This window comes from Heloderma suspectum, chromosome 4 (genome assembly GCF_057233095.1).
Source record: "Heloderma suspectum isolate Gila_16-S chromosome 4, 16-S_ref, whole genome shotgun sequence".
NCBI classification, from domain to species: Eukaryota; Metazoa; Chordata; class Lepidosauria; order Squamata; family Helodermatidae; genus Heloderma; species Heloderma suspectum.
The window spans coordinates 226,468,535-226,578,002 of NC_139461.1; the positions used below are offsets into that span (position 1 = coordinate 226,468,535).

The 109,468-nt window shown below is 43.7% G+C and overlaps 2 protein-coding genes across 2 annotated transcripts; both read right to left on the reverse strand.

The window, feature by feature from the left end:
• Window positions 1-9,289: 9,289 nt before the first annotated feature.
• On the reverse strand, window positions 9,290-43,328 carry PODN (podocan). The gene is made up of 10 exons (XM_084848260.1): window positions 43,164-43,328; window positions 40,261-40,529; window positions 39,374-39,467; window positions 35,645-35,709; window positions 31,863-31,972; window positions 27,737-27,893; window positions 26,787-26,902; window positions 23,580-24,237; window positions 12,754-12,902; window positions 9,290-10,029 (listed from the first exon to the last, which is right to left on the reverse strand). Exons 2-10 carry the CDS (start codon window positions 40,522-40,524, stop codon window positions 9,855-9,857), a joined length of 1,788 nt encoding a protein of 595 aa, XP_084704386.1. The 5' UTR covers window positions 40,525-40,529; window positions 43,164-43,328; the 3' UTR covers window positions 9,290-9,854.
• An 8,849-nt stretch (window positions 43,329-52,177) lies between these two features.
• SCP2 (sterol carrier protein 2) lies at window positions 52,178-108,537 on the reverse strand. The gene is made up of 16 exons (XM_084852495.1): window positions 108,368-108,537; window positions 103,024-103,078; window positions 100,191-100,262; window positions 99,094-99,225; window positions 96,709-96,776; window positions 95,489-95,615; window positions 87,971-88,034; window positions 86,536-86,622; window positions 81,930-82,077; window positions 80,201-80,348; window positions 77,160-77,267; window positions 67,350-67,503; window positions 63,826-63,919; window positions 59,815-59,944; window positions 56,219-56,298; window positions 52,178-55,717 (listed from the first exon to the last, which is right to left on the reverse strand). The coding sequence occupies exons 1-16, from the start codon at window positions 108,476-108,478 to the stop codon at window positions 55,622-55,624; spliced, it is 1,674 nt and encodes a 557-aa protein (XP_084708621.1). The 5' UTR covers window positions 108,479-108,537; the 3' UTR covers window positions 52,178-55,621.
• Between the last annotated feature and the right edge of the window lie 931 nt (window positions 108,538-109,468).

Sequence of the window (109,468 nt, forward strand, 5' to 3'; positions counted from 1 at the left end):
TTCAGAGGTGAGCTGATAGGCTGTAGGATTGCAGCCACAGCTCTCTAGGTATTACAACACCTCACTTCTTTCCTCCCCACAGAGGCTTCCAAAGAACTGTTTTGCCCTGAGAGGAAGGGCAGGAAGTTAACACAGCTTGGTGAGCTACCACCATTCTGCTCCAGGCATTACACCCACCCCCAACTACCACCACAGGACTTTCTGAAGAATGGTCATGCCCTTAGGGGACAGAAGATGCTGGAACAGCTTCTTCCAGACCACACAGTTGTTTGCCTTTTTTGTTTTGTTGTACTATTTCTATTGATTATTATTGTTGTTTTCATCATTTTATCTCAACCATTTTGTGAGGTCTGTCTGAAAAGCGGGATATAAATACCTTAAATAAATAATGACTAAGGGCCAAACACATTGCTGTCAAAGAATTTGCATCTATTTACCACAGGGATGGAGAACGAGTGGCCCTCCAAATGTTGGGGTGCAGCTTCTATCCTTCCTCACCATTGGCCATGCTGGCTGGGCCTGATGGGAGCTGCAGTTCAACAACATCTGGAGGGCCACATGTTCCCCACCCCTGGCTTACCATATGCCTGCTCCCAATAGAAACTATTTCAGTCTTTTGAAAGATGGGCCCAATTAGGCAGGCGACCTGTGAATTCAATCTCACATTTAGGCATATGGCTCAGTTCTTTTTTTCTTACAATATATCACCGGTATGTATAGACACTTTGTACTGGTGAATATGGTTCTCATACCATCTCTGAGAGACAGCACACAGGCTCAGAATATAAAATAAAGCCAGCCAGCCATCTGCAGATCACAACAGCATTCTGTAGAGGATAAAACATACCTCTCAACGGAAACAGCTCTGAACTTGCAATGTTTCTTTCTGCCTTTTATCCCCCTGATGGAAAAAGCAATTAAGGTTTTCTAAAAACAGGCCTAGAACGCAGGAAGGAAAAACAAGTGACGGGAGCACTAAGTGGAGGAAATCAGATCAAATCTGGGGTGTAACATTCCTAGAATTCATTGTACAGGAGACATTGGACCACGGCTTCACTTTCATCGTTCAACTTGGAACAATAAAGTAGACTCAGCAGCCACATTAAATGCCTGTCTAGAGGATATCCAGTATATCTTTCAGCACACCGGGTGGTGCAGATTTCCTTTAGTCTCTCTCCAGTTAGATTACAGAATTGGAGAAAAGGGATGTGTGGATCCCACCCAACTATATGTGCATGCTGGGTACTTCTTAGAATTATATTTCCATTCCTTTTTGGGAGTGCGGCTGCCCTGCCTCGAGAGCCACGTGTTGTGTCTTGATGTCTGGGGGGCCAAATCCAGCCCTCCTGGGTTCCACAGATCGCCCCACCCACCAATTGTTTGGTAGTTCCTCAGCATTTGTGCAGCTATTTCCCCATTCTAAAAGGTTGAAATGCGTCTGTTAAGGTTTAGTCACTGATAATTTTATTTACTTGATTTGTGCCCCACCTTTCTACCAAAAACTGGCACTCAAGGCATCTTAAGGCTTATCTTAGCATAAAAGCTTTACACTTAAGAGCTTTATGCTGGTATCTTTGGCCCCATCCCTCTGCCTTTGTCCCTTCCCCTTTTGCCTTCAGTCCCACCCACCACTGGAGTGCAGCTCCTGAGAGCGTCTCCAAAATGGGGGGTGGGGGAGAGGTTCTGCACCCCTGCTTTGTGGCCTAGGTAGGCAGAAGGTGTGGCCTGGTACCACACTTTGAGCATACCATCTACTAGCTACTTAACTGAAATCTCATGTTTTATGGAATTATTTTGTTACAGACATAGAAATGGAATGCCAAACTGGTTCAGTTATGTGAAATGAATGACACTCTATTTGGCCAGTAAAGGGAGGTTATTGTTAAGTGTCCTAAACCCATCACTGGCCCTTCAAAACAAATAGAGCACCTTTTGTAAAATGAACCGTGAGCAGCTAGCTTTCCCCAAGAATGGGGGAAGGGTTGTAAGGATCCATGATTAAGGCCAGGCCCAGTTTTGTTTAGTGGAAAGCTTGACAAAATACAGACCTTTTTTCTTTTTCTTTTTTTAACCAAGATAACTGTTCATTCTAATGCAGTGCTGACAACAGGCAGGACTTCACAAGATTTATATTTGACTACTTCCTTTTTGCGCTGAGCAAAAACCCACTATGAATTCCTAACATTCCCATATTTTCATAAAACAATGCACACTAGAAATACTACATTTTGAAGTGTCCTGGTAAAACTTATCTGCAGTATGCAACAATAATGTTACAAGACCTTAACAAGTGTTTGCAAAGCACTTCTAAATGAAGAGGGTTTTTAGACCCAACATTTTCCATCCATCAGTTTAATATCTTTGGACATCAAGGTAGTAACTTGTGTCTAAAGAGGTTTTACTGGAACCTTTCTGTACAACTGAGATTATATATTGCATAACTGACACATCGGGATATATGTATGCATTTCACCAAATATATTCCTTTGGAGATTTCACAGTGGAGTGGGTGACAGTATCAGAACGCCACCAATATTTTCCTTAGTAAAATATAGGAAAAGAGCTGGGCTGGGGTGGTGATGGGAGATGTTCTTTCTTTTTCTAAGAAGAACATGTTTCTTACAAAGGGCTCCACACTGGTCTGTTTTGGAACAAATATGTTTGTGTACACAATGGGTTAGATTCAGATTGGCCATTCCATGAACAAAAGGCACTGGGATCCAGCTGAAGGAAGGCAGCAGGGAGGTGACCTGCACCAGTTCCCCCTTCCCTCAGCAGCTCCCTGTATCTGCCCCAGAACACTCCATGAGGCTCTGCCTGCCCTCCAGAGCAACTTTTCTGTGGCACAGGGGGGTGCACGGAGAATGAGGAGTTTCACAGATCGCTTCCTCGCTCCCTTCCTCCACCATGACTGGAATTTGCCTAAATGCTGCTATCGATTATATTTTCGTACCATTTCCCTTATTAGTTTTATCCAATGGTTAATGTCACTTGTCTCCATGTTAGTTAAGAAGCAGGCATCAGTTATCAGCTGCTCCCTAATTGGCTATTTTACTCCCATAAAATGTGTTCCTCACATTTTATGAAATCACGCTGCCTTTCTAAACTTACTAAACAAGGAGGACCTGCAACAAAATGTTGCAGCATATCCTCACATCCCAACAAGAAGTGGGCTCCAGCCAGCCATGCCCTCCTCCAGGATACTCCTGCACAGGCTGTAGGGATACAGTCTAGCAAGCTATCCTGATATGGTTGAATCAGACTCAGTGCTAAAGCAAATTATGGAGCAATCCAAAAGGCAAGGCAACAAAACAGGCAAATGGTCAAGCACAAGTTTCAATCTAGTATAGGATCAGGCTAAGGCAGGAATAGTCAAGGTACAAGCAACGGTCAAAGCATAGTTAAGCAGTCACATACAATACACAGTCCAGAAGCAGAGTCAAGCAGGAGTCTGAGGGTCAGCAGCACAGAGGGTCAATCACAAGGCAAGGACTAGAAAACAGGGCACTACAACTGAATGAACAATATTATTCTAGCACTAGCTAGGCTAAAACTGAAGGCTTATATAGGCAGAGCTTCCTGAGCCCCACCCAGGGCTCAGCTGCAGCACATTACAAACCCTCTGGCAAAAGTCCTACTCAGGAGGAGGGCCTTGCTTCCAAGGAATCCTTTCTTCCTGAGGAGTCCTGCATTGTAATTGAGCACTTCTTCTTTGAAGCAACAACACTTTCGGACCCTAGTTGGTCACCCAGCCTCCACCTCAGAGGCAGAACTCCCCTCCTCCTGTGGGGAAGCACTACCAGTGATCTCCCCTGAGGGCCCAGGCTCCTCCAGATCTCTCGACATTGGTGGCTCCTTGGCATTGTCTGTTTCTGTAGCTCCTCTTCAGAGGAGGATTCCTCCAGCAGGGGCATGACACAAAATGTGTTGTGTCTTGTCTGAAAGTCCCATTTCCCCCTCCTATCTGTGGCTTGTGTGTGTGTGTGTATCAGAGATAGAGAAGGAAATGCATACATCCCTAAGGGAAGCCTGGAAAAGAAACAAGGTTTACACAAAAGTCAGATTGATTCCAAATACTGTACTGACCGTTGCATAAAGCTAATTGGATTGGAATCAACTGAATTCACTTTCAATATTCTTATATTACTGTGTATGTCGCCCACACAGATACATAGAAACTTTATGTATCTTTAAGAAAAAAAACAGCTGAAAAACAGAACCCCTGGGCTGAATACCAGTATATGTAAGTTCCTTAGAGGAGGAGTGGACAGAGTCAGGCCGGTCAGTCATTTGTTTACAAGCCAAAGGCCATTAATAAAACTATACATTACAGAAATCAATCAATGGAATAATTAAACAATTAAAAAGCACAGCCTGCTAGGTCACTTGACTCTCTTGATCAAACAAGAGGTGACATGTATTTCTTAAGGCACATTCAGGTTGCAACCCAGATATAATATTCCTGAGAAATTTTGAACATGGTAAAAGACACACCCATAGATAGTGTATCAGATCTACAGTTTCTGAGGATCCGCAAATATATAGCCCTTGGTAATATAGGATCTGCCACAGACAGAATACTGCTCTCGGTATGATTTGAAAGGAACAGAGTAAATTATCTACTGCACCCCATGAATAGGAATATATTTGCTACCAGGCTACATTTAAGGTTTTGTTGCTAGTATTTAAAGCCCTAAGCAATTTGGGATCTGGTTACCTGAGAAACCCTATAGATCCATTCGATCCTTAAAGTAATCTGATGAGGCCTTCCTGGTGGTACCACAGGAGATCCACTCCGCGGTTGTTTGGAGCAGGGCATTTAGTGTAATGGCACCCACTATGTAGAATAATCTTTGATTAGACATGCACCAACAATTCTTATATTTAGGCGCATGTTGGAAACACATCTGTTTATGCAAGCCTTCCCAGTAGTCTGCCGTCTATTGTATTTATATGGATATGTAGAAATGATATATTCTTTATGTTTTTATGATTTGTCTAGACTACTTTGAAATCTGAAATCTAAGTGGTTTATAAATACATTTAAAAATAAATACAAATGTACATGTGAGTTACCATAGATCAGAGATTCTAACACATCCCTGTAGAACTGGCCATCATAGCTGAACAAAGACCTGGTCAAAAGCAACCAAATGTGTACTCCCATTTTACAGATGAGGAACACTGAGGCTGAGATATAAGCAATTAGCACAAGGCCAGCCATGGCACAGCTTTGTTGTTGTTTTACCCCCTTGCTCAGGAACTCCTGGAGATATACTGCAAGCCACCCAGAGATCTAAACAGTAAACCTCGATCTACATTCTGCCTCCCCTTGTGCTAGACTATGCATCTTTCCAGTGTTGGAAGGGAATAGTAATGTGCAATGAACACCTGAAGTAGTGCACTGGTGATATCACAGGCCCTAACCAAAATGATACTTGAGCATCCACATTCCACAAGCACTTCAAATTGCAAAAGACCCTTTAGCTGTAAGAAATACCACATTTTCCCAACCAAATACTGCAGTTTAAGGGGGAAGAAACATGTGACACCCCGTTAACAGAAGCCATGCCTTGGTGAAAGATGTCTAGAGTTCTCTCCTCCCCACCCTCTCCATCAACTGAATAACAGCTGCATTTCTATTGTGCAATAACATGATTTTTGGAGAGGCCCAGCTTGGGGAGGAAGTTAATGGCCATCCTAACTTCTTGGCAAGTTTGGTTGGCATGGATTTTTATCAGGTGTTTTCCCTGCTGGTCTACAGTTAGAAACAGTCTCTGTTTGGATTTAAAATGCTTTGCTTGTTCCAAGCTCTTTGCTAGGCCACAACAGAGACAGTGCTGGTTATCCCCTAGTCAGAGAAGTAACAAAATAAAATTTTGTTCTAAAAGAAAGGGGAGAACCTAATAAAAAAGCCATTCAAAAAAAGAGGAGGAACTATGCACTATTATGAGGAGCAAAAAGACACAATTGCCAACTGTAAAAAGCAGATTTCCATACAGAGAACTATTGTTAGACAGCTTGAAAGAGTCAACATTAGGCAATGAACATTATAATATGATCTCCAAAACATTGTTGATAGGGTGGCCAAGTGTCCAGCTTTACACGACAGGACAGTATTCTATTTGGAGGGCTGTCAAAGGACACTGCTCTGCCTGAAGGGCTCGCCAGTCCAAGTACAGCTTAAAGATAAGGAACCGTAAGGAGAAAGAGCTGGGCCTTGAAAGTGCCTATCTACTGCTAGAACGTGGAGAGTAGACAGAGCAGGCATACAGGTCACCTGGCCACAGTCTTGCCCATTATGGGGAGGTGTATTGTATTTCTATTACAATTACAGTAATTCTTTCCAGATTTGCGACTCTACATATAACTTAACATACACAAATGTTAAAAATAGCCACCCTACTTGCTGATATTTTGCAGTGTGTGGCCATATTTGGAAGTCACAGCATTTTCCATGTAGGACAACTATATCTGCTCCTGCACCCCTTTCTTCCTGGCCTTTTAGTACTTCAGTCCTACTTAGAGTAATTTTGAATGTTGCAAAGGAAGAGAGATTTCAGAGAGCTGAACCAGGTTTGAGAGAAGGATCATGGCTCAAGGGGCATGCACTCTCACTTTTTCCTATGGTAAACAGGTTTAAGAGGGTTTGCATTTATTTATTTTTACTCATTATTTACTTAATTTATCAATTTATTAATTTGTACATTTATGTGTCACCTTTCAGCCCACATAAGGCCCCCAAGGCGATTTTTTTAAAACTTTAAAACATCACCAATAGCAAAACTAAGAGCATGAGAGAATCTTAAAAACAGCGTGTGGCGGTAATACATTTAGGCCGCTATCCTATGCATGTTTAGACAAATAAATTCCAGCATTCCCCAACTAGTCACACTGTCTGGGGAATGCTGGGAGTTGTAGGACATTTTTCTGTCCAAACATGCATAAGACTGCACCCTTAAAATACTAAAAAGCCATATGGAACAAAAAAAGTTTTAAGAGCCTGCCTAAAACTGAACAAAGGAGCTAACCTAACTTCCTTTGGGAGAATTCTACAAGCGGGGTGCTGCCACAGAAAAGTCCCTATCTCATGTTCCCACCAACTTAACCTCCCTTGGTGGTAGGACATGCAGAAGGACAGCCAAAGATGATCTTAAACTATGGGCAGGTTTTTATGGGAGGAGATGGTTTTATAGATATCATGGCCCCATGCCAGGATATGTTTAGGGCTTTATAGCTAAACACCAACACCTTGAATTGTGTCTGGAAACAGACTGGCAGCCAATGCAATTGATACAAGGACAGTGTAGTAAGGTCCACAAAGTGTGGGCCAGAAAGCAACCTGGCTGCTGCATTTTTCACTAGCTACAGTTTCCAAACAATCTTCAAGGGCAGCCACAGGTAGAACATGTTGCGATAAACAGGAAGTGATTAAGGCAGGGATCACTGTGGCCAGATCTGCCTTTGCCAGGAAGGGGTGCAACTGGTGCACCAGTTGAAGCTGGGTGAAGATGCTCCTGGACAAAGCAACCACCTGACCCCCCAGGAGCAATGCCAGGTCCAGAAGGACCTCCAAGCTGCAAACCTGATTCTTCAGAGGGAACGCCACCCCATCCGGAACAGGCTGTACCTCCAATCCTAGACTAGCTTTTCTCCTGACCAACAGTTCTTTAGTCTTGTCTGGACTGAGCTTGTCTTGTCTGGATCGTTCCCCACCCACGTTGATGTAGAAGTTAAATAGCATAGACAAGATGGACCAATGGCCTGACTCCGTTTTGTGTGTTCGTATTATGGCTACTTCCTTCTTTAAGGTCTCATTAGCAAACATGCTGCACGCACACCCCCAAAAGAAGTTCGACAAATCTCTGAAAGGCAAAAACATAATTTTAATGTTCACAAAAGAGAATAATTTGATATTTTAAATGTTCATAAAGGTGGGTGCATATCGCAGGCTTTAGGAATGGGGATAAATTATAGGTGGGATCCAGCCGTAATATGATATCTTTTTTTTTTTAAATCCAAATATACATATTGAACTGAACCAAAAAAGGGACAGATGTGTCCAGTGTGGCGGGTTGGTCTTGTTGCCATTTGCAGACTGAGAGATGACTCACATCGGCCTACAAAATGAAACCACACAGGATGCTCCTCATTCTCCCATCACTGAGTGTAGCAGTTCATTGGAATGCAGTGACACAGTAACACTGTTCTGGGGCATTCGCTCTAAACAGTCTCGCTTTTGGTTACAGATGAAAGCCATAGGAGAAGTAAAAGGAGAGAAACAAAAGCCAGCTTTTGCAAATTCCCCCTGAAATCCCTGATGATCCAGAAAGTACTTGGAAAAGAGGAAGTGGAAGATTTGGAATGGCACTTGGGGTCTCCCTCCCCCACATTAGCCAATTGCGTTCAACTGGCCTGGCCAAGCATCACATGAGCCAACCATCTGCGGATAATTCGTTGTACCTTCTGCTAATTTATTATTTTATTTTATTTATTTCATTTCTATACCGCCCAATAGCCGAAGCTCTCTGGGCGGTTCTGCTAAGTGCTCTCTGTATACCTATAGAGATACGAATATACATATAGATGTATAAACACAGGGATACACGCCACTTTGCTGAATTAGTTCTTGCAAAACATGAAACTCGAATTTTATTTATGTATTCATTACATTGTATCTCACCTTATTAGTCTTTTTCATTTTTAACCTGTTTTATGAAGGGAGGGCCACCCCACTGACCCAATAGCTAGGAAAATATACCGAAAGACTTAAGGGTGCAATCTGATGCATATTTAGATAGAAAAAAGTCCTACAACTCCCTGTGTTTCCTAGCCATCATAGCTGGCTGGGGAATGCTGGGAGTTGTAGGGCTTTTTTTCTGTCTCTACATGCATGGGATTGCTCCTTGAGCATCTCTATTTAACCATTTCACCACAAAAGCAGCCTTCCCCAACCTGGGGCTCTCCAGATGTGTTGGACTGCCAATGGCCATGTGGGCTGGGAATTATGGGAAATGTAGTCCAACACATCTGGAGGGCACCAAGTTAGGGAAGGCTGCACTAAAATATCCCTTGCTCATTCTTGATCACAAAATGGTTGATTTTAAAAAAAAAAAAAAGACAAAAGTATTCCAGAGGATACCTAGCCCCACCTAGGATTCACAGACACCCCGAAATTGGAGCCACCAGCCTCTGCTGGGAAAGACCCCTGCCTGAATCCCTGCAGAGCTGCTTCCATTCAGTGTAAATAATACTGAGCTAGATGGACCAATGTTCTGACTCATTTGGCAGCTTCCTGTTTTCGATGTAGTGAAGCAGCCACAGAAAGTACCCCTTTCTGTGCCTTTGCAAGTATGGACGGTGCACAGAGGCAGCCAGAGAGAGGCTGCTTTCCATGCAGCATAGACACTATCACATAGCAGTGACATTATCCCACAGCTTGGTTATTAATTGTACATATATCTGAGCTGCAAGATGCAGAATGGAAACTGGTGTAATCACTGCCAGTGTACAACCAACCTGTAGCATGATGTACATAGCATGCATTCCTTGTGCCTTTCTGGAAAGCCACAATGGACTTGACACTGCTGTGTTGGCGCAAAAACATTGCTATCCCTATGCAACATTCGTGTCATCTGGTAATGTCACCAACTGTGATATTGCACTAGCACCGATTTATGGCCCATCACAGACATTTATTTGCTAACTTAGCAACACACAGGACTGGGTCGAAAAGAGTTTTTTGCCACAGAAGATTGTGTCGAGTGAAAAGATGGTATATCTGTGTCCCCTTGGAAAAGCAATTAAGGTGATCTTCTACCATGTGATACGCTTGGTTCAGTCAAGGGATGTCTTCATTTTTCCTCCACCTCCTGTTCTTCCTCTTCCTCTTCCATTTCCTCATCTGAATGATCGCCGTTCTTCAAAGGGTCACTGAATTCAAAGTTTCCTTCGATGTCCAGCACTTGCAGATGCTTCAGTCTTTGGAAGGTGCTTTCTTTGACTGCATGGAATGCAATCTTGTTAAACCTTGAACATTAAAAGTTACATGGTGTTAAATCCAAATCCTTCAACTTTTGTGTTATCAATGCACATATGAGGAACATATTCATTAAAGTTCCTTCTGATGTCTACTAGACCCTAATCCCAGACAAGGACTCTGTATACCACAACATGGCCTTGTAAAAGGGGAAGAGGAGTGTGATCTCTATTTGCTTTGATTTTCTGCGCATTTTTCAATGTTTTGGTTTTACTTCGCCAACAAAAGCTTTCTTCATTCTCCCAGTGTCTCCCAGTGCTCAGGGACTTCTGCATGCATGCAGACAGAAGGGTGGATATACAAGGCCACACCTTCTTCCTATGGCTTAAATGACCTCCTATGCCTCATGCTGCGCTTCATAGTTAGCTCTGCATCAATCCTTTTTATCTTTCTTAATTCTCCAGGAAGCAGCTTCCCATTTTCAGCTTGGAGCAGGCCCAGCATCAGCACCTAGCACCCTCGGGCAGCTGCTGGGACCCCAGCAACCTGGCAGGGCACAGTGGTGTACGGATGCAAATGCCAGCCCTGGGCCCCCCGCACCTGGTGGTGGTGATAGCAGCAGCAGGCAGTCATTTTAATTTCCCACAATGCCCCTGACGTTGGTGACACTCCTGGGCACTGTGGCAAAATTTAAATGTCTGTCCACCACTGCCAGGTAGACTACAGCCTGGGCCCCGTAACATAGGAAGGGGCCTACTAAGGCCCCCCTGAAAGATGGATTGGGCCTGGCTTGGAGAATTGTAAGGCAGCTTACAAACGCTAATAAAACTTGATAAAAACAATAATAAGCAAGTACATTAATTAAAACGCATTAAAAACATAACAACAGCAGTGTAAAAATAACATCCAGCTCAACGGACATGCTTACACACCAAAGGCCTGCTTGAATAAAGTGGTATTTGTCTGCCAGTGCAAGGACAACAGAGAGCAAGTAAACCTAGCCTCCCTCGGCAGGGAGTTCCACAGGCAGGGAGTGGCCACCAAGAAGGCCCTCTTTCACATTGCCACCAAATGTGCCTCTGAAGGTGGTGGTCTCAAAAGAAAGGCCTCTTCTGAAGATCTTAAGAACCAGGCAGGCTCATGTGGGAGAATACAGTTTTTCAGGTAGCCTGCTCTACAATTGTGAAACTGTTGTAAGACTTATTGATTGGGCTGATTTTTGGTGAAGAGGCCTAAATCAGTAAGATATGTGATTTATTTTTACCTCATTTTAATGCCCATTGTTCATGGTATAGACACATTGCTGGGTAGGTTTTCTCTTTAAAATAAAAACATTTTCTCTTTAAAATAAAATTGTGGGAGACACATTATCCAGTGGTGGAAAGGGGAAGCACAGTCTCCCAAGAAATTACATTAAAAAAAGGAAAACAGAAATCAAAGTTACTAAAGTGATAGGTCATTGAGGCATGGGGAGACAAATCCCTTTTTTTTGGTGGTTATAATGGCTACATAAGGGGTCACAAAGAGTCGGACACGACTGAACAATAACAAAGCACTCTGATGAGCTCAAGTGATACAAGCATTTGTTACTGTTGTTGTAATTTGAAGCATTAAGAAACTCTTAAAATCACAAGGTTACAGTTTAAAAAATAAATAAATCACAGAATTGGAGAGCTCTACCACCACATTTACTTGTGCAAGTAAGATCATAATCAGATTTCCCAGAAGACAAATGATGTGAATATTCTCTTTGAAGTGCAACAGGAAGAGATGACATACTTCCTACTGAGTTATTTATTTAGAGTTACCATTACTGTTGTGTGGTGGCATTTGTGCCACCCAAACTGCTTCTCCTAGGCCAGGGGTCCGCAACACAATTGGGCACATTTGGCATTTTGAGAGACTTAAATGGGCACTGTTATGAGCCATTAACAAAATGGCTGCCATGGGAGGGTGGTGGTCATTTGCAAAAAGGCTGCCATGGTGGATGTGGCCAGTCACACAAAACACCCATTTCTGAGAAGGCAAACTGGTGAGAGTAAAAGAAAAGTAACCCACCCAAGAACAAGTACAAGGCAGAGGTAGGGCCTGAGCTCCAAAACACAAAACCACTCTTTTGAATCCACAGTTTTCTGTGCAAACTGTTGAGGGTCAGAGACCAGTAACTTGGCCAAGAATGCCATGTGGTGCCCAGAAGCATTCTTGGAAATAAAGATGGTGCTACAGGCTGGTGCTTCACTTTGCAGCATGTCAGCTTCCCAACTAGACAATTGTTTTAAATTAAAAAAGCTAAAATAAAATAAAAATCAGGAGGAGGCAGGGAGCCTGGCGGGTGCGGAGAGATGTCCACAGGCACAGTGGTGCCTACACACACTACGCTGGAGCCCCAGTCCTAGTCCATCTGGATTAGCAACGGTCAGCATCCTGAACGTGTGGATTATTGGGAATAAATCTTATGATGCAGAGTACCGACTTCCTGCAAATCTCTATGGCCATAATCCAGTAAGCACACAACTCACCTGCCATGCTCAGGAAGACTTTGGACATTTATTTCTTGAACAGCAAGAATGCCACACTGTCAAGAGTTTTTGAAATTAAGGGGAACTTTCCAAGGCAGTTTATGACTCGACATGGAGTGGTGGGGTTCTGCTGCTTGGTTTAATCAAAATGCAACCGATCCCATGGGGCATGCCCAGACCCTTAGAATTAACTGGACCTTGGCCTTTATTGGAGGCACCTCGGGGCAGGGGGTAGCCTTTTCCTGGGCGACAAACCTGAGATAAATCCCCTTTATGTTGGGTGTGGATTCAAAGGCATCCTCTGGAACTGTAGTAATCTTGTTGTTCTGCAGGTACAGATACTCTAGAGATTCTGGCAAATCAGATGGAATAGAAGTCAGTAGATTGCCAGCCATATCTAACGTCTGAAAGAAAGGACAGACAGCACAGCATTAATTGAAATAATTAACAGAAATCATGGTGAAGCTTCGAAATGAGCTAGAATGATTATCTAGGATTTTTAGAGCAAACTGACATCTGCATTTTGCAAAGGAAGGGTTCAACTGATTAACAGTGTGACTCTATGTGGGTCTACTCAGAAGAAAGCCACAATGATTTTGGGGACACTTACTCCTAGGTAAGTGTGCGTAGGATTGCAGCCAAAGTTCATTATATGCCACTAGTGAGATGCTCACAAAGAGGTGGGAAATCTGTACAGAAATGTGACCAAATAGGTGCACTGTGGTTGAGTGAATAGGTGAAGGCACCTACCTCTTCCCAGCTGGCTTTTGCCCACCTTTCTCACCCTTGGCCCTTTGTTTCTCCTTTTCTTTGGACTACTGCATCTTCCCACTTGCCTCATATATACCAATACATAGGCGATATGATGCGCGTGACATGTCACTCCAAACCAGCAATTGCACATACAGTTTATACATTAAAAAAATTAATCAACAAACAGATTTGAAAAATGTGTAGTATTTTTTATCCACACCATTATTTTTCACACTCTCTTCTCCTTCTCTTCCATCCTATTCAACTGTAGTCCTTTTTTATTGCCAAGCTAGCAAGATAATTACATTTGACGTGTACAATGAAACGTGGCCACAGAGATGAGCTGTAGTAGCTGCAGTAAGGCTGTTCTGGCAGCCTGGCCAGTAATGGCTGTAGCTATTGTGAAATGTGCAGCCTTACAAAGTTTGGTATCTGGCACTCAGAATTCTGGACATGTAAACTGGGCAGAAGAAAATGATCAGTCTGCTGATCAACTGCCAACAGTTGATTACAACTGCCCTTTACAAGCATGGTTTTTTTGCTGGGAATTTTGAGGCTTTCCCTGAGGCAAAAGCTCACATGTTCTCGAAACACAGATATTGCCTTCCTGTTTCTCTCAGCTTTCTTACATTACCTCTCCTGCTTGTGCCAGTGAGGCAGTTCAGGATGAGTGCAACAGTCATACTTGCATGCAAGCATCATGTTAGACGAAGGAACTTTATATTATTATAGAAGAAGAAACTTGTTTACTTGGAAGTAAGTCTGAGATCAATGGGATTAATTCCTAAGTATGCCAATCTAATTATTTTAATTCTGTTTGTGAAGAAAGGTGGTATAGATATTGTACATTTCACTGAACATCCTTTTTGACTGCTCTTTAGTATTCTGTTTCTGTTTATAAGCATAGGGACGTATGAAGATGCCCCACATTAAGTCTGACGACTGGTCCACCTAGTTCAGTATTGTCTACATGGGGTGTGTGTGTTTTCACCAGCAATTTACTCCAAGCTGGTTGCGTGTTGAGGTCATTAGGGATAGATGATGTTGTAGCCATCCAGCAGCCATCCCGGAGCTTATCAGGGAAAACTGGATTTCCTGAGACTGCTTAAAGTCTGATTTCCTCAAGGCGGGTTCTCTGCAGTGTAGTGGCTGTCTCCCCCAACCCCCACATTGACCTCAGGTATGCTAGTCCTGCTCAGGGGTGTGCCTTTCACTATGACCCTGGTCAAGGGGTGTTTCCTCCCATTGTGGTCAATGAGGCTTGCCCTCTGAATGTCCACTGAATTTACAGAGATCCCCCTCAATTGATGTGGCACAGTTTAAAGCACAAATTCCCTAAGTGCGGTAAAGTGTGATCTCAAGACTCCAATTCTCCTTTGTTTGGTTTATTGCATTAGGAAGAATACTTCCACCCCTCATTATAGAGATACTGCAGGTTAAAACAGGGGCTGGTTTCTGTCTTTGTGTTTACTGCTCTCATTCTCAGCACAAGCATGCGTGTGTCTACTTGGAAGTAACTCCCACTGTGATCAATGAGGCTTACTCCTGAAATGCAGGTGCATCTAGACTGGCAGGGAAAAGGAGAAAGGCGGGAGGGGGGGAGAGGGGAAGAAGCCTCTCTTATTGGTTGAGCAGCCCCTGCCAGTCAGATGACATTCGCTCCAACCCCCACCCCCACCAGGAAGTATGTTCTGTGAAGTGATTTTTACTGGTGCGGAGAACCTGCTTGTGGAGCCCTGCATGGACCGCGTTGCAGCAACGCTGATTCCTTTTTAAAAAACCGGTACATCTCCGTTAGCTTCTCCTTCCGTTGTAGTGGAAACAGGGCCTGGGGTGGGCAACTTTCAGGGGCCGAGGGGCTGCATTGCTTCCCAAAACCCACCAGGAGCCACCTCCACCTCCGCTGAATTTAAGATCATAAGGACATAAGAAGAACCATGCCTTATCAGACCACGGGTCCATCTAGTCCAGCATTCTGTCCACACAGTGGCCGACCAGCTGCCCATGGGAAATCCACAAGGAGGACACGAGCACAACAGCACCCTCCTGCCCATTTTCCCCAGCAAATTGCTGCTGCTGCTGCTGAAATCACACACCAAAGACACCATGCAAAGAGAAAGTGGCAGCAAAAAATTGTGGTGATTTTGCGGGAAAACAAGGCAAGCAAAGCACATGCAAGGAAATTCCACGCAGAATCCTGCTCCTGGAAGTGCAGTTCTGCTTGTCATCACTGTGATTTATTGCCCACTGCTCTCTTGTCACTTGGCTGCAGCAGGGGGAGATGGTGAGGTCACAAAAATGGCTGTATATTGCCAACTGCTGGTCTACACTGATTGGCAGTAGCTGTCCAGGGTTTCAGGTGGGGACCTTTGCCAGCCCTGCCAGGAGAGGCTGAGGATTGAACCTGAGATATTCTGCATGCAAAGCCACTGAACTATGACTCTTTCCCAGAGCTACTTCTAGAGCTCAAAAGAATATGATATAAATATTTCTTTAATTAATTCAAATAAGGGACAGTGGAGACTGGTGGCTCCTATTTCAGTGGGGCAGTGAATCTGCTCTGGATTTCAATCTGAACCAGTGAGAACTCAAAAGAAGCTATCTACGGTTCTGAATACATTTTGGGGATAGGGTCCAGCACTTTGGATTGCTCCTTTAGAGTTCTGACTGGTTCTGACTGAAACCTAGAGAGGATTCACTGCGCCACTGAAATAGGAGCCATCAGCCTCCCCTGAAAAGGGATTCTTCTTTTCTGAAGTGTATTCCATCACTGTTGATTCAGGCTAGAAAAGGCTGATCCTTGAAAAGACTGTTGTGGCAAGAGATAATCAGCAGACTGGAGAACCAGCCAGAAATTCAAGATCTCACACAAAGATTATTCAAGATTTTGGCTTTGGAAAAATAGAGCTGGAAATTGTTTCTGGGCAAAACTGCACTTTGACCAGCTTCTGCTTGAATATGCCTTTTGGCCACTTTTGCGTTTGGTCCCAACTGGAACCAAGAAAAGCAGAGTCAGTTAAAAGGCAAAATAAATAATAGGAAAACCCATGGCACATATTTAAGCCAGGATCCATTTATTTGCTATTTCTAGCCTGTCTCATCTGAGGCAAGCAACAATATATGTGCCTATTAAATAGCTAGTTTTTATTTTTAGAATGCAAGCCCACAGGCAGGGTTTGTTCTTTTAACTGAACTATTTGTACCTAGAGCCTAGTGTTTAACAACATCAGCATTATTATTGTCACTATCATAAAATATATATGAAAGCCCTCCTCACTCCCATACCATTTTAACCTAAGTTATGGAAAACCATACCAACTTCCAAGAGAAGCTCAGGTTTCAAACCTGGTGGAACAATAGAATTTAATAGCTGTGAAGCAGCTACCTGAAGGCCTCTTCACATGGTCCTGGTTGTCTGAACTTAATACCAAAGAGACATTCTCAATAGATCTTTATGGGAGAGTAATCTAAGAAATCAGCGCAAATGCTGGAGTGCTGACAGAATGAGGTCCCACATAGGGATGTTGGAGAAATCCGCAATGGATTCAAATGAGTTCAGATTTCTATGAATCTGACCTGTGGATTCCACAGCGGACCGGCTTTTTCTGAATCGCATGGATTCTGCAGACTTGTTTACCATTTTTTTATTTGGGGGTGGGCAGAGTTGCAGAAGTGCTCATTTTCAAAGATCAATGAAATTCTCATTGCACTAATGTGCAATTGCAAACTGGAACAAAAGACACCTCACAATCCACGAATCACAGACGGAACAGACAGATATAACAAAATTCGTACATCCCTACTCCCACAGGCCATCCTGTCTCAGGTAAGAGAATCTCCAGTTACATTCTGCACCACCTGACACTTTCATACTGTTATCGAATGCATCCTGATACAAAGAACATAGCAGCCAAGGCCAGCCTCAGTTTTGAGTCAGTTTTCCTTCCTTTCCCCAGCGTCTTTCACTGCCAGCAGCAACCCCAGCACTTACTGGCCTCCTCCAGAATCAACAGGAATGTTGCAGGGGGGAACCTCCAAGATGGCATCAAGCATATGCACTGCACATGAGTGTCCTAGAACTGTTGCTCTAAGTGCAGCATCATTTTGTAAAAGATAGCATCACTTGGAGCAACTACTTTAGATAACCTATGCATAACACTCATGCCCAGAACCATCTTTGAACAACATCATCCACCACCACCTCAAGAGATACTCAGACTCAGGTTAGGACTTAGTGGTGATATATTTTGAACAAAATTACACAAGACACACACAGACACTGCTTGAAACAGCCAATCATTTGAGGATCTGAAGGCATGAGGCCTGACAGAGACAAACTGATGATCCAAACTATAGCATAGTGGGCTGTCTTTAGACATTTCACTAGCTCTGCTCCCATCACCCAGGAATCTAAGCAAATTCATTTTTGTAAACAAATGATTTCAAAGCAAGTTGGTTCTCAAACATTCATAACATTCCTTAGACTCCCCCCCCCCAAGTGCTTCATTATTTTGACTCCAAAATATCTGATTGATTAAAATGAAGTGGGCTAGGGTTAGTTTTCCACAAAATTCTATTTAGGCAGTAAAAGAAAGGGCAAGATAACAGTGATAGCTAATGTGGAATATTAGTCTTTATCGTGGATCTTTTGTCTGCCAGTACAGAATGTGATAGTCCTTGTCTCTTTTCTGTTTGACCTTGAACTTGCCTTGAGAATTAAGGGTCACTTTAATTAAAGCCTTGGTTTTTGGCTTACAGAAAATGTTAGTGCTATTGTCTACACATTTGTTGTTTATTCGGTCAGTCACTTCCGACTCTTCATGACTTCATGGACCAGCCCACGCCAGAGCTTCCTGTCGGCCATCGCCACCCCCAGCTCCCCCCAGGTCGAGTCTGTCACCTCCAGAATATCATCCATCCATCTTGCCCTTGGTCGGCCCCTCTTCCTTTTGCCTTCCACTTTCCCTAGCATCAGCATCTTCTCCAGGGTATCCTGTCTACACATATTCCTGTTCAAATGTGCACTATTGGAGCACCTGAACAAGTCTTCCTGTTGATTTTTTTCTGGCAGCCATGGGACTAGAACTCAGGACGTTCAGGTCCAGGCTAGAAACCTTTTCTGCTCAATCATCTTAGGAGCAACTTCCCCAGTTCTCAATTAGTTTGTGACATTAGCTTGACTGGCTCTTAGCACTGCATTCCAGGTGGCTCTAAGCCCTCTATGTGGAACCCACCCAGTTCCTGAACATTTTGCACCTTATTCAGGACTCCCCATTGCCTATCCTGGCATCTTAGATCTGCTTAGTCCTACTTTTATCACTAGTGCTCTCTAGCCTAGAATTCCACCCTATATAGCAGCATACTTCTCCAGAATTCGGCCCCTGCTCAAACCTGCTTGACCAAAGCATTGCCTTGCTTTTGTAGCTGATGCCTGGTTGGATCCTCTAAAACTGACTCAGTCTCTGGACAACACTTTGGTGGAATGCTGTCCATTGCCTAGTAGGCTCATAATACTGGCCTGCCTTCCTAATCCATATCTGCACAATTAAATGAACAGGCTTTTGAGCCAGCTAGCAGCCTCCCCTTCATGGATCACTGAAGCCTCCACTTCATGGATCCCCTTCATGGATCACTGCCTTGTTGTGGCGAAGGGGCTTGCGTAACTCACTGAAGCCATAAGCTATGCCGTGCAGGGCCACCCAAGACGGACAGCTCATGGCGGAGAGTTCTGACAAAATGTGGTCCACTGGAGAAGGAAATGGCAACCCACTCCAGTATTCTTGCCAAGAAAACCCCATGGAACATATCACAAGGCTAAAAGAGATGAGGCCGGAATATGAGCCCCTCAGGTCGGAAGGTGTCCAATATACTACTGGGGAAGAGCAGAGGGTATTTCCAAGTAGCGCCAGAAAGAGTGAAGCGGCTGGGCCAAAGCCGAAAGGACACTCAGCTGCGGATGTGTCTGGTGGTGAAAAGAAAATCCGATGCTGTAAAGAACAATATTGTTTAGGAACCTGGAATGTCAGATCAATGAATCAAGGTAAGCTGGAGGTGGTCAAACATGAGATGGCAAGATTGAACATCGACATCTTGGGAATCAGCGAACTAAAATGGACAGGCATGGGCGAATTTAATTCAGGTGACCATCATATCTACTACTGTGGGCAAGAATCCCTTAGAAGAAATGGAGTAGCACTCATAGTCAACAAAAGGGTGGGAAAAGCAGTACTGGGGTACAATCTTAAAAATGATAGAATGATCTCAGTACGAATCCAAGGCAAACCATTCAACATCACAGTAATTCAAGTCTATGCCCCAACCACTGATGCCGAAGAAGCTGAGGTTGATCGGTTCTATGAAGACCTACAACACCTTCTAGAACTAACACCAAAAAAAGATGTCCTCTTCATCATAGGGGATTGGAATGCTAAAGTAGGAAGTCAAGAAATCACCGGGATAACAGGCAGGCATGGCCTTGGTGTACAAAATGAAGCAGGACAAAAGCTAATAGAGCTTTGCCAAGAGAACACGCTGATCATAGCAAACACTCTTTTCCAACAGCACAAGAGACGACTCTACACATGGACATCACCAGATGGTCAATATCGAAATCAGATTGATTATGTACTTTGCAGCCAAAGATGGAGAAGCTCCATACATTCAGTAAAAACAAGACCTGGAGCTGACTGTGGCTCAGATCATGAGCTGCTTCTTGCAAAATTTCGGCTTAAATTGAAGAACGTAAGGAAAACCACTAAACCATTCAGGTATGACCTAAATCATATCCCTTATGAATATACAGTGGAGGTGAGGAATAGATTTCAGGGATTAGACCTGATAGACAGAGTGCCTGAGGAACTATGGACGGAGGTCCGTAACATTGTTCAGGAGGCAGCAACGAAATCCATCCCAAAGAAAAAGAAATGCAAGAGAGCCAAGTGGCTGTCTGATGAGGCTTTACAAGTAGCTGAGGAAAGAAGGGAAGTGAAAAGCAAGGGAGAAAGGGGAAGATATATCCAACTGAATGCAGAGTTCCAGAGAATAGCAAGGAGAGACAAGAAGGCCTTCTTAAATGAACAATGCAAAGAAATCGAGAAAACAACAGAATGGGAAAGGCTAGAGATGTCTTCAAGAAAACTGGAGATCTCAAGGGAACGTTTTGTGCAAAGACGGGCATGATAAAGGACAAAGAAGGCAGGGACCTAATAGAAGCAGATGAGATTAAGAAGAGGTGGCAAGAATACACAGAAGAACTATACAGGAAAGATCTGAATGTCCCTGATAGCCATGATAGTGCGGTCACTGAACTTGAGCCGGACATCCTAGAGAGTGAAGTCAAGTAGGCCTTAGGAAGCATTAGTAACAACAAAGCTAGTGGAGATGACAGTATTCCAGCTGAGCTATTTAAAATCCTAAAAGATGATGCTGTTAAAGTGCTGCATTCAATATGCCAACAAATTTGGAACACTCAACATGGCCGCAAAACTGGAAAAGGTCAGTTTACATTCCAGTTCCAAAGAAGGGCAACGCCAAAGAGTGTTCAAATTACCACACAATTGCGCTCATTTCACATGCCAGCAGGGTGATGCTCAAAATCCTACAAGCTAGGCTTCAGCAGTATGCGAACCGAGAACTACCAGAAGTACAAGCTGGGTTTCGAAGAGGCAGAGGAACTAGGGATCAAATCGCCAACATTCACTGCATCATGGAGAAAGCAAGGGAATTCCAGAAAAACGTCTATTTCTGCTTCATTGACTACGCTAAAGCCTTTGATTGTGTGGATCACAACAAACTCTGGCAAATCTTAAAGTGATGGGAGTACCAGACCACCTTACCTGTCTCCTGAGAAACCTGTACGAGGGTCAAGAAGCAAAAGTAAGAACCAGACATGGAACAACCGATTGGTTCAAAACTGGGAAAGGAGTACGACAAGGCTGCATATTGTCACCCTGCTTATTTAACTTATATGCAGAGTACATCATGAGAAATGCTGGGTTGGATGAATCAGAGGTCGGAATTAAGATTGCTGGGAGAATTATCAACAACCTCCGATATGCAGACGATACCACCCTAATGGCAGAAAGCGAAGAGGATCTCAAGAGCCTCTTGTTGAGGGTGAAAGAGGAGAGTGCAAAAGCTGGTTTGAAACTCAACATTAAAAAAACTAAGATCATGGCATCTGGCCCCATCACTTCCTGGCATATAGAAGCGGAAGAAGTGGAAGCAGTGACAGATTTTACTTTCTTGGGCTCCAAGATCACCACAGACGGTGACTGTAGCCATGAAATTAAAAGACGCTTGCTCCTTGGGAGGAAAGCTATGGCAAACCTAGACAGCATAGTAAGAAGCAGAGACATCACCTTGCCGACAAAGGTCCGTCTAATCAAAGCTATGGTTTTCCCAGTAGTAATGTATGGCTGTGAAAGCTGGACTATAAGGAAGGCTGAGCGCCGAAGAATTGATGCTTTCGAACTGTGGTGCTGGAGAAGACTCTTACGAGTCCCCTGGCCTGCAAGGAGGTCAAATCAGTCAATCCTAAAGGAAATCAACCCTGAGTACTCATTGGAAGGACAGATACTGAAGCTGAAGCTCCAATATTTTGGCCACCTAATGCGAAGAGAAAACTCCCTGGAAAAGACCCTGATGCTGGGAAAGACTGAAGGCAAAAGGAGAAGGGGACGGCAGAGGATGAGATGGCTAGATAGCATCACCGATGCAATGAATATGAACTTGAGCACGCTCCGGGAGAGAGCGCAGGACAGGAAGGCCTGGAGCGCTATGGTCCATGGGGTCATGAAGAGTCGGACACGACTGAATGACTGAACAACAACAACAAGCAGCCTCCAGATATCTTAATTGGTCTGGCAAGGCCAAGCTCATGTGGAACCATTCTAACACCGAAATGACAGCATGGAATATCCAGGTTGAAGAACTTTCAAAAACATAATTCTTGTGCATACATGATTAGCACATGTAAAGAAACCTGCTGTACATACTGACATTAAAATTTCCATAGATCTGGGTGGGCGGGGAGGGGGGAGACAAACATTGTGTATAAAACAGCACATCAACAATTGGACCAGGTAACGATGGAACTTCAGAGTGAATGCAATTGTCTGGACTTCTAAGGTTAAAAGCTACACACTGCGGATTAGGTTGAAACATACAGGATGTATATACTTGAATGCATATTCTGTTTGTTAACAGCATTTATGATTATTCTCCAAGATCAGACATCCAGATTAGATCTAAAGAACGCCATCACTGTTGAAAGTGCAGCACAATTCCATAAGCAAGAACAAAATGCCTTTGGAAATGTTATTTTTATTTATGCAAAAAAAAAAATATTTTTATTTATGAAAAATAATAATTTAATGAACCCAATTTTAGAACTAAGGAATCAAAATATGATATCCTTTCAACATTTAGAAAATTTCCTTTAAATTTGAATATTTTTGTGGGGACTAAAATTGAAGATGTTCAAAACCATTGCAAATGGGTTTGTAGAAATCTAAGTTGTTCTGACTGGTTTTCAACATTGATATGCTTTCACTGGAGACTTGCATGCTGTACATTAATGAACTTCATCTGTGTCAAAAGCTACTGCCAAATCAAATAGCTTTTGTACAATGATACCACCAGTACACCTTGTATAACGTTTTGGTATACTCAGAATTTGTTATGGCTTGTCCAAAGTAGGTAGGCTGATCTGAGGTGCACAAATAGGGGACATAAATTTCCCAATTCCATGCATGCATGGTGCTTACCTTGATCCAGAGAGTCACAAGCTCAGCTGAAAACTGGGTATCCACTCCTGCCCATTGCTTCAGTTCCACATTTTAATTACTTGGAAAAACACATTTGCATGCAAGCATATCATTGCCTCATAAAAAAAAAAACTGGAACTCTTTCAATTAGTTTTCAAAATTCTATCATACAATACCAACTATTTGCCTCTTTATCGTTTTTTTGCATCTCAACACACCTTATGCTCCATTATTTCTCTCTCTTTGCCTGTCAGTACTATCCGTGGGTCTCGCTTGCCCCAGGCTCCCAGATTCTGGTGGTGAAATAACAACATTCCACATCCAACTTTTTCATAAGCACACTTGCATAATTCCTTAACTTTGCCAAATCTATTCTAGCTGTAGAAGTTGAATTTCCTTGCTACAGAATTTGTTGGTCTGTTTATTTTTCCCATGGCTATGTCTATCCAAAAGTGCACATAATAACAAGGCTGGCTGGGAAATGCTGGGAGTTGTAGGCCTTTTTTTCTGTCTAAACATGCATAGGATTCTGCCCTTAGATACTTAAGAATGTGTTTTTACCTTGAGACTTGTGAGATCCCTCCATGAGCCACTGTGAATTGAACTGACTTTCAGTTTGTTGTTACTCAGATACAGCTCCTGCAGCTTTGACATTCCAGATAATGTGCCCCTGGGAATGGAGCTGATCTCATTCACTTTCAGCTTCAGGTTTTGCAGGTTCTTTGGGAAGCCATATGGCATGGTGTGAAGGTTATTGCCTGAAAGATCCAAGGACTTCAGTAGCCTCAGCTTACGGAAGGCGTCCCGATGAATCTGTGTGCTGGTGACCTTGTTGTAACTCAGGTTTAATTCCTCCATAAAATAAGTGGTAGCAAAATCATTCCTGTTGATTTCTGAGATCTGGTTGTGAAGAATCATAAGAGTTTTCACCCGCCTGGGCAACCCACTGGGGATCTTTTCCAGCTGGTTGTTGTATAAATGGACCGTGTGCAACTTCTTCAGGCCCTGGAAAGCCAGCGGGTGGATCCCACGGGCCTTCAGTTTATTATTGTGAAGTAGTAAGTATTCCAGGTTCTTGATCTGCGTCAAGACACCCCTGCCAATCGATTTAATTGCATTCTTCTCTAGGTGGAGGAGGACGATGTTCCGTGGTAGGCCACTTGGGATTTGGGAAAGATTATTGCTGGACAAATCCAGGTACTCAAGGCTTGAGAGTTTCCTTGGAAAAACAAAAGCAATGCTCCCAATTAGAATATAAAAAAAAAACAATAATGGAAATATATAAGGCTGTTTAGCCTCTTGCTTTGTATTTTCTGCCCATTGAACTGAGAAATCAGTGTGACATGATGAGAGGACCCTCACTCCTGCTTTACGGCCAGACTGGCGAGCAGGTGTTTAAGAAACATATGGTGATCCGATTTTGCCCTTAATTAGCAGGACTGGAAAAAAGTTTGCATTATGAGGGATTAAACACTATTAGGCTTGATGGTTTAGTATCAGGAAGATCCTTAGAATTCACACTGGATGCTTCTGGATAGATAGGACTTCTATCGCTAACAGTTAAAAGGCATTGTGCAGCTATTCCATCTTTTCTTCCTTAATGGATTTTGGGGAGGGGCGTAGGAAAAAAAGATGAAAGAAGTGGTGGGAAAACACAGGAGGGCTACAAATGGTCTGCCTCATTCACAGAATTTCCTCTGTAAAATTATGTGAAAACGACAAACTGTTTGCACAATAAAAACCTCATCTGGAAGCACCCCTACGCAGTCACTCTCTAGGTCCAGTCGCTATACAAGTATTTATTTTATGTATTCATTTGTTTGGATTCAAACTTAATTGCACTTGGGGGAGACCCAAGTTATTTAAGTTAATCATTACTAACATGTCCCATTTATTTCAATGGGTCTACTCTAACCATGACTGTTACGAAGTCTTTTGAGTGAACAGTACTGACTCCATTTTGAGACGCAGCCAAAATGCCAGGCGTCTTCATACCCAGCCTCAGCAAAGATGGGAGAAAGGCACAGGAATAGGGTCAAGAGCATCATGTCAGACTAGATCAAGCAATTCAGTTTCCAATGGGCTTCTTAAAATGCATTCCCCAAAGGCAAAGGTGGGGGTAAAAATTCAGCAAAACATAAATGTGCTGGATAGCAAGAGTGATATCTGGTAAGTTACCTAGATGGTGTCTCCACGACAATGGAAGGAGACAGAAGGAGTGGCTTACCCACATTTTTCAAGGAGCCGGTTTTGGTCTGGGCAGGGCAGGGCTCCACTAGCGAGTGCATCGCACCATTCTAAATTGCTTCACAGAACATACTTCCGGGTGGGGGTTGGGGGTTGGAGTGAACATCATCTGACTGGCAGGGGCTACTCAACCAATAAGAGAGGCTCCCCCCCGGCTCTCCCCCTTTCTCCTTCTTCTTAATTACAAGCCTCGTTGAGCACAATGGGAGTTACTTCTGAATAGACACTAATTGGTTTGTGCTGGGAAAGACACACAGGGAAAACACAGGGATGGGAAACCAGCCCCAATCTAACCTGATGCTGCTAGGAACAAAGGTGTGAATTAGTTACTTCTGATGCATTCAGGGGACAAAACTCATTGACCAGAAGAGGAGTTACTGAGTAGTCACACTTATGTTTGTGCTGGGAAAGACACACAGGAAAAACCAGCCCGCTTTCTAACCCGATGGTGCACAGGATCACTGTAACGAAGGTGTGAATTAATTACTTCCGAAGGCAATACACCAAACAGTGGAGAATCACAGCTTGGTAAAGCGCTTTACAGCCTTTCGGGAATTCATGCTTTAAAATGTGCTATTTCGATTGAGGGAGATCTCTGTAAATTCTGAAGTGCACATTCAGGGGACAAGCCTCATGGAGCACAATGGGAGTTACTTCCAAGTAGACACTACTTGGTGTGTGCTGGGAAACACAGGGGCGGGAAACACCCCTTGACCGGTATCATGGTGAAAGGCACACCCCTGGGCAGGTCTAGCATACCCAAGGTAAATGCAGGAGTTGGGGCATACAACTATGCTGCGGAGAACCCGACTTAAGGAAAAGAATCAGACTTTAAGCTCGGGGTGTGTGTGATGTATTAGGCAAAAAAATAGCATCACACCTGTGCACTCCCACCTCCCTTTACTTGTCTGCTGTCATGAAAGGCTTCTAGAGTTTGTTAAATCAGTTTCCTATTATATCCAAACTGGAAAACTGTGGTTTAATCTGCAACTCGGATACGAAACCAGAATCTGATCCTGGGTGTTGGGTGGGGGAAGGGGGGCAATGAGAGACTGGTGGGGAGGGTGCTTTGGGGATTGGGGAGGGGGGTATTTTCCAAGTTACGAATTGGGTCAGAAAATGGACTGAGTTGGATTATTTCAAAGGCAAGTGGGGGCAAGCTTCCTGTCTCTAGTAAGTAGAGGAAATTTTATGTTTCCATGAGATTGGAGTTGTTCATGTTAAGGTCTTCATGTGTTGACAAATTCTTAATAAAGTAGAAGCCAGTATAAGAAACATGACTGCATATGAGACCCTAATCCTAATGTATGTTTATGTGGAAGTAAGTCCTACTGTTTTGACTGAGGCTTACTCTAAGTGTGTATAGAACTGCAGCCTTCATATCTGGATTGAGATCTTTGCCATATAGACCTACTGGATGACAACTGTTATTGTAATACCAAGGAAAAATATAGCCATGTAAATCTGCATAGCTACTACTACGCACAGCTGACATCCACTAAAGAAGGTTGACAAGCTCACCAGAAGGTTTCATTGTTCATCCCCTCATTTGTCAGTTTGTTGTTCTGCAAATACAGTTCTCGAAGTCCAGAGAGCTCAACAAAGGCTCCTTGGGGAATCTTCTCCAATTTGTTATTCTGCCATAAGAGAGGAAACAGAAGATGAGCCAGTTCATCCTAACATCACAGTCCTCAAAGTACAAGGCGGAGATCTCCAAGGTGGCACACGCAATGTCTAGGGGAGGCCAGAACAAAAGCTGTCTATTCTCCTAAGGCAGGTGTAGGCAACCCAATGCCCTCCAGATATTTTGGACTACAAATCCCATCAACACTGACCACACTGGTTGGGGCTGATGGGAGCCATAGTTCAAAACTTCTGTGGGATGCCAGGTTGCATACCCCTGACCGAAGGTGTACAGATTTTGAAGACCTGCTGTGGGAGGAAAATAGCCTTGCCCCCTTGTTTTTCTGGCAACTGGTATCAAAAGCAAGCAGTAAACCACCACCACCAGGGTCTTTTTCCCCCATTGGCTGATGGCAACTCCAGCAAGGAACAGAGCCTTCTCTGATCTGGCATTCATACAGTGGAATGCCCTTCCACAGCAGATCTGCTTTGCCACTTCCTAAGTAAAGACAACTGTTGGGTGGAAGATGTTGTTTGACTCTGTTATATCCAGTCTGCCGCTGGCTGGTGGTGTTATTTCACTACTGATGCTGTTTTTTTTAATTGAGCTCTATTAGACGTGCTGTTTTTTATTGTTTTTATTCATCTTAATTTTATGAATCATATTTGTCACTTTGGATACCTTTAGGCAGAGTGTGTAAGCTATACATAGGATAGAGATAGATAGATAGATAGATAGATAGATAGATAATCCAAAAGAATCAGCTCTGCAAAAGCCTGCACTTCTGACATGGAGAGAGACTCAATCCCATACCATAGGGAAAGAACAAATGAAATTGACATCTTACCTTTAGGTGCAATTTATATAGCGCTGGTGGCAGATTCTTTGGAACATATTTTAAGAAATTGCTGGACATAATCAAAACCTCCACATTGTCAGAACCATTGAACATGCTCTCAGGTAACCCCGCATCTTCAAGTTTATTGTTGTGAAGGTAGACTGACCTACCAAAAAGAAAGAAAAAAGAGACTAGGTTTCAGAGTTTCTCTGCTGGTCAGGAACATATATTTATTTCTTTGTTACATTTATATCCTGCTTTTTCCTCCAAGGAGCCCAAGGTGGTGTACATGACCCTCCTCCTCCTCTCCATTTTATCCTCACAACAACCCTGTGAGGAAGGTTAGGCTGAGAGTCAATGACTAGCCCCAAGTCACCCAGTGAGCTTCATGGCTAAGTGGGGACTTGAACCCAGGTCCCCCACCCCCCAGTCCCAGTCCAACCCTCTAACCACTACACCACACTGGCTTACCACAAGATACCAAAATATCTCATCTTTGGTTGTGGTAGCAGCTAGGCTTTTGCCATGTCTCAGACAGTGACCAGAGACCTGACTTTTACTGGGAGCAAAAGCAGCGAATATATGAAGAGGTCCACTCCAAGTAATTCCTTCCTGGATAGCTGTAGTCCATGCACACAGTTAAAAGAGCACAAGTCAAGAACCCTTTGGTCATCTGCAAACCCTCCCCTCATATAGGGCCATTCACTGAAGCTCTCTCTGCTGGAGGATGGCTTTCAGACAGTCAGGTGGTGTAGCAGCCATATCGGGGGTCAGACTAAGTAGCCTCATGCAGTCTCATGCTTCATGTTCTTGCTGAGCTCTTTCTCCCTTGAATATATTGTTGTAAGCTGACGAGACACAGGAATTCCTTATCTTGTCAAAGGTCATACAATTGTATATCTTGTTCTGTGCTGTTCTCTTCTGTTCTCTCCTTATCATGGCTACCCTATAACCCAGTTCTTGTATTATAAACAATAGTGCTAGGAGAAGAAATGTTGAGGACTGCAACCCCACGCGGGAGGGGGAGGAGGAGCCGTTTCATATGTGTCACAATGTCTATAAAAACAATGTGCTGATGTATTTCGGGGCTTCTGGCTCTTTGGAAATGATTCCAGCCTTAAGCCCGCGTGTTAAATAAAGAATCTCTTTTTCCTTCACTCCGTGGTCTCTCTGCCCCTGAGTTCTGCAACAGTGGTAAGCAGAGACAGTCCAAGTTTCCCCAGCCTGCTCTTCCTGCTAATACTGCATTTTAAAGAGCTCTAGAATAACCCTCCCCCGCCCCCCACCTCATTTTTTAAAAATGCATTTTATCCTGCCCTTCTTCCAAGGAGCTGAGGAGAACATACAAGTCCCCACATCAACCCTGTGAGTTAAGTTAGGCGCAGAGAGAGAGAGAGAGAGAGAAAGAGAGAGAGAGACTGGTCCATTGTCACACACACAGTGAGCTTTGTGGCTGAATGGGCATTTAAACCCAGGCCTCTTTGGTCCAAGTCCAATACTGACACACTGGTATAGTATGGCAAACTTTGCAAGTGATGCTACATCACTTTCAAATGAAAAGTTTGAGGGCTTGTTGTATGCACATTGGGATATGTCTTTACTAATTTGAGCTTAGATTCAGTAACTTTTCATTAACATTAGCAATGATTGTGCACTACACTACATTATAATGTAAGAAAATGTGTAGTAGTCCTGTATGGTAGATTTAATGGCATGCATTATTGCCAAACTAGACATAAATGTGGTAATTCTGTGTGCTTAAACACGGAACAGCACCAATCATATAGAAAGAGGGCAGGAACGATTTTAACAGCAAAGAGGTGCATGGGTGAAGGCTTATCCGCCTGAGCCCCCTTTCCAGACTGCTTTTTGACCAGCTGAGGTACCTTCCAGTACCGGAGATCTCCTGAGGAGACAAGTGCTGGGGAGGGGGGGAGGGGGATGGCTCAGTGATAGAGCACCAGCTTTGCAGGCAGAAGGTCCCAGGTTTGATCCCTGGTACCTCCAGGTAAGGCTGGGAAAGAATCCTGCCTGAAACTTTGCAAAGCCATTACCAGTCAGGGTCAATAATATTGGGCTAGATGGACCATTGTTCTGACTCGGTATATTCCTATATTCCTAAGTGAAGTGGTGGAGAAGTAAGCTGTAGGCGAGGGGAAGGGTCTCTTCACCAGTGCACTTCTTTCACTGTCAGAAAAAGACCCTCACCCCCCTCTTTCCATGGGATTGGGGCAGTTCTGCATGCATGTAAACGTATGGAATACGTTTCCATGTAAATGTTTCCATGCATGTAAATGTATGGACCTGTCGTCATCATGTCTAGTTTGGCTTCTTTAGGGTTTTATGGTCTCTTTGGCTCATTTCTTCCTTCCAGCCCACTGATGCTGTCAGCTCAAGGCAGGCCGTCCTTTGATTTAAACTGGTATTCTTGCAGCTGCTGTGTGGTTTGCACTTCCAAATATTTATCTTTCAGAGAGACTCACACTGTTATGCAAGGAAAGCCTGAGAGCAAACACTCAACAGTGGGGAACGCAGGCACTGGACTCTGGCATTTACACTGGGAAACGAATAGAGTGCTCTTCAATATTTGAGGAGAACTTTGGAAACACACATACTTTTCCTTTCAGGTGACATAGAGCACTTAGAATTGTGGTGGGTTTGAATGTGGGGTTCTTTGAAACCCTACTCTGCCATGAAATTCACTGCATAATCTTGGTCAAGTTACTGCCTCTCAGCCTCGCTAACCTTCCAGAGTCGCTATTTATTTATTTATTTATTGCATTTATACCCCGCCTTTTTTCCTCTTGCAAGGAACCCAAGGCGGCTTACATGATCCTCCTCCTCTCCCTTTTATCCTCACAACAACAACCCTGTGAGGTAGGTTGGGCTGAGAGTCTGTGACTGGCCCAAAGTCACCCAGTGAGCTTCCATGGCCGAGTGGGGACTAGAACCCGGATCTCTGGGCTCCCAGTCCAACACTCTAGCCACTACGCCACACTGGCTATGTGGCTAAAAGGCTGCTCTGAGTTCGTCTGAGGAAGGGTAGGATATACGTTTATCAAATACATGAAATATGCAAGTTTGCACGAATTTGGCCTAAAGAAGGAGACTTGTTTGCACAATTAGGGTGCCCCTGCTTGTCCCATTGGGCCTGCAGAAGAAAGAGGAGAGGGAGAAAATTAACTGCTGAAACATTTATTAGCAGTGTACCAAACAAACATCTCCAGAGTTTGGTCTTTGGCGGGCAGGTTCTTGGCTATGTTAGTGCATGTTCCTTCTGCTACACAGAGCCTATGAGAGAAGTATGGCTTTAGAGACCTGGCCAACAACTCATTTATGTGGTCCATCTTTTGAACTGAGCAAGTGCTGAAGGGCCAGGAACATTGGATCCTCCTCCTGGCTCACTCATGCCAAGAGCCAAAGCAGCAGCAAAGAGCTCTTTAACACCCTGTTCCTCCCCAGTGGGAGCAGCAGCAGACAGTTCAGAAGCCCCCCTTCCCTTATTATGTTGCTCAGCCACACACTCACATTTGCCGGCATCTCAGCTCATGCATGGGAGTTAATGGGAGAGCATGGCCTGCAATTTTCACAGAGAAGGGGAATGGAAAGAGAGTTTTGCCTTTGTTTCTCTTTGCGGCTGATGTGTATATTAGGAGAGCTTTGGGATCAAGGTGGACACAGATGGGAAATCCAAGTGGCTGGGCTGAGCCCCCAGGTCACGTTGTCTGTCCTTGTCTTAGAAACAGACTGATGACTGCAGCTCTTAGCCACCCTTCTGGAAGTATGGCTGCTAGCCCCACCTGCCCATGAGGTCTCATCCCACTTTCTTACTTCTGCTGGCCCAGTAGAATGTCTGACCATGAAAAAAATGCCCCAAACTGAAGGTGATCTCAACTTCTCGGAACAGTTGTCATCTGCATGCAAGCAAGCAACATCCAACAGAAGCCACCACTATTAATTTGTCTGGATCCCTCCCAAGATAAACAATTCTCTTTCTCCAAGTATTATTTGTAAGCCACAAGAGGATTTACTGAACCATCGCTTTTTTCCATTCACCACTGAAGCAGTGATACATCCTTCCTCCCTTTTGCCTCTTAACACCCCCTCCCCCGTTTTTTTTTTTTTTTTTTTTTACCTCAAGTTTGGCTTGTGTCCAAACGTGAGATCATAAATCTTAGTGAGGTTATTGGCTGCAAAATCAGCACTGATCAAGGTCCTGGGGAGGAATTTTGGAGCCGCTGTGAGCTGGAAAACAAACATGGTGTCAGAGGAGATCACTGCAAATGTTGTTGTTGTTGGGGGGGGGGTGTTAGTGTGTGTGTATTAATAATAGGGGGAAAGTGGATTCAGAAAGGAAATACATTTCATGTTATGTTTATAATTCTTTTCAGAAATAATTCAATACCATTTCCTGGTAAAGTCCCAAGAGAAAACAAGAGTGCATGACAGGGTCCTTCTGAACTATAATTTCACTATCTCTGGCAGAATGCAATATAAATAGACCACAATGTTTCTGAAAGTACTTCTCACACTACCTTTTAAAGCCATGGGCACACTTTATGAACCATACCCTCATCTGCTGGCATGTGGGAACGTAATGAGAGAATTATGCTTATTATTCAACATTTATTTAATGGCAGTTGTAAACTGAGCATTGTACGGAACACAGGAATAGCGTGAAATGAAGGGAATTAAATTCCCTATAGGGAAAGTGCTTCTAATATGAATTTGCTTACAAGAACTTCAATGTATGTTTTTCAAATGGGGTTTCTTTACAAAATTTGTAATTATGGAGCCCATTGCGTTTAGGATTTTAATAAAAGCAACTGTGCAGTATTGCATTTGATAAGGTAACTTAAGATCATTGCCTTAAAAAGGAGTTTATTTTTTAAATGTTCTTCAAAATCTAATTGCAAAATTAACATTTGAAGATATTCACTAGGCTCTATACATTATGTGAGTTAAGTACTGTTATTCAAAGTTGTATATAATTCCTTCTATTGCTAATGTTCGGGTCTGAGTGCTGATACTTATTACGAAGCCAAAATAGCATCACCCCATGCCAAGAGAATGGTATCAGGAGGCTTGGAGGAACCCTGAAGTTTGCAGAAGTAGAAAAATTCTTGTGGGGGAAAAAGGGAAGGGGGAACACCCCCAGAATAACCCAATGACACTGAAAGTGCTCAGTGGACACATAATGTTGACTGACTGTTCCAGGGTAAAATGGGAAAACTGGGTGGGAAGGGGAATGGAATGGAGTGCCATGGCTGGCTGGCTTGCACCCTGCACAGAGGCACTCCATACTGCAACATTTTGTTGCAAGTTCCACTTGTAATATTATTAACCACAAAATATTAAGTTTCCTTGAATGAATTTGAGATTTCTATTATAGAGATTTTCTCTTTCATTTAGCATGGGTACACATTCTTTATCACCAAGCCTTATCTACAGTTCTCTGGTCAAAGCTACGTAAGGGCTCACCTATGTAAGGGTTCACCTGATACTGAATTAGCTCCAGCCTATCCCTGTCCTCCTACTGAAGGCAAGTTTTGGTTACGGCATCTCCCACTGCATACTGTACCTCAGTGTCCTAGTTCTCAGGATGTTTGCCCTGGTTCTGAACATGCAACACTAGCAAGCTATTTTAAACATGTCAGTAACATCTTTAAAACTGTTTTGCTTTTATTATATGAACACCCTTTTCTTTTGAGGCAGCAGCAGCAACAGGAAAGGTCAATGAGTATTTTATCACATACAGGGGAAAAACTGGACAGAAATGTTCTGGAATATTAGTCACAGCCTGGCTTGTGTCCCTCTTTTATGGAGCTGCTCACTGCCAAAACTGTTACATGGAAAATTGCTGTAAATGGGAGGAAAGAGCATGATGTTACTGGGAGAAGCACTCAAGGCACCTCAGCCACAATAGGGTGACTTTGTTTGAAAAGTCAGTGGAGTTACTGCAGCTTACCATGTAGCCCACCCAGATGCTCCATTTTCAACTACACGAGCCTTCCCCAGTGCCCTCCAAATGTATTGGACTGCAAATCCCAGCATTCCTAGCCAGCATGGGCCTACGGGAGTTGCAGTCCAACACATCTGGAGGGCACCAGCTTAGGGAAGGCTGAACTAGGCCTAACTGTCCTAGGCCTAACTAGGCCCTAACTGTGGGGTGCTATGGAGAAGGGAAGCTTCCTAGAATTGCGCAGCTGTAAATCCTGGACTCTGCATAGGTATGGACACCTGTACAGATACCAAACCTCTACAAAATGTGCCTGGGACAAGGAGAGTGGCAGGGGAGTGTCCAGGCAGGTGGAATGGGATTGCATTTCTTTCTTTATTTGCAATGTTTATTGGTCGCTCTATAACAAGCAGTTCCCGGGGCAGATTACAGATTAAAACAAAAATATCAAGGAAACGGCTCAATACACCAAAAGCATTTAAGGACTCCTCCCAACACACAGTGAGTTCTGCTGCAAGGAGGATTTCCATGGTTCCACAACTCCACCATGATGCAGACTGGTTACGTGCTGGCTACGAGCTGATGTGCAGTCAAGTCATATAACTCGGGGAAGAGTTCACCAGCAACTAGTAGAACATTTGCTTTGCTACAGTTAACTTATTTTCAGGTTCTAGTATAATATACCATATGACCCCCCATCCCCCGTTATTCTCACCCCTGCTGCTAAACTGGGAGCCCCTGCGCAAATACGTTTGCCATTCCTTTCTATTAAGGCAGCAGTTTTGCTCCCTCCCTTGAAGTGAAAGAAGAAAGTTTTGTGGCTGAGAAGCTCCAGGACTCCCCAAAACTGCAGTGACTGTTGAACGCTTATTTGAGTCCACAGTTAAAAACCCAAAGATTTAGGTGCCTTTGGTTTGGGCCTACAGCTACCTAAGTGAAAATGATGGCATTTACTGGATGGATTTATCCACCCAAACTTATGTACCAAATTTATGACTCAGCTTCCAATGGAGAGCCTCAAAGAGAAGAACAGAATTAGACATTAAACACAATGACAATCACATTGAAACCTGATAGTAAAATCTCAGGTTTTTGGTTTGTGACCTGCCCCTTCCAGAAACAAACGTTTTCGCTCATTTTGGGGCTTGCCCGAGGAAGTGCTATATCGCAGCTGTGCACAGACCAGGGCCAGCGGGGCTGGGCCCACAGACTGGGGCCTGGTGGGGCTGGCTGCACGTGCAAGGCCCCAATTGGATCTAACCCAATATCAGCAAAGCAAATTTCAAGCAAAATGAGGTCCTTCTAAAAACAAAAAAAAGACATACTGCCTACTAAACATATGGCAGAACAGTTTGGAGAACTGCCTCAGGAAAAGGCTACTATATATGTGCACACAACAGCGATCTTGCATTGTGGCTACATAAGCAGCTGTGTGTAAAGATATATACCATTTTTATCAGTGCTAAATGGATCATATATATGAAAAAAGCCTTCAGTTTGGTTTTTTAACATTTCTTTCATCTTTCCAAGGAATAGTCGTGTACCATATAACTCCTTAAATCTAGTAATATTAATGGCCACTGTCATGCAACATCGTGGAACTATTACGTACAGCCTGCCATGACCCCCGATTACATCTTACCTCCTTAGACACAACACTATAAGCCCATTGGATGCAGTTATGAAACAAACCGCCCTTCATGATGAAGGTACTTGTCAACTGTTTTTCTCCCAGCCTTGCCCAACCTGGTGCACTCTGGATGTGTTGGGCTACAAATCCTATCACCTCCAGCCACTTATGTCAATATGTTAGACAACAACTCCCATAATACCACATCATTGGCCATGCTGGTCGGGGATTATGGCAGGTGTAGTCCAACACATCTGGAGGGCACCAGGTTGGGAGATAATATAAACACATTCAAACAGCAGCTCTTACAACTATCACGTTTGCTTACCTGATTATTTGCAAGATACAGATAATTCAGGTTCTCCAGCTGATCAAATGCTTCCTCTGGAAGTCCTTCAAATAACAGAAATATTTTGACAATCAGTACGCCATAGGAAAGGGGCCCCTATGAAGGACTTTTATATCCTGAAGGAGTTGTCTGTAAATAAATGTGTTTTCTTTAAAAACAACTAGAAATATGTCAGATTTGTATCGTATTTGATTTATTTTTGCTTACACAGGTTGCTTACATCTAAACAGCTACTTTAGACATACCCAAGGGCTTGGGCCTGCCCAGTGGTATTTCTCTCTCGCTTGCTCGCTCTTCTCCTTCGGTTGTTGTTGTTGCTGCTGCTGCTAGCACTTCCCTGTCCTAGATCACAAACAGCTTTTCAAGTCCCCTCACTTTCAAAAGCGGTTTCCCATGTGGCCTGGGGAGATGCAGTCTTCATAAAGCACAAAGCCAAAGCCCTCTCAGGCACATAAAACTAATTGTGTGGGTCGTTGGATCACATTCATTGTGTGTGGTGTTAGTGTATGCAAAGAAAAGCACAAACTAGTCATTACAAAAGCTGTGAGTTAGCAATGCAAAGATTTGGCCTTTAGGAATGGGACATTCAGGACAGGATGCTGCATAGCGGGGTGCTGAACCTCCCTAGGGATGTCAGAGAATTCCACCACAGATCTCGGTGAGGCCGAATGCCAGTGCATTCGGCCCCCCGAAATCCGTGGCGGAACGAAGCCCCCCACCCCCCCACCCCACGAAATGGGCCCGGAATGGAGCACCTACCTGCTGCCGTCCGCGCTGCATTGCGAATGGCGGCCGCATCTGCGGCCGCCATTCGCTTCTTCCATATAGCCGTGATAGGCTACGTAAATACTTATGTGGCCTATCACGGCTAACGCAGGGATGCCATTTGAGTCCCTGTGGAAGCCGTGATAGGCTGCGTAAGTATTCATGTAGCCTATCATGGCAAAAAAAAGGGAACGCAAATGACGGCGGCCGCCATTTGCGTTCCCTTTTTTTTTGTTGGCCGTAATAGGCTATGTAAATATTTACGTAACCTTTCACAGCAAAAAAAAAAGGGAACGCAAATGGCAGCTGCCGTAGCTGCCACCATTTGCGTTTGCTGTGTTTTTTTTTTTTGCCATGATAGGCTACGCAAATATTTACATAGCCTATTACGGCAAAATACAGGGACGCAAATGGCAGCGGCTACAGCAGCCGCCATTTGCATCCCTGGAGGCTGCCCAGTGGCTGGATGTCTGGTTGCGGGCGGCCCCAGCCGGCGGCTCTGTGGAATGTCCACAGAGCGGAGCCGGCCGGAGAGAATTTTGGGGGGAGGGACAGAGCGCCTCCCTCCCACTGTGAATGTCACCCTTTGAAAAGCTAAGTGACTTTCATACATCCCTACCTTCAGCCCAAGGGCCAAATTCCATTTCAGAGAAGCTTGGGGGCCACATTCCAGTGGTAGGCGGGGCCAAAAGAGGACAGCGCCAAAGGCAAAGGGGGAGGTCCCAGATACTCCAAATTTCAGCATATTTTAGCTTAAAGCTCTTATTGTCAGTAACTAAAGCTTAGGAGAGGCATTTCAACCTTCTATAATGGCAGTGTGGGGGGGGACACCTTGGAAAGCTGAACTGGGACCCCACGCGGGCTGGATTTGGCTTGCAGGCCTGAAGTTCAATGCCCCTGCAGCATACAGCAGGGTGATGTAGGCTGCATCTGAGGCGAATATTTGTATCGATCTGCTTAATAAGGGTACTGTTGTTTTCTTTTAAATGTAGCATTTTTCATTATTCTCTAAAGGGCAACACCAAGCTTTCACTATTTAACAAAACGTGTATAAAACCAAAACCACACATTTACACCATCAGTCAACCAAAGGCATCCTGCTCCCTTAAACCAGGGGTAGGTATACTTCAGGCTTTGACTGCGTTCTCATGATCGTGGAGGTAAAAGAAGTCATTGTGGCTTCTCACCCTGCTCCCGTGTGTGCCGAGCATGCACTGGTTGTTTACAGAACTACCTGCACCACAGCGCAGGTTGGCCTGTCGTCCGAACCCAGCACACGGCATGGCAGGGTGGCTTCGTCCCCACCCTACAACCCATGATGCGCAGTAGGGGTTGTAGGGTGTGTATGAAGTTATCCCTGCTGCGGCATGCCCTGGGTTTGGATGACACACCAACCTGCGCTGCAGCGCGGGTAATTATGTAAACAACCGGCATGCACACATCACGCAGAGGGGTGGGGAAGTCATGATGGCTCCTTTTACCCACACCGTCATGTGAACCCACACTTTGTTTCTTATTAGGATGCCAAAGTCAAGCAGCTGGAGCCAGCTGCAAAATATTGGTGGAGTGGGGGACACATACACTTACATTGCAATCCCATATCTGTCTTCTCAGAAGAAAGTCCTATTGAGTTAAATGGGACTTGGATGCAAATATGTACAGGACCAAAGGAAGTGGGTGCCTCTGAACATATGGGCAGCCCATGAATTTGTTTTCAGTCCTAGCATTGAGCTCACATTAAAAACCCAAATCCATTCCTGTTCTCCCCGCTCCCCATCATGAACGTCTTTATTTTTCACTGAGAAGAGGAAAGCAGAGTTTTGGTGTTGCACAATTAACAGAGTTAATTGTTAACAGAGTTTTGGTGTTGCACACAGTTAAACAATGGAGTCCTTCAGAAAACTTTGCCAGTCTACTGCTAATCACCCAGAGATCTATTGGTAAATCCCTATCAACCTTCTGCCAGCCTCTGCCTTAAACAGCCTCTACTCATTATCTCTTGTTGCCCCTACATGTAGAACTTACTCCCTGAGTCCCTTAACATGTAAGCAGGACTCTCACTCTCTGTTCCTTCAAATCCCTCGTCAAAATCCACTTTTCTTTGTGGCCTTTGGCTTATCCTTTCAATCTTCATCCTCAGTTCAAAATACAAGCAAAGGCATGTGCCTGCCTTCTTCTTTACCTGCCCTTTTCTCTCTCCCTCCCCCCTCTCTCTCCTAGGTCCTTCGCTAGGTCCCACATTGATAACATAAAAGGTTTATTAAATTGGGATATATACTGGGAACTCCTTGGTAGGGCTCTGAATGCAGGTCTGCAGCAGGGTTTCTCCTACTCCAGGAGAAGTGTGGGTTGGGAGAATCTAGAGTCTGGACAGTTCTTATGGGAACTTGTTGTTCAGTTGTTAAGTCGTGTCCAACTCTTCGTGACCCCATGGACCATAGGCCTTCCTGTCCTCCGCTCTCTCCCAGAGTGTGCTCAATCAAGTTCATTCACTGTGCTAGAATACAAGATACGTCCAACATTCTCTATAAGCTCAGCCTAGTTGGCTATTATTTTTTATGTTATTTATTCAAAATATTTATAGACCATCTTTCAGGCCAGGAGCAGTCCCAAGGTGGAATATAACAATAAAAAGCATATAATAAAATTCATAATGAAACAATACGGTAATAAAAATAGTTCCACAAAACAACAAACACCAGCATAAGACAGAACCTACAACACAATTGCAGCCATAACCCAGTCTGATAAAGACATAATCAGGAGAAGGCCAGAGTAAAGCAATAAGTTTTCAGGGCCTTCTTAAAAGCCTGTAATGATAGGGCTTAGCAGACCCCTGATGGCAACTTATTCCAGAGGTGTGGGGCCATTGAAGTAAAGGCTCCACACCTCTGGAATAATTGTATCCATTTTCTGAAGCAATCCTGGGTTTTTCCAGCTTACCTTTGGAAGTGAGTCTGTTGTTTTGCAAGTTAAGCGTTTCTAGCCTGTAAAGACGTGCTAGCTCTTCTGGAAAGATTTCTTCTATCTGGTTGTTCTGGAGGAAGAGAAAAGCTGGATCAGGAGCTGGAGGCACTAGGGGAAATTCCCCCTTGAAACAAAAGGGCACTCCCACCTGGATCTGAATGACTAGAATGCTTATTCTCTTAAATGGGCTTGTGGGGTTGCACAGTCCAGCCCTCTGCCCTGCTTGTCTTGTACAGGATGCTGCTACATCTGCTTTGCAGCACAGGCCTTTGCTTGCACTGCAACAGACAGGGAAGCCAAGATAGGATCAGGCAAATTACACGGACCACGATCTAAAAGACTTTAGGTGCACCCAAGAGGTTGGGAATACCCATTTGATTTATTATGTATTTTGATGATGATGATGATGACGATGATGATTCCTTTTGAACAGCAGGTACCCATGTTCCATCACAAACTGCTTTGGAAACTTCCTTCAGCGTAAAAATAAAGAGATGTCATGGGTGGCTGTTATATGTAAGGCCAAGCATTCCTGAAGCATGTGGACTAGTCATACAGTCCTTTGGATGCAGACCATAATGGATTTGGAAGTTTGGAAGGTTATAAAATGTGTTTAATTAATTAAATTTCTATCCCGTCTTTCCGCCAAAATAGATCCTGCCTGATAATAGCTCCTCTTCACTATGAATAGTACAGTCCTCTAAAAGCATCTAGCTCACACTGCACTCTGCCACAAATAGGCCATCAGTGCCTTTCCTTTAGCCAGTCTTGACAATCCCGTTACAGGTCTTGCATTGCAGAAATACTACAGGCAGCTACAAGGCAACAGGGAGCTTGACCCCACTTGCTTAGGTTTTGTATACCTGTAAGGAAAGGTGGCTTGTCAATTCTGGTACATCTATGGGAAATTCTTTCAGCGAAAACCCTCCACAATCCACAATCCCTTCTGGGTTGCAAGTGCATTTTTTAGGACAATCTGATGCCAAGAAATTACGTTCCAGATCGATTAGTTCAGATGATGTGTCCGGGAATTCATTGCTGTCTTCTTTCTTCTGACCTTGAATCCTGCTGGAGCCCCACACTAACAGCCACAGCACGGGAAACAGAGGTCTGCACTTCAGGTACATTTTCACTGAAACCAAGGAAAAATTTCAGTGAGTTGGGGATTGTTGCCAACTCTTTTTAAAATAAAGATTGGCACAAACCTTTACAATGGCACAAAGTAACATGGAAGTTTGAAAAATCAAGTTGGTATGCCTCATTCACTATCACACATTAAATATCAAGTGCTCAGAAGGGTGGCTTAACCACTGTGGTGTAGTGGCTAAAGCACTGGACTGGGAGCTGGGAGATCAGGGTTCTAGTCCCCACTCGGCCATGGAAGCTCACTGGGTGACTTTGGGCCAGTCACTGCCAATCAGCCCAACCTACCTCACAGGGTTGTTGTTGTGAGGATAAAATGGAGAGGAGGAGGATTATGTACGCTGCCTTGGGTTCCTTAAGGAGGAAAAAAGGCAGCATATAAATGTAATAAATAAATACCTACGAAGATGTGTAAAACCAAGTAGCTGCTTAGCCGCCTCCTTTTCCCAAGCAGGCAACCAGACACAACAGAGGAATGAGCTTCCTTTCCTTAGTAGCTGTGCAAAACCTCCCATGCCCCTCCTGAAATTAAGTCTGTAACTAAGCCTAAGCATGTGTAATGGAAACAATCACATATTGTTTCCCTATTTGCTCCTGCCCTGCCTCCTCTCCCCTCCCCTTCCAATTTTAGATTGTAAGCTCCTTGGAGAAAGGACGTGTTCTCTTCCACCAGGGGATTGGGAAATTGTGGCCCTCCAGATGCTGGACTACAACTCCCACCACCAGTGATCTTTGGCCATGCTGGCTAGGGCTGATCGGAGTTGGTGTCCAATGAGTTCCCTACTGTACTTTGTAAAGTGCTATGCACACTGGTGGCACCATGATATAGTGGCTATGTCATCGTTAACATCAATCAACCTATAAAAACTAAGTGAGGCACGGTATCCCTACCATCTACTGAATCTGCTCACCCTGCCTACAGACCCTCCACCATGTGCACAAACCCCTGCCTCATTCATCTTTTCTAGGTAACGGGGACAGTTATGCTAGAGCAATTATTTTAGTTCAGATGTGGCTACCTGAAGCCTTTTTAATGCCCCCCCACCCCCTTTACTGGAGTTTGGAGAGTTTTTCACAACATTTAACTGCTATCTGTTAACAAAATGGCTATGTGAGGCAGGCAAGAGCTACTCCACATTGCACCACCGCGATATAAACAGATTTTTGAAGGCAAAATGTTGCATGCAGGTAATACCGAAAGCCAATGCTAATTAGGATGAATCAGGCCAAAATCATGGACACACTTCCTAAGAATCAAGTCACATGCAAAAGAGTGAATAAACATGCCTATGCTATAGGTGCTATTTTTGCTTTTGAATAAAGAATGGGGGGCAAAAAACATTTTTGCCTCAAATCACAAGGTAAACATGTGGCAGAGCAAGTACTTAAGCCAAGTCTCTTGATCCCCAAGTTTATGCTCCACATAACTGAGTTTCCCTAAAGAGCAGCACAAAATTTTGTTCTGGCGTCAGCCTCAAGAAACAGATCCAAGCTATTTGTGGTCTACAACCCAATTTCTATCATCAAACCTTAAATGACTTCCTTTCCTGGGACTGCAACACCCACTACCGTGTATCTCCTTGGCATGCTGGGGTCTTATAGTTTGTTTTTTAAAAATAGTTGAATGGCATAAAGGGCTAATCATACATATTTCTGACCATGTCAGATGAAGATTTGATGTAACCGCATTCACTTCAAAGCAGGGGCACCTCCTTCTACCATAGATGCAATTTTCTGGAGTAATAAGTCAAATGAATGGAGTAAAGATTTAGGGGTTGGTTCTATATACACATACACGCATGCATACACACCAGAGTTTTGCCTGATTCACTACACTACTAAGTTAGAAGACTCACATGCTACTGACATCTCTCCCTCTCCTTTGAAGCAATTCTGGTACCATAGACAGACACTTGGGATAAATAAATATCTGCTGCTTTTTGCAGAGAAGGCAGTAAAACCAAGGAAGCTATTCTGATTTCTTTTTCAGTTCAAATAAAATTTGAACACATTTTGTTATGAGGGGTTTTGTGTTTGTTTTAACACTCAGCTGCTACATAAAGTGCCTTTTTCAAAACTTGTCATTTTGCCTTGGCCTCATGATCTCAAGTCTGTGCAAAGGCCTCTCACCAAAGTTTGGCTCAGATCCTGCAACATCAAGTACAACCAAGTACAGCAGGAAATATGTATAAGATTTCTTCTGTTAAAGTGGCTACAGCATTCTAGTTTTCTTTCAGGGTCCAGAACAGCAGCCTCTGCCTCTTAAGTCCAGCATTGTTCCACAGGGGTGTGGGATGGGAAAGAGGAATGATATACCTAGAAGCATTAGGAACTTTCAGGAATTGTTAAAAATATCCCTCAGGGAAAATAAGCAATTAGGCATGCATAGTGTGTGTGTGTGTGGCACATGTAAATGAAACCATGGTAAATGGTCCCAGTACCTACAGCTCTCTGCTGTGAGATATTATTACATCCTCTATTATTTCTGTTCAGCATTAGCAGGTTATGCATATTTGTGCATGTATAATGAGTTTTCAGACCGCTGCAACAAAGATGAAAGGAGCTGTTCATTGTCCTCCAAGTAACATGCTATTACAGAGTAAAAGTGCTGAAACAAACTCACCTCTGCTTAGTTGATAGTGATGAAAGTGTCTGGATAAAAGTGTTTCTCTTGTCCCCCCCCCCAAAGGCTCTGTTTGCTCATGCCATGTCAATTACACACTCTAAGCACCGAACACTTTCCCCCTTCCCAAGTCAGATCCTTTCCAGATGTGATCAGCAGAACTAGAAAGGGAGACAGAGGGAGGGAGGGAGACAGAGGGAGGGAGGGAAATAGGCAACCCTCTCTCCCAAAGAGAATTTCCTGTCCTTTTCTATGCAGAGAGGAATTTTCCAAAGTCACCATATGGGGAAATGTAAGTGAACTGAGTGGAAGACATGGGGTGGGTGGGGAGAGAAGAGAGAAATTCATAGTTATGATATGAATTCAGTGGCTTGGACACTTCAAGTCGCTTTTATCAGCACAACCTGTGGGAAGAACAAGGACAATGAAAGAGAGTAGCAATTTATATTGGGGGAACTAACAAAGCAGAGAGAGTAATGCTTCAAAGGATGCATTTCCCTGACAGCCCTGCCACTGGGAACATCTTTGAGCGGCAAATCCTGAATCCCAACTTTGTTCCCCACCCAACACACCTCCCTCACACATGGGTTCCCAGCATGCCGGAATTTTTAAAAACAGGGAAATGTCTTGTGGTGCCTTAAAGACTAGCAAATTATTCTGGCATAAGCTTTTTGGGCACTGTCCACTTCATCAGATGCATGAAGCGTTAACTTTCACATTGGCAGATTTATATACACATATGTATGTGTTGCAGGGGATGTCAACTGTGTTGTTAGGGGGAACTGAAATGCAAAATGTTAAGGTAATTATTACTTGTCTGTACCTCCTGCATTTCAATTCCCTCTGGCCACACAATTTACATCACCCCCTCCCCACATGTGTATATAAAACTGCCAGTTTGACAACATTTCAGGTATCCAGTGAAATGGACAGTTTCCACAAAAGCTTATCCCAGAATAAATTTGTTAGCCTTTAAGGTGTCACAAGACTCTTGGCTGATTTTGCTGCAACAGGCTAACACAGCTCCCCCTCTGGAAATTAAATGTTAAAAGTGACAGATGTCATCAACTTTCTCCACCCTCTTCATTCCCTTTCCTCAGGGTTTTCAGTCCCCCCGCCCCCAAGTCTTTATTGTGAAAGACTTCAGGCAGCTTGGGATTCCCCTCAGCAACAGTTCTGCATCTGCCACTTTTATTTGGGATACCAACAATCAGTAGTGTATGCCATCTTCATGTTCTCCTTTTTCAGGAGAGAGCTAAATATCGTCTGTGTTGCATACTTCACCACTGTCACAGCAGCACTTCCAGATGAAACAAATTTGGGAAGAAATTATTTTGGTAGCATTTAACAACAAACAAACAAACAAACAACAACTTAACCCCCCACACTTGCAAGTTACAACATATTCCCCTGCTGTGACATGTATAGTACCTGAGAGAAATATGCAGACAACCTCTCTTCTTGGGTAATTGCTAGGCCTCAAAAATTCTCCAAGTCCTCCTTCCCAAATCCACTTGAACATTTGCTCAATCTAAAGTGCTATTGTTTCCTCCCCCCTCACCCCCCTCCTCCTGGAATCTTGGCTTACTTTCGCTGGAATGGATCCACCTCTGGACCATGAACTATTCTAAAAAGCCAATGAGGGAAACACATGTTTGCTTTAAACAAATTGGCTGCTTTATGTAAAATGACTCAGCTGTAAGATTTATTCTGTACTCCCCACCTTCTGCCTCTATAATCTGCACTCCATGACCCCAGGGCCACACATACAACAGTGGCATCAGGTGTGTGTGTATTTCAACGCCAGGAGAGCATTGTGATTTTGAAGGTTGCAAAGGCCTTCATCAAAACAGGAGAACATTTGGTAGACTTCACCAGAAGGGTTTTTTCCCTCACCGCCCACCCAATACTTCAGGGAAAATAGCACTAGGTGGTAACAGGGGCCCTCGTGTAGCTTCCATCTGAGATCTCAGAAAGAAATAGAAAACACACAAGCTTCCAGTAGAGAGCGATCCCCAGCTGCTACTTGTTTTCTGGCACCATGGATCACTCCAGGAATCCAGCACATGTATCTCAAGTTCCCCCACCCCTTGTAGGCATCCTTTTTTCACAATCTTCCAGAAAGTTCTGTTCAAGGCTTCTTGTCTTCCCTGCAATTTTTCCATGGTTTTAAGATACCAAGTTCCTATTGTTGCTAATGTATTTTGTATAATGAAAATGTATAATGTATAATGAAAATAAGGGGAACGCAAATAGCGTAGACGCTACGCTATTTGCGTTCTCCTTATTTTTGCCGTCTTAGTCTACATAAATGTGTACATAGACTAAGACGTGCCAAAATAAGGAACGCAAATGGCGGCGCCCATGTGGTGGCGCCCATGGGCGCCGCCATTTGCGTACGTGCGTGTTTTTTTTTTTAATCACCTGTGATAGGCTACATAAACATTTACGTAGCCTATCACGGTGTTTTTTTAAAATTTAGCCGTGATAGGCTACATAAATATTTATGTAGCCTATCACGTTGTTGTTGTTTTTTTTAAACCTGGAAATGGTGGCGGTGGCAGCTGGTCGGAAGACTGGCCGCCGCTGAACCACCGCTGGAGCCAGGAAGATCCACCCCAGGTAAGTCCCATCCCGGGGGGCGGGCTGTTCCGCCACTGTTTCGGGGGGCCGAATGCACTGGCATTCGGCTTCCCCAAGATCTGTGGCGGAACTTTCGTACATCCCTAGCTCCGACAAACCATTGTCAATGATGACAGCAGCAGAGGCAGCAGGATGGGGCTGGAGCTGAGGGGGAAGCTCCACGGCATTTCTCTCTCAGCTCCAGTCCTATCCTGCTCCAGTGTGGCCACCGAGAGCAACTGTGCCTGTCTGCCAGGCACGGCAGAGGAAGGCACAGTTGCTTGCTTGGCCATGGCACTGGAGCAGCTGCCCTCCTGCTGAAGGAGAGCAAGTTTGTCCCAAATTTGCTGACCTTTTCTGTGATGACAAGTGGCTGTAAGTAGTATGCTACCTAGCAGATATTTTTGAAAAAAGAAATACACAGAGGGAGCAATCCTATGGGGATAGGCGGCCACCTCCGATCTCGGAGGTGACTACCTATCCAATGCAGGGCAGGAGAAGCGCAGAGGGGATTGTCCCCTCCGTGCTTCAGCTACCCTGCATTTGTGGCTAGACAGCCAACTTCAGCTGTCTAGCTATGGGAAGGTGGTGTGGGGGAAGTGGCTGCCGGACAACACGTTGGATGTGATTTTCGCCTTCTCAGCCCTGGAACGCCCCCAGAAACGCCCTGTTTGTTTATTTATGTTATTATTAAATGTATTTATTAAATGTATTAATCGCCCATTTCACTGCTCTGCGCTCCTCTTCCAAGTGTGGAGTACAGGGCCATTTCGAGCTGCCTGCGAGGCAGTGCGGGGGCGGGGGGAGGTCGGTTCTCAGGGAACAGACCTTGGAGTGCGGGCTCTGAGGCCGGTTCCTGGAAACCAACGTATCCTATGGCCGTCTAGCCGCTGACTAGCAGCCATAAGATTGCTCCCTTAATCTGTCCCTTCAAGGTAAGGAGACATTTTAATAATGAGTGAGAAAGTTACTGCTTTTTGAAAGAAACTTGTGCTATGGAGAGAGCATTTTGAACATGGACATTTGGAAATGGTTCCATGTGTAAGTGATTCTGTTGCAGAAAACAATGTGTGTCACAACGATGTGTGTCACCTATAAAAACTCTAATATCTACACACTTTAAAAACTTGGAAACTTAATTTTCTAACCTGTTTAAAAATCTTCCCAATGAAGAGTTAACAATATAAAAGTGCAACACCTTTTGATTAGTTTGCAAGAACAACTGATTGACATCAGGAAAGATTGAATTTTACTACTGAATTTCAGCAAAAACCTTTGCATAACTGGTGGATGGGATTGAAAAATGGGTATCATGATTTAGTAAGTGCAGCCAACAATGCACTTCTTCCATTTGGATCTACATATCTTTGTGAGGTATCTTTTTCAGCTATGACAGCCATTAAAACCAAGAATTGAAATAAACTGGACATAGAACCAGACCTTTGAATCGTTGTATCACAAAGTGTTAAACCAAGACTTTCAAAAATAATAAAGCCTATTCAATCAAAAAGGTTTTTTTGTACTTTTAATAAATTATCTTTAAAATATTGTTGATTTCATCTTTAGCTTATCCTTTTTAATTTCTATTTTGTGTATGTTTTATAATGTACACAATATATTAGTACAGTAGTAAATCATTTATAAATAAATATACATATATTAGGGGGGGTGCTCTGCTCAAAATTTTTTTACTGGTAGGGATGCGCAATCAAAAATGTTTGGAAACCACTGAGATAGATAAATTGACGGTGGATGGTAGGGACAGGGAGCGACAGCTAAAAGGCATTTGTTGTTGTTGTTCAGTTGTTATGTCCGACTCCTCATGACCCCATGGACCATAGCAAGCCAGGCCTTCCTATCCTCCGCTCTCTCCTGGAGTGTGCTCAAGTTCATATTCATTGCATCGGTGATGCTATCTAGCCATCTCATCCTCTGCCGTCCCCTTCTCCTTTTGCCTTCAATCTTTCCCAGCATCAGGGTCTTCTCCAGGGAGTTTTCTCTTCGCATTAGGTGGCCAAAATATTTGAGCTTCAGCTTCAGTATTTGCCCTTCCAATGACCAGTCAGGGTTGATTTCCTTTAGGATTGACTGATTTGACCTCCTTGCAGTCCAGGGGACTCATAAGAGTCTTCTCCAGCACCACAGTTCGAAAGCATCAATTCTTTGGTGCTCAGCTTTCCTTATAGTCCAGCTCTCACAGCCATACGTTACTCCTGGGAAAACCATAGCTTTGATTATACGAACCTTTGTTGGCAAGGAGATATCGCTGCTTCTTACTATGCTGTCTAGGATTGCCATAGCTTTCCTCCCAAGGAGCAAGCGTCTTTTAATTTCATGGCTACAGTCACCGTCTGCAGTGATCTTGGAGTCCAAGAAAATAAAATCTGTCACTGCTTCCATTTCTTCCCCTTCTATATGCCAGGAAGTGATAAGGCCAGATGCCATGATCTTAGTTTTTTTAATGTTGAGTTTCAGACCAGCTTTTGCACTCTCCACTTTCACCCTCAACAAGAGGCTCTTTAGATCCTCTTTGCTTTCTGCCATTAGGGTGGTATTGTCAGCATAACTGAGGTTGTTGATAATTCTCCCGGCAATCTTAATTCCGACCTGTGATTCATCCAACCCAGCGTTTCTCATAATGTACTCTGCATATAAGTTAAATAAGCATAATCTTGCTGGCATGTGAAATGAGCGCAATTGTACGGGAGTTCGAACACCCTTTGGCATTGCCCTTCTTTGGAATTGGAATGTAAACTGACCTTTTCCAGTCTTGTGGCCACTGTTGAGTGTTCCAAATTTGTTGGCATATTGTTTTGTTGTTGTTCAGTCATGTCCGACTCTTCGTGACCCCATGGACCATAGCACGCCAGGCCTTCCTGTCCTGCACTCTCTCCCGGAGCCTACTCAAGTCCATATTCATTGCATCGGTGATGCTATCTAGCCATCTCATCCTCTGCCATCCCCTTCTCCTTTTGCCTTCAATCTTTCCCAGCATCAGGGTCTTCTCCAGGGAGTTTTCTCTTCGCATTAGGTGGCCAAAATATTGGAGCTTCAGCTTCAGTATCTGTCCTTCCAATGAGCAGTCAGGGTTGATTTCCTTTAGGATTGACTGATTTGACCTCCTTGCAGTCCAGGGGACTCGTAAGAGTCTTCTCCAGCACCACAGTTCGAAAGCATCAATTCTTCAGCGCTCAGCCTTCCTTATAGTCCAGCTCTCACAGCCATACGTTGCTACTGGGAAAACCATAGCTTTGATTATATGGATATTTGTCGGCAAGGTGATGTCTCTGCTTCTTACTATGCTGTCTAGGTTTGCCATAGCTTTCCTCCCAAGGAGCGTCTTTTAATTTCATGGCTACAGTCACCATCTGCAGTGATCTTGGAGCCCAAGAAAATAAAATCTGTCACTGCTTCCAATTCTTCCCCATCACTTCCCAGGAAGTGATGGGGCCAGATGCCATGATTTTAGTTTTTTTTCAAACCAGCTTTTGCACTCTCCACTTTCACCCTCAGCAACAGGCTCTTTAGATCCTCTTCACTTTCTGCCATTAGGGTGGTATCGTCCGCGTATCTGAGGTTGTTGATAATTCTCCCGGCAATCTTAATTCCGACCTGTGATTCATCCAACCCGGCGTTTCTCATGATGTACTCTGCATATAAATTAAATAAGCAGGGCAACAATATGCAGCCTTGTCGTACTCCTTTCCCAGTTTTGAACCAATCGGTTGTTCCATGTCCGGTTCTTACTGTTGCTTCTTCACCCTCGTACAGGTTTCTCAGGAGACAGGTAAGGTGGTCTGGTACTCCCATCTCTTTCAGAATATGCCACAGTTTGTTGTGATCCACACAATCAAAGGCTTTAGTGTAGTCAATGAAGCAGAAATAGACGTTTTTCTGGAATTCTCTTGCTTTCTCCATGATCCAGCAAATGTTGGCGATTTGATCTCTAGTTCCTCTGCCTCTTCGAAACCCAGCTTGTTTTTCTGGTAGTTCTCGGTTCGCATACTGCTGAAGCCTAGCTTGTAGGATTTTGAGCATAACCTTGCTGGCATGTGAAATGAGCGCAATTGTATGGTAGTTTGAACACTCTTTGGCATTGCCCTTCTTTGGAACTGGAATGTAAACTGACCTTTTCCAGTCTTGTGGCCATTGTTGAGTGTTCCAAATTTGTTGGCATATTGAGTGCAGCACTTTAACAGCATCATCTTTTAGGATCTTAAACAGCTCAGCTGGAATACTGTAATCTCTGCTAGCTTTGTTGTTAGTAATGCTTCCTAAGGCCTACTTGACTTCACTCTCTAGGATGTCCGGCTCAAGTTCAGTGAGCGCACTATCATGGCTATCAGGGACATTCAGATCTTTCCTGTATAGTTCTTCTGTGTATTCTTTCCACTTCTTCTTATCTCATCTGCTTCTGTTAGGTCCCTGCCTTCTTTGTCCTTTATCATGCCCGTCTTTGCACAAAGCGTGCCCTTGAGATCTCCGATTTTCTTGACGAGATCTCTAGTCTTTCCCATTCTATTGTTTTCCTTGATTTCTTTGCATTGTTCATTTAAGAAGGCTTTCTTGTCTCTCCTTGCTATTCTCTGGAAATCTGCATTCAGTTGGGTATATCTTCCCCTTTCTCCCTTGCTTTTCGCTTCCTTTCTTTCCTCAGCTACTTGTAAAGCTGCATCAGACAGCCACTTTGCTTCCTCGCACTTCTTTTCTTTGGGATGGATTTCGTTGCTGCCTCCTGAACAATGTTACGGACCTCCGTCCATAGTTCCTCAGGCACTCTGTCTATCAGGTCTAATCCCTGAAATCTATTCCTCACCTCCACTGTATATTCATAAGGGATATGATTTAGGTCATACCTGAATGGTTTAGTGGTTTTCCCTATGTTCTTCATATTGTTGAACTATGAGGCGGCTCAATGGCTTATTGTTACTTCTGTATAATTCAGATATGTACAATGGATACTGCTATGCCTGGCTATAAATACAAATCATAATGAACATAAATGAAGTGGGGCTAAAATAAGCTAAAAGGATACCAAGCCATCTTCCTGTTTTCCAAAATAGACCATTTTTCTTGTCGGGTTTTCAAAACAGGTAAGGGATCAGGGTGAAGGGGGATATTACACGTTTGTCCTAGGCCCAGATAAATGGTGGCTGGGCACTGGGAGAGTCAGACTGTAGACGAATAAGGAACTAATTTGCCCCTTGGCCCCCTTCCAGCTCTGTACATTTAACATTAGCCCTTTTCACCATCATCAACACTCCTTTTTCACTCAGCAATTACAAAGCATTCTTATGCTAAAGTTGCATTCTGGTATTTTCCATGATGCGCTTCCATTTTTATAAGATGGTACGTGGCATTCTTCTGATTTCCATCATGATTCAAGTGCCACCTTTTCATGTGGCTGGCGAAAAGGAATAATTGATGGGGGCTGGTGTAGAGCAATCATGGATAAGGTGGTCAGTGAAATGGCTGGTGAAGAGGTACCTTTCTGCATTGATTGTCCTGCATGTCCTGGTTGCACTACCACCGTAAACTGTCCTTCATCCATGAAGCCCTTTAAAGATAGTTAAACATTTCACAGATCAATTGCTCATGAGAGGGAGTAGGAGAGTAGGTTCAGCCATGCCTCTTCTTTCCCTACCAGGCATTTGATAGATAGGGAGTTGACCTACATTGGCTGCTTCCCTGTCCATTATTACATGTTCTAAAACAAGGCCCCAGTATTGCAGTTTGCTTTAAGTTTCTTAAAAAAAATAATTTCATTTTTTTACTGAAATACAAGTGTGTAAATAAAAAAACATTTAAAAATAAGATGTTCAAACTTTGGTACAGTATTGCACTGTGTGCATATTTTGTGCACATCCACCAATCAACTAAACTGTGTTTATACACATTTTTCCATGCATGCATTTTTCTTTACACACTTTTTCATGGTGTGCATTTTATCCAACATGTTTTTTCTATTCCACAAAATGTACTGTACATCCTGAAATGAACTGATTTCCAAATGCAAAATGTGTGCAGCACACATCTGGTTCCAGGTGGGGCAGATATGAAAATTGCAACAGAATGGATTACTCATACTTCTCTACTGGTGGCCCTCCAAATGTTGTTGGACTGCAACTCCCATCAGCCTTAGCCAGCATAGCCCATGGTGAGGCATGATGGGAGTTACAGTCCAACAACATCTAGAAGGCCACAATTTGCCCACCCTTGCCATAATGGGTTGTTAATGAGTATCCTCCATATACATGTGTACAACTATGCACACATTATAAGATGACATGCAGCAAGGGTCCTTAACCTTTGGCAATAGTGTTGTGGCAGAAATGATTCAATTACTGATGTGTGTGTGCGCGCACGCGCATATATATACACACACTCTCTTTGAAAACAGAAGATAATTTTTTTTATTGATTACACCAGAAATTCGAAATGTACATTACTATGGTGATTTCAGTAAAAGGCAAGAACGCTCTGGAAACCCAAATGCTAGGGTAAGTCTCTCTGGGTGTTCTGCAGGCCAGTGATTTCAGTGGAATTGACCTAGTATTTGGGTACTGGCACCAGCTGGGTAATGCAGCCAGAGGGGACCTTGCTGCGCAGGAGTAGCAAGGCACTAAGTGATTTTAGCAGAGTGGTCCTTTGCCTCTGGATGGTGAGGACCAGGTGGATAGTGAAGCCAATGGAACCTTGCTGTTGGGAGAGAGAGGAACAGAGTGATTTCCCCAGCCAAGGCTGAGATAATGGGGCTTTTACCCCAGTTTGTTTGCCAGCATCGATTCCTTTTAACATAACTTTATAGCAGATTGTGTTACAGATTGGTAATCAAAGCCAAATGCGTCCATCATTTTAGGGTACCACTTTTCACAAATTACAGAGGATTCATTACACATATGATCCAAGCTAAAACCTAGTGCAGCCTGTACAAATGCCACATCTGTTTGTAGGCATTATACAAATTGGTTCCAGAAAACATGGAACTTTTTTTCAGTATTTGTCTTTCACATGTGGGATTTTTATTTGTTCCTCATGAATGAGCATTAAACTTCCAAGTTGGCACTTTATCACTATTAGGAAGAAAAGCCCCTTCCTCAAATCACAGTATACTCAAGTATTAGTGATCCTCTCAATATACATGTTGAAAGAGAAAGCTGAATGTTTGATCTTTTTATACTTTGTATGATGGGGAAAAATCACTATGTCAATTCACAATAATTTATTTTTGTCAGTCTGGAAAGCGCTCACAGCTTTTGATGCAATTATTTCTTCATAGAATCTGAGAGCATCCCTCCAACTCTCATATGCTCCATCACCCTAGACCAGGGGTGGGGCTCTCCAGATGTTGTTGGACTACAACCCCCATCAGCCCTAGCTACTGGGCATGCTGGCTGCATGTGACAGAAGCTGGAATCCAACATCGTCTGGAGAGCTGAAGGTTTACCCAACACTGCCTCTAGAACTTCCAACAACCTTAGAAGACTGAGATGTGGTTAGCTAACTTCACACTAACTTTAAGACAAATTAAGGCTACAATTCTTTGCACACTTACCTGTGGGTAAAGCATACAAAACCAGTGAAATTTACATCTGAGTAAGCATGCATAGGATCTGGCTACACAATACTTTGACCTTAGTTTTCCTTTCTTTAGTGAGTCATGCTCCAAATTTTCTTCACTTAAGGTTTTTCGTCTTCTCATTACTGTTAGATGGTCCATGCTGTGCAATTTGTGCACTGCCGGTCCCTGGGACTTTTCATTAATTACTCTTACACATGATTGTCTGGGTGTCAGCTTATTTGCATTAGTCATAAAATGAAATGTTTCTTTAGGACTGATTTACACATGTATGTTCATCACTTGTTGACCCAAATGAGGACGTACATTAGAGACATTATATAAATTATTCAGCAGAGGGTATGCCACCATGGGTACATTCAACAAGGAACCTGCTACTGTAGCTAGTCCTACTTCTTATCTGATCAGTCTTCAAAGTACTTGTCAAATTGTTATGTGTACAATATATCTTGGATGTACACTAAAGAAACAGCATGTGAAAAAGCCCTGAATGGCTCACCACAGATTAATTTCCTCAGATGAAATTTGTGTATTACCTCGTATCAACGTGAGGACTTTTCAGTGGGTCCATGGCATTCTCTATCACATGAAGAAAGGTGTTTCTGTCAGAATAAGGTGCTTACATACCACATTTAAGCAGCTCTTTATGTACATGTTTCTAATTTAACATAATATATGGTTACTAGTAAGTACAGTTTATTTCTCTTCTTCTGAGACCCTTATAATAACAATAAAAACATGGAAATAGCAACAGCAGAGAAATGTTTTTGGCAAAAGAATTATTAAAAGGATAAAATGTAAAAAGGCATTTCAGTGTGGAACAACTTTTAAGAGACTCATTTGACTTCTGCCCATTGGCTGATGTTTTGAGCGGAACAGGACAAATTCATTTGTTTCACTGGCCCATATTCCAGTTTCAGTTTTGAGGACACTCCATGATTTGTAGTGAGGTCTGCTTAATCTACAGAACACTTAATCTACAGTTATTTTCATTTTAGTACGCAAAGCAATAGTCTTTGTAATATATGTTGGGTGCGCATACCAGTGCCATCTGATATTACTAAACAATGCAACTTCTATGAACCCTAATTTATAATCAATTTTGACCAAAAAACCAGACAGAAGCTGAGGAATCAATTTAAATTTATTATGAAACTTTCAAATAAGAATCTGCTATTTCTAAACAGAATGAATTAAAAATTGGCATATTAGATGGGAATTTATTAAAGAATCACCAGTTTCTAGAACTATGTACTGTATATCATAATTAAACCAGGTGTTTAAAAAGTGTTAGTTGTTGCCTTCGTAAACGTACATTCTGAGGGAGCACACTACAATTAATACTATGTTATTCATTTTCATGAATGCATTCATGAATGCAAACAATTTGATTCCCAATACGATAAAAGATGCCTCATATGTTAATTCATTAGGAAGCCAATTCTATTAAATAAAGACTAGGATCCAAACAAAAATAACAAGTTCTGCTCTCCTATGGCAGCTTTGGAGTTGTGTTTCTCTAACATCCCTCTCTCCACCACCCTACCAAACCACCTTTGAAATTAATCCTACGCATGTTTAGACACAAAAGAGTCCTACAGCTCCCAGCATGCCCTAGCCAGCTAGCTGGGGCATGCTTGGAGTTGTAGGACTTTTTTTCTATCTAAACATGCATAGGATAGCGCCCTCTTTCAAAAGCAGTTTGTGATATGGCAGGCATGTATGAATCTGCTATTCAAAGAAAAAAAATCTCAATAGGTATGCCCAAGTCCTTGAGGATGCCTAAAATAGCTCTCTGGATGTCAAGTCAATGTAAAAGAGCATTTTCTTGAGCCACTATGAAAGATATGCTAAGATAAAAGTGAAATTGTGGAAGAATTTTTGCTAAACAAGTAATATTATCTTTCCCCATTGCCCTTTCTATTTTAAAAATTTCACAAGATTTCTTGTTCTAAGAATTTTTAGAATCAATTTCAGATGGACTAAAATCAGGGGTTGTTATACATCATGCAGGTTTTGACATTTTAAAACATTTTTAGGGCTATCCCAACTGCTAATATTTTGTCAACTCTGTAAAAGTTTAGACCAATTTATGGAAGGCAATGCTGAAATGGCTGTTAAACAGAGACTTCAGGAAAGCTAGAGTCACAGACATATTCAGAAAACCTGTTCCATGCCACTTCCAACACCTAGTTCCAGCCTAGTTTTTAAGAAACTCATTTTTCAAGTTTTGATTGCATCCTGATGTCAAGTTAGTTCAAAGTTTAGCTTTGCCTGGTTGAAGCTGTAGGCTCTGTAGCTTCATAGCCATGCCCATGTTCCCAGAAATCTTCAATTTGCCTTGAAAGAAAGCCTAAAAGAAATTAAAAAAAAAAAGGAATTGAACTACACTCTTCTGGCTAATACGTCTCATAATTACAGAGTGAACTGTCTTCACTTTAGAGCATTTCTTCCAGGATCAAAACCAAAATCCTTACATATCTGAAAAATCATGCAGCATTATCCCACAGAAACGAGAACTCTGTTTATTTAGCATGAACGATAACTCACTTATAACTCACGCCAAATAAGTAAAGGTGTTCCAAAAAGGAAACAGTTCCTTCCGTACTTAAATGATTGCCAGATACTTTGCCAAATGCCCTGAAAGTGTATTAGTGAAAATAGCTTGTATTTTCCATCTTTAGCATTTTGGAAAGAACACGTACTCAATTTTATCTAGAATTAAGTAAGTTATCATTTAGTCTAAACAACCTGAGGGGGAAAGGAATGAAGGTTGTTTTCGTTGTTTTCTGATATAAAATAAGACTGTAGAATTAAACTAAAAGGATGGTACTATTTTTGTGTGTGTACTTACTGTCTGTGGATTCATCTGGCCAGTCATCAGAGCCAGCAAATCAGCGTCAGACATTGTAACTGTACAGTCAGCTTTCTTATCTGAAAGTGGTGGACAGAAAGAAATTAAGATATGTTCCTAAAGCTAGAATGCCTAACAAAGAAGAGTATAGCAATAATTGTTTAAGCATGCACTTTGTATTTGGAGACATTCTGCTTTCCATTTGTGTGTGACTGGGAAAAAAAGTCAGGCATCAGAGCTCAAATAAAATTGTAGACACGCAGAGTTGAAATTATAGGGGGTAGATAGCCTCCATTACAGAGGAGTTGGCAACTAATCAAGAAAAGCTTTTAAACAGTCACTGCTATATAACCTGGGCTCAGAACCATCCTGTTTGTACTCCAGTTTATTTGTGGACACAGCAAATATAATTGGCAGCTCTCATCTGCTGCTTCATACCAAATCCAAATGCCCAACAACTGCAAGGTAGATTCTAGATAATTGTACACAGCCCATTTGCAATCTCATTCTTTGTTTAAAAAAAACAAACAAAATAAAACACCACCCACCTGTTGGTTACTTATTTTATCTTTGCCACAACTCTGTTCTAGGCAGTCCCTTTCAGAACTAGCACACGGCATGGCATGTCGATAGGCAGAGAAGCCAAGAATGCTGGGAGGAGGAGGTGGAGGCAGCAGAGGGGGCGGGCCTTCTCATCTAGCAGCTTCCCCACAATTACTTACGTTAGCTTGGAAGGAGTATTCATTTTTCAAACAATTGCACTCATTCATTCTCTCTCACTCACAGATTGAAGAAGATCCATAATCAACTAGCTAAAGAGTTGACTTCGGAGTATCAGTTTAAAAAACTCTCTGTTTTCACTTTGGCCGCTTTAAGGAGATTTTACTTTCTACAGAGAAGCCTTTCAAGAAGGTTAGCATCAAGCATGGGTTACCCATCCCTTGGTATTCTCAAATGCTCTGAGTGCTGGTTCACAGCTACAGAAGCCAAATTGTGATATTCAGCTTAAGTGCTGCCAAGACAGACATGGTATCCATTTCATCTGAGGTAATAACTAGAATAAGCTTCAAGCATTTCGTTTCTAGATTCCCAGCACAACCCCTCTGCATGTTTACTTAGAAGCAAGTTCCGCTGATTTCAATGGGACTTATTTCCTAGTAAGTGAGCATTGGATTGCAGCCTTAGTGGTATTTAAATAACATTTAAAAGCTGGCTCTGTGTGTATTACTCTTTAAAAAGGGCACTGCATAAATACTCAAGACTGAAGCCAATCGTTTGAATAGATGCTATCTTGCCAATATCAATATGTACCAACTCATCTGACCCATCTACAATGATGATTGATTGATTGATTGATTGATTGCATTTATACCCCACCTTTTTTCCTCTTGCAAGGAACTCAAGGCGGCTTACATTATCCTCCTCCTCTCCATTTTATCCTCACAACAACAACCCTGTGAGGTGGTTTGGGCTGAGAGTGTGTGACTGGCCCAAAGTCACCCAGTGAGCTTCCATGGATGAGTGGGGACTAGAACCCGGATCTCCCAGCTCCTAGTCCAACACTGATTCACCAGTTCTCCTCCTCTGATAGATAGAGCCCAATCCAAAGTCCAATGAAAAAACCATAGTAGGTATTCCTTCACTACAGCGGTACAGAGGCTCTTTTAAATTAATATTTGTTACAATTAAAATACAGAACCTGAAGTCCTTCCCCAAATTAGATCTTGTGCTGCAATGATGTAATATTTTCCCAGTACACAAATCACAATATTTTGTGGCTGGAAAAATGCAATTTTCTCGTTTCTCATCTTCTCAACAAGTATACTTACTGGGCTGGTTTGCAAGTAACACGAAACCATTTTTAGTGCTATGTGCACAAGCTGGAATGAGCCTACATGCTCCCCCGCCCCACCTCCAGCATGGCCCAGAGAAGGATTTTGCTAGCGTTTCCTTTCAGTTTCATAGCATCCTGGGTTTTTGTTATGTAGGAACAAAGAATAATGTGTTAAATCAAACTCTGGTCAGTTTCTAGCTTTGCTCAGGCTTGTACCAGCTCATGCACATAATGCTAAACTACCATGTTTTGGATTGGAGAGACAGTCATGAGCATGTAATATATAATGGCACCCTATGGTATCAGTGATGAATAGAACTGGCCTTCCACTCGCAACGTCCATGCCGTTTTGTGAAGTTTAAGAGTTTGGGCTGACTTTTAACAGTTATCATCATCAGGCTGGGCATTCCTCAGCTGTACCAGCTTAATACACGAAAAGTCCTCCAGCTCTTTAAAGAACAACAGCAATGAACACAAGACAAACTCCTCCCTCTACATTTTATTCATTTATTTAAAGCATTTCTATCCTGCCTTTCAATTTTATGAACGTCCTGCAAATTCAAGATCAAATAGTTAAAACAATACACAAAGGCAGTACTAAAAGCAGCAGAAAAAGCAAAAGAAGTCAGCAGACAGCATCCTCAGAACTAAACATTTTTAAAAGCCTGGGCAAATAAAGGCCTTTTCCCAGCTCCTAAAAGGTAATTAAAACTGATAAAGGCAAGCCTCCACAGCGAGAGCATTGCATAAATCAGGGTGGTGAACCTCTGGCTCACAGGGCCTCCCCTCTTCACTCTGCCTTCCCATGCAGCAGTGGCAGGTTATTTCAAGACTTATTGCTGCAGGAGTGTGTGTGTGAGGGGGTGATTTTCAGAAGGGTTACAGTATGTGGAGGGGACAGGGTTAACCCATCCCGCCTCAGCTGTGCCCCCCCCCCCCCGGAATTTGGCTCAAATAGGAGACTTTTTCAAGCCTAATTTCTGTGGGGGTTGTATGTGTGTCAGTGAAAATGTGTGTGCATGTGTGCACACACATGCAAATGCACAAGAGAATGTATAGATGTGTACCTATGGATATCTATGAATGGTGTGTATATGGTGGCCCTGCCTATTTTTGCTTTGGCTCCACCCACTTTTTTCTTTGGCCCTGCCCACTGCTGGCATGAGGTCTCTGGGAGGTTAGCCAAAAGGGAACGCACACTTCAGCCTGAAAAAGATTCCTCACTCCTGCCAAAAAGGGGGGGGGGGCACCACAACCAAGAAAGTCATTTCCCTGGTCACCAGCTACTTAATCTCTACTTGTAGGGGCTCCTGAAGAACCTCAGATTATGATCTTAGGTTAAACAATGCCTCACCAGTTTGTGGACCTTTTCCTTTCAATTTGCTTTATTTAGTTCTTTGAAGGCTAGGTGAGCTCCCTTGCTTCAGAGTTAGATCATGCGTCTTTCCTAACTTGTTTGTAGCAGTCGGGCAAGTCTGAATGCTGAAAGTGTTCCTAGGCTTTGGGACACACAAGAGGGTTTAGAACTGGAATGGGAGGTTACAAGAAAGTACTTCACAGGGAACACGCAGTTTGTGATCCTCTTTTTATGCTTACTGAAACACTGCATCATAATTTGTTAACTTACGTTATCAATCAAATATTGTACTCTGTAATTAAGTCCATTCCTATTTTGCAACAACATCTATAGCACTTAAAAACTGCATAGTTTCATCCCAACAAGATAAGAATATCTAACGGTGGAAAAACTAAGAACACCAACCTGAGTTAATATCCACGCAGCCTTTACCATTTTTCACATCAACTACCCAAGTTGCTTCTTTACCTCCAGGGCCATCTTTTACTTTGAAGGCAAAAATACCACCAATTTTCTTGACGTAATGTTCTCCTTCCTGTAATCATTATGTAACAGTTACATGTCACAGCTAAAATGACAGGATTTCAACTTATTTATGCACCAAATATTTTCAAACTGTACTAAGCGCTTGCATACCTGCAGACATTAGTCACCGCTTGCATGCACCCAATGGGACTCTTGACTACTACCTCTTTTTTGAACTACAGCCCCTGCCACCTTCATGATGAGCCACAAAACTTTCCCGAGAAGCCCCCTTTCAAGAGATGCAGTGGTGAGCCATTAAAGACTGTTTCAAACTCTCGGTTGGGCATGCAGACTTACTAAGGGAGTGAGCCCCATGGAGCTGAATGGAACTTACTTCTGAGTAAACGTGTTTAGGATTCCACTGTTAACCATTTGGTTATCTGTATTATGGCCACTGTGCTTATCCATGAAGAACTACAACACAGGTAGCTAATTTTCCCTACTCCAGATTTCACTCTGAATCAGACTGAATCAGTTGCAGGCAGACAGGCAAAGCGGCTGGATAAGCCTAACTTAAAAACCTTCTCCATGAAGGGTTTTCAACATGTGGAGGCTTTTCCCACATTCAGTTTACTGTGATACAGCTCAAAGACAGCTGCACCATGCAGTTTATATGCTTAGGTAGGCCTGCCCCAAGATATGAACATCAAACGAGGGGAAGTTACTAAGCAAAAATTGTATCTGATGTTTACCAAGTGCCAGGTTTGAAAGACTGAATATAGTTTCACAATCTAAAAGGAGGGGAAAAATCCATATTTGAAAATTACAGGCTTTCCCGGTATTTGTGAGCAATAAGCCTAGGAAAACCCACATACACTTTTCCCTTCACTGCTCATATCAGATTGCAGGCATGCCCCAGATAAATTAGAAAATGAACCCAGGAGCCACTAACCCATGCCAACAACTTGAAGCCACTGTTTGAAACATTTTGTTTTCAATTCAAATTGGCACTTTAACATATTGAATTGTTCTTATAAAACCAGTGGAAATTACGCATAGGAGAAAAGCATTTTGTCTGTGGAGAACTCACAAAGTCTCTTATTCATTACTTTGTGTGCCACGGAACAAAGAATTGTGGGCATGAACAACAAAACTGCATAGACATAGCAATGATCGGTTCTACCACCAAGTTTATATTGCTGCTGATCAGGAACATATTTAGAATCCTGATGAGGGATGAAGAATTCTAACTTAGATTCCATGATAAAAAAAACCCCAACTGCTGCTCACAACAGCTTAAAGATAAAAGTGAGAAGCCAATATTTGCAAGGTCTTTATACCTAAAAATGCCCAACATGATGTTTCATAGGTTTTCAGCTCTGGGGAGAAAGTGTGATGGTGCTAGTTTTCACAGTGATAAGCATGCACAGAATGGCTTTTCTTCAACCTAGGTTGTCTGCTGGAGCAGTGGTCTCCAAACTTTTTTGATCGCACACCCCTATCATTGAAAAAATTTGAGCACCCCCCAAATATCTATTTATTTATAAATTATATACATGTACTACTGTACTAATATATTATGCACATTATAAAACATACACAAACAATAAAAATTAAACAGGATGAGATAAAGATGAAATAAAATAAATAATATATTTTGAAAATATTGTTTATTTATTAACAATACAAACCCCCTTTTTGCTCTCAGTTAAAAAAATATTAATAATATTTTTAGTGAGAGCAATGTGATTGAAGATGCTTCATTATTTTTGAAAATCTTGGTTTAACATGTTGTGATAGCGATTCGAAGGACTGGTTCTAAGTTCAGTTTATTTCGATACTTGGTTTTAATGGCTGTCACAGCTGAAAAAGACACACCACAAAGATACGTAGATCCAAATGGAAGAAGTGCATTGTTCACTTACTAAATCATGATACTCATTTTTCAATCCCATCCACCGGTTATGCAAAGGTTTTTGTTGAAATTCAGCTAGTAAATTTCCATCTTCCCTGATGTCAATCAGTTGTTCTTGCAAACTACTTGGAAGGTGTTGCATTTTTATATCTTTAACAGACGGGCTCAAAACCCACTGAAACTCTTCATTTGGAAGATTTTTAAACAGGTTAGAAAATTCCACTTCCAAGTTTTTAAAGTGTGCAGATATAAGAGTGTTTATAGGTGACCCATTTACATAGTTTTTGGCAACAAAATCACATACCGATGGAAGCACTTCCAAACATCGGTTTCCAAAATGCTCTCTCCATAGAATGAGTTTCTTTCGAAAAGCAGTTACTTCCTCACTCATTGTTAAAACATCCCCTTTACCTTGAAGGGACAGATTAAGTGTGCTGATTTTTTCAAAAATACCTGCTAGGTAGCATACTACTGACAGCCACTTGTCATCACAGAAAAGGTCAGCAAATTTGGAACACTTGTCTTTTTGTAAAAGAAAAATGCGTAACTCATCTTTAAGTTCAACAACTCTTTTAAGCACTTTGCCACGAGATAACTAGCGAACCTCTGTGTGGGACAAAAGGTTTTCATGGTCACTCCCCATCTCATTACAAAGTATTGTGAAGATTCTAATATGTAAAGGTCTTGCTTTTATAAAGTTAGCCACATTTATGATACCCTGTAGCACTTTGTGCACTTCTGCCTCCAACTTCTTTGCTGCAATAGCTTGCCTATGAATGATGCAATGAATGAATTTCACGGGTGGTGCTATCTCTGTAACCTTACACCAGAATCCTTTTTTTATTCCAGTCAAAGCAGCCGCTCTATCGGTGGTTACACTTGCACATTTTTTCCATAAAACATTGTTTTTATTAAAGAAGTAATTTACTGTTGAGAATATGTCTTCTCCAGTACAGGATGGAAGCTGAGAGGAAAGTGCCTGCTTCCTTCTCAGCTTCATTCTGCGAACGGAGAGTGGGAAGGGTTAATCTCATTCCCACTTTCCTTCAGCAGGAAGGCCCCGAGCAGTTGCTCTCAGTAGGACAGGAGCTGAGAGAGAACTTCCCTCTTGGCTCCTGTCTCAGCCTGCCGCCGCCGCTGCCCACCTCATAGGAGCAAGGGGAGGCTGCTCAATGATCAGGCAGCTCATGCACCCCTGTGGATCGCGCACCCCACTTTGGAGACCACTGCCAAAGGTAGAGAACACTGCCAACCCTGAAGCAGTTAGTCTCCAACTCTCATCCATGATGCAGCCTGCCTACCATCTGGCCTGTAGAAGGATGGGGATGCTGGACCCAGCCATCTTTTCATGAGCCTTGTAGCCATCTAGAATACTTATCACTGCACCCATCATGCGGATGTCAGTTTGATAAATGCATGTAAGGGACTACTTGTAGATGCTTTCTGGAGACGGTTGAATGAGGTTACTTCCAGGGACAGGTTCAATAATTGTATGTGGAAGAAAGTTTCTATCATATAGTTTCCACATCTAAGAGGAAAAATCCTAGGAAATGTTACATTAAAGCCCTTTAATGGGCTAAGTTTGATTCCCCCTGCCCCAACCCCCATCACCAGAACCCATACTTCCAAGAGTAACTACTGGCACTCCATCATGTAAAGAGATACCTCAATGGGGTGTCTGTTGTTCTAGTAGCCAAAGTATTTTTTAATATTGCAAGCTCAGTTTGCACTTCAGAGGCCAATTATAGTAATTATTTAGACAAATGCAAAAATAAACAACCACAAAATCGTCTTGGGGTAGAATTGTGCCCTGGATTTGACCCCTTTTTTGTGGGGGAAAGGGAGAGGGATCATTGGAAGAATGTATGCGATTTTCCAATTAAAGGAATTTTAACTTTAATTGTTAAAGTTAAAAGTGGCAGACAAGCTAGTTTCAAGGAAAGAAGTTTTTTGCATGCTTATCACTATTCCGGTGCTCTAACATGAAATATTATTTTGTAAGTTATTCCATAAACACGTTTTATGATGTTACATACCTCCTGAAGTTTCTTTTCAATTTCTTTGAAAACGAGATCTGCCTTAAACCCATCCATAGCTGCCCTAGTGGGAATAGCTTGGATATGATGATTCCTGAAATGGGAGAAGGTCACACAACATCAGCTAGGTAAGCTTAGCTTAATAAACAAGTCTTGAACACAGCCTACCTCTTGTGCATTTTGTATGTGCACAGGGATGTGTGTCTTTCAATTATTTCAAACTGAAGAAGCACAGAAGTCTCTGAGATAAGGTGCTTAGACAAGTAAAACGGCCAAGAAATATAACCAGTGTAGTCACAGCTCAACTTAGAATTTTCTGGATATTGTTCACGTGCAAACAAGTAAGACCCATATTGGGATTCTGCCAAGGATTTTGACACAATTCTGTACCTCTTCTATTTTCTCCCATGGCAGAGACAGAAAGATAAAAGAGACTGAGCCCCAGTGCTGCTTATGATCCAGCCAGCAGGATGGGAATCTTTCTGTTCTAGTGGTTGTTTTTTCACAGGAGAGACAGAGGTGGGAGAGGTATTCTACATATTTTTCTCATCTAGGGAAGACTATATTGCTTTCTGTAGAAATAAACCGAACCAATGGGGGGACATATAATTTACTTTATACAGTATGAATCAACCAAATCCTACATTTTACACTGGTTAGACTAATGACTAGAGTTAATCAGTCTCAGCATAACTTTTTTAACAGCTATCATTAGCTATCAACAACAATAATTACTGCACGTAAAATGAAAACTATGATGCAAAGCTACCTTTCACCTAATTACCTAATATCCACTCCCAGCACTTCAGTTGTGTAACTAATCTGAACAATTAGGCAAGATTTTAACACTACAATTCTGCAGCACAGCTGCTGGGGGAAAACCAACAGTAGTACAAGCAAAATCTAACCAGTTTCAGCTGTGAGGAAAACCCAGACAGAGATTTGAGCTATTATACTTTCCTAGGACTATTAAACATCAGAAAAGTACTCCTGACATTAATGACTTCAAGACAACCAGATTTCAGCAGCCATCATAATAAAGTAGAGGGACCTTTCGAGTGTTTGTGCCATACCTCTTAAGTAATTATGCTGGTATACTGTCACGTTATACCATATTGACATTTCAAGCCCCTCCTTAGATCTATTCCCACTCACCCAGTCTTCCCTTAATTCTTCAGCTTCTGCTCTCTAACAGCACAACTTTAGGGCATCAAAGCATTGTTTTATATCATAGGTCATTTCTGATTTGGGAGCCTGCTATGCACTCCTTAGCTGCCCAAGCTGTATTACAACAAGCCTTTCAACATTTGCCCCACAAAAGTAGATACAATTTGTGAATCAACAAGAAGGTTGATAGCATAGAGTTCTAGCACTGAAACATTACTAGGCTGAAGAGGTCAAATTCCTCTGCTTTAGACTGCAGAAAACCTCTGGAGTGTTGCAGCTTTTAAAAGAACAGCTTTGTTGGAACTGCTGGGAAAGCTACTAAGCAATCAATAACCCACCACTCTCAAAGCAATGTAAAATGATTTGTTATAAACAAAGCAGAGAGTTAATGTGGTGTAGTGGTTAGAATGCACTGGGGAGGCCCGGGTTCAAGTCCCCACTCAGCCATGAAGCTCACCGGGCTACTTTGGGCCAATGACTTACTCTCAGCCTAATGTACCTCACAGGCCTGTTGTGAGGATAAAGTGGAAAGGAGAATAATTTATATCCCACCTTGGGCTCCTTGGAGGAAAAGACAGGATATAAATGTAACAAATAAATAATAAATTAATTAAATACCCAATGAAAAGCAACTGAAACTGCAGAACAAATCCCTGCAAATCCAATATTGTGAGTACTGTTCAATAGCTTGAAAGTGAGAGATATGCAGATGCAAACAGAGATATGGCAGACAGCACATACTCATGCATGTGCCAGCATATACAACTGTGAGAGAAGATGCAAATGTGAGACCTTAGGTGGGGCACCATAGCCAGTTTAAGATTGGCAATTACTCCCACACACAAAAGTTTCCCAACCGTGAAACAGGAAAACCCAAGTATCTATACTTTTATATTTTTCATTAGTTTGATGGCTCTGAAGAGTTTCTTACTCACAGGCATTAATCGTCTCTGAAGGTGTTGACCTTATTATGTTGAAGTTTCTTCCTACACAGAGGGAGCAATCCTATGTGGATCAACAGTCGTGTCCGACCCTGGGGGGCAACCACCTATCCAGTGCAGGGCGGGAGGAGTGGTAAGGAGCAGATCTCCTCCTCGCCCCCCCGCCCTGCTTTCGCGGCTAGACAGCCAATTTCAGCTGTCTAGCCGCAGGACCTCGGAGCATGGGAAGCAGCAACCGGACGACACATGGGATATGTCGTACCAGCATTTCCGACCTCCTTGCCCTGGCCTGCCCCCAGGAACACCCCGTTTTCACTGCTCTACGCTGCTCTTCTAGCGCGGAGCCAGTCCGTGCTGCCTACGAGGTGGTGCGGAAGGGGTTTGGGAATGGTTCTCTGGGAACCGACCTATCCTATGGTCATCTAGCTGCTGACAAGCGGCCATGAGATTGCACCCTAAAACTACTTATTCACTGGAAAGACGTTCTCAAGCTCCCTTTTTAATCTCCTGCAAATAAAATCTGAATACAGAATTCAGTAATTCGAACTGCTACTGAAAAGCATGCCACAAACACCTGCCATGTGCCTCATTATTAGCAAGAAAATACACTAAAAACATTTATGAAACTCTTTTTCGCAAACAAGTTGGAACATTAACAAATGCTGGAAAATGCTAGGAACTAGGATTGCTTGATAAGGATGTTTCTAAACAAGAAAAGGACACCGGAAAGTAAGAAATTACTGCTTAGGTACATTTTCCACAATCCAGATTTCACTGCTCTTGGATCACAACTGTAAGGATATTATTTGGTTTTTCTCAGCAGCCGAGTAAATAAAACCCACAGGCTGTAAACTGCGACTAATCTGAACATGAATTTCTTTGTTATCTGTGCAGAATTATTCTCACGTACTGGCATACAACTTAAATGCTTCATCTCTTTTAGGTAACTTCCACTGCCTATTTTGAGTTTTCTAGATCACATTGAAAGTGCCAATTCTGCACATTCCCTTAACTGTTTACTGTGTGTGTTTGTTTTAACATAGAACACAATCAAGACAGAGCCTTCTACCTCCATGACCAAAACCACAATGAAAGTTTCCAGTAGCTAAGAAACCAAAGTAGTTATTCTTTGAAAAAACTGCTGAGCAACAGTTTTGCATTCACAACCAAAACTCTCCCTGCTATAACGAAACAAAAGGATTCCCAACTGCCTGCTTTAATTTGGCAGGAATTAAGGCTGGAAAGATCACGCTACAGGACATGGCCTGTCAACCTATTTTGTCATGTATGGCATTTATCTTGATACAATACTATATACAAAGCAGAGAGGAGACGATTGCAACCCATATAGCGACATGGACAAATAACAGTTTTCATTTGCTTTTGTTTTGCGCAAAAAGAGAATTCAGCACTCACCTTGCAACTTCAGGAAAGCCCATTGTGTAGAGAGATACTACTACAGCACCACCAAGGCCCATGTTATGCTGCAAAGCGACCTTTGCATCAGGAACCTGTCTCTTTCCGGCTTCTCCTCTTAGTTGCCAGCAGAGTTCAGCACACTGAGCCAGACCTAATGCATCAAGCACAGAGAATGTGGATCAAGCTGCATTTCAAGAGCTTCATGCCATGTGTTATGCCCAGCCCTGAAGAGGGAAGAGAAAGGAAGTGGGAAGAGAGAGGAAGTGGGACTACCTGAATCCAAGTCCTAACATAAATCCGTTTGGTTAAAAGATACAACTACTGCTAACATAAGTTAAAGAAGACTTCACTGTATATTGAGTGACTGAAAAACACATTTCCCCACATTTCTCAAGAGGTTGGATTGATTCTTCCATTTTCACATTTTACAAATTCAAGGCAAATGCACTGGCCAATCTTATGCAGAAGTAAGCCCCGTTGTGTTCAGGCTTACTCGGTAATTGCAGCCTCAGTGAGAGAAAAAGCTCTATCCGCAACCAGTTTCTAATAGCTCCAAAATTTTGAAATCATACTGATGCTCAGTTTTGCCACAGATGTCCCAACACATCATCACAAAATAAAATATAATAAAAGTACAGTAAAACAAAACAGACTCAGGTTTAAGCCTTTGTAAATTCAAAAGCGTTTTTCAAAGGTATGTCTTAAATCACAGCAGGCCTGGGGTTCAGGAAAGCCACTTTATGCAGCATGTTTTATAACACTGAGGCCACTGTTCTGAATATAGCTTAGCTAATGAATCATTTTCAAAGAATTTCTCAAGACCTTGTTGCAGAACTGATTACATACATTCCTGTAGACTGATTTCTTTTAGACAAATTACTATCTGCTGCTACCTCTAAGCAATAGATTTGACACTCAACTACAACCTGTGTTCACACTTCAGCTATTTAGGGGACAAGCCTGGCAATCGGTTGTGCTTGGTCCAGGTTTTGAAGGCAAGGCATCCTCAGTGGGGGGCCCTTCCTCAGTACTGTTCCCTTCCCTCCTTGGGGCCAGCTGCTCTGCCTTGCCATGGCTGGCTGGGGAATGCTGGGAGTCGTAGGATTTTTTTTCTATCTAAACATATATAGGATTGCACCGTAAACCTTGGAAGTGCGATACCAGGATGTGCACTCCGTTTGTAGTCCTCCTGCATACCACAGGCAGGGTTAGAAGGGGTCTTTTGCTTGTTTCACTGTGCAAGCTCAGTCTCCATTCAAAATCATTAAAGGTGTCAAGGCTAGGCCAGAGGTCACTACGGAGCCTTTTAAGCCCATCTCAGACCATGAAAGGCAGCCACTGATCTTAAGCTCAAATAGGGCAGTGAAGGAGCTGACTCCCAGAAACTGAGCAATGGGTCCAGACTGTTATTAACCGACCAGAGACAGGGTACCTTTTCAAACTGCTTAATTACAACAAACAAAAAAGGCTGTCCCTTCTCTATGACATTATCAAGCTCTATTCCTGGTATAGTTGTGAACCATTTCTACCACACAGATGGAGGGAGGGTCTTCTCTATCATGAAGTCCAGAAATCAAGCCACATTCATAAAGCAGAGCGCTACTGTGGACTCCCCACTGTCCTCTCATGAGCACCTTCTAGCTCCCAGTATATTGCCAACAGACCAGGAGTGCTTCCAGGCAGAGGGCACCTAGTGCTACCAATTATAAAGCATTATACTGCTATTCTGCCTCTCTCTTTAATATAATTGCTGTTTTGAGGTAAGAAGATGGAAGTGGTGGGAAAACAGGAGGTGTACAGGCAGGCAGCCAGGTACATGTGCAAACCAGTCTTATACTGCTCTAAGAGTCACACTTTGTGGTTGGGTTGAGCATGCACTTGGCTGCCTATGCTCTAACTACAGAGCCTAATGCCTACAGCAGCTAAGGATGATGCTCTAGGCACCATGCTCTGTGGTTAGGTCACATGTATGTATGGCTGGCTGGCCATCAACTGTTCCCTTTCTCACAGTGTCGCTGCAAATGTGCGGGGATGTCAGGGGCCATACAGAGTGAGGTTGGGGGCCACATACAGTCCGCTCACCTCTGCTCTACAGAAGTCACCATCTATATGCAGTAATAAAACACTGTTCCTAGCTATAAATGAGAGACTGGATGGTTGCAGTGTAGAATATTTCATCACTCTGACCAAACAACACTTGCATCTCCTGGAATCAAGGCTGAAGTCCTCCAGCACATTCATGTAATACAAATATAATCAACCCCATGTTTGCACAGAACTCCAGAGCTAAGTTCAACTTTCTGCAATGAAGAAGAATCCCTGACAACCCAACACTTTAACCCTCAACATCCAGATTACAGGACAGCCCAGCAAGAATGCACAGAGCAAGTTGTTCCCTGCCAGAGATCAAATATGAAGAGCAATTCTAGGCAGTTCATGATTCAAATGGGCGATTCAGTATTTTTAAAGAACTGCCTTCAGTGAAATTTTAGCGGATGAATTCCTGCAACTTCTTGGATGTGGAACTAGATATGGAACTAGAGAGGCACATTATCTACCAAGCACCATAGCTGAATGAAAGTAAAAGAACAAACCACCCTAGCACAAGTGCTGGAAGAATCAATTCCTAAATCAAGTTTGTGGCACATGATCTCCATGTGATCACCTGCATTTAGAAAAATCGTGTTTTTACACAAGTTTGTTACTGGGTTGCATCCAGCCTTGGTCATACTTGACTAGCTCCAGGGGTGTAGCGAGACAATTTTCATTGAGTGGGCAGAGACAAAAATGGGGTGGGGGCAAAAGGGTTGGGGCAGCCATCTCTGTAAAAGAGCTTTCTGGGGAAATACGTTTTCCTAGGTAATGACAAAAATAAACCCCCATTTTAAGCATTTTAATTAGGAACTATTAGTTGTGAAGTTTACAAAAAAAGCAAATTAATTTAAAATACAGTATTTTCTAGATGCAAAATAGTTGTGTAAACAAAATAACAATGACTAGGAAGTAAACGTATATTGTGCAAGTCATCCTACCACAATGATCTGAACTGTTGTTAAAGTCTAATGCACCATGATTTCTCTGCAAACTTGTGAAGGAACTGTTCACTTCGAATTCCTTCAGATACGTTACTTTCAAAAGCCAAGATTACAAAGTTTACTTTTCACTGATGAAGTGTTGAATACCTGTATGGTGTCAGCACATGTGTCGAAGTTGAGAATGAATTTTCACACACAGCTGTAGATGCACCAAAGGTGAGTCCTGCAGCATACCAAGTATACATGCGTGGGAAGGCTTTCTTGTACGGGTGCAATGGTTTAGTAAGCTCATGAAGTGTTGGAGTTTTGCAGGATTCTGTCATATCCTTGTACTTCCTCAGTAGATATGTGGGGTTTCTCCATGCCGACGGCAGGAGACAGAAGGAGAAGCCAATTGTGGCTTACCCAACTTTTTCAAGGAGCTGGCTTTGTTCCACGCAGGGCTCCACGAGCAAGTAAATTGCAGTTGATTCACAGAACATACTTCCGGGTAGGGTGAGGGTTGGGAGTTGGAGTGAATGTCATCTGACGGGCAGGGGCTGCTCAACCAATCAGGGGGGCTGCTCAACCAATCAGGGGGGCTGCTCAACCAATCAGGGGGGCTGCTCAACCAATCAGGGGGGCTCCACCCCTCCAGGCTTTCCCCCCCTTCAGGCTTTCCCCCCCTTTCACCTTTGATAAAATCCCAAGAGTTTTCCTCCTGTGTTACTACATAAATCACTCTCCTCTCTTTCTTGCTGTCTCCCTCCCCCCATATTATTTACTTCATTAAAGAACAATCACTAAAAGAACACAATGTTCTTTCTTCCCTGATCAGCCAAAGATGTAATCAATTGACACTTCAAAGCTTCGACATTAAGGGCAATCCTATGCATATTTAGACAGAGAAAAGGCTTACAACTCCCAGCGTTCCCATTGGCTGGGGAATGCTGGGAGTTGTAGATCTTTTCTCTGTCTAAACATGCATAGGATTGTGCCCTAAGGTTCCTAAATGCGTTATTTCGATTCATGGGAATCTAGTAACTCCAGGAGTGCACATTTTGTGGACAAGCCTCATTGACAACAATGGGAGCTATTTATGTGTAGACACACATATGTTTATGCTAGGACAGACGGAAAATGAAGGGATAGGAAACCAGCCCCCTTTCTAACCTGATGCTGCGCAGGATCCGGTGACTGAGGGTGGAAGTAGTTACTTCCGAATGGCAACAGAGAATCGCAGCTTCGGGAAAGCATTTTACAGCCTTTAGGGAATTAGTGCTTTAAAATTTGCTATTTCAATTGAGGGGGATCTCTGTAAATGCTGGTGTGCGCATTCAGGGGACAAGCCTAATTGACCACAATGGGAGTTACTTCTGAGTAGACACTAATCGGTTTGTGCAGGGATGGGAAACACATAGGAAACATCCCTTGACTGGGGTCATGGTGAAAGGCACACTCCTGGGGAGGGCTAGCATACCTGAGGTAAATGCGGGAATTGGGGTACACAGCAAGTATAATGGGGAGAACCTGACTTAAGGAAAAAAATCAGACTTCAAGCAGTCTCAGGAAATCTGGTTTTTCCCTGATAAACTCTGGGGTGGCTGCTGGATGGCCACAATGTCATCTATCCCTAAAGACCTCCAAATGCAGTAAATTGCTCATAGAGACACCCCCATGTTTGAAGTTCCTCGATTTCTGGAGTGCATCTGGAAAGTTCACACAGTGGTGTAAGCTTGCTTGGGTCAAGAAAGTTATCTGTGCCTATATTTTTTAGAGCTTGTATGGCAGCTGAAATGTGCATATTCCTTTCACAAAATCGAGCTGTCATTTCACCTTTCACTGTATCAATTGCACTGAAATATATTCTCTTAAAGTCCGCGGTGGCTTAGTGGTTAAGATGCTGAACTGTGGACTGGAAGGTCGGCAGGATAGCAGTTCGAGACCCGAGTGCCGCGTGACAGAGTGAGCTCCCGTCTTCAGTCCCAGCTCCTGCCAACCTAGCAGTTCGAAAGCAAGGAATTGCAAGTAGATAAATAGGTACCGCTTTGGCGGGAAAGGTAACAGCGTTCCGTGCACCTCGGTGTTCAGTCATGCCGGCCACATCACCACAGAAGCGTCTTCGGACAGCGCTGGCTCTTCGGCTTAGAAATGGAGATGAGCACCACACCCTAGAGTCAGACACGACTGGTTGGGGACACCTTTACCTTTTTATATTCTTTTAAAAGTCTCATCATTTGTGGAACAGTTCTCGTTCACAATCTGAACAATGTTGCCTTCGTACATCAGCATATTTTGTAGGCAAGAGCTAGATTTACAAACCCTCTTTGGTATTGGTCTTATTTCATTTGCATGATCTGATGGGTCTCCATCTATAGTCTTCAGTCTTGCTTCTTCAAGAATGGTTTGAAAACTGCCATCATTTTGCAGTGATGTTATTTTTTTCTGAAACTGCTGCTATGACATCAAGGGCTTAGGAAGTATCCACTGAAAATGACGGCAGAGTAGCATTTGCTGGCTGTATCCATTTTAGCAGTGTAACAATTTTAATTAAATTAAATTTAATTTTTAGTTTTAAAAAGGAACAGCCCACGGGATCATTCCACACAGTCCTGTATTCTGTTGCCAGGGCAAGTGCAACACTTGCAGCAATCTGCCTCTGCAGAAAGACTCTGTAAGGTAGAATTTGTGAGCACCGCTGTCATGTTCCCTTGGCCCCCACCTTCCTCATGTACACACACAAGAAGGGAGGCTTCAGTCTCACACCTTTAATTCACTATCAAAAGGTTCATTACAGATGCAAATCCCCAAAGACTCTCAGGCTACAAAGGAATAAGAGCAGGGAATCCAAATGGGAGCCAAGATGTTGCTAGCAGTTTGAACAGGGACTTGTTGGCTAGAATAACTTAGGGAGGGAAATCCCTCCTGTCAAGGAGAAGGAAGGAGGGAAGATCCCAGCAGCCGGGACTGGCCCCAACTTCTCTGTGAGGGAGGGCCGCCCAGGACCCAATCCCGGGGTCCCCTACCCAAAAACAAGACTGGCCAAACCTGGCCTTTCAGTCCCCCAAAATACCCAGTAGCCACCCTCCTAAGCCAAGAGACACTGAAATTAGCACTGAGGTTATGCAGAGAGATCACACCTACTAAAGGCTGGATAAAGGTTTATTAAGATCAGAATAAAAGGGCAGAGGGAAAGGGAAGAATGTAAGTAGCAGGTTACACAGAGGGTACAAACCTAATCACTTAACTATAAACAGAGAGCTTCATGAATGCGCAACCAAGCAAAATAATAAATCTACATGGCCTATCCTTGCATACCTAAGTATGGATCTCCCTGGATAGCGACCAGCCGTCTGCAGGTCCAGGACCACCAGGATGAAGGGAGACCCCATGCCTCGACCTCAGCCTACTTTTAAAGCCCTGCCCTGGCAACCCAGGGCAGATTTTGCCTCAGCCAATCACTGGCTCAGTCCCTGGGTGGGCAGCCACTGCCCAAGAGGCTGGAACTCCCCACCACCTCCAGCTGTTGGCACTTTCTAGGTAGCAGGGGATGCATCTGGCCTTGGGCAACGGGCGAGGAGCCTCTAGATTACAAACAATTCCAGGTGGTTACATCCAACGTGACAGACTGACCCGATCTTATGGCGGAAAGCAGGCTGTTATCCTTGACACCTCCCATCCAGTGATGCTCCCCTATGTCGACCCTCACGCATCGCCAACCGAGTCGACTGTCTGAGCTCCGCCTCTAACTCTTCCCGCTTCGCTCTGTGCTGCAGTCTAGCATCCCTCAGGTCACGCCCTGTGCTCTCGTCCTCCTCCTGGATTCTCACGGAGGAAGGGGGGAGGGCTTCAGGCCCAGCCATCTGGGTGCTAGCCTCCTAAGAAGCATGCCTCTCCATATTTGAACTCGCTGGGGAAGGTGCCTCCCCTGGTTCTGGCTGTTCCCCGTCTGAATCTGAACTGCTGACTATCTCCATATGCTCAGAATCAATCCTGACAAATGCACGTTCTGGCTGTTTTCTGCTGGGCCTCAACTGCTACATAACTGTGAGTTCCGTTCTCCTGGGGCAGCTGCTTCCCAGAACTAACTACCCTGGTCTCCTTTGCCATGCCAGGAAAGCAGTTAAGAAGTTTCACTTTATTCACAATTTAATACCTATAAACATCTTTTTTCTTCATAAGGAAATGCTTGACACCATGTCACATAGGAACTATACATCTCTCTAAACTACAGGTGCTAGAATTAACCGTACAAGCACACAATCTCTGTTCTACAGAAAGGCCAGCCAGCTAACACTGCTTCTGATGGCTCAACCAGCAAATCTGTCATGCCCCAACTGGAGGAGTCCTCCTATGAGGAGCAGCTAGAGGCCCCAGAAGCCCAGGGTATCCCAGACCAGGGACTGCCACCGGGAGCCTGAACCCTCAGGGGAAGTGGCTGCAGGGTCATCCTTGTCAGGAGAGAGGGACTCTGCCTCTGAGGCAGAGGCTGAGCCACCCCCTGATCTCCGGGAGCATCTTCGCCTCAAGCGACAAGCTAGCAGGGCTCCTGTGTGAAGGGGTGCTCGCCTCCAGAAAAGGTCTCCTCATAAGAAAGGGGCTCCTCAAGAGTAGGCTCTAGAAAGGGAGCTCTGATGGCTACAGATGAGCTCTGGGTGGAGTCTGGCTGGCTTTGGGCTTAAAAGCCTTCACTGGAAACCCAGCCAATGGTGGATCAACTTGGTCCATCCAGCCTCTGCGGTGTAGCTTGTCTGCTGAACTGTGCCCTGTGACTGATGCTCTGTTTCCTGACCTTTTGCACTGCTCAACAACCCTGCTTCTGGACTGCATAATGTACCTGACTGATGTACTGTGTTTGACCTCTTGCTTGTGTGGAAAATGACTAAGGCAAGGCCATGTCGTCTCGGCTTTTTCGTGCCTATGTGGCAGATTCCTCAAAAGCCTATAACTGTTGTCTTTGTTTCTTTCGTACAAAAGAAGACACTGTTAGGACAGTAGAGATAAGTTATCTTGTCTCCACAGCAACTCACCCCAGACCTAAGAATCATTATCCTTGCAAAAAGTTGCAGAGATCTAAGAGAAGAAGCTGGGGGTGGTGGTCCAGTAAAAGTTTAGTTGATAATGAGCAAACATGTGCGCTAGGTTTGGCTGATGTCACTTATTTAGCCACATTAGGATTATAAATGTAACTAGTGAATGTTGACCTGCGCTGCCTCTGGGTTGACAGAGCTGCCTTCGTTGTACACAAATAAACTCGAGTTGGATCTTACCCACATGTCCAGAGCTTAATTGGAGGGCAGCTGGGCACAGACCTCCAAGTCCAGTTTGGATTTTTACCACACTTGTTACTTTTACCACACTTGAGGAGCAACACAGGGTCACGAGGCGCTCCAAGAGACTTGCAGCAAGGGAGGTGACTCTGTGGAAAGACCCACCTTGAGGGCTACTATGGTCTCCCCTACGGACTCCATGGAAAGACCAACCTTGAAGACTACTATGGACCCGCCTTCTCAGACTGAACGGTCACACAGTCTGAGAAGGGGGGTCTGTAGTAGCCAGCAGCAGTTTAGTAGCACCTCTAATTCATGGTGCTTTAACCCAGGTTGTTACTTGAAGCTGACTGTATTATGCAAAGCCTGCTAGGAAAGCTTGTTGTCAATTGCTGCATAAGGATACTGTCTGTAGCCTGAATCAAGGCCTGTTTGTAGTTTGTGTAATAAAAGTAATTGACTGGAAACATGGTTTGACACTTGACTACAAAGGAAGCTAGGGGCCAGGCACCTGACAATTGGTAAAAAGGGATGAAGTAAGTTCATGTCATCTGTGTTAGAAAGATAATAAAAAGCAGGAAGCCAAAAACAAGCAAGTTTTCCCCAAGGCACTGCCATTCTTTCCCAAGAAATGACAGCTTGAATCTGCTATGAAGCATCATATTTACTGCAAGGACTGCTTCATGCACTACCTTGGCAAGCAGATCAATATCTTTTTAGGACAAAGAACATACACTGTAAACATCTGTTGTGCAACCCAGTTTTTCTACTGCAACCCAGTCAGTAATGCTTCTGGCAGAAATACTCAAGCTGCATTTCAAATTTTCCTAGATGGAGATTAATCTTCAGGTAGGACACATTAAGTCATGACGCAGCCCCGAACAATTAAGAGACCTGCTCGGCAGTCAGTAGCTGTAATCTAAGGGATGCCGCCTGAGCAACTAGTCGCCATGCCAAGTCACTGCATCTGTCTCCTCCCAAACCTGCCTGAAACAGCCCCTTGAAGTGGTGAGATAGGGGGAGAGGAAAGCACAGAAGGGCTTACCAACACTGAACTTCAACAGTGCAATCCCATGCATGCATACTCAGAAGTAAGTCCCATTGAGTTCAATGGGGTTTACTCCCAGGCAAGCGAGGCTAGGACTGCAACCTGAGAATGCTGCTTGCCACACTGACTTCTCAAAATGACAGATCACCAAATGCAGTCATTTTTATTTATTCATAAATTTATGAGTCTCCACAAACAGGGCCCCCAAGGTGACTTGCAGTTTAACTTAAAAACAATGTTAAAATGTATATTAAAAGAATTCATTGTTATTTTTTAAGTGACAACAGCTTTAAACTGCTATTGCCCATGCTGGCTGGGGATGATGGGTGTTGTAATCCAACACATCTTGAGGGCAGTGGGCTGGGGACACCTAAGCCAATAGCACTTGGCCCAATGAAACTTCACCTTTATTTTTTAAAAATTGTATCTCCCATATGTGTATGCTAAAGCCTTAGAAAAAGACCATATGTACTACCTGTGGCGCCCAGTGGGTGTCCCTTTGAAAGCAAGCCACCGCTTGGATTTATGACCCATTTTCCACCATAAGTATTGTCTCCTCTGTCAACCAGCTCACCAGCTCTTCCTTAAAAGAAAAAAAAAGGAAAATATAATTATATAAGATCCCCTGCTTCTTAAATCATTATGAACAGCTCCCTTAGGTACTCTCTAAAGGCATTATCTAGTTAAAAGCAATGCAATACTTGTACTATCCATGGACTTGTTCAGCAACTATAATCAGATTTCCATTTACACTTGCATTCCGTGTACATTCTGGCTTTCTTTTTTGCATTAAAAAAAACCCCTGGCATGCTCAGAAGTTTGCATTAAGGGCAATAACTGGCACTTTTGCAATTAACAGAACAGTATGGGGTGGGGGTGGGGAATAGCCATTAGCCACTATGATGCAATGGTTTTAATTTGAAGCACATATCTGGTTGATCCTGTCAACAGATTTTCTTGGAAATAAAGCATGATGTCTTCCTGCAGAAGTTAATTCCAAGTAAGTATGCTTGAGGATTTAACTAAGCCGGATGGCTGCTTTGCTAAGGAAAAACAGCTTTGGGAGAGGGCGAGGTGCTCAGCCCCTTTTTCCTGCTTGTTCCAAATCGGATTAGGAACCCTGCTGGGGGGAAATTCGAAAGGAGAAGCGGAAGGCAGGAAAAGGGCGAAGTATCCCTCAGACCAAATTGTCTCTACTCCAGATGGCCCATTCCTAAAACAGCTTTTTTCTAGGAAAAGCAGACACCAGGCTTTTTCTAGGAAAAGCAGACACCTGAACATTGCCAGAACCAAACTGGAAAGAGTATTAAACACACTCCCCAAACAGACTGCAGTGAAAAAAGATACTAAAGGCACAATCCTAGGCATGTTTAGACAGAAAAAAGTCCTACAACTCCCAGCATTGCTGAGAGCTGTAGGACTTTTTTCTGTCTAAACATGCACAGGATTGCACCTGAAGCTTTGCAAAGAAAAACAGTGCAAATCACACTTATGCAGGGTTTTTTTTTGCCTTGACTTCCAAGCTCTGAATGTTCTTAATTCACCCCATACTGGTACAAAGGAATAACATCCATAAAATTATTTAACAAAAGATAAAGAGGTCATTGGCCACATCTTATGCAGTTAGCCATGTGAAAGTTACACTGATATTAACATGACATGCATGAATCATTCTGTAAATGGCATATGGGTTTTCTTTAACCAGTTTTTGATACCTGTTCTCAGGAGTCTTATGCAAGAGACTCCCAAGTCTGTTTTATAACACATACTATCTATTGGATCATTCTTCTCTACCTGCTTGTTTATCCTTTCAATGGAATTCCAAATATTTAGTGAGGGAGGACTGTGACAAAATCATAATGCTTGCCATGTGGAGTCTACAGTAATGTTTATATGTGTTTGCTGTGTTAAACAGAACCCAAGTAAGCTAGGGTTAACTGTTTGGTAATGAGTGAGTAAAAGGTGGGAGAGGTGTGTGTGTGTGTGTGGAGACAGAGTTTATAAAAGGCAGGAGCAGACAGTTAGTTGGTTAGATAGGGTTTGGAGACAGGGCCTTAGAATTTGATGAAGCGAAATCTAGATAGTGGGATTGTGGGAATAGTGGTTAGAAGAAGGGGGAGAGTAGGCGGGGTAAGACTGAGAACTGAGTGATTAATTATAAGATATAGCATTTCTTGTATTAAATAAACTTGACTTTGTTTTTAGATTATAAAATCCCATGCCTTGTTCATCTTTCTGCGCTACCAAGAGTATTCCTATTTCCTGGGTACTTCTCCTGGTTGAGTAAATGGAACCAACTAGGCATATTGGATGTCTCTTCTACCTGATGAATTTAGGGGCTGAAGCTTGTGGGATAGTGTAGGCAGCTGTCCCAAAGCAGAGACTGATAGACCTGAGGTTTACGTCACAAGGACTTACAGAACCCAGGCTGATTTGTCCTTATCAAGGAGCGGTCTCTATGTTTAACAAGTCTACCTTTAATAATGCCTTATACAAAGTTAGTCTAACAGGTCTGAAAATTTCCTGGCTCTTTATAGATTCCTTAAAAAAAAAGAAGTTACATTGGATACCCTCCAATACTCCAGTAAGGAAGCTAATTTTAACAATAAATTGCATATTTTGCTTACAAGTTTGGCAATTTCATTGTCAAATTCTTCAAGAATTATTTAGCAAATGCTCTCTGGCCACTGTGACTTGTTAATTGGTGATTTGTTAGCTAGCTTATCCTTTTGTCACATCTATTTGACACAGTTCCTCAGATGCCCTGCCTGAAAATAATTTGCTCAGATGTAGCTCTCTCTGATATGTTCTCTGATGCCTTCTGCAAAGACTAATGCAAAGCATTCATTTTGCTTAGCTACCTTTCTGACCTGATGCAATTAAGGAAATAGTCTTTATGCCTTTGGCAATTTCCCCTTTTTCTCGGTGGCAGGGCATGCTGGCCTGTAGCCACTCACCATTGTCATCTTCTAAGAATACCTCGGGGGTCCATGTAGGGCCCAGAGGCATTCTGCAAAATAAAGATGGTATTGGAGGCCAGCACTTCATTTTATAGCATGCCAGCCACCCACTTAAACTACATTTTAAAATATTAAAATAAAAAATAACATAAAAATTGGGAGGGGCAGAGAGCCTGGTGGGGGCCAAGAGATCCTACAGGCACCACTTTGGAGACCAGTCTTCCAGTAACACACAGTGCTTGTATTATGGGTGGGGGAGAAGGCCCCTGAATTACATCTACCCAGTTCTGTAGCCTTCTTAAACAGGAGCTAGGGGGCCAAGTCCCTTCTGCCCTCTCTCCTGCAATCCAAGCACTGGCAGTATGCTGCCTTTACTCAGAGGGAAAATGAGTCAGATTCCAGGAAGCATGTGGGACAGGGCAGCCTGTATCCTTCTGGCAATTCCTCTTCCCTCCTAAACTCAGCTTTGAACAGTTAATCAGGGCCTAAAGCATGCTTAATTGTGTGCTGGCTTACGGACAAGGTGTTTAATGTTTCTAATACGTTGAAAGGATACCTTCAGGACAAAGTCCCAGGGCTTCATAAGTAATTAATTCATTAGAAGAGAAACAGTCATGAAGTTCAATCACGTCCACATCTTCAGGTTTCAGGCCTGTTTTTGAAAAACATCTTTTTGCAGCCTCCTTAGTCATATCATAGCCAATCTGTTAAGAAAATAGAACCCCAATGTATTTGAATTCTTCTCTGTTCTCTCAAGCCCAAACAACTTGCTGAACATTACAGATAATGGTTTTTATGAAGCTGTAAATTAAGGAAATACATGAGTGCAACAATTCATAAGTACTAAGCGTGTTATACTAATTGAACGGTGGCAACAAACTGACCACATAAAAGTGATGCTGCAAAACAGGAATTTATTCAAGAGATTTGTATGTTGCCAAGTAGGCATGCACTTGGGGACAATGGGTTGGATCCAGACCTTGTCATATTTAAGAGTAGACTTATTGAAAGCCATGGGACTTTAGTCATGACTAACCTAAGTTCCATTAATTTTGATGGGACCACTCTTAAGTATGAAAAGATCTGGATCCAACCCTAAGCGTAACAAGCAGGTTGTCAATTTGTACACATTCCCCATGCCTTAATGTGCACGCTCTTCATTCAACTTACATCAAAACATGATACATACATAAATAACTGCACCTAAACTAACGAGTGAAACGAAATGTCCAGCTATTCAATACATTAATTAAGTGCTCAAATGGAGGAGAAAAAGGAAGTTGGATGGTTTCATTTCAAATTAGACTACACTTCGTTATGTCCATGAAAAGGAAGCAGGATAGTTTTAGACAAGCCTGAAATGTGTGATGGCTTATTTGGCATGCCGCCACACTTCAAGCACTGCATTAAATGTAAAGAATATCCTTTCAATGACCATTATGAGGGCAAAGAATTGGGCAACTTTTAAAGGAGAAGCAAGATAAATGTTCTAGAAACATGATGTTTTGATATCCACCAACAGATGCTCTCTTAGTAAGCCTAGCACTTTGTAGTCAGATTTGGATCGTGGGTTTTAAAAGGCAACACTGTCACATGTCACACATCCATATATTACTATTTCCCAAAAGATCACTCATAAATAACCTGTGGCTAATTGCCAGCACCATAAGGTTGTGTGCGTCAGTGCAGGTACCGTTTTTTCTTAAAAGCCTCCTGGAGACCAATCTGGCCAGAGAAGAAGCTGCTGCTCCAGTGGTTGCTTTCCTCTTACCTCCCTGTTCCTTTTTCCTTTTGAATTGTGCCTCTGAGATTATTATCCTGTGGGCAGTGACTGTTTTATCTTTCAAAATCTGTACAGTGCTTAGAAAAGTTTAGGCATTTTATAAGTGTTAAATATTAAGAACGTAAGAAGAGCCATGCTGGATCAGACCAAGGGTCCATCTAGCCCAGCATTCTGTTCATACAGCGGCCACCCAGCTGTTAACTGGGAACCCACAGGCAGGACACAAGTGAAACAGCATCCCCCGCGCAGCCATGTTCCCCAGCAACTAGTGTACATCGGCATACTGCCTTTGATACTGGAGGTAGCACATAGCCATCAGGAACAGAGCCATTGATAGCCTTAGCCATCCAAACTGGTGGCCATCATTACATCCCGTGGTAGCGAATTCCAGAGTTTAACTATGCGCTGTGTGAAGAAGTACTCCCTTTTATCTGTTATTATTAACTTACTGTACATTTACGGAAGGCATGTGCCACTGCACAAATTATGAGCGCAAACCTACCATTTTAATACAGCTGTTCCCAAATGAGCTCGGTAGATCAGTCAGCATCTCTTGGGCAATGATTTCAACAGCTCTCGACTCCAACCCATTTGTCCTCACAAACTCTTCACTAGCCAGTACTGCAGCTGCTGCGCCATCAGATGTTGGGCTAAGAGAGACACAGAGGTTCACTTGTTCATTATACATTTGTCTTTTACTCAAAGAAAAAAAAAGGGGGGAAGGGGTAATAACAGGCTACGATGAACAATTAGTCACGCAGTAAAAGCAAACTAGAAGTCAATGACCAGCCCAGAGAAGACTAAAGGCATCATACCAAATACCAAACTGACAGTAAGATTTAATCCAGGCTTCCCAAACCTGGTGCCCTCCAGATGTTTTGGACTTCAGTGCCCCAGTCAGCATGGTGAGGAATGCTGGGAGTTGTAGTCTGGAGAGCACCAGGTTGGGGAAGGCTGCATCCATACAAGATAAACAATACATTGATTGGCCACCCACAGCGTTAATGAAATGAGATTCAGGCAGACAGTTCAACTAGAAGGCCTCATTTGCATCTCCAAAGGGTCACTTAACATGTTACACATACTTTCCTGCATACCACATGTATGGGAAGGGTTCTCTATTTTTATATATATATATACACACACACACACACACACACACACACGTCTCTCTCACTCCACCATGGCACAAAATGGACCCAATCCAGCCAAATCAAACACTTCTAAATCCTACTTTCAATGGGAAAGCAGATACTCAAATTTACCCCACTGAAATAGCGAAACTTAAAAAGCACTTTGCTTGGGGTGCAGTGTACCCTATGCAAATACACAGCATGGACCCAGGGTCAATTACAGCTCTCTCCAATATGTACATGAACTCCAAAAGAGAAAAAGAAGGCAGTGTGGTTTTTCATTTAATTTGTTACATTTCTATGCCACTCAATAGTCAAAGGTCTCTGAGTGGTTTACAAAGCTTAAAAATTCAATACTGTATGTAATATGTTGTTGTTGTTCAGTCGTTAAGTCGTGTCTGACTCTTCGTGACCCCATGGACCATAGCACGCCAGGCCTTCCTGTCCTGCACTCTCTCCCGGAGTGTGCTCAAGTCCATATTCATTGCATCGGTGATGCTATCTAGCCATCTCATCCTCTGCCATCCCCTTCTCCTTTTGCCTTCAATCTTTCCCAGCATCAGGGTCTTTTCCACTGACTTTTCTCTTCGCATTAGGTGGCCAAAATATTTGAGCTTCAGCTTCAGTATCTGTCCTTCCAATGAGCAGTCAGGGTTGATTTCCTTTAGGATGGACTGATTTGACCTCCTTGCAGTCCAGGGGACTCGTAAGAGTCTTCTCCAGCACCACAGTTCGAAAGCATCAATTCTTCGGCACTCAGCCTTCCTTATAGTCCAGCTCTCACAGCCATACGTTACTACTGAGAAAACCATAGCTTTGATTATACGAATCTTTGTCGGCAAGGTGATGTCTCTGCTTCTTACTATGCTGTCTAGGTTTGCCATAGCTTTCCTCCCAAGGAGCAAGCGTATTTTAATGTCATGGCTACAGTCAACGTCTGCGGTGATCTTGGAGCCCAAGAAAATAAAATCTGTCACTGCTTCCATTTCTTCCCCTTCTATATGCCAGGAAATGATGGGGCCAGATGCCATGATCTTAGTTTTTTTAATGCGGAGTCAAACCAGCTTTTGCACTCTCCACTTTCACCCTCAACAAAAGACTCTTTAGATCCTCTTCGCTTTCTGCCATTAGGGTGGTATCGTCTGCGTATCTGAGGTTGTTGATAATTCTCCCTGCAATCTTAATTCCGACCTGTGATTCATCGAACCCGGTGTTTCTCATGATGTACTCTGCATATAAATTAAATAAGCAGGGTGACAATATGCAGCCTTGTCTTACTCCTTTCCCAATTTTGAACCAATCAGTTGTTCCATGTCCGGTTCTTACTGTTGCTTCTTGACCCTCGTACAGGTTTCTCAGGAGACAGGTAAGGTGGTCTTGCCACAGTTTGTTGTGATCCACACAATAAAGGCTTTAGCATAGTCAATGAAGCAGAAATAGACGTTTTTCTGGAATTCTCTTGCTTTTTCCATGATCCAGCAAATGTTGGCGATTTCATCTCTAGTTCCTCTGCCTCTTCGAAACCCAGCTTGTACTTCTGGTAGTTCTTGGTTCACATACTGCTGAAGCCTAGCTTGTAGGATTTTGAGCATCACCCTGCTGGCATGTGAAATGAGCACAATTGTATGGTAGTTTGAACACTCTTTGGCATTGCCCTTCTTTGGAATTGGAATGTAAACTGACCTTTTCCAGTCTTGTGGCCACTGTTGAGTGTTCCAAATTTGTTGGCATATTGAGCGCAGCATCATCTTTTAGGATCTTAAATAGCTCAGCTGGAATACTGTCATCTCCGCTAGCTTTGTTGTAAGTAATGCTTCCTAAGGCCCACTTGACTTTACCCTCTGTCCGGTTCAAGTTCAGTGACCGCACTATCATGGCTATCAGGGACATTAAGATCTTTCCTGTATAGTTCTTCTGTGTATTCTTTTCACCTCTTCTTAATCTCATCTGCTTCTGTTAGGTCCCTGCCTTCTTTGTCCTTTATCATGCCCGTCTTTGCACAAAACGTTCCCTTGAGATCTCCGATTTTTCTTGAAAAGATCTCTAGTCTTTCCCATTCTACTGAGTTCCTCGATTTCTTTGCATTGTTCATTTAAGAAGGCCTTCTTGTCTCTCCTTGCTATTCTCTGGAACTCTGCATTCAGTTGGATATATCTTCCCCTTTCTCCCTTGCTTTTCGCTTCCCTTCTTTCCTCAGCGACTTGTAAAGCCTCATCAGACAGCCACTTTGCTTTCTTGCATTTCTTTGTCTTTGAGATGGATTGAGTTGCTGCCTCCTGAACAATGTTACAGACCTCCATCCATAGTTCCTCAGGCACTCTGTCTATCAGGTCTAATCCCTGAAATCTATTCCTCACTTCCACTGTATATTCATCAGGGATATGATTTAGGTCATACCTGAATGGTTTAGTGGTTTTCCCTAAGTTCTTCAATTTAAGCCGAAATTTTGCCACAAGAAGCTCATGATCTGAGCCACAGTCAGCTCCAGGTCTTGTTTTTACTAACTGTATAGAGCGTCTCCATCTTTGGCTGCAAAGCACATAATCCATCTGATTTCGATATTGACCATCTGGTGATGTCCATGTGTAGAGTTGCCTCTTATGCTGTTGGAAAAGAGTGTCTGCTATGATCAGTGTGTTCTCCTGGCAAAACTCTATTAGACTTTGTCCGGCTTCATTTTGTACACCAAGGCCATGCCTGCCTGTTATCCCGGTGATTTCTTGACTTCTTACTTTAGCATTCCAATCCCCTATCATGAAGATGACATCTTTTTTTGGTGTTAGTTCTAGAAGGTGTTGTAGGTCTTCATAGAACCGATCAACCTCAGCTTCTTCGGCCTCAGAGGTTGGGGCATAGACTTGAATCACTGTGATGTTGAATGGTTTGCCTTGGATTCGTACTGAGATCATTCTGTCGTTTTTGGGATTGTACCCCAGTACTGCTTTTCCCACCCTTTTGTTGACTATGAGTACTACTCCATTTCTTCTAAGGGATTCTTGCCCACAGTAGTAGATATGATGGTCACCTGAATTAAATTCGCCCATGCTTGTCCATTTTAGTTCGCCGATTCCCAAGATGTCGATGTTCAGTCTTGCCATCTCATGTTTGACCACCTCCAGCTTACCTTGATTCATTGATCTTACATTCCAGGTTCCTAAACAATATTGTTCTTTACAGCATTGGATTTTCTTTTCACCACCAGACACATCCACAGTTGAGTGTCCTTTTGGCTTTGGTCCAGCCGCTTCACTCTTTCTGGCGTTACTTGGAAATTCCCTCTGCTCTTCCCCAGTAGTATATTGGACACCTTCCAAACTGAGGGGCTCATCTTCCGGCGTCATCTCTTTTAGCCTTGTGATACGTTCCATGGGGTTTTCTTGGCAAGAATACTGGAATGGGTTGCCATTTCCTTCTCCAGTGGACCACATTTTGTCAGAACTCTCCGCCATGACCTATCCGTCTTGGGTGGCCCTGCACGGCATAGCTTATGGTTTCACTGAGTTACGCAAGCCCCTTTGCCACAACAAGGCAGTGATCCATGAAGGGGGTACGTAATATAACATCCATTTAATGATGGGAAACCTTACTGGTGTAGGTATACATTACAGACATGGAACCATTTGTTTCTGCAACTTTTGAAGCAGCCATAAGTGAAGGCACTCGCAGAAGGTCACAGGTTCAATGCCTGGAATCTCCAGTTAAAAAGGATCCTAGGCAGGTCAGAAAAATTAGTCCTGGGACTATTAATCCTAGCAAAAAAGATAAACTCCACAGGGATAGAAGTAATCGCATTGGAGTCCGCACCTTCCCTACCTAATACCTATACTTCATAAGGAAAGAAGCTCACGCTTTGAGCGATGGTTAGATAGAGTAGCTATTTTTTAATATGAAAGATTACAAGTTCAGGCTAGTAGCCTTTTTTTTTCTTTTTTTTTTAAAGAGAGAGTGGAGAGGGGTTGAGCACGCTATTCTTACCAACACTGTAGGAGTGTCAAGACACCATAAACCTTGCGTGACTGTAACACTTCATCTAAATTGTACTCCTTTTGAAACTGAGCATTCCTAACGGGGAAAAACAGAAAAAATGTCATCTTAATTAGTACAATATCCCCTACAACAAGTGAGAGCAACTGAATAATTGTCTTTATTCTTACAAAACACAGTCCAAACAGCTGGTGCTGGGGGATTCCTGTTTGACACTGTGACCATTGGCGTGTGGTGTCCCTCAGGGTGCCATCTTATCCCCTAGGCTATTTAACATATACATGAAACCACTAGGAGAGACTTCCAGAGTTGTGGGGTCAGTGCCACCAGTTTGCTGATGAGACCCAACTCTATCTCTCCTTTCCTTCTAAATCCAAGGAAGCTGTTCTAGTTCTAAATTGGTTTCTGAAGTCGGTATCAGACTAGGTGAGGGCAAACACATTAAGGCTTAATCCAGACAAGACAGAGAGACTTCCGGTTAGCTGAAAGGCAAACCAGGGAACGGGGATTCAACCTGTGCTGGACGGAGTTACACTCCCCTGAAGATTCAGGTTCATAGTTTGGGTGTAACTCCTTGATTCAGCCCTGAATGTGGATTCCCAGGTTTCAGCGGTGGCCAGGACTACATCTGTGCAGCTGAGGCTAGTGCACCAACTGTGCCCTTTCCTGGAGATGTCAGATTTGGCCATGCTGACATATGCCCCAGTTACACCCCATTTGGACTACTGTAACATGCTCTACATGGGGCTGCCTTTGAAAAGTGTTCAGAAACTTCAGCTGGTCCAGAATGCTGCAACCAGACAGCTGACTAGGGCACGTTTCAGGCAGCAAGTGACTCAACTTGTTACAGCAGCTTCACTGGCTACCAGTTCATTTCCAGGCACAATTCAAAAGGCTGGTTACAACCTTTGAAGCTCAATACAGCTTGGGACCAGGCTACCTGAAAGGCCGCCTGCTCCCATACGAGCCTGCCCAGTTCTTAAGATCTCCAGGGGAGGCCTTTCTCTCGCTCCCACCGCCATCAGAGGTACATTTGTTGGGAAGACTAGAGAGGGCCTTCTCCATGGCTGCTCCCAGGCTCTGGAACTCCCTGCCAGGAGAAGGTATGTTGGCTCCTCTCTGTTAACTTTCTGCCAGCAGGCAAAGATGTATTCAGGCAGGGCTTTGGCAGGTAAGCTGGTCTACTGCTGAAGTGGGGGTTTAACTGATTGGGTGCTGTCCATTTCTTTTATTGTTTTGTTTTACTTGTGTTTTCACGGATTTGGTTTTATGTTATGTTCAGTTAAGACTTTTTAAATCTGCATTTCATTATGGTTAGCTGCCTTGAGCACCATCTTCAATGGAAAGGCTGGATATAAATTAAATAAATATAAAACTTTTTTAGTCCTGACTCCCACTAGAATATTGTACAAAATGCTATACTTACGGATTGTTAGTTGAATGCTTATGATTCTTCCATGCAATTTTTGCAAAATGTTCTTTTTTTGTCCCTAAAAAAAAGCCAAACAAAACATTATTGAGGGAAGGATATATTAATCTTGACAGGATTAATCATCCTCATTATCTTTGAAAATCCTGATAGACTTAGTGTAAAAGTTTCCCACTGATTTTATAACCCAGTTTTGACTCAATTCTAGCAAGCAGAGTGCATAATTTGGTTGTTTCATACACCTGGCTCACCCTTAACGACAATCCAGAGTATGGGTTGAGTATGGATTGTCATCACGTGCGAACTCTGCACTAAGATTTAACTGTGAGTTGTTAACCATGAACACTCCAGAGTTCACAACCCAAAAACAAACCATGGGCTCTCTTCCTGGGTTGTTTCTAACATTCTAACATAATAGGAGAAGACCCCTTCCTTCTGCAAAGAGGGGGTCTTTTGGGCAATGGAATGATTGCCTAGGGGAGCACTGCTGGCAGGCTCATTGGCTGAGCCAAGTCAAACTAACTTGGAAAAGAGGTGAAAAAGGAGAGAGAGAGAGTAAATGTATTTGTTTGTTCGCTATTTCTCCATTTGCTTTGAGGAGCCAGCTCAGCCAAGCCCAGTCCAATTCTGGAATGGAAATTCATTTAAATAGGGCAGGGGGCAGGGGTATATAATTAATTTGTGAGTTTAGCTTATAATGCTTTTGTGAAACTGGAAAAATCATAAACTGGTTTATAGTTATTTTGTGAGACTGTAAAAATCATGGAATGGCTTATAACGCTTTTGCACAATCTTTTGTCTTTAAAAAAGCCTGTGCTGGATGGCTAGCTGGTCAACTTCTATGTCTTTAAAAACATCTTTGCGCAATGTTGGCCCTGCTTCCAGTAACCCCTTGGCTCCACCTCCACTGACCTGATTTCTGTCCTACCAATCAGATTGGCCACAAGCCACCACAGGCTGCATTAGAAGCAGGAGCAATATTTCTTCCTCCCTCCAAATCCCTCTCCTTGCGTCTTGAGGAATCATAGAATAGTAGGGTTGGAAGGGGCCTACAAGACCATCAAGTCCAACCCCCTGCTCAATGCAGGAATCCAAGTCAGAGCATTCCTGACAGATGGCTGTCCAGCCTCATCTTGAATGCCTCCAGTGTGGGAGAGCTGACTACTTCCCTAGGTGTCTTTTTAGATTGTACGCCTGGGGTCAGGAACAGGAATTACTGATTCTTGTAGGCTGCTCTAGGAGCCTTTTTACTGAAGAGGGGGATAAACATGCTTTGAATAAAGTATTTCATGATTTATGAAGTCATGGCAGCAAAAGAAATTCACAGAGCTTCAACCTAAACTGCACCACTTCAAAAGGCAGTATTTCTTCACACAGATCTTCAGACATTCATCTAGAACAATGTTAATGGCAGCATACCATAACTTCTTTATGGTTATTTAGAAAACAGAATTATTCTGATTATTATTTACAATGGTAGTATTTTTGACCTTCAGCAAAGGAGATCATTACCTTGTCGTGGTGCTGGAGCTTGAGCACCTCAATGACGTCATGAGCTAAACCGCGAAGGGACACCCAAGACAGGAAGGTCATGGCAGAGAGTTCAGACTAAATACGATCCCTGGGGAAGAAAACGGCAACCCACCCCAGTATTCTTGCCATGAAAACTAAATGGATCAGTACAACCAGAGATATGTCGGTATACCATCGGAAGATGGAACTCCCAGGTCGGAAGATGGTCAAAATGCTACTGGGAGGAACAGAGGATAAGTTCAACTAGCCCCAGATGTGATGACACAGCTAGCTCAAAGCCGAAAGGACGGCCAGCAGCCAATGGTGCTGGTGGTGAACGATGAATCCGATGTTCTAAAGATCAACACACCATAGGAACCTGGAATGTAAGATCTATGAGCCAGGGCAAATTGGATGTGGTCAATGGGGGATGTCAAGATTAAATATAGACATTTTGGGTGTCAGTGAACTGAAATGGACTGGAATGGGCCACTTCACATCAAATGACCACCAGATCTACAACTGTGGACAAGAGGACCACAGAAGAAATGGAGTAGCCTTCATAATTAATAATAAAGTGGCTAAAGCAGTGCTTGGATACAATCCAAAAAATGACAGAATGATCTCAATTCGAATTCAAGGTAAACCATTTAACATCACAGTGATCCAAATATATGCCCCAACCACAGATGCTGAACAAGCAGAGGTAGATCAGTTCTATGAGGATCTGCAGCACCTACTGGATAGTACGCCAAAAAAAGATGTTATTTTCATTACAGGAGACTGGAATGCTAAGGTGGGTAGTCAAACGACACCTGGAATTACAGGCAAGCATGGTCCGGGAGAACAAAATGAAGCAGGACATAGGCTGATAGAATTTTGCCAAGACAACTCACTGTGCATAACAAACACTCTCTTCCAACAACCTAAGAGACGACTTTATACATGGACTTCACCAGATGGTCGACACTGAAATCAGATTGACTACATCCTTTGTAGCCAAAAGGTGGCAGACATCTACGCAGTTGGTAAAAACAAGACCTGCAGCTGATTGTAGTTCAGATCACGAACTTCTTATTGCACGATTTAGAATCAGACTAAAGGAACTTCTTATTGCACGATTTAGAATCAGACTAAAGATAACAGGGAAGACCCACAGATCAGTTAGATAGGAACTCACTAATATTCCTCATGAATATGCAGTGGAGGTGAAGAATAGATTTAAGGGACTAGATTTAGTAGATAGGGTCCTGGAAGAACTATGGACAGAAGTTTGCAACATTGTTCAGGAGGCGGCAACAAAAAACGTCCCAAAGAAAAAGAAAACCAAGAAGGCAAGATGGCTGTCTGCTGAGACACTGGAAGCAGCCCAAGAAAGAAGGAAAGCAAAAGGCAACAGTGATAGGGGGAGAGATGCCCAATTAAATGCAAAATTCCAGAGGTTAGCCAGAAGAGATAAGGAATTATTTTTAAACAAGCAATGCACGGAAGCGGAAGAAGATAATAGAATAGGAAGGGCAAGAGACCTCTTCCAGAAAATTAGAAACATCGGAGGTAAATTCCAGGCAAAAATGGGTATGATCAAAAACAAAGATGGCAAGGACCTAACAGAAGCAGAAGAGATCAAGAGAAGGTGGCAAGAATATACGGAAGATCTGTATAGGAAGGATAATAATATTGGGGATAGATTTGACGGTGTGGTCAGTGAGCTAGAGCCAGACATCCTGAAGAGTGAGGTTGAATGGGCCTTAAGAAGCATTGCTAATAACAAGGCAGCAGGAGATGACGGTATCCCAGCTGAACTGTTTAAAATCTTGCAAGATGATGCTGTCAAGGTGATGCATGCCATAGCCCAGCAAATTTGGAAAACACAAGAATGGCCAACAGATTGGAAAAGATCAACTTCTATCCCCATACCAAAAAAGGGAAGCACCAAAGAATGTTCAAACTATTGAACAGTGGCACTTATTTCACATGCCAGTAAGGTAACGCTCAAGATCTTGCAAGGTAGACTCCAGCAATTCATGGAACGAGAATTGCCAGATGTACAAGCTGGGTTTAGAAAAGGCAGAGGAACTAGAGACCAAATTGCCAGTATCCGCTGGATAATGGAGAAAGCCAGGGAGTTTCAGAAAACCATCTATTTCTGTTTTATTGACTATTCTAAAGCCTTTGACTGTGTGGATCATAACAAATTGTGGCAAGTTCTTGGTGGTATGGGGATACCAAGTCATCTTGTCTGCCTCCTGAGGAATCTGTATAATGACCAAGTAGCAATGGTAAGAACAGACCATGGAACAACAGACTGGTTTAAAAACTTGCAAGATGATGGGTACCTGGGACAGATTGGGGATTCCGTTGGTTTGCCACCCACCCCGCTGCCCATCAGTCTCCCTGCCTGAGCTGACGGAGGTGGTCTCGGACTTGGTGTTGAGGACCCCTAGGATGATGGTCCTGGGGGATCTCAACTTCCATGCCGAGGCTGCTGTATCCAGGACTTCATGGCCGCCATGACAACCATGGGGCTGTCCCAACATGTCATTGGCCCAACGCATATAAAAGGACACACGCTTGATCTGGTTTTCTCGACTGGGGAGGAGGATGGTGATCTGAAAGTGGAGGAATTAACATCTGTCCCTTTGTCATGGTCAGATCACTTCCTGCTGAGGTTTAGACTCCTGGCAGCCTTCCCCCTCTGCAAGGGTGGGGGACCTATTAAAATGGTCCGCCCCCAGAGATTAATGGATTCTGATGGACTCCAGAGGGCTCTGGGGGATTTTCCTGCTGGTATGGCTGGTGCTCCTGTCGAAGCCCACGTCGCTCTGTGGAATGCAGAGATGACTCGGGCAGTTGACATGATTGCGCCCAAGTGCCCTCTCCCTCTGAGCAGAGCCCGGCCAGCTCCTTGGTATACACCTGAGCTGAGGGCAATGAAGCAAGAGGGGAGACGGCTAGAACGCAGGTGGAGGAAAACTCGTGCTGAGTCTGACCGAACACAGGTAAGAGCCCACTATCAAGCCTACTCTGGGGCGGTGAGGGTGGCAAAGAGACAGTTCTTTTCCACAAGCATTGCATCTTCTCAGTGTCATCCAGTGGAGCTTTTCCGAGTGGTTCGTGGCCTGTTACATTCTGGGCCAACGGTGGAACCCTCGGCGGCATGCTGTGATAAGTTTGCAAGGCGCTTTGAAGATAAAGTCGCTCAGATTCATCATGAATTGGACACCACGATTAATGCAGTTCCATTGGTAGAGGCGTTCAGAGCACCATCTGGTCCAGCTTTATTGGATGAGTTTCAGTTACTGAGGCCTGAGGATGTAGACAAGGTGCTTGGCCAAGTCCGATCGACCACTTGTGTGACCCTTGCCCTTCATGGCTTATTAAATCAAATAAGGAGGGGATGTCCGGCTGGGTCCAGGAGACTGTAAATTCCTCCTTGAGAGAGGGAGTGGTGCCTGCTGCTTTAAAAGAGGCGGTAATTAGTCCACTCCTGAAAAAGCCTAACCTGGACCCAGAGGATGTTAACAATTATAGGCCAGTGGCCAACATCCCCTTCCTGGGCAAGGTGCTTGAGCGAGTGGTTGTAGGACAGCTCCAGGCACTGTTGAATGAAATGGATTATCTAGATCCATTTCAATCGGGCTTCAGGCCTGGTTTTGGAATGGAAACTGCCTTGGTCGCCCTGTGGGATGACCTCTGCCAGGAGAGGGATGGGGGGGTGCGACCCTGTTGATTCTTCTGGACCTCTCAGCGGCTTTCGATACCATCGACCATGGTATCCTTCTGGATAGGTTGTCTGGGTTGGGAGTTGGAGGCACTGAATTACAGTGGTTCCGCTCCTACTTGGATGGCCGATTCCAGAAGGTGGTGCTGGGGGATTATTGCTCTGTGCCATGGCAATTGTGCCATGGGGTTCCACGGGGCTCTATTTTATCCCCTATGCTGTTTAACATCTACATGAAACCGCTGGGGGAGGTTATCCGGAGGTGTGGGCTGAAGTGCCATCAATATGCGGATGACACCCAGCTCTACCTCTCTTTCTCATCAAATCCAGGTGAGGCAGTGGCTGTTCTGAATCAGGGCCTGGGCGTGGTAATGGACTGGATGAGGGCCAATAAACTGAAACTCAATCCAGACAAGACGGAGGTACTGTTAGTGGGTGGTTCGTCTGCCCAGCTAGGTGATATTCAACCTGTTCTGGAGGGGGTTGCACTCCCCCTAAAGGATCAGGTTCGTAGTTTGGGGGTGCTCTTGGATCCAGAACTGTCACTTGAGGCACAGGTGAACTCAGTGGCACGGAGCACTTTTTATCAGCTTAGGCTGGTATACCAACTACGCCCTTATCTGGACAGAGATAGCCTAGCTACTGTGATCCATGCTCTGATAACTTCTCATCTGGATTAATGCAATGCGTTATACGTAGGGCTGCCTTTGAAAACGGTCCGGAAACTTCAGCTGGTCCAAAATAGGGCAGCAAGATTGTTAACAGGGACCAGCCTGCGAGCTCATATTACACCAGTACTTTTCCAGCTGCACTGGCTGCCAGTCCATTTCTGGGCTCGATTCAAAGTGCTGGTATTAACATTTAAAGCCCTTAATGGCTTTGGGCCAGGTTACCTGAAGGATCGCCTCCTCCCATATGTGCCTGCCCGGACCTTAAGATCATCGTCAGTGGCCCTCCTCCATGAGCCCCTGCCAAAGGAAGTGAGGCGGGTGGCTACTAGGAGGAGGGCTTTTTCTGCTGTGGCACCCCGGCTCTGGAATGAGCTTCCTAGCGAGGTTCACCTGGCACCTACATTGTATTCCTTTCAGCGCCAGATGAAGATCTTTTTATTCTCCCAGGCATTTTAGCTTCTGAACTTTTAGCTTGCTGTTTTAAATCTGTATTTTAAACTCCTGCACTGCTGCTAGGTTTTATTGTGGTTGTATTGTTATATTGTGGTTTTAATGTTCTATATATTTTAAATTGTTTTATTGTGTGTTTGGTTTTAATTTTTGTGAACCGCCCAGAGAGCTTCGGCTATTGGGCGGTATAGAAATAAATAAATAAATAAATAAATAAAACTTAAGATTGGGAAAGGAGTACGGCAGGTTTGTATACTCTCACCCTACCTATTCAACCTGTACGCAGAACGTATCATGCGACGTGCTGGGCTTGATGAAGCCAAGGCTGGAGTTAAAATTGCTGGAAGAAACATTAACAATCTCGGATATGCAGACGATACCACTTTGATGGCTGAAAGCGAGGAGGAGCTGAGGAACCTTATGACAAAGGTGAAAGAAGAAAGTGCAAAAGCTGGGTTGCAGTTAAACCTCAAAAAAACCAAGATTATGGCAACCAGCTTGATTGATAACTGGCAAATAGACGGAGAAAACGTGGAGGCAGTGACAGACTTTGTCTTTCTAGGCGCAAAGATGACTGCAGACGCTGACTGCAGCCAGGAAATCAGAAGACGTTTACTTCTTGGGAGGAGAGCAATGACAAACCTTGATAAAATAGTTAAGAGCAGAGACATCACACTGACAACAAAGGTCCGCATAGTTAAAGCATAGTTAAAGTAACCTATGGCTGCGAGAGCTGGACCATAAGGCTGAGCGAAGGAACATAGATGCTTTTGAACTGTGGTGCTGGAGGGAAATTCTGAGAGTGCCTTGGACTGCAAGAAGATCAAACCAGTCCATACTCCAGGAAATAAAGCCAGACTGCTCACTTGAGGGAATGATATTAAAGGCAAAACTGAAGTACTTTGGGCACATAATGAGAAGACAGGATACCCTGGAAAAGATGCTGATGCTAGGGAAAGTGGAAGGCAAAAGGAAGAGGGGCTGACAAAGGGCAAGGTGGATGGATGATATTCTGGAGGTGGCGGACTCGACCTTGGGGGAGCTGGGGGTGGCGATGGCCGACAGGAAGCTCTGGCGTGGGCTGGTCCATGTAGTCATGAAGAGTTGGAAGCGACTGACCAAATAAACAACAAAAGTATTTTTGACAAACATAAATAGTACCGTATATCTCCATGTGTTCTTTGGCAGCATTTCCAAAAAACTGTGACGTCAGTGGTGCTGCTGCTAGGCTGTATTTATTTGCCATTACTTCCAAATGCTTGTCTAGTGGATTCAACCTGTCTACAAACTGAAAAAGAGTTGCACATTTTACACAATTTGCTATTGTGGATGGCAACACTCTCAATGGATATGGACGAAGGAGGACAAATTTAGTCTTGGAGAGAAGGGGGTAACTGAGGGAAGGAGATAAAAGATCAGAGCAAATAGTTCTGATTTTATGTTGAAGGCAAGTCATGGAGAGTGTTGGAGTGTTTATGTTGGAGAGTGAGGTGGCATTGAAGCAGGCCTTCGTTGTGCATCACAGATATAGAAGAGGCACGAAGGACTCCTTGAGTTTGTTTGGATCCCAATGGAATAGTAGCATTGCTCAGCCAGGAAGACAGCAGAGATAAGAGGATGAATTTATAAAGCATGGGTGGTTAACATAGGCCAAAACAACTGGAGGGCCACACAAGTCCCATCAGCCCTAGCCAGCACAGCCAATGATGAGGGTTGATTGGAACTGTAGGCCCCAACATATGGAAGGCCACAAGTTGCCCACCCCTGTTATAAATGGTCAACTCAGCCAGGCAGGAATTTGTAGTGGGGTGGTGGTGGTGCGGTAACCGAGTAATAGTCTTTCTTCCATTTGCAAAGGTGCTTTAGATATGGAGTAACACATTCTGCTTATGAGGGAGGGGTGCCAATACTTCACCAACCAATGCCACCCCCACCCTCCTACAGTTGTGGAAAGTGTGGATTGGAGATCATTGGGAGGAAAAGTCACATTTTTCCAGCAATAGCTACCTGTTTAAGTACTGGGGAAATACAATTCCCTTACAACTGAAACAATACCTAGGAGAACGAACTTTGGATACCATGGTCCCAAACACACTGACTAGGGAAAAGATGCCTGCCTCCCTTCTATTACAGTTTAACAATGGCTGAGCAATCCCTAGCGCAAAGGAAAGAAAGCCTGAGAAGCCCCTTAGTTTTCCAGTACATAGTTTAAAAATGTCTTATATACATTACAAAATGCGTATATCATTCTGGACAGGACTTCCATGATTTCTGTCAAACATATGCGGAGATGAAAAGATGAAGCGCTCTCACCCATTTTCAAAACATGCAAGGCTAAACTGAATTTTATTTTAATGTATAAAAAATGTTTAGGCGCTTACTTGAGATGCACTGATGGATCCACTTTTCATCTTCTCAAATCCAAGAGCCAGGACACAGTTAGCCAAACCTTAAACACAAGATACTGAATGCTTACGCTGTATGCGTTAACGTTGTTAAAAACTTGAGTATCATATTATAGGCTTTAACCCTTGCTGCAAGTCGTGGGTTGTAGGGTTGGTATGAAGCTAGTCCCGCTGCCCTGCGCAATGGATTCAGATAACATGGCAACCTGTGCTGCAGCGGGGGTAATTATGCAAATTACAATCATGTGCACTGCAAGCGCAGGGGTGGGGGGAGAAGCCACAATTACTTCTTTTACCCCCTTGATCATCCGAGCCCAGACAGTGCCTTGCATCATCAAACATTAACAAAGTTAGTACCCACAGCAGAACTCTTGAGGTCAGACCATTTAGTTTGGATACTATTGTGGTGGGGAGTCTTAAGCCTGCCTTCCCCATCCTGGTGCCCTCCAAATGATGGGAGACTTCAGCTCCCGTCAGCCACAGCCAACATGGCCCCTGGTCGGAAATGCTGGGAGTTGTGGTCCAAAACACCTGGAGGGCACCAGTTTGGGGAAGACTGTTTTAAGTAATCAAGTATCATTATTAATATTGCGCGCGCGCTCGCGCGCACACGCGCACAGAGCGCTTGATTTTAAAGCATGAAATTATCTTTCGGCTGGTGATTATGTGTGATACCAGCAACAGATACCAAGCAACATTTTCGTGGTAAGAACAGTGCTGTGTGCCTTTCTTGATTTTGCTAAGCACGCTTTTGGCACTAAGAAAAACAGTGAAAACCTTTCCTCTGTTCATATGCAATGGGAGTAAAAGACACTCGCACCCAGGCATTTCCCTTTCCCAAATTGTGCAAAGCTCCCTCCATGAACTTTGTAGTTGGGGGTCGGAGTCCCTAATATCAATAGCCTGGAGTGGCATCGGCGAGGGGGGTGTCACCTGAGGAGAGTCCAGGAGTCTGGATTGAGTCAGGCTCGCTAGGTGGGGGCTGTCTTCACGAGCAATTTAGTGAGAAATTAGAGCAGTCTGAGGTCCTTCACAACAGATGACATCATCGTCAATCTACTGCCAACCAGCTGTTTCCCTCCCTCTGGAAAAGTCGCATTTTCTGAAATTCCTTTCACTCTTTTTTTTTTTTAATTGAAAGTGGCTCCCTGGCACTTTTACTACACTGCGCCATGCCCCCCTCCCTCCTCATTAAATCCCGGGCATGCCTCTGTGATCTGGCACTGATGTGGTCAAGGGGGTGGGATGCCCCATCCCCTCTTCTTTCCCCAGTGGAAGTAGCTTTTCCCATTGACAAAATCCCCAGGAGCGCAGAAGTGACCCCTCACATTACCGCAGCAGTGGGGACACGCATTCACCGTAGGTTTTAATCTTTAACATATTAAAGATCTCTACTCTTTAAACCTGCTTTTAATCTTTAACATATCTGCCCCTTCTGTGCATGCTTACTCAGTAGTAAGAAATAGATCTCACTCCCCTACAGTGAAAGGCTTAAAGGCTAACTTTAGTAACTTGCCCTAAAGCGCTTTCATTTCTCCACCCCATGCTCTCCTGATGCTGTGCTTCTTTGATGTTCTGTAGTTTCAAGTTGTTTCTCTGTTATGTAAAATCCCTTCTCTGCTTTATCACAGTAGTGATTTTTCAGTTCACAGGAGCTTCTCATTGCACCAGCAGGGAGACGGAGAAAGGGGGGTTAGAAGAAATACGTCTGGGGCAGAGTGCTGGAATGGGGCAAAATTGAGGGGCTGAGCTGCTGTCAGGGAGGGCCTTCAGATGCTGCACTTGAGAAGCCAAAATCTCAGATTCTCAAGGCAAAAATGCACACATAGGGAAAAATGGGGTAGGAGCAATAACTCCAGGCAGATTGCTGGAATGGGGCAAAATTGGGGGTGTGGGGGAAGCTCTCAGAGGACCCTTCAGATAATGCACTCAAGAACTGGGATTTTGGCTTTTTCAGGGAAATCTGCACACAGGGGGGAAATTACTTGCTCTCCATTCATAATAATGTAGTAGCAAGGCGGAGCCTGGACAGGGGTGGGAAACAAGCCTCTCTCATTGGTTGAGCAGCTCCTGCCAGTTTGATGATGTTCAGTTCTACTCCCCGCACCCCACCCGGAAGTATGTTCCTTTCAAGTGCTGAGTGACCCCTGAAAACCAGATTTTAAAGGTATGGTATGCTCGGCTTATCTTGATTCATGTGTCCCTGATGGAGCAAAGCCGATTCCATGAAAATCTGGGTAATACTCCAACATGCTTCTCATTCTGTTGTTGTGAAGATCCCCCACCCAGGAGTCTTCAGTGAGGTCAGAACTGATAACACTGAGCTTAAACATATTTGCCAGGGTAGTAAACATAACTAACCTCCCTGGATGAGTTGTCGAGCCACGAACAAAGCGGTCGATCCAGTAGCACAGTTGTTGTTGACATTTATAATAGGAATACCTGTTAGTCCCAAACTATGATAAATAGCTCGCTGACCACAGGTTGAATCACCTTCAGATAAAGAAGACAAGAAGTAGAGTCACACAGCTGACAACATAGCATCAAATACTCTCTCTGCCTTCTAAAATTGTTAAATTATGCAAAGCTCGTTAACACAGTGACTCAATCCCTGGCATCTCCTGGCAGGGGTTGGGAAGACTCCCATCTGAAACCCTGGGGAGTCACACATATTCTCAGGCATAAATATGCAACAATATATTCATTTCACATCACAGTGCCACGATCCATCTGCATGCAGTGCAAGTATAGTTACTCTGCTAAGTTCTTAATCACCAGCTACGTGTATAGTTGTAACCCAAGGGTATGGGGTTTAAATCAAGGAGACTGTGTTATTTTATGTAAAAGCCATTATAATAAAGCTAGCTTTCCTGTTCCTTGCCTAGCACTTAGAAATGTTAACATGGTTATATAAACTTGTCAATTTCTCCATATATCCAGTCTCAGAGCAGAGATCAAGTGGCATGGCTAGCAGCTAAGGCCACAGCTGAGCACTGAACTTCCCCATTTTGTATGACTGACTAGGTTCACACAACACGCTAACCCATGTTCAGTGGTTGAGTGTGGGTTGTTTGTTAAACCATGGGTTAGTATGTTGTCTGAACCCAGGACATTTTCTGCAGGGTGGCTTGTTAACCATGCAGTGTGGCTTATTTTTCTCAAACAAGCCACCTTGAGAATCCATGTTTGTTGTTGGGTTGTTCAGCCATACTGCATGGTTAACACGCCACCCTGTGAAAAATGTCCTGGGTTCAGACAACACTCTAACCCATGGTTCAACAAACAACCCACGATTCAAAAACAACCCACTCTCAACCACTGAGTGAGGGTTAGCATGTTGTGTGAACAGCCACAATGTTTTAATGCCATTATTTTAATTCTGCTGCAGGGATGCACTGGGTGAACATACAGACATAAAGATGGTAGATGGACCAGGGTAAGACCCAGAGATTACTTACCATAAACATAGCCCACACATGCCTGCTCCACAGCTGAGTAAGGAACGCCTGCATCACCAAGAGCCTTTTGTCCTGAGCATGTTTAAAAAGAAACTTGTGAAATATTTATCCAAATCTTTCAATGGATATTTTCAATAGACAGATGAACTCTCTTTAGAGGGCTACATTAAAAAATGTGAATGGAGTGTGAGTGTGCTTAAGCCTGCTTTCCCCGACTTGGTGCCCTCCAGCTGTTTTGGACGAAATCTCCAATCAGCATAGCCAATGGTCAAGAGTGCTGGGAATTGTGGTTAAAAACCATCTGGAGGGCTCAAGGTTGGGGAAAGCTACCCTAAGGGTGCAATCCTAACTAGATAGGTGGCCACCTATCCAAAGCAAGGCAGGAGAGGTACAGGGGGAGGATTGTTCCCTCCGTACCTCTCCTGCCTTGCCGTTTTTTGTTTTCGGCTGTCTAGTGGCGGGGGGGCCAACCTGGAGAGGAAGGTGCCGTAAAACACATTGGATGTGTTGTATGTGCAGCTCTGTTCTACCCAGGTATGCCCCCCAGCCCCATCCCTTTTCAGTTGCTCCATGCTCCTCTTGTGAGCGTGGAGGACGGGGCTTCTCCATGCTGCCCCTGAGGCAGCATGGACGAGAAGGACAGTCAGTTTTCCAGGAACCAACCTTGGAGCATGGGCTCCGAGGTCGGTTCCCAGAAAAGAACATATCCTATGGAACGCTGGACAGTGTCTAGTGGGCCAAAGGATTGCTCTCTCTGTGGATTAAATAGCTATTTCACAAGATTTTGGGCCAGTTCAAATAAGACACTCTCTGTTTCCATAACACTTGAATTGGATGTACATAGATACAGAATTTTTGTTCCTTTTGCTGACTTTTGTATAACACTGTTTTAAGCAGTGTTGTTTTAAGCTGTGTCTGGATTTTTTAAAAATTGTTCTTAATTCAAAGTTTTTAGTTGTATGTTTGTATATACTGTCCATGTGTTTTTATGTAAATGGTTTTTAAACTTTGTATATTGTATTTTAATGTTTTAACTTTTGTAAACCGCCCAGAGAGCTTCGGCTATGGGGCGGTATAGAAATAATAATAATAATAATAAAGCACGTACTGCCAGCACTAAGTACTGCAGTTGCAGCAGTATTTTTCCATACAGCTGCAATTGTGAAAATTACTACGCATGCTCAAGGATGACTGTGACTGCTTGCATGGGGTTCTCACGGATGAGCAAATGGTAATCAGTCCTCAGCCTTTCACAGACCAATGTTCAAGCCTAGATAATTTTTTTTCTTTTTTATTAAACAAACCAGAATTTCCTCTAATGAATTAAGTTCCTCATTCAGGAGATCAGCAAGCATTTAAAGTGCATTCTCATAAATGTTTTTTAAAAGGTTATTTTACGGAAATATTTATGCTGCTCCATTCAGTACAGTAAGTCCAATACACAGGGCCAATTTTACAAATAGGTTAGGGCAGCCTTCCCCAACTTGGTACCCTCCAGATGTTTTGGACTTCAACTCCCATCAGTCTCAGCCAGCATGACCAATAATTGGAAATGCTGGGAAATGTAGTCCCAAACATTTGGAGGGCACTAGGCTGGGAAAAGCTGGACTAAGTTGATCAAATAGCTGCTTTGGGCTAGTTCAAACAAGACATTTGCTGTTTCCATTATGTTCGAATTGGATGTACATGGATACAGCATGTACCGCCAGTAAGAAGTACAGCAGTTGTGGCAATATTTTTCCATACTGCAGCAATCGTGAAAATTGCTACCGGCGAGATGCCAGCTTATCTGTGCAACTTCAGGACACATCATGTAAGTAAGCATGCCATTGGATGATTGGGACGCCTTGCATGGGGTTCTCATGGAGCAGCAAATGGACTTTAACTCTCATCAGTCTCAGCCAGCATGACCAAGAGCCAGGAATTCTGGGAATTGTAGTCCAAAACATTTGGAGGGCACCAGGCTGGGGAAGGCTGAGTTAGGGGACTGACATTATAATACAAGCAAAATTTAGTTAAAGCTCCCATATGTAGCAATTTTTCCATCCTATTCTTGAGTAGCCAATTAAACTTTTAGGTACATGCCTCAGCAGGCTTTTCAAATCCCAGGCTTTTCAAACTGTTAGTGTTAGATAACAAAAAAAAGAGAAGCCATAAGTAGCTAGTGACTCGGTCACGTAGGCATGTCACGTGCCCAATGAGTCAGCTTAAGCCGAGAGCATGCGCAGAGAGAGAGAGCTGATGGAAAAATACTGAGCCGTTATGGGTGGCTATAAAAGGGTTGGGCATGCCACGCTCTGGGTCCAGACTGGGTCCAGACTGCTCTGCACCCGTTTTGCAAAACGATCAATAAAACTTTGTTGGCTCCACTGTCGCCTGCCTGGCCTCTCATTTGACCAGAAGCAAGAACTTTTTCTAACATTAGGGGGGAAAAAAAGTAGAGTACAAAAAATTGATCTTGCAACTGAAATGCTTGACTCCCCTTGAAGAAAAAAGACAACACCATATATTACATCAGAAGCCCCCCACTCTTCCAGTGAAAGTAACCCGCCCTCCCTGATAGGCAGCCAAACCAGGCACACCTGGGCTTGGGAGACTTGGCCACTGTGCAACTGGCCAGGTGATTAGGCTCCACAGATCTATGGCCCCTCGCCAGGGACTGCTACAATTGCTCCGTCACTGCGTTGCTCCTCTTGTACAGCAGCTAGGCCATGCAGTCTCCAGACCCCACATATACTTAAGGTTTTCTGGGCCTGAGCGTTGTCAGTGCTGTGTGGCATACCCACCTTGAGGGCCAGGCCCTCAAGTTTTGAACAGAACAGCCAGTCAGTACCTGCTTCTTTAGCCAGGTCAGGGTAGTCATTGCCATGGATCCCAGGCTTTTCAAACTGTTAGGAAAAAAAAGAAGTAGAGTACAAAAAATTGATCTTGCAACTGAAATGCTTGACTCCCCTTGAAGAAAAAAGACAATACCATATATTACAACAATAAGGCTGTAAAGCTTTGCTGTAGCAGAAGAGGTGGCATAAAAAGAGTTGTGGCAACTACCCTCTGCGGTACAGCGCTGATACTGACCTACATACAGAGCTGTTGTAAGGAGTACTGAAATAATATATGCAAAATACTTTGAACACTCTAAAGGGCATCACTAAGTTTTGATGAGGCAAGAGATTTGGGGGATTGTTCTAAGCAATATACCTCTTAGGGAAAGGATGGAGGGAGCCTCCCATGCCCTTTCAACACACAGGAAGAATATGACTGAGCAGACATAACCCTAAAGGTACTAAATAAAGCAAGGCGAGAGCAGAAAGGTATCGCTTTATTTCCCAGCAATGCACCCATGCATTTGACCAGTCTTTTTCTGTACATGCATGCAGCAACAGGAACACTCTACCTGTTGAATTTCTCAAAGTAGAGAGATGAACCAGTCAGTCTCTCTCAGCCTAACTTACTTCACAGCACTGTTATGAGGATAAGGTTACAATCCTATACAGACTCATCTGGGAAAAACAACAAAGAGTCTTGTGGCACCTCAAAGGAGGAGTGAGCAATTAGTGGCCCTCTAGATGTTTTAGGCTGAACTCTCATCAGCCCTCACCATTGGTGATGCTGGCTAGGGCTGATGGGAGTTGTAGGCCTAAATATCAGGAGGGCCACAAGTTGCCCACCCCTGCCTTAAAGACTAACAAATTTATTGTGGCGTAAGCTTTCATGGACTATAGTCCATTTCATTCAATGCATGGAGTGTTATAAAGAGTTGCAGGTTTTTTATACAGTACATGTGGTGATGGTGGTCGAGAATTGTAAACTGTGAGGTCAGAAAGATATTCAACGCAGGAAGTACTGTTGGTGACAATCACATTATTAATAGTGGCCATTTACAGTGTGGCTGTTGCCCTTCTGCATTCTACATAGGTCAACCACACCAGGCTCTAAGGAAAAGAATAAATAGATGCAAATCTGACATTAGAAATGGCAACATTCAGAAACACTCCAGCCTCCCAGGACACTCTACCACAGATCTTAAAGTGGCCAATGTGGAGCAAAGGAACTCAAAAGGAAGATTAGAGTGGGAGACAGCTGAGTTACAATTCATCAACTGGGTCAACTCTTGAATCAGGATAATCAATATTTTTTACCATGCTACATATGTTAATTGGCTTACCTAATGCCAGAACGTTTGTTTTCAGCAATAGCTGCATTGTAAACTACTTCCGTCAATAATACAATTGTTACCATCAGTAGTTTCTGTGTTGAATTTCCTTCTGACCAGTTTACAGTTCTTCCCCCAACCCCATATGTATTGCATAAAAACCCTGAAATAGTACTCAGTAGTACTATTGCACCTGATGAAGTGGACTATAGGCCACAAAAGCTTATGCCCAAATCATTTATTAGTCTTTGAGGTGACACAAGACTCTTCATTGGTTTTGCTCTAATAAACTAATACGGATTCCCTTTGGAAACATTTATCTGGGAGTAAGCTTCATTGAACTCAAGGGGACTTACTTCTGAGTAGACCAGAGTTAGGGGTGGGGGCACAGAGACACATACATGCTGATTTTTGGCAGAAAGTTGGAATGACAATGTAGCAGACAGATATGCCCAGGCATTTGGACATTAGTTCTGGCCCAATTGATATAGGCTGCTTTTCTGGTGTTCATTCTAGGCTGTTGGGGTGGGGAGAGATTTTGTGTATTTTGGATGAATACAATATGAAAAGTGTTGTTTTCAGATTATGTTTTAAAGGTGTTTATTGTTATTTCTATTATTGTTCTGATTATGGTTTATGTTGATTTTGGGTCTCCTCTCCCCACTTACATTAATTATAGATTTCTGTATTTGTGTTTGGTAAGCCACTTTGAGACTGGTTTTTACAGTGGGAAACGACATCATTATCATCACATAATAAGAACTTAAGAATGTAAGAAGAGCTGTGCTGGATCAGACCACGAGTCCATCTAGTCCAGCATTCTGTTCACAGTGGCCAAGCAACTGCCCACGGGAAACCCAGAAGCAGGACATGAGTGCAACAGCACCTTCCTTCCCATGTTCCCCAGCAACTGGTGCACATAGAGATACTGTCTCTGATGCTGGAGATAGCATAAAGCCATCAGAACTAGTAGCCAATGATAGCCTTATCCTTCATGAATTTGTCCAGCCCCCTTTTAATGCCATCCAATTTGGTGGCCATCACTACATCTTGTGGTAGTGAATTCCAGAGTTTAACCACATGCTGTGTGAAGAAGTACTACTTTGATCTGTCCTGAATCTCCCACCAATCAGCCTCCTGGGATGACCCCAGGTTCTAGTATTATGAGAGGGGGAGAAAAATGTTTCCCTATCCACATTCTCCACACCATGCATAATTTTGTACATTTCGATCATGTCTCCCCTTACCCTCCTTTTTCCAGGCTAAAGAATCCCTGCTGTTGTAACCTTCCCTCAAAGGGGAGTTGCTCCAGCCCCTTGATCATTTTATTTGCCCTTTTCTGCACTTTTTCCAACTCTACAATATTTTTTTTTAGGTGCAGTGACCAGAACTGTACCCACTTAAGTCCAGTTGCACCACAGATTTGTATAGTTCTTTTCCACCAGCATTGCATCTTCTCAGTGTCATCCAGTGGAGCTTTTCTGAGTGGTTCGCAGCCTGTTACATTCTGGGCCAGGGAGAGAGACTGTGGAACCCTCGGTTGCACACTGTGGTGAGTTTGCACGGCACTTTGAAGATAAAGTCGCTCATATTCTTCATGAATTGGACACCACAATCAATGCAGTTCCATTAGTAGAGGTGTCCAGAGCACCGTCTGGTCCAGTTTTATGGGATGAGTTTCAGTTATTGAGGCCCAAGGATGAGGATAAGGTGCTTGGCCAAGCCCAGTCAACCACCTGTGTGCTCGACCCTTGCCCTTCATGGCTTATAACAGCAAATAAGGAAGGGAGGTTGTAAATTCCTCCCTGAATGAGGGAGTGGTGCTGGCCTCTGAGGTAGTAATCAGGCTACTCCTGAAAAAGCCTAGCCTGAACCTGGAGGACATTAACAACTATAGGCTGGTGGCTAACATCCCCTTCCTGGGCAAGGTGCTTGATTGGGTGTTTGCAGGACAACTCCAGGCACTCTTGAATGAAAGAGATTATCTAGATCCATTTCAATCGGGCTTCAGGCCTGGTTTCGGAACAGAAACTGCTTTGGTCACCTATGGGATGACCTCTGCTGGGAGAGGGGGAGTGTGACCCTGTTGATTCTCCTGGGCTTCTCAGCAGCTTTTGATACCATCGACCATGGTATCCTTCTGGATAGGTTGTCTGGGTTGGGAGTTGGAAGCACTGCACTGCAGTGGTTCTGCTGCTACTTGGATGGTCAATTTCAGAAGGTGGTGCTGGGCGATTATTGCTCTGAGCCTTGGCAATTATACCATGGGGCTCCACAGGGCTCTATTTTATCTCCTATGCTGTTCCAACATCTACATGGAACCGCTGGGGGAGGTTATCCAGATGTGTGGGCTGAGCTGCCATGAATATGCGGATGACACTGAGCTCTATCTCTCTTTTTCATCAAACCCAGGTGAGGCGGTGGCTGTTCTGAATCTGTGCCTGGGCACAGTAATGGACTGGATGAGGGCTAAACTGAAAATCAATCCAGACAAGACTGAAGTACTGTTAGTGGGTGGTTTGTCTGCCTGGCCAAGTGATGTTCAACCTGTTCTGGAGGGGTTTGAACTCCCCCCAAAGGATCAGGTTCATAGTTTGGGGGTGTTCTTGGATCCAGAACTGTCACTTGAGGCTCAGGTGAACTCAGTGGCACAGAGCACTTTTGATCAGAGATAGCGTAGCTACAGTTATGCATGCTCTGATAACCTCTCGTCTGGATTACTGCAATGAGTTATATGTGGGGCTGTCTTTGAAAACCATCTGGAAACTTCAGCTAGTCCAAGATAGGGCAGCAAGACTGTTAACACGGGCTGGCCAATGAGATCATATTATGCCAGTATTTTTCCAGCTGCACTGGCTGCCAGTCCACTTCCAAGCCCAATTCAAAGTGCTGATGTTAACATTCAAAGCCCTAAATGGCTTGGGGCCAGGTTACCTGAAGGATTGCCTCCTCCAATATGGGCCTGCCCAGACCCTAAGGTCATCCTCAGGGGTCTTTCTCCAGGAGCCCTTGCCAAAGGAAGTGAGGTTGGTGGCTACCAGGAGGAGGGCCTTTTCTGCTGTGGTACCCCAGCTGTGGAATGAGCTCACTAGTGAGGTTCACCTGGCACCTACATTGTATTCCTTCCAGCACAAGGTGAAGACCTTTTTATTCTCCCAGTATTTTAGCATTTTAGCTTCCTAATCTTTTAGCTCTGGTGTTTTAAATCTCTGCATCGTTGCTAGGTTTTCTTATGGTTATACTGTTATATTGCGGTTTTAAGCTTTCATATTTTATATTGTTTTATGCTGCACTGTGTGGTTTTAATTTTTATGAACCCCCCAGAGAGCTTTGGCTATTGGGCGGTATAGAAATGAAATGAATAAATATAAGGGCAGTATGATATTGGCAGCTTTATTCTCAATTCCTTTCATTATGCCTAACATGGAGTATACCTTTTTTTTTTTTTTACAGCAGCTGCACCCTGGACTGACATTTCAATCAAGCTGACCACCACAATCCCAAGACTTCTTTCTTGGTCAGTCACTGGTAGCTCAGATCCCATCAGGCTACACTTGAAGTTGGGATTTTTTGCCCTAATGTGAATCACTTTATACTTGCTTACATTGAACTGCATCTGCCATTTAGATGCCCATTCTCCCAGTATGGAGCAATCTTTTGGAGCTCCTGACAATCCCTTTTTGTTTTAACAACCCTAAATAATCTGGTGTCATCAGCAAACCTGACCATTTCACTGCTCACTCCTATTTCCAGATTTATTTATTTATTTATTTATTTCTATACCACCCCATAGCCAACGCTGTCATTTATGAACAAGCTGAACAGCATTGGTCCCAATACGGATCCCTGCGGGACCCCACAGTTTACCTCCCTCCACTGGGAGGATTTTAATGCCAGACATGCCAGGAATGAGAAGCAATGTCTAAGCAACTCCTCCCTCATTTTCTCCCTGCCACAACCTTTCAGAGGCAAGGGAGCCCGTGGGGTGGGCGCACATCCCAGACAACCACCACCATGCCGCTACCTTGGTCATGCCGACTCCCACCACAAACACCCTCTTTCCTAACGGGGTCGGAGTCATTGCTGCTGTCCACGACCGTCCCGCGGTGTGCGTCACGCGTAACGCCGCCGACATGTTTCCCGAAGTCTCGCGTCGCAACCACTAGCAATTAGCAATAAACGTCGCCCCCGTGCAAAGGAGAGAAGGGGCGGTGCCCTGAGATCGCCCGCCCCCCTCCGCGTCTCTTAAAGCAGCAGCATCCCTGCAGCGGCACTCCCCACCCGACGCCCTCCACGCGTTCTCGCGCTTTGGGGGTTGCAGTCAGTGGTGCGGCTAGGTGATTTTCGACCTGGGGCTTAATGGCCACAAGGGATCCCCTTTAGACGCCCATGTGTATTCAGTTGTGAAGCACACACGCAAAGGCGCAGTCATGCATGTTTAGACAAAGAAGTCCTACAACTCCCAGCATTACTCCCCCAGCCATGCTGGGCGTTGTAGGGCTTTCTTTCAGCCTAGACATGCATAGGATTGCACCATAAGGGTGCTTCTAGTCTTCCCCAACCTGGGCCCTCCAGGTGTGTTGGACTACAATTCCCGGCGTCCCTCAGCCAGCGTGGGGGATGGGAGTTGAACGCCAAAACATCTGAAGGACGCCAAGTTGGCAGAGGCTGTTTTAGACTCTTGGACTTTATAGCCTTGGAGGTGGTGATTTTCAGATGGTAATATGATTGTTCAGTCGTGGCCGACTCTTCGTGGCCCCATGCCAGCCCTGTCGCATTTGGAGCTCTCCTCCTCATTCTGCTGGCCTTCTGCCCCCAAAGTCTCCCCCTGAGTATACCACTGAGCCTAGAGTGGTGTAAGTTAATTTAAGCCTTCCTGCACCCCTGAGCACCCCTGGTGAGCACGTTCACCAGCTATTTCAAGAGTAGGCCGCCTTGAGCGTCATTTTCTGGCAGGAAAGGCGAAATACAAATCAAACCAAACCACTCAAGCAAGAACACTTTGGGCCAGTCATTGACTCTCAGCCTAACCCACCTCACGGGGCTGTTGTGAGGATAAAGTGATGGAGAAGGAGGAGCATGTACACCGCCTTAGGAGGAAAAGTTGGGATATACGTAACAAATA

Excerpts from the sequence above, each read along its gene's own strand:
- SCP2 (XM_084852495.1), bottom strand. The coding sequence starts at position 108,478 with ATGTCGGCGGCGTTACGCGTGACGCACACCGCGGGACGGTCGTGGACA. Across the intron at positions 80,349-81,929 it reads GGAACAGCTGTATTAAAATG|ATTGGCTATGATATGACTAA; the intron begins GTAGGTTTGCGC and ends TTTTCTTAACAG. Across the intron at positions 63,920-67,349 it reads GGCTTTCCTGAAGTTGCAAG|GAATCATCATATCCAAGCTA; the intron begins GTGAGTGCTGAA and ends CTCCCATTTCAG.
- PODN (XM_084848260.1), bottom strand. The coding sequence starts at position 40,524 with ATGTACCTGAAGTGCAGACCTCTGTTTCCCGTGCTGTGGCTGTTAGTG. Across the intron at positions 24,238-26,786 it reads ATGAACAATGAAACCTTCTG|GAAACTCTCAAGCCTTGAGT; the intron begins GTGAGCTTGTCA and ends TGTTTTTCCAAG. Across the intron at positions 12,903-23,579 it reads GGGATCTCACAAGTCTCAAG|ACGTTAGATATGGCTGGCAA; the intron begins GTAAAAACACAT and ends CCTTTCTTTCAG.